At 45.0% G+C, this 144,179-nt stretch overlaps 1 protein-coding gene across 3 annotated transcripts; it reads left to right on the top strand.

The window, feature by feature from the left end:
- Positions 1-27,127: 27,127 nt before the first annotated feature.
- Positions 27,128-115,926, top strand: bod1l1 (biorientation of chromosomes in cell division 1-like 1). 3 transcript variants are annotated; one of them, XM_070870911.1, is made up of 15 exons: positions 27,128-27,288; positions 38,154-38,278; positions 43,438-43,625; positions 47,235-47,792; positions 61,996-62,163; positions 71,289-71,443; positions 72,293-72,437; positions 74,498-74,648; positions 80,900-80,993; positions 99,312-102,657; positions 103,396-103,466; positions 109,666-109,780; positions 109,931-110,063; positions 111,238-111,417; positions 115,329-115,926. In XM_070870911.1, the coding sequence occupies exons 1-15, from the start codon at positions 27,172-27,174 to the stop codon at positions 115,447-115,449; spliced, it is 5,667 nt and encodes a 1,888-aa protein (XP_070727012.1). In that variant the 5' UTR covers positions 27,128-27,171; the 3' UTR covers positions 115,450-115,926. The 3 variants fall into 3 exon arrangements, with proteins under 3 accessions (XP_070727012.1, XP_070727013.1, XP_070727014.1); XM_070870912.1 differs by having other exon boundaries at positions 99,324-102,657; XM_070870913.1 differs by lacking the exon at positions 27,128-27,288 and adding an exon at positions 39,070-39,729 and having other exon boundaries at positions 38,206-38,278.
- Positions 115,927-144,179: the final 28,253 nt, after the last annotated feature.

Genomic DNA, 144,179 nt, shown 5'->3' on the forward strand with positions numbered 1-144,179 from the left:
AGCTGCTGTGCAACCACAAAAAGATCTTTATGCAGGTATGGACAAGGTTCCCAGCTAGCCGACAAGGGATACCCACTGCAAACTTGGCTCATGACACCCGTTAGAAACTACAACACGAAGCCCAACAGCACAACAGTGAATGCCATATTACCAACAGTTGTGTGATTGAACAAGTTAGACCCTTTTGGATTAGGCATAACTGAGATTTAACAGTGTATTGACTGCTAAACAAATGTTATGGCCCTAAAAAATAAATTTTTCAAATGTATCCATTTTAATAAAAATTGCAATTTAAGAAATTTTAAACTGGCAGTATCTTATGCAGAGGATGTGCAGGTGCTAAAGGATTTCCTCTGCTGGCTGTTCTGTCACATTATTTCAAATGACAGCAGTGCAATTGGTTTTAAATCAGTAAAACCAGAGGACAAGATAATGGAATAGGATACATGAAGAGTTCTCAAAGCTTAGCTCACATGGCTCTTTGATTACAATAATGATTATTTCCACTCACAATTGCTGGAGAGCAAATTAGCAGGATGGCAACTGCACATAGTGCATCTCTTGAAACTCTGTTCCCCCGGATCTTTTTGTGTGTATCCCCCCCCCCCAACCCTCCACCCCTTTGCTCTTTCGAAAGACCCACTCTCCCTGTGCTCTATTTAAAATCCTGTTCCATTGTGCTCATTTAAGGTCCAGTTTTCCTGTGCTCTTTTTAAAGGCCCATTCTGAGGGCAGACGTGAGAGCCCGAAGAGGTTCAAGGAGAAATATTTTTTTCTTTTTCTTCTGCTCGTCAGTGAGCAAGTAGGCCTTTTTTAAATTAATTCCCAATGGAACTTATGCCAGCTTTGAGATGCTGAGAGTTCTGCAGGTCCTTTAGTAAGGGCATAATGAATGCCATTCTCAGGGTAGCCTGGGAACTCCTTCAAGCACTCCCACTTAATGTGGGGTGGATCCCATTGGAAGATACCCCCCAACCCCCACTATCCCCTTGATGAGAATTGTACATGCTGGTTACATGGGTGGAATCTGTCCTGGACTGGATTCTGTCCCAAATTCTCATCATCCTGGCAGGCGACGTACTTGGTTTTCTGCCTTCCCTTGCTCTCGAGATTTTGGGCCAATACCTTTGCTGCTTTAAATGAGCCTAGCTCTACCTTAACAACATAATGATACATTGTTGTTATATAGTATAGCACACGTTTCTTATAAAACAGCAGATCATTCGAATTAACAAGAGCAAAACTATGGAAGATATGAACAAGAATAGGCCATTTAGCCCCTCAAGCTTGTTCCACTATTCAATGAGATTGTTATGTTTAGAATAACTCCACAAGACTGCACATCTTAAGCTCAAACTGTTGTGACCTTGGTCTCTTTATGTAATTCCAGACTGAGGAGGCAGCATGGTAGTCTGCCTTTTATATCTGCTTTCACAGGGTGTGCAGGTGACCTTGGGTCTCCCACAGGTGCACCCCCTGGTGACAAGTCTTACACTTTGGTAGTGTTTACATACATAACATCATTCCCCCCCCCCCCCAAAGTCTTATGCACAGGTTATTTACAATTACCTGAGGCGATCCGGGGCTCTGCGTTCCCAGGTTGATCACCTGAGTTGAAGTCCTGGCATGGATGAGTCGGTCGGATCATTGCTGCACTGCAGTGTGGTTGGTCTGATCGGACTGTCGGGCATGGTGGGTTCACCCTCGTGGTTGACCACGAGGTCGATTGCTAGTTGGGTGTGTGTGGGTGGATCAATGATGGCAGTGTCCTCTTCAAACTGTTCTTGGTTGTCAGTGAACCGCAGTTTGGTCTGATCCAAGTACTTTCTGCACGTTAGTCCATTCAAAAGTTTGACAACAAACACTCTATTCCCCTCCTTGGCTAACACAGTGCCAGCAACCCATTTGGGGCCATGACCGTAATTAAGAACAAACACAGGGTCATTAACCTCAATGTCATGTGATACAGCCGCGCGATCGTGGTACATGTTATACCGGTGACACTGGGTTTCCAAATGATCATTGAGATCCGGGTGGACTAAGGAGAGCCTGGTTTTCAGTGCTCTCTTCATTAGCAATTCTGCAGGGGGAACCCTGGTAAGTGACTGGGGTCGCATGTGGTAGCTGAGCAGAATCTGAGATAACCAGGTCTGCAGGGAACCGTCTGTCACGCATTTCAAGCTCTGCTTGATGGTTTGGACTGCCCGTTCCGCTTGACCATTCGATGCGGGCTTAAACGGCACAAACCTGATATGCTTGATGCCATTGCGGGTCATGAGCTCGTTGAATTCCGAGCTGGTGAAACATGGTCCATTGTCACTAACAAGGACGTCGGGCAAACCGTGGGTGGCGAACATGGCCCGGAGGCTTTCAATGGTGGCAGTGGACGTACATTATGACATTATTGTACATTCAATCCATTTAGAGTAAGCGTCCACTGCTACTAGGAACATCTTTCCTAGAAAGGGGTCAGCGAAATCTACGTGGACCCTGGAGCACGGTTTGAAGGGCCATGACCACAGACTCAGTGGGGCCTCCCTTTGGTGCATTGCTCAACTGTGAGCAAGTGCTACATTGGTGGACACATGACTCCAATTCCGAGTCAATGCCGGGCCACCAAACGTGCGACCTGGCGATAGACTTCATCATGACTATATCTGGGTGAGTACTGTGAAGGTCGCGTATAAACGTTTCCCTGCTTTTGTTTGGCAAAATTACATGATTCCCCCATAGGAGATAGTCCGAATGAATGGACATTTCATCCTTGCATTGGTAAAACGGCTTAATTTCGTCTTGTATTTCCCTTGGAACCGCCGGCCAGCTCCCATTGTGGGCACAGATTTTTACTAGTGATAGCACCAGGTCCTGGCTAGTCCAGGTCCTGATCTGGTGAGCCGTGACAGGTGACCCCTCGCTCTCAAAAGCATCCATTACAAGGAGCAAGTCTGCAGGTTGCGCCATTTCCACCCCGGTGGTGGGCAATGGTAGCCGACTGAGGGCATCCGCGTAGTTCTCAGTTCCTGGTCTATGGCAGATTACATAATCATACGCAGATAATGTTAATGCCCATCTTTGGATGCGGGATGAAGCATTGGTGTTAATACCTTTGTTTTCTGAGAACAACGAAACGAGCAGCTTGTGGTCGGTTTCAAGCTCAAACTGGAGCCCAAATAGGTATTGGTGCATTTTCTTAACCCCGTATACGCATGCTAATGCTTCTTTCTCAACCATACTGTAGGCTCTTTCAGCCTTAGATAAGCTTCTGGATGCACATGCAACTGGTTACAGTTTGCCTGACACATTGGCTTGCTGTAACACAAAACTGACCCCGTACGAAGATGCATCACAAACTCGTACTAAATGTTTACATGGGTCATACAATACAAGTAATTTGTTGAACATAGCAGGTTTCTGGCCTTGTTAAAGGCTGTCTCTTGAGATTTACCCCAAACTCAGTCATCGCCCTTGCGTAGCAATAAATGCAATGGTTCCAGCAAAGTGCTCAACCCCGGTAGAAAGTTACCAAAATAGTTGAGAAGTCCCAGGAACGAACGCAGCTCCATCACATTCTGTGGTCTGGGTGCATTCTTGATGGCCTCCGTCTTTGAGTCCGTGGGTCCCATGCCGTCCGCCGCAATCTTTCTCCCCAGAAATTCGACCTCTGGCACCAGGAAAACACACTTGGAGCATTTCAGCCTGAGTTCCACTCTGTCCAGTCGCTTGAGAACCTCTTCCAGGTTGTGCAAGTGTTCGGTGGCATTGCGGCCAGTGATCAAGATATCGTCTTGGAACACCACGGTGCATGGAACTAATTTCAGCAGACTCTCCATGTTCCTCTGGAAGATGGCAGCTGCCGAGCAAATCCCAAAGGGGCATCTGTGGTATATGAACAGTCCTTTGTACGTGTTGATGCACGTCAATTTTTTCGAAGGTTCAGCCAGCTCCTGTGTCATGTAAGCAGAGGTTAGATCCAGCTTGGTGAACGACTTCCCCCTGCTAGTGTTGCAAACAGGTCATCTGCTTTGGGTAGTGGGTACTGTCCTGTAACAAGACTCGGTTGATCGTTACCTTGTAGTCCCCGAAGTTTCTGACTGTCACATCGCACTTCAACACTGGCAGAATTGGACTGTCCCACTCATTGAACTCGATTGGCGATATGCTCCCCCTCGTTGAAGTCTGTCCAGCTCGATCTCGACTTTTTCTCGCATCATGTATGGAACCGCTCGAGCCTTGTGATGAGCGGGTCATGCATCAGGGACCAGATGGATCTGTACTTTGACACCTGTGAAGTTGCTGATGCCTGGCTCAAATAATGACGGGAATTTGTTTCGCACTTGGGCGCATGAGGCGTCATCCTCCGAAGACAGTGTTTTGATGTCGTCCCAGTTCCATCGTCTTTCCTAGCCATCTTCTGCTGAACAGCATTGGGCCATCGCCTGCTACAATCCACAGTGGTATATCATGCACAGCTCCATCGTATCTTCACTGCCGCACTGCCAATGACTGGTATGAGCTCTTTGATGTAAGTGCGCAGCTTGGTGTGGTTCGGGCTTAGTTTTGGTCTTTGTTGCCTTGTTGCCCCACAGCTTCTCAGAAGCCTTCTGGCTCATAATTGACTGACTCGCCCCCGTGTCCAAATCCATGGAAACTGGAATGCCGTTTAATTTGACTTTTAACATTATCGGAGGGCTTTTGGTGGTGAAGGTGTGTACCCCATATACTTCCTCTTCAGCCTCGGGTTGAGTTGCCTCTCTTATTCGTTCAGCGTGATCCGTGCCGGATCGGTCATCTTCTGCCGACTCCACCACGCGGTGAGTCGCAGCACGTCTACACATTCGCTGGAGGTTCCACAGCCCTTGCACACATAGTGCTTCAATCGACATTGATGGGCTCGATGATTACTCCCGCAGCACCAACATAGTGCTAATGGATTCACATTCACGCCCAACGGCGAGCTCTGAGTCATCCTAGGTCTGGCATCTGTGGGCGTGTAGGCCCTGCCATGTACAGTTCTGCCTGCTGAAGGTGTTATTTTATGCACAGTACTTGCCAGTGAGTTCCGATGCTGCAATGATATCTGTTTGGTGTTATTGTTCGTGGACATAAAAGCCTGGGCTATCGTGATGGCGTTGCTCAGATCTAGGGATTCAGCAGCGAAGAATGACCTCGTGGCTGATTCCAAGCACGAAAAAGTCCCGCAACACTTCACCCAAAAATCCAGCAAATACGCACGGTCCCGCAAGGCATCTTAGGTCGGCGACATAGCTCGCCACGTCCTGGCACTCAAAGCGGTGGTGCGTATAAAAGCGATCCTTCGGCTTGAGGTGTTCCCGAACCAGCGTGCACAGCTCTTCATATGTCCTCTCCATTGGTTTCATCGGTGCTAGCAGATTTTTGATGAGGCCATATATCGTGGACCCGCAAACGGTGAGGTGAATTGCCCTGCGCTTGATCGCGGTTTCTTCCTTTTCCAGCTCGTTGGCCACGAAGTACTAGTTAAGACGCTCAATGACGGCTTTCCAATCATCACCCTCAACAAATCTCTCAAGAATACCAACGGCAGGCATAACTGCGTGAAAGTTTGTGATCTGTCACTCATCGCCAATTGTTACATTTAGAATAACTCCACAAGTCTGCACATCTTAAGCTCAAACTGATATGACCTTGGTCTCGTTATTGTAATTGCAGAGTGAGGAGGCAGCATAGTAGTCTTCCTTTTATACCTGCTTGCCCAGGGTGTGCAGGTGACCCTTGGGTCTCCCACAGGTGCACCTCCTGGTGGCAAGTCTTACACTTTGGTAGTGTTTACATACATAACAGAGATCATGGCTGATCTTTATCTTAACTTCATTTACCTTGGCTCTATGTCCCATAATACCCTTGGTTGGCAAAAAATCTTTTGATCTCAGCTTTAAAATTATTAATTGAGCTAGCATCTACTGCGTTTTATGGGAGAGAATGCCACACTTCTACCACCCTTTGCAAAAATAAATGCTTCCTAACTTCCCTCCTGAATGGCCTGGCTCTAATTTTAAAGATATGTTCCCTTGTCCTAGACTTCCCCCACCAGCAGAAAAGGTTTCTCTCTATCTATATCAATTCTTTTTAAAATCCTAAAGACTCAATCAAATCATGTCTTAACCTTTTATATTCCAGGGAATGCAAGCCTAGTTTATGTAATCTCTCCTCATCATTGAACCTTTGGAGCCCTACTAACATTCTGGTGAATCTGCACTGTTCTTCTTCTAAGGCCAATATATCCTTTGTAAGATGTGATGCCCAGAAACCTACGCAGTATTCTAAATGTGGTCTAACCATGCCTTTCTATAGCTGCAGCAAAACTTCGCCCCCTTTATATTCTAGCCCTCTAGTTATAAATGCTAACATTCCATTAGCCTTTTTGATTTTTTATTTGTACCTGACTACTATAATACTGATTAGTTGATGCCCCAGCACAGATTCTTGTGGGAAACCACTAGTCACTTCCTTCTAATTCGAGTACATACCCAACATCCCTACTTTCTCTTCGTAAAATTCGTAACAAGATAGATGAGTTGACGGCACAAATAGAAATAAATGGGTATGGTCTGATAGCCATTACAGAGATGTGGTTACAAGGTGACCAAGACTGGGAACTAAATATTCTGAGGTATTTGCCATTTCGGAAGGATAGGCAGAAAGGAAAAGGAGGTGGGGTAGCTCAGTTGATAAAGGATGTGATCAGTGCAGTAGTGAGAAATGATATTGGCTCAGAAGATCAAGATGTGGAATCAGTTTGGCTGGAAATAAGTCACTGGTGGGAGTAGTCTACAGGCCCCCAAACAGTGGCCACTCTGTAGCACAGAGTATAGATCAAGAAATAATGGAGGCTTGTAAGAAAGATACAGCAATAATGGGCGATTTTAATCTTCATATTGATTGGACAAATCAAATTGGCAAAGGTAGCCTTGAGGAAGAGTTCATAGAGTGTATGCGCAATGGTTTCTTGGAACAATGTGTTGTGGAACCAACCAGGGAGCAGACTATTTTAGATCTGCTAATGTGTAACGAGTCTGGATTAATTAATGATCTTGTAGTGAAGAATCTTCTTGGGAAGAGTGATCATAGCATGGCATAATTCTAAATTCAGAAAGCTATGTCTCAAACTAGTGTCCTGAACTTAAATAAAGATAATTACAAAGGTATGAAGGCAGAGTTGGTTAAAGTGAACTGGGAAAATATAATAAAGGGTAAGACTATAGAAAAGCAGTGGCAAACATTTAAGGAGATATTTCATAACTCTCAGCAAAGATTTATTCCAGTGAGAAAAAAAGATGCTAAGAAAAGGATGAATCATCCCTGGCTAACTAAGGAAGTAAAGGATGGTATTAAATTGAAAACAAAGGCATGCAATTTTGTGAAGGACAGTGGATTGGGAAATTTTTGGAAACCAGCAAAGGACAACTAAAAAGATGATGAAGGCAGAGAAAATAACATATGAGAGTAAACTAGCAAGCAATATAAAAACAGACAGTAAGAGCTTCTACAGTATATAAAAAGGAAGCGAGTATTGAAAGTAAACATTGGTCCCTTAGAGGATGAGACTGGAGATGTTGAACAAACATTTTGTATTGGTCTTCATGGTAGAGGACACAAAAAGCATTCCAATAATTGATAATCAAGGAGCTATTGGGGGGGGGGGGGGGTGGATTTAAAACAATCACTATCACTAGAGGTAAAGTGCGAGGCAAACTAATGGGACTAAAGGTGAACAAGTCTCATGGACCTGATAACCTACATCCTAGAGTCTTACGAGAGGTGGCTGCAGAGATAGTGAATGCATTGGTTATGATCAACCTCATCATCATAGGCAGTCACTTGGAATCGAGGAAGACTTGCTTCCACTCTTAAAATGAGTCCTTAGGTGGCTGAACAGTCCAATACGAGAACCACAGTCCCTGTCACAGGTGGGACAGATAGTCATTGAGAGTAATAGAGGGTGTGACAGATTTGCTGCACGCTCTTTCCGCTGCCTGTGCTTGGTTTCTGCATGCTCTCGGTGATGAGACTCGAGGTGCTGAGCGCCCTCCCAGATGCACTTCCTCCACTTAGGGCGGTCTTTGGCCAGGGTCTCCCAGGTGTCAGTGGGGATGTTGCACTTTATCAGGGAGGCTTTGAGGGTATCCTTGTAATGTTTCCTGTGCCCACCTTTGGCTCATTTGCCATGAAGGAGTTCTGAGTAGAGCGCTTGCTTTGGGAGTCTCGTGTCTGGCATGCGGACATTGTGGCCTGTCCAGCGGAACTGATCAAGTGGAGCCAGTGCTTCAGTGCTGGGGATGTTGGCTTGGTCAAGGGTGCTAATGTTGGTACATCTGTCCTCCCAGGGGATTTGCAGGATCTTGCGGAGACATCGTTGGTGGTATCTCTCCAGCGACTTGAGGTGTCTACTGTACATGGCCAACGTCTTTGAGCCATACAGGAGGGCGGGTATTATTACAGCTCTGTAGACCATGAGCTTGGTGGTAGATTTGGGGGCCTGATCTTCGAACACTCTTTTCCTCAGGTGGCCTAAGGCTGCACTGGCGCGCTGGAGGCGGTGTTGAATCTCATCATCATTGTCTGCTCTTGTTGATAAGAGGCTCCCAAGGAATGGGAAATGGTCCACTTTGTCCAGGGCCACGCTGTGGATCTTGATGACTGGGGGCAGTGCTGTGCGGCGAGGACAGGCTGGTGGAGGACCTTTGTCTTATGGATTTTTAATGTAAGGCCCAAGCTTTTGTACACCTCAGTAAATACATCAACTATGTCCTGCAGTTCAGCCTCTGTATGTGCGCAGATGCAGGCGTCATCCGCGTACTGTATTCGACGACAGAGGTTGGGGTGGTCTTGAACCTGGCCTGGAGACAGCGAAGGTTTAGTTCCACTCCAGCAGGGAGCTTGTTGACTGTGAGGTGGAGCATGGCAGCAAGGAAGATTGAGAAGAGGGTTGGGGTGATGACGCAGCCCTGTTTGACCCATTATAGACCCAATAGATGGATTGGGTCTATAATGGATCCGTTGGTAAGAATCACGGCCTGCATGTCATCGTGGAGCAGGCGGAGGATGTTGACGAACTTTTGGGGGCATCCGAAACGGAGGAGGACACTCCATAGCCCCTCGCGGTTGAAGTGTCAAAGGCCTTTGTAAGGTCAAAGAAGGCCATGTATAAGGGCTGGCTCTGTTCCCTGCATTTTTCCTGCAGTTGTTGCGTTGCAAAAATCATGTCCGTTGCGCCCTGTAGGGAACGAAATCTGCACTGTGACTCCGGCAGGAGCTCCTCGGCCACAGGGAGAAGACGGTTGAGGAGGACTCTAGCGACAACTTTCCCAGTGGCTGATAGCAGGGAGATTCTTCTGTAGTTGCCGCAGTCGGACTTGTCCCCTTTTTTAAAGATGGTCATGATCACTGCATCTTTGAGATCTCCTGGCATGCTCTCCTCTTTCCAGATGAGAGAGATGAGGTCATGTATTTGCGCCAACAGTGCCTCTCTGCCATACTTTAGTGCCTCAGCAGGAATTCCATCTGCTCCGATCGCGTTGTTGTTCTTAAGCTGTCTTATGGCCTTTTCTACCTCATGCAGTGTTGGCATTTTACTGAGTTGGTGGCAGGTAGCATGCTGCGGGATGGAGTTGAGAATACTCGAGTCAGAGGCAGAGTCTCGATTCAGGAGATCTTCAAAGTGCTCCTTTCAGCGGGCCCTGACTGCTTTGGTGTCCTTGATGAGTGTTTACCCGTTCTTGGCCAACAGTGGGGTGGGGCCTTGGGAGTTTGGACCGTAAGTGGCATTGGCTGAGATGAAGAATCCTCGCACATCATGGCTGTCAGTCAGCTGTTGTATCTCCTGTGCGTTCTCCATCCATCATCTTTTCTTTAGGTCCTGTGTTTTTTGTTGGACCTCAGCCTTGAGCCGTCTGTAATGCTGCTTTGCTGCTCCTAAGTTGTGTTGTTGCTTAAGACTCAGAAATGCTCTGCACTTGTGATCTATTAGCTCCTGGATCTCCTGATCATTCTCATCAAACCAGTCCTGATGTTTTCTGGTTGAGTGACCGAGCGTTTCTTCGCATGCATTGGTTATGGAGATCTGGAGGGCAGACCAAGCGCTGTGGGCATTCTGCGTCTTAAGGTCATTAAGGCACGCCAGGTTAGCTGTGAGGCACTGACTGTATAGGGCTCTCTTAGCTGGGTCTTTAAGTGCCCCAGCATTGACTTTTTTGTGGCACTGCTTCTGCCACCCTCTCCATGTTGGGGCTATGTTGATGTCAATGATGGATCGGATTAGGCGGTGGTCGGTCCAGCAGTCATCAGCTCCTGTTATGGCACGGGTGATGCGCACATCCTTGCGATCCCTGGCTCGGACGATGACATAGCCGAGCAGGTGCCAGTGTTTGAAGCGAGGCTGTTACCACGATGCCTTGTATTTGTCCCTCTGGTGGAACAAGGTGTTGGTGATGAAAAGTTCATGTTCAAGACATTTTGTCAGGAGTAGGGTACAGCTGGAGTTGGCTTTCCCTACCCCCTCTCTGCCAATCATGCCTCCCCAGAGGGCTGTGTTCTTGCCGACCCTGGCATTGACGTCACCAAGGAGGATCTACCAACACTCCCTGAATTCTGGAGAAGACCCAGTGGACAGGAAAACCACAAATGTAATATCCTTATTTAAGAAAGGAGGGAGACAGAAAGTAGGAAACTATAGACCAGTTAGCCTAACATCTGTCATTGGGAAAATGCTGGGGTTCATCATTAAGGACTAACAGCAGGACATTTAGAAAATCATAATGCAGTCAAGCAGAGTCAGCATGGTTTTATGAAAGGGCAATCATGTTTGACAAATTTTCTGGAGTTCTATGAGGATGTAACAAACAGAGTGGATAAAGGGGAACCACTTGATGTAGTGTATTTTAATTTCCAGAAAGCATTTGATAAACATAGAAACATAGAAAATAGGTGCAGGAGTAGGCCATTTGGCCCTTCGAGTCTGCACCACCATTCAATATGATCATGGCTGATCATGCAACTTCAATACCCCATTCCTGCTTTCTCTCCATATCCCTTAATCCCTTTAACTGTAAGGACCACCTCTAACTCCTTTTTGAATATATCTAACGAACTGGCCTCAGCAACTTTCTGTGGTAGAGAATTCCACAGGTTTACAATTCTCTGAGTGAAGAAGTTTCTCCTCATCTCGGTCCTAAATGGCTTACCCCTTATCCTTAGACTGTGACCCCTGGTTCTGGACTTTCCCAACATCAGAAACATTCTTCCTGCATCTAACTTGTCCAGTCCCGTCAGAATTTTATATGTTTCTATGAGTGCCCTCTCATTCTTCTAAATTCCAGTGAATATAAGCCTAGTCGATTCAGTTTTTCTTCATATGTCAGTCCTGCCATCCCGGGAATCAGTCTGGTGAACCTTCGCTGTACTCCCTCAATAACAAGAAAGTCCTTCCTCAGATTAGGAGACCAAAACTGTACCCAATACTCAAGGTATGGCCTCACCAAGGCCTGTACAACTGCAGTAAGACCTCCCTACTCCTATACTCAAATCCCCTAGCTATGAAGGCCAACATGCCATTTGCCTTCTTCATCGCCTGCTGCACCTGCATGCCAACTTTCAATGACTGATGTACCATGACACCCAGGTCTCGTTGCACCTACCTTTTTCCTAATCTGCCGCCATTCAGATAATATTCTGCCTCTGTGTTTTTGACACCAAAGTGGATAACCTCACATTTATCTACATTATACTGCATCTGCCATTCATTTGCCCACTCACCTAACCTGTCCGTCACCCTGCAGCCTCTTAGCATCCTCCTCACAGCTCACACTGCCACCCAGCTTAGTGTCATCTGCAAACTTGGAGATATTACATTCAATTCCTTCGTCCAAATCATTAAAGTATATTGTAAATAGCTGGGGCCCAGCACCGAACCTTGCCGTACCTCACTAGTCACTGCCTGCCATTCTGAAAAGGACCTGTTTAGAAGAAACATAGAAACATAGAAAAATAGGTGCAGGAGTAGGCCATTCGGCCCTTCGAGCCTGCACCGCCATTCAATGAGCTCATGGCTGAACATGCAACTTCAGTACCCCCTTCCTGCTTTCTCGCCATACCCCTTGATTCCCCTAGTAGTAAGGACTTCATCTAACTCCCTTTTGAATATATTTAGTGAATTGGCCTCAACTACTTTCTGTGGTAGAGAATTCCACAGGTTCACCACTTTCTGGGTGAAGAAGTTTCTCCTCATCTCGGTCCTAAATGGCTTACCCCTTATCCTTAGACTGTGACCCCTGGTTCTGGACTTCCCCAACATTGGGAACATTCTTCCTGCATCTAACCTGTCTAAACCCGTCAGAATTTTAAACGTTTCTATGAGGTCCCCTCTCATTCTTCTGAACTCCAGTGAATACAAGCCCAGTTGATCCAGTCTTTCTTAATAGGTCAGTCCCACCATCCCGGGAATCAGTCTGGTGAACCTTCGCTGCACTCCCTCAATAGCAAGAATGTCCTTCCTCAAGTTAGGAGACCAAAACTGTACATAATACTCCAGGTGTGGCCTCACCAAGGCCCTGTACAACTGAAGCAACACCTCCCTGCCCCTGTACTCAAATCCCCTCGCTATGAAGGCCAACATGCCATTTGCTTTCTTAACCGTCTGCTGTACCTGCATGCCAACCTTCAATGACTGATGTACCATGACACCCAGGTCTCGTTGCACCTCTCCTTTTCCTAATCTGTCACCATTCAGATAATAGTCTGTCTTTCTGTTTTTACCACCAAAGTGGATAACCTCACATTTATCCACATTATACTTCATCTGCCATGCATTTGCCCACTCACCTAACCTATCCAAGTCACTCTGCAGCCTCATAGCATCCTCCTCGCAGAGTTTATTCCTACTCTTTGTTTCCTGTCTGCCAACCAGTTCTCTATCCACGTCAATACAGCTGGACACACTTCCTGCACACATAGTAGTCAGGGATACTGGAAGCATCCCTGACTTCCCACATAGCACAGGAGGAGCATGACACGCTTCTGGGTTCTCCTGCCATGACTTAACCCTTAAATTAACTTAATTTGGCAACAATGCCAAAGGTTCCCTTATGATAAGGAAAGAAAAAAAAGAAAAAGATTAAATACTCACCAATCCACCAGCCAATCACTTACCCGCTTGGCTGTGACGTCACACTTCGATTTGCCACACAAAATGCTACTGCACAAGATAAGAGCTCACGAGGTTGGGGGTAATATATTAAGATGGAGAGACGATTGGCTAACTAACAAAAAACAGAGAGTCGGGATAAATGGGTCATTTTCAGGTTGGCAAACTGTAACTAATGGGGTGCCACAGGGGTCAGTGCTGGGGTCTCAACTATTTACAATTGATATTAATGACTTGGATGAAGGGACCGAGTGTAACATAGCCAAATTTGCTGATGATACAAACATAGCTGGGAAAGCAAGTTGTGAGGAGGATACAAAGAATCTACAAAGGGATATAGATAGACTCAGTGAGTGGGCAAAAAATTGGCAGATGAACTATAATGTGGGAAAATGTGAGGTTATCCACATTGGTATGAAAAATACAAAAAAACTTATTATTTAAATGGGGAGCGATTACAAAATGCTGTCGTACAGAGGAATCTAGAGGTTCTTGTACATGAAACACAAAAAGTTAGCATGCAGGTACAGCAAGTAATCAGGAAGGCAAATGGAATGTTGGCCTTTATTGCAAGAGGGATGGAGTATAAAAGTAAGGAAGTCCTGCTCCAACTGTACATGGCATTTGTAAGACCGCACCTGGAATACTGCGTACAGTTTTGGTCTCCTTATTTAAGGAAGGATATAATTGCATTGGAGGCAGTTCAGAGAAGGTTCATGAGGTTGATTCCTGAGATGATGGGATTGTCATATGAAGAAAGGTTGAGCAGGTTGGGCCTCTACTCATTGGGGTTTAGAAGAATGAGAGGTGATCTTATTGAAACATTTGGGGCTAAATTTTACACTTTTGTGCAGATTGCCCAAAAATGGGCATTATTTCCGGCATGGGTGGTAAAAATGGGTTTTCAGATCGCCGGCTTGTCCATCATTCTCAAAGCCCCTAGTCTCCATTTTTGAAATTGGGCGTTACCCCGAGCAATATGAAATGGGCGTTAGCATTAAATCTCTGTGACCTTCTGCCGTAAAGTGTCGGCGTCCTCAGCAACAGCATGGCAACGCTCGATTCCCATGATTCAGAAGGTCAGGAGTCATCATTATATGCGCAGAAGAGGAAACAGCGAGAGAGAGCAGAGAGGGACTGAAAGCATGTGTGGGTGAGGTTTGTGCTTGTTTGGCTGTTGTGGGAGGCATGAGGGAGATTCACCAGCAACAAAAAGCCTACTAATCACCAAGAACATAGTTGGCACCGAGTTTTTGTCCAACAAATAATACATAACTTGAAGGGATTGAGGAGGCCCTGGAGCTGTTAAGCCAGGAACACTGGTGGAAAAGGGCTCCCAGTGGTCCTAGAGTGCGACACAGCACTCCAAGGTGCCGCACCCCCATTGCCAATGACACATAAGAGCAAGAAGGAACATCTTGCTTCTGGCTCGGAGCACGTTCCCACCTCGGGACCGTACTCGGCCGTATCCATCCAAGCAGCGGTTCTGATGTCATCCCCCCACCAATATAGCATCGTCTGAGGAGCTCATCGGCCAGGCAGCTTGGAGTCAGGAGGGGAAGGGGAAGGGGTAGGGGTGGGGAGGAGCAGCAGGGGGCAGGGGGGAAGGAAAGTGAGGTGCATGGCCGCAGCTGTTGTTTGAGGCATATTTTTAGCTTTCTGCTGCTATTTTGGTGCAAGGGTCGGGGCAAGGGACGAGGGGGCTACTGTTATGTCCTTGGATGCTCAAATAATGACTCCACAAGGCAATGTGTTGTACTTGAACCGTAGTGACCTTAGTCCTTTATTTGTTAACTCCAGAGTGAGGATCACACCTGGTGGCCTACCTTTTATACTAGGCCAGGCACACCTGTACAGGTAACCTACCAAGTCTCCCACTGCTGTGCCCTCTGGTGGCACATCTTGTGATAGTACCAACATTAGCTATGTAAGATACATAACATCACTCCCCCCCAAGCCTTTAGTGCAAATCGTCTCAGCATTGACTGTGCTCTGGGCTTAGCTTTATCTGGTTGACCCTTGGTGGGTGAGTGGTTGGTGCAGTAGAATGCTGGTGGTTGCTGTTTGTGTGTGTCCCTGACCACTCCATTCTTCCCCTCCCACATATAGGTTATGCCGGAGGTTCAGTGTGTTCATATACATTCAAGTTCAGGAAGACAAGTTTGCATTCATTTGTGGTTTAGTTTTAAGACCGGTACGCTAGACTGGTGAGATACATTATCGATGCGTGCTGGGGATCGGTGACCGGTGCGTAAGGACAAGCTAGTTCCAGAACTGCTGAATGGTGTCCTGGCAGTCTGGTGGCAGCGCGGTGCCCAGTGTTGGCAGTGGGAACCCAGTTGGCTCGAGTTGCCTGCTCTTGGGGCTGTTGCCATGGTTCCTAGCGTCGGGCAGGTTCACAGATGTCTGTGACCTCCCTGTCCTTTCTTTGCATCCTGGGTTGCTGCTGCTCCCTGAGGGGCTGTCGTCTAGCAGTGCACAGGGAACTGCTGACTCGCTAGCCTGGGCATTGTTTGGTTTGGGATCCTGGCTGGTCCCGGTCCCCTTTGGGAGGACTGTAGCGAGTGACCCTTCATTTCTGGGTATGGCCTTGGTGGCGATAGGATCTGGGGGCTGCGCCTCAGCACAGTTTGCTCTTTCAGGCTCGTGGCGGTTGGTGCCATCAACTGCCTGAGAGGTGGAGCCGATCAGGGGCAGGGTATCAATACCGGAGCTGTTGCCCTCCTAAGATCGCTTGCACTGCAGCTCGTATGTATTGGCTGCTTGTGGCCACACTCCATGGAGCATAGCTCTGGTCCCAGGGACGCAGGCTGCAGTGTTGGGTAGCTCAATGGACCTGTGTGCTCCCAATGGATGTCTGTCCGCTGCATTGGCTGCGTGCAGTTGAAATCCTACATTGCACAACGTTTCATTACTTATTTTGGATGCTCTCTAGCTCCGATTGCGATCGGCGACTTAACCTCGCTGGTTGCATGTACACAATTCTGATCATCAATTACACATTTTACATGATCGTGCAACTTTTCCTTGTTTATTGCATGTGCACAACCCTGATCATCACTTACACATTTTACATGATCACGCGACTTTACCTTGCTTATTGCAAGTATACAACTCTGATCATCAGTCACACATTTTATGTCTAACTTACAGTTGCTATTACATTGCTTGAGTGTGTGGAACTGTCCCTTTAATTGTAGTGGGTTGCAGGCCTCCTTTAAGAGAGCCTTGCTTTCTTTACCCCAATCCTCTTCTCCATTTGGTGCCACGTGTTGCTCCATCAGCGCTGCACCTTGTGGCCTGGCTGCGGCCATCTTTTCTCCATCCACGATATCGACTGCGGTAATCCTCTTCTCCCTGGGTTCTGCCACCGAAGCTGGGAAGTCGCCTTTGGTCCGATTTTCTTCCTCCGGAGTCCTGCCACTGGAGCCTGGAAGGTGTGTTTGGGTCGTCTCAACTGGATCATCTCCACGCAGTCATGCTGAGCAGTCTGTGCCTCGGGTGCTGTGCTGGTCTGCTCTCTGATGCCGGGTCCACCCTCAAGTGAGGGCTTGCTGTGCCTCTGAACGACTAGGACGTTGATAGCTGGAGGGGTGAAGCCTTCCCAGTTCCAATGGATCTTCTCCATCCACCTTCTTCCAAGTAGCGTTAGTCCATCACCTGCAATAATCCACAGAGGTAACTTGTGCACCGCGCCATCATGGATTACCTTCACATTCGCACTAACAACGCCTGGGATAAGTTCATCGGTGTAGGTGCGCAACTTTGCCTGAACCGGGACCAACTTGGGTCGTTCAGCTTGATTGTCCCATAGCCTCTCAAAGGCTTCTTGATTCATTACTGACTAGCTCGCCCCCGTGCCCACTTCCATAAAGACTGGAACCCCATCTATCTCGACTTCCAAACTCAACGGGGAACACTCGGTGGAGCAGGTAAAAATGCTATATACCTCATCGTGGGCCTGAGCTGCCTCTCTGCCTATCGTTTCATAATCCACATTGGATTCATGGCCATCTGCAGACTCTTCATCGACACAGTGAGTCATATTTCTCTTCCACATTCACTGGAGGTGGTCCTTTGTGCTGCAGCCCTTTCATATATAGTCTTTAAAGCGGCACTGGTGAGCCCTGTGATTCCCTCCACAACGCCAGCACGGAGCTACTCGATTAGACCCCTCGGCGGACTCTGAGTTAAGGGACTCGGGGGCCTGTTCTCTCTCCCCTGAGAGGGCTCGCGTTCTACAGTCCAGCCTCTGAAAGGCGCCACTCGTTGCTCTGTACCTGCCAGGTTTGAGTCCTGAGGGTGAGTCATCTGCCTAGAGCCGCAGGTGTCGTGAATGCCTGGCTCACAGAGATGGCCTTCTGCAGTGTGACTGTGGTATCCGCAGACAGTAGCTTATGAAGAAGGCCCTCATGGCCGATTCCAATGACAAAAATGTCCCACAGCACTTCATTGAGGTGGTTGCCGAAATCACACGCTGCCGCCAGCCTCCTCAGGTCTGTGGTGTATTTCGCGATTTCCTGGCCTTCGGGCTGTCGGTGGGTGTAGAACCGGTGTCTGGTTGTGAGGATGCTCTCCTTGGGCTTGAGTTGCTCATGGATCAGTGTTACGAGCTCCTCGTACGTCTTGGCCGTTGTCTTCGCTGGTGCTAGCAAGTCCCTGAGGAGGCCATAGATGGTGGGCCCACAACTGGCTAGCAGGATAGCTCGCCGCTTATCAGCCAGTGTGGTCGGGTCGTCTCCTGCCAGATCGTTTGCTGTGAAGAAATGTTCGAGCCTCTCCACAAAGGCGCCCCAATCATCACCATCGGTGAACTGTTGCAACGTACCAAGGGTAGCCATTTTTGCGCGAAAGACCGTAATCTCGTCGCCAATTGTTATGTCCTTGGATGCTCTAACAATGACTCCATGAGGCAATGTGTTGTACTTGCACTGTAGTGACCTTAATCCTTTATTTGTTAACTCCAGAGTGAGGGTCACACCTGGTGGCCTGCCTTTTATACTAGGCCAGGCACACCTGTACAGGTAACCTACAAGTCTCCCACTGCTGTGCCCGCTGGTGGCACACCTTGTGATAGTACCAACAGTAGCCATGTAGGATACATGGCAGCTACCTTGTTGTTTTGCATTTGTGTTCTGTTTTGCTGGAAATGGGGGCCATTGTAATGATGTAAATGTGACAAAATTTATCGTGGGCTGGGCCCCTCAGGAGGCGTTTTTTATTTAACATAATCTTGTTGCGCATTGGCTCAGATAGCTGCACCATTACACACACTGGTGATTCCTTAACATGAAAGAGTATAATTACACTTAACTTGAATCAACTTAAACTTTAACTGTCACCAAGGTGATGCCCACCATTGATGTATGACCTGCACACCCAGCAGTGTGTCAGCTTTGTAAATAACACCAACATTCTTTCAGACAAAGCGCTCATTTATGAGCTCCTGACGTAAGAATCTTGCAGCTATGTAGTCACCACGGGCCCTTTCCTGCAGTCTACAGGGGTGCGGGGGCATGGCTTCAGCATCAGTCTGAATGTCTGACCCGATGTCAGCGTCCACCTCGTCGTCCTCCTCTTTCTCTCTCTCCTGAGGTGGACCATCAGACCCTTCTGACAATTCTTGTCCCCTCCGAATCGGCAAGTTGTGCAGCATGGAGCATACCACCACGAATTGAGCTATCTGCTCAGGGTGGTATTCGAGCTCGCCTCCTGAGTGGTCCAGGCATCTAAAGCGCTGCTTAAGCACGCCAATGGTTTTCTCGACGATATTGTGAGTTGCTCTGTGGCTCTCGTTGTATCGCTTCTCGGCTTCGGTGTGGGTGTCACGCAGCGGGGTCATCAGCCAGGTGGCGAGGCCATATCTTTTGTCATCAAGCATCCAGCATTGACCTTGTGGCTGATTGGTAAACAAGTAAGATACAGTGCTCTCACGCAGGATGTGAGCATCATGGATGCTGCCCGGAAATGTAGCATTCACTACCATAATAATTTGCTGGTGGTCGACAATGAGTTGCACATTCAGGGAGTGGAATCCCTTGCGGTTCCTGAAAACCTCTGCATCCTGAAAAAGTGCCCGCATCGCGATATGCGTACAGTCTATTGCTCCCTGCATCTTGGGGAAGTTAGCAATTTGGTAGAATCCTAGAGCCCTCTCAGTCTGAGCCTCCCTGGTCATAGGGAAGCTGTTAAAAGTCCATCCTGCGTACGTAAAGGGCTTCAGTGACCTGTCTAATGCAGCAATGTGTAACATGCTGAGATATACCACAAATGTCGCCAGCTGAGACCTGAGAGGAACCAGACGCGTAGAACAACAGTGCCGCAGTCACCTTGACCTCGACGGACAGTGCAGTCCTGATGGTGCTAGCAGGCTGCGGATCTCCCCTTATGAACTGGCAGATCTCACTGATAACCACTTTGTGGAAGCGCAGTCTCCTTAGGCAGGTCGTGTTGCACAAGTTGAGGTAAGACTGCTCCCTGTACTTGGGGGGGGATGTAACTTCTGGTCCTCCTCATCAGTCTGTCATGGCTTACACTGGGCACATGATGCTGTCGAGTGTACCTTCTGCCATCTCAAGTCTGCAGCATGTGAGTGGTCATCAAGAGAGGGTGAGAAATAACAGGGCCCATTCCAACAGCTATCTGTTTTCCACCGATTGTTCACAAAGAATTAATGTCCCCACGAAGACACCTAGTAAATTCCAATCATCTACAGTATGAAAAGATGTTTATTCAGATGTTTACATCATCTACAAACACCTCCAGTTTACATCCGAACTCCTCCGAGGCTGAAGCAGAGCAGCCTTTTAAATGATGCGACATGCCATTTAGAACATGGTGTCCATACTGCTGTGAGTAGTTCCAGTTAGTTCAACTTTTTCCCAGCGTTTTTTTTGGCGAGCGAAATTGTCGACAAGGTGTGTGCAAGGTGCCGAAAGTAAGGATGGGCGATATACTGGCTGCTAGTTTCGGCAAATGTGATCTTTACAACAAAAAAAGAAGTGGACGGTCAGTATTATTGAATCTCGGCGTTAATTATGTGCGGAAAGTAACGCTGGGCGATATTATGGGCGTTGGTTTCGCCCATTCTGATGATTCCTCCTAAAAAAAGTGAACTGGCGAAATTATTTTTTCCTGGCGTTACGTACATGGCAAAAGTAACGCTCGCGATAAGTGTCCGGAAAATGGGTGTCAGTTTCCATTTTGTGGCTAAGTGGGCAATATCTGGATGTTACACCTTATTTCAGCGTTAAAATGGACATTAAGTGGGCACTATGCTTGGCAAAATAATGGAAAATCTAGCCCTTGAGATTCTGAGGGGTCTTGACAGGGTAGATGCAGAGAGGATGTTTCCCCTCATGGGGGAATCTAGAACTAGGGAGCATAGTTTCAGAATAAGAGATCGCCCTTTAAAACAGAAATGAGGAGGCATTTCATCTCTCTGAGGGTTGTGAATCTTTGGAATTGTCTACCCTAGAGAGCTGTGGAAGCTGGGTCATTGAATATATTTAAGGTGGAGATGGACAGATTTTTGAATGATAAGGGACTCAAGGGTTATGTGGAGCGGGCAGGAAAGTGGAGTTGAGGCCAGGATCAGATCACCCGTGATCTTACTGAATGGCGGAGCAAGCTCGAGGGGCCAAAAGGTCTACTCCTGCTCCTATTTCTTATGTTCTTATGTTCTACTGCCTAACCAATCTCCTAACCCGGTCAATAATTTGCCTTTAATTCCATGAGCTTTTATTTCAGCGAACAGTCTCTTATATGGAATCTTGTCGAATGCCTTCTGGAAGTCTCTATAAACTACAACCATGGACAGTCCCCTGTCTATTACTTAAGTAACTTACTCAGAAAATGCAATTGTTTGTTAAACATGACGCATCCTTTACATCATCATTATAGGCAGTTCCCTCAAAATTGAGGAAGACTTGCTTCCACACTAAAAGTGAGTTCTTAGGTGACTGAACAGTCCAATATGGGAATTACAGTCTCTGTCACAGGTGGGACAGAGAGTTGTTGAAGGAAAGGGTGGGTGGGACTAGTTTGCCGCACGCTCCTTCCGCTGCCTGCCTTTGATTTCTGCATGCTCTCGGCGACGAGACTTGAGGTGCTCAGCGCCCTCCCGATGCACTTCCTCCACTTAGGACAGTTTTTGGCCAGGGGCTCCCAGGTGTCGGTGGGGATGTTGCATTTTATCAAGGAGGCTTTGAGGGTGTCCTTTAAACGTTTCCTCTGCCCACCTGGGGCTCGCTTGCCGTGTAGGAGTTCCAAGTAGAGCACTTGCTTAGGGAATCTCGTGTCAGGCATGCGGACAATGTGGCCCGCCCAACGGAGCTGATCAAGTGTGGTCAGTGCTTCAATGCTGGGGATGTTGGCCTGATCGAGGACGCTAACATTGGTGCACCTGTCCTCCCAGAGGATTTGCAGGATCTCGCCGAGACATCGTTGGTTGTATTTCTCCAGCAATTTGGTCCACGTCTCTGAGCCATACAGGAGGGCGGGTATCACTACAGCCCTGTCGACCATAAGCTTGGTGGCAGATTTGAGGGCCTGATCTTCAAACACTCTTTTTCATTACAAATCCATGTTGGTTTTCTCTAATCAGCTTGGCTCAGAAATTAGATATGGTCCAAAAACTATGGCAAGCACATCACCCAAATATGATGCTGCATGTGATGGCAATGTTGCGGCTTCTATTGCAGCACAGGGGGAAGTAACCCAACGTCTCAATGCTACAGCGGAAGCTCAGACTGCTGCCATCGTGGTTTACAAGTCTTGAAAGGGGCTTGCAGGGTTTCACATTGGGCCAGCAATCTGTCCTTATGATTGCTAGGAATGATGAGGCGCTGCCCTGGGGGAGTGGCGATGGATCTGTGGAGCAGGAACCTGCTGCCCTCTCTCAGGATGACAGCATTCCTATGGCGAGCACTGCCACAACGCCACTGCCCTTGCCGCTGCCTGTCAGCCAGCCAGCCAGCCCATACTGCTGCCGCCCATGTCGAGGTGGTACAGTCTACAGCCGGGACTTCTAGGTCCACAGCTGGTCGGGGTTGTCCTGCAAGGTCATCTGTCGTCTCCCCCACGGAAACTTCCAGCAGCCATGCTGCAGCCAATGGGGGAGCACTCCATCAGAGCACCAGAGTAAGTAAGGGCATACGAATGACAGGCACTAAGGGATTGCACAAGGATGATTAGTTCATATTGTCATTGAATACATAATTTTTTTAAATTTTGTTTGGAATGTTTACTTTGTGGTGGCTCTCATTTCAGCTTTGTGCCCAGGAGGATGCTGTGATATTTCGTAATAGAGGGATGATATGATGGGGATGTTGATTGATGGGATGTGTGAGCAACAGAGATTTGGGGTTTCATTCACTCGAATCAGAGTCTGAAGAGGCATTCACAGACAGCCCATGCGGAAGGGGGATTTGCAGCCAACCTCCTCCCTTCCTCGCCCTCTTCCTGCTGACAAGGGCTGTGCCCTCATGATGACTAAGTTGTGAAGCATGCAACAGACCACCACGAAATGGGACACCACCCGCTCTGTCGAGTACTGGAGGGCTCCTCCCGAGTGGTCAAGGCAGCGGATCCATTGATTCAGCAGCCCAATGGTCTGCTCGATGATATTCCTGATGGCAGCATGGCTCTCATTATATGAGTGCTGGGCACAAGTGGTGGTGTTGCGGAGGAAGTCATCAGGTGCGAGTGGATAACCCTTGTTTCCATATAGCCGCCCTCAAGTTTGACGTGATGACTGGAAGAATGCTGGCACATTGGACCGAAGGCATTATGACTGCTGTCAGGATAGCGAACATTGACTGTCAAGATGTGCTGTGCGTGGTCGCACAATTGCACTTTAAGTGAGTGGTAGTCTTTGCGGTTACGGGAGATCTCAGAATTGGAATGTGGCGCCCACAAAGATACATGGGTACAGTTGATGGCGGCCTGCACCATGGGGAAGCCCATTATCCTGGCAGCACGTTCTTCCTGCTTCTCTCTGTTCAAAGAAAACGTAGTCCCTTCTCCTGGTGTAGAGAGCCACTGTGACTGCCTGGATGCAAGGATGGACAGCGAACTGAGAGATGTTAGCTATATCTCCTGCTGCAGAGTGGAAGGATCCAGTGGTGAAGAAATTGAGGGCACGGTGACCTTGAGGGCCATTGGGAAACTGATGGTCGCCCTGGTCTGAGGCTGTAGTTCTGGTTGTGGAAGGTTATGTGATCACCTCCTTGCTGAAGTGGAGCCTCCTAATTCACTGCTTCTTGCTTAAGTAGATATAAGAAAAGCACTCTCTGAAGACTTGAGGTGGGCAAGGCCTACTGATGAGAGCCCTCCTGGCCATCTTCCTCCTGTCTATGCGGGCATTTTCTCTTCTTTGCTGCCTCCGTTCCCTCTCCTGAAGATACACGAGCGCGAGGGGGACTGCAAGTAGAGCCTCCATGACGGTGAGCAAGTGTTGTGAGCAGAAGCCTTTAAATAAGAACGAAAGCGTTCTCCACTTGTAACAACACTCCATCACCTTAAGAACTTGAAACTAGGTTAGAAAATTGCTAGTGTGCAGAAAATCACAGAGCCTGTCAAACTGAACAAGCATGTCAGCTGCACATTGTTCTTGATGATCCTTTTAAATAAGTGATTATTTGGACTAGATTTTTGATTCTCCATCTGCGCCTGCGTGCTCTGGACTCCGCCCCAACACCTACACACCACCGCCTCCCGCCCATGCTCAGACTCCTCGATTCCGAGACTGGAAGTGGGGCTGTGCTGCTGAGCTGAGGGCTTCCGACCGCGTTTACCGAGCTGTGCTGCTGACCTTTTGACCTTGGCAGTGTTGCTAGAAAGTTGTACAATGTCACTTGTTTGTCTTCTGAGTGCTTTGTCAAAAAATGTCATTACATTTTTTACATTATTTTTGTGTAATGTGTTTGATTCATCCTGCATCATTTGGATCAGTCAGGAACGTGGGCTGAGATGGGGCAGGAACCTGGGCTGGGTGGGGAGGGGGGGGAAGACAGGAACTTGGGCAGGTATGGGGCAGCTCTATCCTGTCTGGCTATCTGGGGTCCGAAGTCAGAATAGCTCAAAGTGTGTAATTCGAGGCATTCTGACTTTGGACCCGATAGGATAGAGCTTCCCTCACCCCAGCTCAAGTTCCTGACTCACCCCAGCCCAAGTTCATGTCCCCCAGCTAAAGTTCCTCACCCCCCTAGCCTGGGTTCATGCCCCCCACTGAAGTCCCTTAATGGATGTGATTGTTGCCTATGAACAGGAAGCTGCGTAGGTTTCTGCGCAATGCTGGGGAGGGAGCGGGCTCTGGGATAAAAATGCTTAGGAGGGAGCGAGCTTGTGTAAAATACCCCCAGAAAAATCATGCTTCCGGTTCCAGATTAATGCGCAGTATGCTTCTGCGCAGCTTCCGGTTGTTGGCAGCAGTCACTCTGTAAGATAAATTCATTTCTGAACACCTCCCATTGTTCATCTTTAATTTTACCTGATAATGGTTGTGACTAGTTTGGTGGCGTCAGTTTCTATCTCATCCCGTTAAAGTTAACCTTACCAAAATCTAGAATCTTAGTAACTATGTTGTTTCTCCTTTTCAAACCTAACATTGAATTCAACCATATTATGATCACTGTTAGCTAAATCCTTCCCTTACTGTTAGATTATTAACTCATCACCAAATCTAGTATGGTCTGTTGTTGGTTCTATAACATATTACTTCAGAAAACTATCTTGAATGCACTCAAGAAATTTACTGCCCTTCTGACTTGAGCTGCTCTGCTCTTCCCACAGATTAAAGTCTTGGATTAAAATAACTGCTTTTGCTCCAAGCCACTCTAATCTCTCAATACATTCTGCCACTTCATTACTGCTATTGGGAGTCATGTACACAATTCCCATTACAGTTTTAAGTCCTCTCGTATTCCTCAATTCTAATCATAACCAAAGCTGATTGCTTTCCCTTACCTATATCCTCTCTTACTAATGTTTCTTTAATTAATAAGGCGCCCCTCCTCCTTCTCCAGTTTCCCTATTTTTTTCTAAAGACCTTATAAGCTGGAATATGTAACTCAATCGTGACCAGTTTGCAGCTATGTTTCAGTAATGGCCACCATGCCATACACTCTAAGCTGTACTTGAGCCTCTAATTTGTTAGACTATGTGTTAATCTATAAAACTCTTGTTTGGGCATTCCTTCTGCCCTTTGCATCTTTTTCACACTGTTTAACATGTTTCTTATTTGTCAGACTCCTATTCTCTCACTTACTTATTACCTCTTTTTTCTCTTTCTTCCTTATTCCCTCACTTTTGTCCCTCTTCTCCCATTCCCTCTATTTTCTCTCTCCCATTCTCTCTATTTTATCTTTCCCCATTCCCTCTTTCTCCCTTCTCCCCATTCCCTCTCTATTTTCTCTCTCCCCTATTCTCGCTCCCCATTCCCTCTCTCTCCTCATTCCCTCTCCCTCCCCTATTCTCTCTCCATATTCTCACTCCCCATTCCCTCTCTCCCCTATTCTCTCTCTCCCCATTCCCTCTCTCCCCTATTCTCTCACTCCCCTATTCTCTCACTCCCCATTCCCTCTCTCCCCTATTCTCTCTCTCCCCTATTCTCTCTCTCCCCAATTCTCTCACTCCCCATTCCCACTCTCCCCTATTCTCTCACTCCCCATTCCCTCTCCCCTATTCTCGCTCCCCCATTCCCTCTCTCTCCTATTATCTCTCCATATTCTCTCTCTCCCCATTCCCTCCCTCCCTCCCCATTTCCTTTCTCCCCTATTCTCTCTCCCCATTCCCTCCCTCCCCATTCCCTCTCTCCCCTATTTGCTCACTCCCCATCCCCTCTCCCCTATTTGCTCCCTCCCCATCCCCTCGCTCCCCTATTCTCTTTCCCTCTCTCCCCTATTCTCTCCCTATTCCCTCTCCCCATTCTCTCCCCATTCTCTCCCTCCCCATTTCCTCTCCCCCCTATTCTCTCACTCCCCATTCCCTCTCTCCCCTATTCTCGCTCCCCATTCCCTCTCCCCTATTCTCGCTCCCCCATTCCCTCGCTCCCCCATTCCCTCTCCCCATATTCCCTCTCTCCTTATTCCCTCTCTCCCTATTCCCTCTCCCCATTCCCTCTCTCTCCTATTATCCATATTATCTCCCTCCCCATTCCCTTTCTCTCTCCCTCCCCATTCCCTTTCTCCCCCATTCCCTCTCCCCCCCTTTCCCTCTCCCCTATTCGCTCCCTCCCCATTCCCTCTCTCCCCTTTTCGCTCCCTCCCCATTCCCTCTCCATATTCTCTCTCTCCCCATCCCCTCGCTCCCCTATTCTCTTTTCCATTCCCTCTCTCCCCTATTCTCGCTCCCCATTCCCTCTCTCCCCTATTCCCTCGCTCCCCCCATTCCCTCGCTCCCCTATTCTCTCTCCCTATTCCCTCTCTCCCCATTCCCTTTCTTCCCTATTCTCTCTCCCCAATTCTCTCTCTCCCCTATTCCCTCGTTCCACTGTTCTCGCTCCCCATTCTCTCACTCCCTATTCCCACTCTCCATTCCCTCTCTACCCTATTCTCTTTCCCATTCCCTCTCGCCACTATTCTCGCTCCCCATTCCCTCTCTACCCTATTCTCTCTCCCCATTCCCTCCACCCTTTCACTTGTCCCTTTCTCCCCCATTCACTTCTATTTTCTCTCTTTCCCCATTTCGAGAGCGGAGGATAGTGAGAGAGAGCCCCATTCCCTCTCTATTTTCTCTCTTTCCCCATTCCCCTCTCTCTGTTCTCGATGTGCAAGCCGTCTTTATGAAGTCACTCTAATTTGGTTACTTTTTCTCATCAAAATGGTTCAGTCCCGCTCCCTTTTGAGCATTCGCTCCCCGCTCTGAGGTCCGGAGGTCACCTGACCAGAGGCCCGCGACCGGACGTGACGTGACCTCCCGGCCCAGGGTTCCCGCGCAGTGTTCGCGCCTGCGCGCGCCGCTCGATTGCGGAGGCAGTGACGTGGGTCGGAGCGATGGCGGCTCTGGCGCCGGGAGACCCCAAACTGGTCGCCATGATTGTCAACCACCTCAAGAACCAGGGTCTCTTCGACCAGTTCCGCCGCGACTGCCTGGCCGACGTGGACACCAAGGTAAAAGGGAAAGAGCGGGGCTTGCGGCCTGGAGCCCTGGGCTCGCGGCTGGATTGGCCGGCGGTCAACGGAGTGCGAACCGAGCCGGTGTGTGGGCAGCGGGCTCCCGGCAAGTTGGCCCGCCGCCGGTCCCTCGGTGAAGTGAGCGGCCGCTCCCAGCGGTATGACCCGTCCCACTGTGTCCGACCCACTGTGGTCGAGCTCGGAGTGGTGGGAGATTGAGGAGAGGGACTGGGAGCAGCAATCGGAACCAGGCGTCATCATAACATCAGAGCTCGGCTGTTCAGCAGTCTGCTCCTTAAAACCTACCTCTGACCGAGCTTTAGGCTATCTGTCCTAATACATCCTTGTGGTTTGGTCAAATTTTGTTTGATAACGTTCCTGTGAAACGCATTGGGACGTTCTTGCTATGTTATAGGTTCTATGTAAATGCAAGTTCAATTTAAAGTATTGAGGGATATGGAGCCAAGGTAGGTGAATTGAGTTGATGCACACATCAGCCATGATCTAATTGAATGGCAGAGCAGACTCCAGGGGCTAAATGGCCAGTTTCTGTTCCGAATGGTCGTCTTATTCCCGCCCCCCACTTCCCTCAGCCAAGCGAAAAGGACATTACTGAGTGGGTGAAGACCTCTAGAAAAGGGTGGGGGGTAATGGCCAACCAATAATAGGATTTGGGTCTTTCAAGTGTTGGGAGGTAAACATAAGAAATATGAGCAGGAGTAGGCCATACGGCCCCTCGAGCCTGCTCTGCCATTCAATAAGATCTTGGCTGCTCTGATCTTGGCCTCTTTCCTGTCTGTTTCCCAGAACCCTTGACTCCCCTGTAGTTCAAAAATCTGTCTATCTCCACCTTAAATATAGTCAATGACCCATCCTCCACAGCTCTCTGGGATAGAGAATTCCAAAGATTCACGACTCTCTGAGAGAAGAAGTACCTCCTCATCCTCGTTTTAAATGGGCGACTCTGTATTCTGAAACTATGCCCACTAGTTCTAGATTCACCCACGAGGGGAAATCCTATCTGCATCTACCCTGTCAAGCCCCCTCAGAATTTTATATTTTTCAATAAGAACACCTCTCATTCTTCTAAACTCAGGCCCACCTCTCATTCTTCTAAACTCAGGCACAACCTACTCAACCTTTCTTCATAAGACAACACCTTCATCTCAGGAATCAACCTGTTGAACCTTCTCTGAACTGCCTCCAATGCAAGTGTATTCCTCCTTATACAGGTTGGACCTCCCTTATCCGGCACCATTCCCGGCCACTCTGACATGAACAAATTGAAGTCCTTCCTTGCTGCTGACTCCTGCAATCGCTGGCCTTACCCCGCGATTCACCATCTGCGCCCGCCCCTGCGGGGTTTCTCTGCTGCACTCCCAGCCCCAAGCCAGTCAGCCCTGCTATTCCCACGCTCAATACCTGTACCATCCAATTTAGCACGTCCGGCAAAATCCCTTATCCGACCAGGTCCCGAGGGTGCCGGATAAGAGAGGTTCAAACTGTAGCAGGAGACAAAAACTGTACGCAGTACTCCAGCTGTGGTCTCACCAACACCCTGCATAGTTAGCAAGACTTCCCTACTTTTATACCCCATCCCCCTCCATCTGCAAAATCTTTGCCCACTCACTTAACCTATCTCTTTGCAGATTCATTGTGTCCTCCTCACAACTTGCTTTCCCATATATTTTTGTATCATCAGCAATTTTTGCTCCCTTGCACTCGATCCTTTCATCCAAGTCATTAATATAGATTGTAAATAGTTGAGGTCCCAGCACTGATCCCTGTGGCATCCCACTAGTTACAGTTTGCCAACCTGAAAATGACCCATTTATCCCAATTTTCTGTTAGTTAACCAATCCTCTATCCATGCTCATATATTACCCCCAACACTGTGAGCTCTTATCTTGTACAGTAACCTTTTATGTGGCACCTTATCGAAGAAATCCAAATACAGTACATCTACTGGTTCCCCTTATCCACCCTGCTCGTTAGATATCAAAAATATCTAGTAAATTTGTCAAGCACCGTTTCCCTTTCATAAAACCATGTTGACTCTGCTTGATTGTATTATGATTTTCAAAATGTTTTGCTACTACTTAATAATGGGTTCCAGCATTTTCCCAATGACAGATGTTAGGCTAACTGGTCTATATTTTCCTGCTTTCTGTCTCACTCCTTTCTTGAATAGGGGCTTTGCATTTGCGATTTTCCAGTCCGCTGTGGCCTCTCCAGAATCCAGGGAATTTTGGTAGATTACAAATAAACATTTGATTTGAATTTCTTTGAATATCTCTGCAGCTACTTTTAAGACCCTTAGATGCATGCCATCAGGTCTGGGGACTTGTCCACCTTTTGTCCCATTAGTTTGCCGAGTACTTTTTCTCTAGTGATTGTTTTAAGTTCCCCTCTCCCTATAGCTGCTTGATTATTATTATTGGGATGCTTTTAGTGTCTTCTATTGTGAAGACCGATATAAAATATTTGTTCAAAGTCTCTGCCATTTCCCTGTTTCTCATTATTAATTCCCTAGTCTCATCCTCTAAGGGACCAATGTTTACTTTAGCTACTCTGTTCCTTATATACATGTAGAAGGGATGCCAATGGTAGTAATCTCTGGTTTATCAGCGGTGTTACCTGATGGCCAGTATAGGAGCATCCAGATTAGAGCAGTACATGCAATATAGATGTAGAAAAAGATGTAGCAGGAAAAGAGTTCAGATTTTAGCTAAAAAGAGCTGTACCAACAGGCTAGTCTTTACCTGAACAGAGCTGGGACCATTATCCACATGTGAAAATTAACCAAAGCTTTAATAGAGAGTTTAAACTAATGTGGCAAGGAAGAGGGGAAAGCAAGAGCGTATAGCAGGTAGCTTTGAAGGAAAGCAAGCACTAAAAGGAAAGTTAATAAGGAGTTTGAAGAAGGTTCAATCAAATAAGATAAAGAAATCAGGATGTGGAAATGCAAAAATAAGCAATTGCCAATCCAAAGAAATTCAAATCAAAAGTTTATTAAAGTACAGAGTATGGGAAACTGTCGGGGGAAAGTATGATATTAAGGCAACAGCTGAAATATGGCCGCAGCTGGTCAGAGGTTTAGCAGTTACATGGGGCCCAAGTTTCCACATGATTCGCGCCTGATTTTTAGGAGCAACTGGTGGAGAACGGACTATTTTAGAAATCGCAATTCTCCACATTTTTTTTTCTGCAGTTCTAGTCAGGTAGAACAGTTCTAGTTTAGAACAGAATTTTTTCTTCAAAAGGGGGCGTGTCCGGCCACTGACGCCTGATTTGAACGTTTCCACAGTGAAAATGTACTCCAAACTAAAGTAGAATGGAGCAAGTGAAGATTTTTGTAGAATTGAAAAAACCTGTTCTACACATTAAAAAATCAGGCGCAGGTTACAAATTAGGCGTCCAGAACGAGGTGGGGGGGGGGGGGGGGAGGGCACTCATTAAATTCGACAATAAATCCTTATTTATACTTCTACAAATATTATACAAATAAATCCAACCTGAATAAACATTTATAAGCCAAGAAAAGATTAAATAAACCATCTTCCTACCTGTGTGAAAGTGCTTCAGCCAGGGAGAATTCTGCAGCCGTTCGTGCCGCTGAGCGGGAGGGGGGGAGAAAGCCGTTCGTGTCGCTGAGTGGGAGAGAGAGAGAGAGAGAGAGAGGAGGAGGAGGAGGAGGAGCAGCAGCAGCAGGAGAGGGAGGGAGAGAGAGAGGGAGGGAGTGGGGGTGAGGGAGAGGGAGAGTGGGGGTGGGGGAGGGAGGGAGGGGGGTGGGGAAGGGAAGGGAGAGGTCAGGTCGGATCGGATCCAGTCCGGGAGTCGGGTCCAGTGGGGGGGGGCGGGTCGGGGAACAGGAGCGCGGGTCGGGTCAGGTCAGTCTGGGGGGGGGGGGGGGGGGGGGGGGAGCGGGTCTCGGGTCGGGTCTGGTCGGCAGGGGGGGGGAGAGCGGGTGTCGGGTCTTGTCGGGGGCGGGGAGCAGGAGCTGGCCGTGGGAGGAGCCTTATTCACTCAGCCCCAGTGAGGCCATTCAGTCGGGGCTGCGTGCTTCGGGCCCCTCCCACACAGTTCGGCGCCTGGAGCTATACTGCACTTTGTGCTGACTGTAGCGCGCATGTGCAGAGGTCCCGGCACTGTTTACAGCGCCGGGACTTGGCTCCGCCCCCCCACAGCTCGTGCTGGCTGCGCCGAGGGCCAGAGGACCTGTAAGTAGGTGGAGAATACCGAGGATTTTTTTAGGCGCGAAAAACGGGCGCCCAGCTCGGAGGGGCGCCCGTTTTTTTTCTTGTAGAAACTTGGGCCCATAGAGTTTAAAAACAGACCAACCACTGTCTGAGGTGGAACCGGACCATTTGCAACCTTGGTTTTTTATTTGATCCAGAGATGGTATTTATGTTCCACACGAGCCATCTCCACTTTTTATCTTTTCCTTTCAGCATACCCTTCCATTCCTTTCTCTCTCATGTACTTATCTAGCTTCCCCTTAAATGCATCTCTACCATTCTGACGTAGCGAGATCCACATTTTCACCATCCTGAGTAAAAATGTTTCTCCTGAATTTCTTATTAGATATATTAATGACTCTCTTATATTTATGGCCCTTAATTTTGGGCTCTTCCACAAGTTGGAACATCACCTCTACGTCCACCCTATCAAACCTCTTCATAATTTTAAAGATCTCTATCATGTCGCCTCTGTCTTTCTGGAGAAAAGTGCTTTCAGCATGTTCAGTCTTTCCCCTCAGTTCTGGTATAATCCTAGTGAATAATTTTTGCACTTTATCCAGTGCTTCTAAAGCCTTTTTATAATACAGAGACTAGAACTGTGCATAGTACTCCCAAGTATGGTCTAACCAAGGTTTTATACAAGTTGAACATAACTTCCCTACGGAAGGAAGTATGATGTCAGAAGCTGGTCTCGGGATCAAATAGAATACTAAGGTTGCGAATGGTCCGGTTCCACCTCAGACAGTGGCTAGGGAGAAGGATGGAGTCGGTGGCTAGGCATCAGAATTTGTGGCAGAGACTAAAGACAATGGCTTTGTTTTCCCAATATTAGTTGGAGAAAATGTTAGTACTGGATGTCAGTTAAGCAGCGTGGCAAATCAGAGACAGTGGATGGGTCGAGAGAGGTTGTGAGGTAGAGCTGTGTTTTATCAGCATACATGTGGAACCTGAAGTTGTGTTTTCGGATAGTGTTATGAAGGGGCGGCATGTAGATGAGAAATCGAAGGGGGCCAGGATAGATCCTTGGGGGCTTCAGAGGTTACAGTGTGGCAGCTGGGGAAGAAGTCATTGCAGGTCATTCTCTGAATATGACTGGATAGAATAGAATGGAACCACACTGCTGGATGACAGAGGAGAGGCATTGGAGGAGGATGGTGTGGGTGACTGTGTCAAAGGCTGCAGACAGGTTGAGAAGAATGGGAAGTATAGTTTACTGCTGTCACAGTCATGGGATGTCATTTGTGACTTTGATAAAGGTTGTTTCAGTGCTGTGGTGCGGTAGAAACCTGATTGGAGGTGTTCACATACGGAGTTGTGGGAAAGAAGGGACAAAGTAGAGTAGTGAAGGGAAGTGTAAAGTGGTGTCCTCCAGAGATCGGTATTAGGACCACTACTGCTCTTGATGCATATTAATGACCTGGACTTGGGTATACAGGGCATAATTTCAAAGTTTGCAGATGACATGAAACTCGGAACTGTAGTAAACAGTGAGGAGGCTAGTAATAGACTTCTGGAGGTCATAGACAGACTGGTGAAATGGGCAGGCCCATGGAAAATAACATTTAATGCAGAGAAGTGTGAAGTGATGCATTTTTGCTTGGAAGAATGAGGAGAGGCAATATAAACTAAATATACACTTTTAAAGGGGGTGCAGGAAAAGAGAGACCTGGGGGTGTTCATACAGAAATCTTTGAAGGAGGCAGAACAAGTTGAGAAGGCTGTTAGAAAAGATTATGGGATTCTTGGCTTTATTATTATAAGCATAGAGTACAAAAGCATTTAAGTTGTGCTAAAACTTTATAAAAACTGGCTAGGCCCCAGCTGAAGTATTGTCTAATTCTGGGCACCACACTTTAGGAAGGATGTGAAGAGAGGGTGCAGAGGAGATTTACTAGAATGGTACCAGGAATGCGGGACTTCAGTTACATGGAGAGACTGGAGAAGCTGCGGTTTGTCTCCTCCGAGCAGAGATGGGGGGTGTTCAAAATCATGATTTTCGAGAGTAAAAAAAGGAGAAACTATTTCCCGTGGCAGAAAGGTAGCATAGATCTACGATAATTGGCCAAACAACCAGAGATGAGGAGAATTTTTTTTATGCCACCCGTTATGATCTGGAATGCACTGCCTGAAATGGTGGTGGAAGCAGATTCAATAATAATTTTCAGTGGGGAATTGGATAAATATTTGAAGAGGCAACATTTGCAGGACTACGGTGAAAGAGCAGGGAAGTGGGATTGACTGGATAGCTCTTTCAAAGAGCTGGCATGGGCCAAATTGGCTCCAGTGCTACATAATGCTATGATTCACTCATTACCTGTGGGTTTATGTTGTGCATCAATTAGTGGGCACATCCCTATCTTAATTCTATTATTTGTGACTATAGAATACTTACTATTTATTTTTATATTTTTTGATCATTCGTTTTGTAATTTCTCTTTGCCCTCAGAATTTAAAAAAAAACTTTCCTGACCTTCGTATTCCCTTTTGTCAACCTTGTCTTTCTTGTGTCTGTACTTAGTGTATGTCTTTCTTTAGATTTCATTTTACCCATATATATGTATTCATCCATGGTGCATTATTGACTAGTTTGTCCTTGTTTTTTAGTGGAATATATTTCTCTTGAATTCTCGATCATTTTTAAAAATATTTCCCCCTGCTGCTATATCACTTGTTTGTCATTTTTTTCCACTTTACCTCTTGCCTGATAATTAGCTTTATTTCCAATAAATTCTTTAAATCTTTTTCTTACTTGTCTCTCGCGATTATTATCTTAAACTTTATTATGTCGTGATCACTATTGTATAGATGCTCCCCTGTGCTTACTTCTCTTATCTGTTCTGGTTTATTTCCCATTACTAGATCTAGCAGTGAATTCTCTCAGGATTATTATGTTCTGGGTAAGCAAGGAGTTCTGTACACACTTAAAAACGTAATTCTCTTTTCCCCTTTCACTACCTCTTCTATCCAGTTTATTTGGGAGTAATTGAAATTTGCATGATTATTCTACATCTTTTACTGATTTCATAGATTTGCCTATTTCACTTCCCTTCTGCTATGAGGTAGTCTGCAATATACCCCAATTAGTGTGATTAAATGTAGTTGGGAAAAGCAAGTGATCGGTTAATCACTACTGGGCGTATGCTATACTCTGCTGGATAGTGGAAAGGAATAAATCTAGACAATCGAGTAGTGTACTAGCAGTAGAACTATAACTATGACATTTTTATTATCTAAAATAGATTGAGGAAAATGTATATGGAATATGTTCACCATTATTAGCTCAGTCAGAATGTTCCTTATCCAACAAAGAAGAAAGCAGCACTACTTGAACTGGTTCTGGGTAATGAAGCAGAGTAAATAGTTGACTTAAAACTGAAGGTGTATTTGAGAAGCAGTTAACTCAATACAATTAGGTATAATGTAAGGATAGAAAAGAAAAAATAAAGTTGAAGGCTAAGGTTACTTGCCTAGAAAAAAAGCAGATTAAAATAGACCACACTTAGATTAAATAAAAGGTAAAAAAATAGGAAATAGTACAAATCGAGCTGATTCCCAGATGGAAAAATGGAATGTGTTGAAGACTCGGTCGGCTACCATGGAGTTTAAGTCAAGTTTGGAACTAAAAACTATATTTGGTGCTTATAGTGCAAATAAAAAAGCCAGAGAAAAACATGGGAAATATATATAGGAGAACCACAAAACAGTTCCATAAGTTGAAGGAGTCTGTGGGGCATTGGAGCTCAAACAATGCCATTGTGGCTATTTATTTAAATGGTCTAAACTATAGAAACATAGAAAATAGGTGCAGGAGTAGGCCATTCGGCCCTTCTAGCCTGCACCGCCATTCAATGAGTTCATGGCTGAACATGCAAATTCAGTACCTCCTTCCTGCTTTCTCGCCATACCCCTTGATCCCCCTAGTAGTAAGGACTTCATCTAACTCCCTTTTGAATATATTTAGTGAATTGGCCTCCACTACTTTCTGTGGTAGAGAATTCCACAGGTTCACCACTCTCTGGGTGAAGAAGTTTCTCCTCATCTCGGTCCTAAATGGCTTACCCCTTATCCTTAGGTTGTGACCCCTGGTTCTGGACTTCCCCAACATTGGGAACATTCTTCCTGCATCTAACCTGTCTAAACCCGTCAGAATTTTAACCGTTTCTATGAGGTCCCCTCTCATTCTTCTGAACTCCAGTGAATACAAGCCCAGTTGATCCAGTCTTTCTTGATAGGTCAGTCCCACCATCCTGGGAATCAGTCTGGTGAACCTTCGCTGCTCTCCCTCAATAGCAAGAATGTCCTTCCTCAAGTTAGGAGACCAAAACTGTACACAATACTCCAGGTGTGGCCTCACCAAGGCCCTGTACAACTGTAGCAACACCTCCCTGCCCCTGTACTCTCATCCCCTCGCTATGAAGGCCAACATGCCATTTGCTTTCTTAACCGTCTGCTGTACCTGCATGTTAACCTTCAATGACTGATGTAAAAAATGTTTTTAAATAGTGTCATGGGATCTTTTATGCCCACCTGAGAGGGCAGACGGGGCCTCAGTTTAATGTCTCATCCGAAAGGCGGCACTTCCGACAGTGCAGCACTTCCTCAGCACTGCACGGTAGTGTCGGCCTAGATTTATGTGCTCAGGTCCCTGGAGTGGGACTTGAACCTACAACCTGCTGACTCAGAGGCGAGAGTGCTACCCACTGAGCCACAACTGAGTGTGAACTAGCGATTTAGTACTGTACAAGTCCTGATTTTGAGATATTTTGGTACATAATTTACCACAGCGCTCTTTTTTCTAGATTACATTAAGGTTCACAAATATATCAGTCACATGAAGTGTATTGCAATATCATTTGTAACAAAATCAGTGATCTAGTGAAAGTGGGTGCAATTGCCACTAGATGGAGACTGTGTCCTAGTAAAAAAAAAATATTTTAATCATGATGGGGCAGATTTTTTTGTCGAAAGACATCTGCCATTAGTAAGACTTACCCCTGCACCCTTCAACTCAAATTTCTTTTGTCCACTTTGCTGAAAGTGCGGAAAGCGCAATGAGCAGAACCTGAGTGAACAACAACTTGCGGTTATATAGCACCTTTATAATAAAACATACAGGAGCGTTATCAAACAAAATTTGACACTGAGGCATATAAGGAGATTTTAGGGCAGAAGAGGGTTTTTTTTAAGAAGCGTCTTAAAAGAGGAAAGAGGTTTAGGTCTGGAATGCCAGAGCTTAGGTCCTTGGCAGCTGAAGGCACAGCCACCAGTGGTGCAGCGATTTAAAGTCACGGATGCGCAAGATGTCAGAATTGCAGGAGTGCAGAGTTCTCGGAGGGCTGGAGGAGGTTACAAATGTAAGGAGGGGCATGGGCATGGAGTAATTTGAAAACAAGGATGAGAATTTAAAAATTGAGGCGTTGCTCAACCGGGATCGAATGTAGAGCACAAGGTTAATGGGACTCAGTGCAAGTTAGGTTACGGGCAGCAGAGTTTTGGATGAGCTTAAGTATATGGAGGATGGAAGATGGGAGTCTGACCAGGGTGCATTGGAATATTCAGGTATAGAGGTAACAACGGCGCGGATGAGGGTTTTAGTAGCAGATGAGCTGAGACAGGGACAGAGTTATGGAGATGGAAGTAGCGTGCTTGGTGATGGAAGTTCATCTCCAAGTCAAATATGACCCAGAGTTGGTTTAGCCTCAGGAGAGGGATGGAGTCGGTTGCTAGGGAACAGTTTGTGGCAGGGACTGAAAGCAGTTTTGTTGGAAGGAAATTTCTGTTCATCCAGTACTGGGTGTCGGACAGCCAGTCTGACAATATAGCGAGGTTGAGAGAAGTGGTGGTGAACAATCTTCACTAAATTTTTTTGGCGCCATGTGGGCCATTCAAAATACATGGTTTTTGCATTATAATGTACGGCTGCATCGGATCCCTGGAGTGCTGCACAGCTTAACAGGAACATTGGTGGTGTAGAGCTGGGTGTCATCAGTGTGCATGTAGAATCTGGCGTGTTTTTGGATTATGTCGCCGAGGGGCAGCATGTAGATGAGAAATAGGAAGCAAAACCAACTGTGTATATCTTTAACAAATCAGATTGAAGGATTGAGAAATAACCTTTGGTAGGACTGAGAAGGAAGTGTAAACTAGAGTGCGTGAATTCAATATCAAATCAGGTACAGAAAGAGAAATAGAAGGAAAGATAGATTGGATTAAAACAAAGGAAACAGAAAGGAAAAGTTTTTTTAAGTCAATTTACATTTTTAAATCTCCAATAACAATTATACTATTACTGTGAAATCTTAGCTGGGTTTTGTTCAAAACTTTACATCAAAATTTGAAAATGCTGAGGCAGTCCACCTGACTGCCTTTATGTGTACTGGTAAAAATAGGGCTATAATTAAAATTTTCACAGGCACATGATGCCAGTGAACCCTGAGCAGTGTTGCATGCCTGTATTGCTCTAAAAGTAGATTTTGGATATCAAGCCAGTGTCAGTAGTATAACAAGCTTATTTGATCTATTTTACCATTGTCTTTCCAGCATTAAAGTCTGCCCTACACTTGCTCCAAATTTACATGTACACAAAGCAAAGTAGTAAATTATTCTTTTCTCTTTTTTTAGCCTGCTTACCAGAACTTGCGACAGCGAGTGGATAACTTTGTGTCCAACCATCTCGCCAGTCACACGTGGAGCCCTCATCTCAACAAGAATCAGCTGAGGAATAGTCTTAGACAGATGGTCCTACAGTAAGTTTCAGAAAGCAGCAGTTGCTTTCTCTCCGGTTTTAAGAATAGTTACTGTGTAAGATTTTTATTTATTTAACAAAATTCTGTTAGAGTGCCCTTAGATTTTCTTTGAAAATGTTGCAACCAGTAAGCTGATAAGTTGTTGAAACACCAAGAAAAATACAATAGAGAAAATTAGTTGTAAGTGTGATTTTAGTTTGGGCAGAACAGCTTCAAGTTATGGCAACATGTTTTCCCGACTCCCACAAATGTAGGTTTTTTTGAGGTGATTCTAGCTTTGTTTTTATTAAAAGCAAGAAGACAACAAGGGCATTTATTTTTAGAATGCTTTTCTTTCCCCATTAATTCAAATGACATATTTTCACAAGATAAACAATTGTGTTTGTGTAGTGCTTTTAATGTAATAACATGTCTCAAGCTGCTTCACATAGAGTAATAGTACTTCAGGACTTTGAGCACATTATCTAGGTTGACATGGTTGCATTGCTGAAGATGCTGTCTTTCAGGTGAGACATTAAACTGAGGCCTATCTGCGTGATCAGGTGGACATATTAGACGCTATGCACTACTCAAAGGAAGAGCAAAGTGTTTCCTGGCCAAAGTTCTCCCTCAGTGTCAGCCGTGGCTCAGTTGGTAGCATCCTCGCCTCTGTCAGAAGGTTCTGTGTTCAAGTTGCACTCCAGGGACTTGAGCACAAAAAAATCTAGGCTGACACTCCAGTGCGGTACTAATACACTGTCAAGTCTTTTGGATAAAAAAACGCATGTGCTGTATTATTGTCTGTCTTTCAGATGATGCGTTAAACTGAGGCCTCGCCTCGTCTGCCCTCTCGTGGGTATTAAAGATACCATGACACTACTTCGAAGAAGAGCAGGAGAGTTATCCCTCAATCAACATCACTAAAACAGATGATCTGATCATTATTACATTGCTGTTTGTGGGAGCTTGCGGCGCGCAAATTGGCTGCCACGTTTCCTACATTACAACAGTGACTACACTTGAAAAAGTGCTTCATTGGCTTTTAAGCGCTTTGGGACACTGGTGGTCGTGGAAGGCACTATATAAATGCAAATCTTTCTTTACACTATCAAAAGAAGATTATTTATGTCCTATGCTGTTTGTGGGACATTGTGCAGAAATTGGCTGCCAGGTTTGCCTTCATAACAGTTGACTGTACTTCAAAAGTAATTATTTGTTGAGAAGCACTTTGGTGTATCCTGAAGATATGATCAGATACTACATGGAATTAGAAGAGGTTACCAAAGGTGTGTTTTAAGATGGGAGGCAAGGTGGCAAAGTTTAAGAAGGGACTTTCAGGTAGTAGCACCTATGCAGCTGAAAGTTCTATCACTAAGTGAGGATTGTCGCAGGGAGAATGCATAATTGGTTAGAGCTGGAGGACTATGTGGTGCAAGCTGGGACTTGAGGTTGGAAGAGGTTACAGCGATAAGGTGAGGACATGAGTGTTTTGTAAACAAGTATTTTGAATTCTTTGCAAGTACCAGTGGAGAATGATGGGTGAACAAGAATTAATGCAGGATAGGAAGTGTATGAGGGAGCTTTGGATGAGTTAGATTTTGCTAGGAGCTTCAGAGATAAATATTTAAAATTTACTTTAAATATTTTGAAGCTGCTTTTCTATGTAAGTTACCAAAATTTCAAGGGTTCAAACTTTAACTCTATTACTTAAATATTTCTGGCAAAGTTCTGCTTTTCATATGAACTGCTCTACCAAATGTTGCAGGTTGTACAGATAACTGTCGAGCTGAGATATACCCGATGGCCATCACTACTGGAACAGTCTGTTCAGAACTGTGGGAGCAACATAAACATAATAAACCTGAAGTTATTGTACCCATTTATCTAAATCTTTGAACCTAATCACTTTGAAAAGGAATCAATTAGTAGTCTTAATTTTTAAAAGCATGATAATTTTTTTAAGTTTGTGCTTTTTCAATTTCACTCTTATAAATTCCCCAATCCACATCCTTTGCCTTCTCTGCACCTGTGGTTTCGATCTCTGAAAAGGCTATCTCTGACCACTTCATCTCCCTTATCATTCACATCCCCAACCCTATTTAATCACATTAGTTTTCACCATTTGGCCAGGGAAAATTTTATTCTACCAGGAAAGGTTTCTGCTATTCTTATCAAAACAACCCTAGCTGCAATCATAATTGACATCCTGTTATTGTAACTGAATTGCATTATCCCTTCATAACCTTTGCAACACACGACACACTTGACCATGCTATCTCCAAGTGTCTCCTCTCTCATCCAGTTCTGCAGATTTGCCAATACAGTTCTGTTCTTACTTATCTGAATGTAGCCAGCACATTTCAGGCGATGGCTGCTCTTTATTTCCAGAAGGATCTATCCTTGGTGTTCTCATCTTCATTGACTTGCTGATCTTGGGCAACATCATCTGCTTCCACATGTACATCGATTATACCCAGCTCTACTCCTCAACTTCTTGACTGTTTCTGCTGTCAGACTGATTGTTTCAGATCCAGTCTTGGGTGTGTTATAACTTCTACCACTCAACATTGGGAAGGCTGCAGCCATTATCTCCAGCCCCCACAACAAAGTCTGCTCCTTTGCTACTGACTCCATCTGCTTCCCAACCACTGACCCAGGCAGAAATACACTTCACAATCTTGCATCTTGTTCATTTCTGATCAGGACTTCAGATCCCACATTCTATCCTTCACAAAGGTCACTTACTTTTGCCTCTGCCCCAATCTCTACCTTAGCTCCGTCGCTGTTGAAATCCTTACACTGCCCTTGTCACATCCAGACTCAACCACGCCAGTGTTTTCCATTGTGGGACTCCACCCTGCACAAACTCCAATAAATGCAAATCTCTGCTGCACATGTCCTCCTGACAAAATTCTACTTGGTCACCCCTTCAGTAATGTACATTGGCTCTCTGTCCCCAACAAATTAAACTTAAATTATCATTGTCATCTTTAAATACCTTCATGGCTTTGCACCACTGTACCTCTGCAATATTCTCTACACCTACACTTTCTCTGACTTTAGCCATTTGTGCATTCCCCTCTCTCTGCCCCTTTAACTCTCATCTAGGTGGAAAAGCCTTCAGCTACCTGGTGCTACTTTCTGGAATTTCTTCACTAAACCTCTCGCTTCTTCATCTCTCACCCTTTAAAATCCAAAGCTTTTGGTTATGCCTCATAGGGCCCAAGTTTCCACACATGCCTAGAACGGCGCAGTCCCGACCTGGACGCCCATTTTTCGCGCCACAAAGTGCGCCTAAAAAAATCCTCGGTATTCTGCACCTACTTGCAGGTCCTCTGGCCCTCGGCGCAGCCAGCACGAGCTGTGGGGGGGGGGGTGCGGAGCCAGGTCCCTGCGCTGAAAACAGTGCCGGGACCTCTGCACATGCGCGCTACAGTGGGCACGCAAGTGCAGTAGCTCCAGGCGCCGAACTGTGTGGGAGGGGCCCGAAGCACGCAGCCCCTAGCCCTGGCTGAATGGCCTCACTGGGGCTGCGTGAATAAGGCTCCTCCCACGGCCAGCTCCTGCTCCCCCCCCCCCTCTCTCGACCAGACCCGACACTCGCTCCCCCTCCCCCCCTTGCCTCCGGACCAGACCCGACACCCCCCACTGCCTCCGGACCAGACCTGACCCGCTCCCCCCCCACTGCCTCCGGACCAGACCGTTCCCGACTCCCCGACTGGACCCAACCCGCGCTCCCGCCCCCCGACCCGACCCGACTCCCGCTCCCGGACTGGATCCGACCTGACCCCTCCCTTCCCTCTCTCTCCCCCCCTCTCTCTCCCCCCCTCTCTCTCCCCCCCTCTCTCTCCCCCCCTCTCTCTCCCCCCCTCTCTCTCCCCCCTCTCTCTCCCCCCCCTCTCTCTCCCTCCCTCTCTCTCCCTCCCCCCCCCCTCTCTCCCTCCGCCCCCCCTCCCTCTCTCTCCCTCCGCCCCCCCCTCTCTCTCTCTCCGCCCCCCCCTCTCTCTCTCCGCCCCCCCCCCTCTCTCTCTCCGCCCCCCCCTCTCTCTCCGCCCCCCCCTCCCTCTTTCACTCTCCCTCCGCCCCCCCTTCCCTCTTTCACTCTCCCTCCGCCCCCCCTTCCCTCCCTCACTCCCCCCCTCTCCCCCTCTCTCTTCCCCCCCCTCTCTCTCCCACCCCTCTCTCTCCCCCCCTCTCCCTCTCTCTCTCTCCCCCCCCCCGACCCGAACCTCCCCTCCCCTCCCCAACCCAACCCAACGCCACCCACCTGTAAATTTGGTGCTGGGGACGGGCCCTGCCCGAAGTCTCGGGCCGGCCCGTTCAGCCTTCGGTCCCGAAAGGCCTGCCTGAAGCACTTTCACACAGGTAGGAAGATGGTTTATTTAATCTTTTCTTTGCTTATAAATGTTTATTCAGGTTGGATTTATTTGTATAATATTTGTAGAAGTATAAATAAGGATTTATTATAGAATTTAATGACTTCCCTTCCCCCCCCCCCCCCCAACCTCGTTCTGGACGCCTAATTTGTAACCTGCGCCTGATTTTTTAATGTGTAGAACAGGTTTTTTCAGTTCTACAAAAATCTTCACTTGCTCCATTCTACTTTAGTTTGGAGTACGTTTTCACTGTGGAAACTTTGAAATCAGGCGTCAGTGGCCGGACACGACCCCTTTTGAAGAAAAAATTCTGTTCCAAAGTAGAACTGTTCTACCTGACTAGAACTGCAAAAAAAAATGTGGAGAATTGCAATTTCTAAGATAGTCCGTTCTCCACCAGTTGCTCCTAAAAATCAGGCGCAAATCATGTGGAAACTTGGGCCCTTAATCTCTATCTTCCTTATGCCTCTATCTATAAAAGTACTGTGGGACTTTATATTAAAAGCACTATATAAATGCCCGTTGACATAATAGTGCTGCTATTTGCTTAAAATTTCACAATGCAGACTGGGGACTATAGTAATCCATAAAGCAAATTTAAGCATAGAAGTGTATGTCATGCGTTGCTAGTGCTTAATGAGAACAGATATATTGTGATATTTTTGTTTCATATCCTTTAGCAACCACGTGTTTAGAACAATTAAATACTCTTCAATTTATTAAAACAAGAAATGTGAATACAGTGAATATTCTAATAAAATATATAACATGTACTGTAGGAAATTACCTTTGATGTATTTGCAGATCGGGTATGCTGGAGGTAGGTGTTGACAGGATCATTTCTCAGGTTGTGGATCCAAAGATTAATCATATATTCCGGCCTCAGGTTGAGAAAGCCGTTCATGAGTTTTTAGCAACTTTGGATCGGAAAGAAGAGCCTGCCGCTGTGAGCTGTGTACAAAACTCTGAGAAACAAGAGCCAACAACTACAGGTACTATCTAAAATACTATTCTGATTAGTTCTTTATGTTCTGTTTATCTGAAAGGTATATTTAAAAAAGCTCTGATATCTAGTTTAAAAAATAACAAAGGATTGATTGTAGGTTATTACTTTAGTTTTAAAAAAAACACGTGCTATATTATTGTCTATCATTTTGATGCAGTGTTACTGATAGTGAGTTGAGACTTAAGGATTTAGTATAAGCTATTACAAGTGGATGAAAAATGAATTCTAAAAGCTGCAAATTATAGAAAAAAGGCCAATCCATTATATTTCTGATAATCAGTGGTTGTATAATGTCATAAAGACAAACCTATACCAACTTTTGAGCAAAGTGCTTTAATGATTAGTTTGGACCTCCATTACTTGTATTTGTGTACGAAACCAATCGTACCTCATTTGCAGCACTTTACAAAGATTGCATTGTCCAATTGGAGGAATTCAGCGTCCTGTGCATGAGCATTGCTACAGTCTTGGTCTAATTACAGACAGTTTGCTTCCATTTTTGAGTCAGAAAGACCGATTAGCCCAAATTTTGCGTAAAAATAATGGTGAGATTATTGCTGCTCGCCAAGAATAAATTGGAAAGCAGTTTCCGGCAACCGCACGGGCAGTTAAACGCGAAATTCAGGAAGTTACTGTCGAGTTGTCCTGCTTCTCCAGAAGCTTTGCTATAACTATCTCGCTGGCAGGCTCCGTTTTCAAATACATGGATGGACATGAAATTGGGGTACTTCGGTGATAGATACCCACTAAACACGGCAAAAAAAGTTAGGGCTTGTCCATTCGAGTGTGCGTGAATTTTTAATGCCGTGATAAGTCTTAATTACTGCCAAACACTTTCTCACACTGAAAATTAACTTTTACAAGTGTTAAGTCTCATTCCTTCAGATTCTAATTGGAGTTTAAAAATAAAATGATTTTTTTTAACTTTTGCTTTGTCTTTTTTATCTCTCTCTCTCAATCCCTTCTTCCATTCCCTCCCTTTATTTTGCTTTCTTTACATGGTTTAGCATTGAAATAACTATTCTAACTTGCACTTCCTGGTTCAGACTGCGCATTTCAGTAACATAGAAACATAGAAAATAGGTGCAGGAGTAGGCCATTCGGCCCTTCGAGCCTGCACCGCCATTCATGGCTGATCATTCCCTCAGTACCCCTTTCCTGCTTTCTCTCCTTGATCCCCTTAGCCGTAAGGGCCATATCTAACTCCCTCTTGAATATATCCAATGAACTGGCATCAACAACTCTCTGTGGCAGGGAATTCCACAGGTTAACAACTCTCTGAGTGAAGAAGTTTCTCCTCATTCTCAGTCCGAAACGGCCTACCCCTTATCCTAAGACTATGTCCCCTGGTTTTGGACTTCCCCAACATCGGGAACATTCTTCCCGCATCTAACCTGTCCAGTCCCGTCAGAATCTTGTACGTTTCTATGAGATCCCCTCTCATCCTTCTAAACTCCAGTGAATAAAGGCCCAGTTGATCCAGTCTCTCCTCATATGACAGTCCAGCCATCCCTGGAATCAGTCTGGTGAACCTTCGCTGCACTACCTCAATAGCAAGAAAGTCCTTCCTCAGGTTAGGAGACCAAAACTGTACACAATATTCCAGGTGAGGCCTCACTAAGGCCCTGTACAACTGCAGTAAGACCTCCCTGCTCCTATACTCAAATCCCCTAGCTATGAAGGCCAACATACCATTTGCCTTCTTCGCCGCCTGCTGTACCTGCATGCCCACTTTCAATGACTGATGAACCATGACACCCAGGTCTCGTTGCACCTCCCCTTTTCCTAATCTGCCGCCATTCAGATAATATTCTGCCTTCGTGTTTTTGCCCCCAAAATGGATAACTCACATTTATCCACATTATACTGCATCTGCCATGCATTTGCCCACTCATCTAACCTGTCCAAGTCACCCTGCAGCCTCTTAGCGTCCTCCTCACAGCTCACACCGCCACCCAGTTTAGTGTCATCAGCAAACTTGGAGATATTACACTCAATTCCTTCATCTAAATCGTTAATGTATATTCTAAAGAGCTGGGGTCCCAGCACTGAGCCCTGCGGCACTCCACTAATCACTGCCTGCCATTCTGAAAAGGACCCCTTTATCCCGACTCTCTGCTTCCTGTCTGCCAACCAGTTCTCGATCCACGTCAGTACATTACCCCCAATACCATGCGCTTTGATTTTACACACCAATCTCTTGTGCAGGACCTTGTCAAAAGCCTTTTGAAAGTCCAAATACACCACATCCACTGGTTCTCCCTTGTCCACTCTACTAGTTACATCCTCAAAAAAAAATTCTAGCAGATTCGTCAAGTATGATTTCCCTTTCATAAATCCATGCTGACTTGGTCTGATCCTGTCACTGCTTTCCAAGAGCGCTGCTATTTCATCCTTAATGATTGATTCCAACATTTTCCCCACTACTGATGTCAGGCTAACCGGTCTATAATTACCCGTTTTCTCTCTCCCTCCTTTTTAAAAAAAAAATGGTGTTACATTAGCTACCCTGAAGTCCATAGGAACTGATCCAGAGTTGATAGACTGTTGGAAAATGATTACCAATGCATCCACTATTTCTAGGGCCACTTCCTTAAGTACTCTGGGATGTTGACTATCAGGCCCCGGGGATTTATCGGCCTTCAATCCCATCAATTTCCCTCACATAATTTCCCGCCTAATAAGGATATCCTTCAGTTCCTCCTTCTCACTCGACCCTCTGTCCCCAAGTACATTCGGAAGGTTATTTGTGTCTACCTTCGTGAAGACAGAACCGAAGTACTTGTTCAATTGGTCTGCCATTTCTTTGTTCCCCATTATAAATTCACCTGAATCCGATTGCAAGGGACCTACGTTTGTCTTCACTAATCTTTTTCTCTTCAACCAGACTCCCTTCCTTCAACGACTGTCTGTCCCACCTGTGACAGAGTCTGTAATTCCCGTATTGAACTGTACAGTCACCTGAGAACTCACTTTTAGAGTGGATTCTTTAATCTGATTGATTAATGAGATACACAGTTGCTTGTCCTGTTCATACCGGTCGGTCCCAGATCTGTAGCGGGTGCCTGCTGTTGTGGATTTCTAATAACCGCAAGTTCTGGTGTAAAAGCCCATAAAGTCTGTGTAAGCCACTGACCACAAAATCCGAGTCATTGTAATGCACAGTTACCCATCTACCTTTCTAGGCAGGGAATACAATTAGAAATTTTTAACAGGGTATTAAATGGTTAACAACTTATACTCGCTATGTCCTTTGGTCAGTCTGCTATCTTGACACACCGAGCACAGTGTCAGCACTATATATCGGACTGTTTGACAAACTTTTTTCTGTGTTTTTGCAGCTTTCAGAATTTTTGCTTGGACTGTGGTAGAAAATATTTCTTTATTGTTGCTGAAACTCTGAAGACTGTAATGGAGAGACGCCCCCATAGTGTGATCAAGTTTGTGCAGTATACAAGCCTAAATGCTGTATTTCCAGTCACCGCATTATGTATAATGCACTATATTCCTAATTGTTAAAATGATTTGCATGGGACAGTAATACATAGTTCATTTTCAATACCATTACTTTACACTTTATGTTTTCAACTTGCAGGCGTTTCATCTAGTGGTCCAAGTACAAGCAAAGCAAATGATGCTCTTTCTATCCTGGACACAATAACCTCTCTTAATCAGGAAGCCAGTGCTGCCAGATCTACAGTAGAGAATTTATCTAGTAAAAATGGTGAGAAGAGCTCCAAGAAAAACCTTATTTCAGAAATCAGCAAGTCTCAACAAAGTTTTGATCTCGGAATGGAGAAAGACCATACTATCGAAGAAACAGAAAAACTTGTATTAGAAACCAAAATGGATGATGGAAAGTTTTATTCTAAGCTAGAAGGGTCAATTAATGCCTTAATACCTGTGAAGGATTTTGAGGAAAAGGATGAAAAAACTGAGAATCTAGAGGAAAGTGTTGAAGATATGAATGGAAAAAAGGACAAAATTGATGAGAAAAAAATGGATAAGAAAGATGTAGTTCTATTAAGAAGAGATGAACACGTTGGACTTTCAAAGGAGGAGAGAAGAGGAAAGAGAAAAGAATATGATTCTGTAAAATACATCACTGCGGCTCTAGCCATAAAACAAACAGCCAAGGAAAACTTAAAGAAAGGTACTGAGAATGCTTTGCTGTTCTGGTTTTCAGTAAGCAGACATTTTTATAACTGGATTGTGATACATGTGCATAGAGATATAGTAGCTAATCAGTAAAATACCAGTGAAGTGTCTGAACTAAATCATGCTGATAAAATACAAGGGGGCAACAAAATGCAAAGCTTATTTTTCATCAGTAGAGTTTTCTAGAATATGTTTGAGTTGATGTGTACAGAAAATGTTTTATTTATTGTCAATGTCACATAGTAATCATTCTGTGCATATCCTTTAGCCTGCTTAAATATTTAAGTGAGTCTTTTTCCTTTTTAAATTTAACATGGAACTCTGCACTGCTAAAATGTGTCACAAAAATTCCTTTTTCCTTGTAGCATAATATAACTTTAATAAGTGCTGCAAGCACAATTGTTAATTATTGACTTCTATGTTGATGGTAAGTGGCGATAAACCTGCACCAATTATTTTTAAAATAAGTGCCACACAGACAGAGAAATTTAAGTTGTATACATGTAACAGGCGGTGCAGCAGGTGGTGAAGAAGGCAAATGGCATGTTGGCCTTCATAGCTAGGGGATTTGAGTATATGAGCAGGAAGATCTTACTGCAGTTGTACAGGGCCTTGGTGAGGCATCACCTGGAATATTGTGTTCAGTTTTGGTCTCCTAATCTGAGGAAGGACGTTCTTGCTATTGAGGGAGTGCAGCAAAGGTTCACCAGACTGATTCCCAGGATGGCAGGACTGACATATGAGGAGAGAGTGGATCGACTGGGCCTCTATTCACTGGAGTTCAGAAGAATGAGAGGGGATCTCATAGAAACACATAAAATTCTGACGGGACTGGACAGGTTAGATGCAGGAAGAATGTTCCCGATGTTGGGGAAGCCCAGAACCAGGGGACACAGTCTAAGGATAAGGGGTAAGCCATTTAGGACCGAGATGAAGAGAAACTTCTTCACTCAGAGAGTTGTTAACCTGTGGAATTCTCTACCGCAGAGGGTTGTTGATGCCAGTTCATTAGATATGTTCAAAAGGGAGTTAGATACGGCCCTTACAGCTAAAAGGATCAAGGGGTATGGAGAGAAAGCAGGAAGGGGGTACTGAGGTGAATGATTAGCCATGATCTTATTGAATGGTGGTGCAGGCTCAAAGGGCCGAATGGCCTACTCCTGCACCTATTTTCTATATTTCTATGTAACAACACAAAGTATTATGAATACAATTGGTGAGCTCGAGTCACAAATTGAACTAACTGAAAAAAATTTAATGAACTCTGGAAAAGACACTGGACCCTGATGATATCCATAAAATACTGAGGAATGTCATAGAACACTGAGGAAAGTTAGAGTGGAAATGGGGACTCTGACCATAATCTTTCAAGCATCGTTTGATGTGAACATTGTGCCAGATAACTGGAGGGTTGCCATTGTAACACCTCTGTTCATGAGTTAGTTCAGGGCAGCTGACATGGATTTGTGAAATGCAAGTTGTGACATATTTAATGGAGTTCTTTGAGCAAATAACAATCTATTAATAAAGGAATTGCAGTGGCTGTCATGTATATGGATTTTTAAAGGGCTTTTGATGGTGTCGAATATGAAGCTTGTTGATTAAAGATTAAGCCGCACAGTATTAAAAGGAGTGTGACAGCAGCCTGGATAGGAAGTTGGTTAAAGGACAGAAAACAGACTAGTGATTAATGGATGTTTTTCAGGCTGGAGATGTAAAGGTGATGTACCCCAGTCGTCAATGTTGGAATAATTTCTCTTGTATATAAATGATCTGGACTTTGGTATAGGGGCACAAGATTAAAATTTGCAGGTAGGTGTGGTTAACTGTAAAGTGGACTTGAGGAGGACATCGGCAGGTAAGCATGGGTAGAGCATGAGGACAAATTGATAAAGCTCATGTTTTTGAAAACAAAATGCATTAGAGGCTGCAGAAGAGATTCACTAAAATTATACCGGGGTCAAGAGGTTTTATTAATGAGGGGAGACTAGAGAAACAAAGAAGGTTAAAATGAGATCTTAGAGGTGTTCAAAGTTGGAGGGGTTTTGATGAGGTAAATTAGAAGTATTTCGAATGGTCAGAACTATTTCAGATCATCAAAAGAATGAAGGGTGCAATTAGGATTTTGTTTCACAGGATTGTTGGACATGGAATGCCATGGCAAAAACTGGTGAAAGCAGAATCCATTATAACTTAAAAGGGAAATGGATGAATATTTTGGGAATAGGGCGAAGTAGACAGCTCTTTGAGAGCCATCACTAGCATTGTGGGCTGAATGGCCACTTTCTGTAAAAAAAAAATATATTTTTACTGACTGCCAATTTTAACAAAACAACATATCAGAACTTTTTGCATAATTTCAATTCAAATTAAGAGCAGATTATTCAGATATTTATAATCTGTTATATTTACAATTAACTTCTAAAGCTAAATAAGCTTTAATTTGGTTCCTCTAACCATGATTGCATGTTTTTAATTCATAACTTATTTTCTTAGTTCAGTCAAATTATGCCACTGAACCCGTCATTTGAATATAGTTTTATTCCCCGAAGTTGCTTTGCCATTATTGTTTAATTACTGTAATTTAGAATCTTAGACTTTTACAGTAAATAAACAAACCATTCAGCACATTGTGCAGGTGTTTTTCTCGGCACAACACAGCTAGTCTAATCCCACTCTCCCTGTCCTGTTTAATATGCCTCTTTCTGAAGCAATTATCTAAATCCCTTTTAAAATGTATGGGTTCTGCTTCAACAATAGTTAGTGGCAGAGAATTCTATATTCCAAACAACCTCGGTGATGAAATCTTTTCTATCTTTCCCTTTAATCCTTTTTGGGATAAACTTAATATTGCCTGCTTTTGCTACTGTCTCTCCAACTAGTGAAATAATCTCTACGTGTTTTATCTAACCATTTATAATTTTGCAGAACCTCTATCCGGTCACTTCTTAACTTTCACAGCTTTAATCAAAATAAGGCCATAAACCTTTGAGGTTTCTTTTCATAACTTTAACCTCTCATCGCCTAGTGAATCTAACATTGCTCACATCTTTCCGGTGCGAGAGATTTCCTTTTACACGTCTCTTTCCAACCATATCCAATCCATGTGGTCATGTTCCTCTTAATTCCATGTGCTTTTATCTTTGCCACAAGTCTTTCATGGCGCGGCCCTGGACAATGTGGACCACTTTCCATATCTCGCGAGCCTCCTAACAACAAGAGCAGGCATTGACGACGAGATCCAACACCGCCTCCAGTGCAGCCTTCGGCTGCTTGAGGAAAAGTGTGTTTGAAGACCAGACCCTCAAAACTGCCATGATCTACAGGGCTGTAGTAATACCCGCCTTCCTGTATGGCTCATAGACGTGGACCTTGTACAGTAGACACCAAGTCGTTGGAGAAATACCACCAACGATGTCTCCGCAAGATCCTACAAATCCCCAGGGGAAAACAGGCGCACCAACATTAGCGTCCTCGACTAGGCCAACATACCAGCATTGAAGCACTGACCACACTTGATCAGCTCTGTTGGGCAGGCCACATTGTTCGCATGCCAGAAATGAGATTCACAAAGCAAGTGCTCTACTCGGAACTCCTTCACGGCAAACGAGCTAAGGAGGGCAGCGGTAGCGTAACAAGGACACCCTCAATGCTTCCCTGATAAAGTGCGACATTCCCACTGACACCTGGTAGTCCCTGGCCAAAGTCCGCCCAAAGTGGAGGAAGTGTGTCCGGGATGGCGCTGAGCACCTCGAATCTCATCGCCGAGAGCATGCTGAAATCAAGCGCAGGCAGCGGAAAGAGCGTGCGGTAAACCAGTCCCACCCACCCCTTCTCTCAATGACTGTCCCACCTGTGACAGGGACTGTGGCTCTCATATTGGACTGTTCACCACCAAAGAACTCATTTTAAAAGTGGAAGCAAGTCTTCCTCGATTCCAAGGGACTGCCTATGATGATGTTGATGATGTTCCTCTTAATTCCATGTGCTCTTATCTTTGCCACAAGTCTTTCATGTGATAACTTGTTAAATAGTTTTTAAATATCCTTACTATTGTGTTCCTAACACAGATGAGGCTGCACACAGGGAGGTTAAAGTAACAGTGACCTCAGTCTTTATTGAGACACTCCAGAGTGAGGAACAGGCCTTGGGGGCCAGCTTATATACAGTGCTCCTAAGGGATGCTGGGATCCCTTGGGACTTCAGTGGATGAGCTCCCTGGTGGCAGAATATGGGAGTGCATGCTTTACAGATACACAACATCTCTCCCCCACCCCCCCACCCCCAAGTCAAAGTGAAAACTGTTTACAAGGTGAGGCGATCGGGGGCCTTTCTTTCCCTGGTGGACCGCCTCGGTACAAATGTCTGTTCTGGTGTGTTGGCTGTGCCCTCGCTGGGCTGGCGTGCTGTTGGCCCTGCAGGGCTGCGAGGTGAGCCTGGCCTTGCTGGGCTGTTGGGCGTGATGGGTTCGATTTCCTGGTCCGGCATGGTGTCATTGATCCTTTGGGTGTGTGTTGTGGGCTCGAATAAGGTGTTGTCTGCTGTGGGTTGTTCAGGGTAGTCTGTGAACCGCAGCCTCGTTTGGTCCAGGTGCTTTCTACAAATTTGTCCATTGTCTAGTTTGACTACAAACACCCTATTCCCTTCTTTAGCTATCATCGTGCCTGCGATCCACTTGGGACCATGTCCATAGTTTAGCACATACACAGGGTCATTCAGATCACTTTCCTGTGACACAGTGGAGCAACCATCGTTTACATTTTGTTGCTGCCGTCTGTTCTCTACTGATCATGCAGGTTGGGGTGAACCAGCGTGAGTCTGGTTTTAAGTGTCCTTTTCATGAGTAGCTCAGCCGGGGGCACCCCTGTGAGCGAGTGGGGTCTCGTGCGGTCGCTGAGCAGTACTCGGGACAGGCGGGTTTGGAGTGAGCTTTCTGTGACTCGTTTAAGGCTCTGTTTGATGGTTTGTTCTGCCCGCTCTGCCTACCCATTGGAGGCTGGTTTAAACGGGGCCGAAGTGACATGTTTGATCCCATTGCGAGTCATGAATTCTTTAAATTCGGCACTGGTGAAACATGGCCCGTTGTCACCGACCAGTATGTCAGGCAGGCCGTGGGTGGAAAACATGGCCCTCAGGCTTTCAATGGTGGCGGTGCTTCCTGACATTATTTCACATTCAATCCATTTTGAAAAAGCATCCACCACCACCAGGAACATTTTACCGAGAAACGGGCCTTCATAGTCGACATGGATCCTCGACCATGGTCTGGAGGGGGAGGGCCAGGACCACAAACTTAGTGGTGCCTCTCTGGGCGCGTTGCTCAACTGAGCACATATGCTGCATTGTCGTACACAGGACCCTTAAGTCAGAGTCGATACTGGGCCACCACACGTGTGATCTGGCTATCTCTTTCACCATTACTATACCCGGGTGTGTGTTGTGGAGATCCGAGATGAATGTCTCCCTGCCCTTTTTTGGTAGCACTACGCGGTTACCTCACAACAGGCAGTCTGCCTGAATGGACAGCTCGTCCTTTCGCCGCTGGAACGGCTTGATTGGCTCTTGCATTTCAACGGGGATGCTGGCTCAGCTCCCATGCAGTACAGATTTTTACTAGGGACAGCAGAGGATCTTGGCTGGTCCAAGTCTTAATCTGGCGGGACGTGACAGGTGATTTATAATTTTCAAATGCTTTCATGACCATCAACAAGTCTGCGGGCTGCGCCACCATCAACAAGTTTGCAGGCTGCGCCATTTCCACCCCTGTGGTGGGAAATGGTAGCCGACTGAGAGTATCCGCACAGTTCTCGGTGCCTGGCCTGTGGCGGATGGTATAGTTATATGCTGATAGCGCGAGTGCCCACCTTTGTATGCGGGCTGAGGCATTAGTATTTATCCCCTTGTTTTCAGCGAACGGGAATGTGAGGGGCTTGTGATCGGTTTCCAGCTCAAACTTGAGGCCAAACAGGTACTGACGCATTTTCTTTACCCCAAACACACACGCTAATGCCTCTTTCTCAATCATGCTGTAGGCCCTCTCGGCCTTAGACAAGCTCCTGGAAGCATAGGCGACAGATTGCAACTTCCCCACAACGTTAGCTTGTTGTAATACCCACCCGACTCCGTACGACGACATGTCACATGCTAGCACAAGTCTTTTACACGGGTTATACAATACAAGCAGCTTGTTGGAGCATAAAATGTTTCTGGCTTTCTCAAAAGCAATGACTTGTTTTTTTTTCCCCATACCTAGTTCTCACCTTTGCGCAATAACACATGTAGTGGCTCTAAAAGGGAGCTTAACCCTGGTAGGAAGTTACCAAAATAGTTGAGTCCCAGGAACGACCGCAGCTCCATGACGTTCTGTGGCCTGGGCACGTCCCTGAAAGCCTCTGTCTTGGCGTCTGTGGGCCGAATGCCGTCCGTCGCGATCTTGCTCCCCAAAAACTCCACTTCTGTTGCCATGAATACGCATTTCGACCTCTTCAGCCGCAGCCCTACGCGATCCAGTCGCTGGAGGACCTCGACCCAAGACCAATATGTCGTCCTGAAAGATCACCGTGTGTGGTACCGACTTGAGTAGGCTCTCCATGTTTCTCTGGAAGATCGCTGCAGCCGACCGAATTCCACACTGGCATCTGTTGTAGATGAACATTCCCTTGTGCGTGTTGATGCAGGTGAGGCCCTTTGAAGACTCCTCCAGCTCCTGCGTCATGTAGGCCGAAGTCAGGTCGAGCTTGGTGAATATCTTGCCTCCTGTCAGCATCGCAAATAGGTCATCTGCCTTAGGAAGCGGGTATTGGTCATGTAGCGAGAAACGATTAATAGTTACTTTATAATCGCCACAAATCCTGACCGTGCCATCACTTTTGAGTACTGGAACAATCAGGCTGGCCCACTCGCTGAATTCCACTGGGGAGATGATGCCGTCACGTTGCAGCCTGTCCAGCTCGATTTCCACTCTCTTCCCTCATCATGTGAGACCGCTCGCGCCTTGTGGTGAATGGGTCTTGCCTCTGGGATCACACCTTCGCCCCGGAAAAGTTTCCAATGCCTGGCTCAAAAAGGGAAGGAAATTTGTTAAGCACCTGGGTACATGAGGCCTCATCAACATGTGACAGCTGGGATAGCTGCCCAGCCAGCTCCTTCCAAGTACTGTGGGGCCATCGCCCAGGACAATCCAGAGCGGCAGTTCGTGCACTGTGCCCTCGTAGGTGACCTTGACCATGGCGCTGCCCAGGACAGTGATAAGTTCTTTGGTGTACGTTCTTAGTCTCATGTGGATGGGGCTCAGGGCTGGTCTGAATGCATTGTTGCACCACAGTCTCTCAAACATCTTTTTGCTCATGATGGATTGGCTAGCGCCAGTGTCCAGTTCAATGGCTATGGGTAAGCCATTCAATTTTACGTTTAGCTTTATAGGTGGACATTTCGTCGGAAATGTGTGCACCCTGTGTACTTCAGCATCTGCCTCCTCTCTCTGAGGCTCGAAATTGCTTTGATCCACCATACAGATCTTCCTCTGCCACGTGGTGGTTAACAGGCTTTGCAGAGCTTGCAGCTCATTTGCAAGTTCGTTGGAGGTGCCCCATTGTTCCACAGCTCTTGCAAACATACCCTTTGAAGCGGCATGAATAGGCTGAATGGAAGCCTCCACAATGCCAACAAGATGTGAATTGCCTTGTATTCATCCTTTGTTGGGAACTCTGAGTTATCTGGGTCACCTGAGGCCTGCTGGCAGTTGCAGGCTCGTGGGTTCTGCCCTGTACATTTCTGCTCGCAAACACAGTTCCAGGCAATTTATGAACATTGCTAGCACTTGTGTGCTGAGAGATTTGTTTGGTGTTATCACTGGTGGATATAAACGCCTGTGCTATCGCAATGGCCTTACTGAGGTTCGGTGTCTCTACAGTCAAATGTTTTCGTAGGATGGTCTCGTGGCCAATGCCCAGTATAAAAAAGTCTCTGAGCATTTGCTCCAGGTAGCCATCAAACTCACATTGTCCTGCAAGTCGCCTTAGCTCAGCGACGTAGCTCGCCACTTCCTGACCTTCAGATCGCTGGCACGTGTAGAACCGATACCTCGCCATCAGCACGCTCTCCCTCGGGTTAAGATGCTCCCGAACCAGTGTACACAGCTCCTTATACGACTTATCCGTGGGTTTCACCGGAGCCAGAAGATTCTTCTTGTGGCTGTAGGTCGGTGCCCCGCAGACTGTGAGGAGGACCGCTCTCCTTTTGCAGCGCTTCCTTCTCCGTCCAGCTCGTTGGCTACAAAGTACTGGTCTAGCCGTTCGACATAGGCTTCCGAGTCCTCACCCTCCGAGAACTTCTCCAGGATGCCCACAGTTTGCTGCATCTTTGTGTTGGAATCCCATCCTCGTCGCCAGTTATTGTGTCACTAACACCATTGAGGCTGCACACAGGGAGGTTAAAGTAACAGTGACCTCAGTCTTTAATAAGACACTCCAGAGTGAGGAACAGGCCTTCGGGCCGGCTTATATACAGTGCTCCCAAGGGATGCAGGGATCCCTTGGGACTTCATTGGATGAGCTCCCTGGCGCCAGAACATGGGAGTGCATGCTTTACAGATACGCAACACTTACGAACTACATTCATTGCATTTCTTTTATCGTCTGTTATTTCTTCAAATAATTCTACAAAGCTGGTCAAACTTGACACTGTCCTCTGTGCTGAATGACCTTGAATAACTAATTGTCCTACAATTTCCTGTCTTATTCTTGTGTCTCTTTTTGAGAGGAGTCACATTAGCCGCTCTCCAGTCCCCGAGCACAATTTTCTTTTTGGAAAATTCTAGTTGCAACCTCCATTATTTCTTCCCTTGGGATTCCTGAATGTAGATCCAAGTTCTTGTGATTTGTCTACCTTACATTTGAGTGAATACTTTAGTAGCATCTCTCTATGAACAAGTAATAGTTCTACACCCACCTCTGGCAATTCCACAATCTTGTATCCATTTGCTCTCTGAATTCAGAGGCAATGTGTTTAGTATCTGCCATTCCCTCAGTCTCAACTCATATTGCCTCCATTGTTTGTTTTCAACAACCCTACCTCAATGTTGAATATCCTGTGAATAGCTATTACTTTATAGAATGAATAACGTACTATATTATAACATATTTCATAGTTCAGAACAATAAACTAACTGTTTGCAGCAGTAGTACAGCACATTCTCTACAATCTGTCTCTCTGGAAGGGGTTTTGTTTGATTAATGTTTTTTTCTAAGTCTGTATGAGAAAGATAAAATGGGGAACAAGATAAATATAAAGCCAAAATGTTAACGTGTTCGAAACTAGTGTCGAAGTGAAATGTCACATTGTTAGAGTTTTCTTTGTTATGCTATTTTTACTCCAGATTAATCTACACCCCAGGGTTGGGCAAAATTTGGGCCGTAGGTAGTATCCGGCTCGCCAGTTCATTCTGTCTGGCCCGCTGGAGCTTGAGCTGCACATTTGTCTGAGTCTTGAGAGTACGCCACCCCCACTCCGCCCCCAGCCAGGAGAGCGCTCTCAGGGTTATTGTGGCCTGGGTGCAGGCTACGACCCTCAACTGCGGCAATTTAAAAAAGCTGCTGGGGACGACTGTTATGTCGTCTGCAAATCTGTTTCCCTTTTGTATCTCTAAGCTGGTCTAACATCTGTCTGCGGCGCTCTCCCACTTTTCAAAAAACAGTCAAATCTGCTGCTCCTCGCTGGCTGGTGGGGGCGCTGCTGTGCACGCGCACTGGACACACCTCCTCGATGAGTCATGGCTGTTCATTTTGACGACCCTTCGTTTTACCGAAGAGAGAGACCCCCACTGCGTCTTTCCTCTCCTGGAACTCTCTCCAATCTGAGCCCAGAGCTCGCCCCACGCCCTGAGCCTGGCGCTCTTACAAAGAGATTGGCGCTGCACTTTTCCTCTCTCGGTACCAAGTAGACGGCAGGCAAGTTCTCATCGCCATCTATGACACGGGAGTAGATCGCAGAGCACAACGACGCTAGGTAATGGCAAACATTTGTAGTTCAGGCCTGGTGAAGCCTCAGGGCACAATAAAGAGAACATATCTCGTGTCAGAGGCCCCGCAGACTCGAGCCACATAGAAACATACATAGAAAATAGGTACAGGAGCAGGCCATTCTGCCCTTTGAGCCTGCACCACCATTCAATATGATCATGGCTGATCATGCAACGTCAGTACCCCATTCCTTCATTCTCTCCATACCCCCGATCCCCTTAGCCGTAAGGGCCACATCTAACTCCCTTTTGAATATATCCAACGAACTGGACTCAACAACTTTCTGTGGTAGAGAATTCCACAGGTTCACAATTCTCTGGATGAAAAAGTTTCTCCTCGTCTCGGTGCTAGATGGCTTACCCCTTATCTTTAGACTGTGACCCCTGATTCTGGACTTCCCCAACATCGGGAATATTCTTCCTGCATCTAACCTGTCCAATCCCATCAGAATTTTATATGCTTCTATGAGATCCCCTCTCATTCTTCTAAATTCCAGTGAATATAAGCCTAATCGATCCAGTCTTTCTTCTAATGTCAGTCCTGCCATCCCGGGAATCAGTCTGGTGAGCCTTTGCTGCACTCCCTCAGTAGCAAGAATGTACTTCCTCAGATTAGGAGGAAAAAAATGCGCACAATACTCAAGTTGTGGTCTCAACTGCAGCAAGACGTCTCTGTTTCTGTACTCAAATCCTCTCGCTATGAAGCCAACATGCCATTTGCTTTCTTTACTACCTGCTGCACCTGCATGCCTACTTTCAATTACTGATGTACCATGACAGCCAGGTCTCTTTGCACCTCCCCTTTTACTAATCTCACCATTCAGATAATCTGCCTTCCTGTTTTTGCCACCAAAGTGGATAATCTCACACTTATCCACATTATACTGCATCTGCCATGCATTTGCCCACTCACCCAACCTGTCCAAGTCACCCTGCAGCCTCTTGGCATTCTCCTCACAGCTCACACTGCCACCCAGCTTAGTGTCATCTGCAAACTTGGAGATATTACATTCAATTCCTTCATCTAAATCATTAATGTATATTGTAAATAGATGGGGTCCCAGCACTGAACCTTGCAGTACCCCACTAGTCACTGTCTGCCATTCTGAAAAGGACCCGTTTATTCCCACTCTCTGCTTCCTGTCTGCCAACCAGTTCTCTATCCACGTCAATACATTGCCCTCAATCCCATGTGCCTTAATTTTACACACCAATCTCTTGTGTGGGACCTTATCAAAAGCCTTTTGAAAGTCCAAATACAACACATCCACTGGTTCTCCCTGATCCACTCTACTAGTTACATCCTCAAAAAATTCTAGATTTGTCAAGCATGATTTCCCTTTCATAAGTCCATGCTGACTTGGACCAATTCTGTCACTGCTTTCCAAATGTGCTGCTATTACATCTTTAATGATTGATTCCAGCATTTTCCCCACTATCGATGTCAGGCTAACCAGTCTGTATTTCCCTCTTTTCTCCTTTAAAAAGTGGGGTTACATTAGCTACCCTCCAATCCATAGGAACTGATCCAGAGTCCATGGAATGTTGGAAAACGACCATCAATGCATCTACTATTTCTAGGGCCACTTCCTTAAGTACTCTGGAATGCAGACTGGGGATTTATCGGCCTTCAATCCCATCAATTTACCTAACACCATTTCCTTCTTGCTAGACCCTCAGTCCCCAAGTATTTTCGGGAGGTTATTTGTGTCTTCCTTAGTGAAGACAGAACCAAAGCATTTATTCAATTGGTCTGCCATTTCCTTGTTCCCCATTCTGAATTCACCTGAATCTGAGTGCAAGCGACCTATGTTTGTCTTCACTAATCTTTTTCTCTTCACATATCTATAGAAGCTTTGCAGTCAGTTTTTATGTTCCCTGCAAGCTTTACCCTCATACTCTATTTGCTCCCTCCTAATTAAATCCTTAGTCCTCTTCTGCAGAATTCTAAATTTCTCCCAGTCCTCAGGTTTGCTGCTTTTTCTGGCCAATTTATGTGCCTCTTCCTTGGATTTAGCACTATCCCTAATTTCTCTTGTTAGCCACGGTTGAGCCACCTTCCCCGTTTTATTTTTACGCCAGACAGGGATGTACAATTATTGTAGTTCCTCCATGTAATCTTTAAATGTCTGCCATTACCTATCTACTGTCAACCCTTTAAGTATAATTCGCCAGTCTATCCTAGCCAATTCACATCTCATACCATCGAAGTTACCATTCTTTAAGTTCAAGACCCTAGTCTCTATATTAACTGTGTCACTCTCTATCTTAATGAAGAATTCTACCATATTATGGTCACTCTTTCCCAAAGGGCCTCGCACGACAAGATTGCTATTTAATCCTCTCTCATTACACAAGGCCCAGTCTAGGATGGCCTGCTCTCCAGTTGGTTCCTCGACATATTGGTCTAGAAAACCATTCCTTACACACTCCAGGAAATCCTCCTCTACAGTATTGCTACAAGTTTGGCTAGCCCAATCTATATGTAGATTAAAGTCACCCATGATAACTGCTGTACCTTTATTGCACGCATCCCTAATTTCCTGTTTGATGCTGTCCCCAACCTCACTACTACTGTTTGGTGGTCTGCACACAACTCCCACGAACGTTTTCTGCCCTTTGGCGTTTTGCAGCTCTACCCATATAGATTCCACATCATCCAAGCTAAATGTTCTTCCTTACTATTGCGTTAATCTCCTCTTTAACCAGTAATGCTGCCCCACCTCCTTTTTCTTTCTATCTATCCTTCCTGAATATTGAATACTCCTGGATGTTGAGTTTCCAGCCTTGGTTACCCTGGAGCCATGTCTCTAATCCCAATTATATCATATCTGTTAACAACTATCTGCGCACTTAATTCATCCAACTTATTACAAATGCTCCTTGCACTGAGGCGCAGAGCCTTCAGGCTTGTCTTTTTAACACTCTTTGTCCTTTTAGAATTATGTTGTAATGTGGCCCTTTTTGATTTTTGCCCTTGATTTCTCTGTCCTCCACTCTTACTTTTCTCCTTCCTACCTTTTGTTTCTGCCCCCGTTTTACTTCCCTCTGCCTCCCTGCGTAGATTCCCATCCCCCTGCCATTTTAGTTTAAACCCTCCCCAACAGCACTAGCAAACACTCCGCCTGGGACTTCGGTTCTGGTCCTGCCCAGGTGCAGACCGTCCGGTTTGTATTGGTCCCACCCCCCCAGAACCGGTTCCAATGTCCCAGGAATTTGAATCCCTCCCCCTTGCACCATTCCTCAAGCTACGTATTCATCTGAACTATCCTGCTACTCCTACTCTGACTAGCATGTGGCACTGGTAGCAATCCTGAGATTACTATCTTTTGAGGTCCTTTTTAATTTAACTCCTAGCTCCCTAAATTCAGCTTGTAGGACCTCATCCCATTTTTTACCTATATGCACCACGACAGCTGGCTGTTCACCCTCCCCCTCCAAAATGTCCTGCAGCCGCTCCGAGACATCCTTGACCCTTGCACCAGGGAGGCACCATACCATCCTGGAGTCGAGTTTGCGACCGCAGAAACACCTATCTATTCCCCTTGCAATAGAATCCCCTACCACTATAGCTCTCCCACTCTTTTTTCTGCCCTCCTGTGCAGCAGAGTCACTCCTAGTGCCATGAACTTGGCTGCTGCTGCCTTCCCCTGATGAGCCACCTCCCTCAACAGTATCCAAAGCGATATATCTGTTTTGGAGGGAGGTGACCGCAGGGGACTCCTGCACTACCTTCCTTCCCCTGCTCTTCTTGATGGCCACCCATTCCCTATCTGCCTGTGTAACCTTTACCTGTGATGTGACCAACTCACTAAACGTGCTATCCACGACATCCTCAGCATCGCGGATGCTCCAGAGTGAATCCATGCGCAGCTCCAGCGCAACATGTGATCGATCAATCATTTCTTTCATTTAGAAATAGAGGATGTTACTATTTTACACTACTTTTTTTGTGTTTAAAATAATATCTGACTAACATCTGAATTTATGTTTATGCAGTGTTCCCTCCAATTTTATTAGTGCGCATTCGCACATGCGCAATATCTCTACCAGCGGCAGGAGTTGGTGAGCAGTCTGTGCAATTGGTCCTTTGGGGGAACATTGGTGTGGGGTCCTCAATAGCTCACCAAAACTTGTTAAGTGGTCCTCCAGCCCAAATAATTGCCCTGTCATTCTTTAGAATATTCTTTGGAGGATTCTGATTTTGAAGGCCTGAGTGACATCACTGTTAGTTCCGTCCATACCAGTGATCTTTCCTCTTTCGACGAGGATGATGATGATGAAGAGGAGGAAGGTGAAGTTCCAGCTTCTGACAGCACTGAAGAAGACCAAGAACAAAGTTCAGAAGGTACTACATCTGTCTTCAATAACCATTTTTTTTGTTGCATGATTTAATGGGAGCCAATTTATGAAAATAAACCTAATGCTAGGCTGTGTAGTCAAAGGATGATGGTGTAAGTGCAAGAAGATAGTTTACTCCATAGTTAGTCAGGTTCTAGATAGCCTGCCTCGAAGAGTTGGTATTTTAGATGTAGACCCTACAGAACTGAAAACTAATAGATAAGCAAGGGGTAAAATATAGATGCTTTAGTCACAACTTGCTCTCTTATGGTTGGATTATCTGTTATTTCTGCTCTATTTTGATCATATTTTTCAGTTTTGACACAGGAACTATACAAATATTAACCTGTCTTTTTTGATGGAACTGCTGTATATTCCCAGCATTTTCTGTTTTGCTGAACCAACCAGAGAGCAGACTATCTTAGATCTAGTACTGTGTAATGAGGCAGGATTAATAAATGATCTCATAGTAAAAGATCCTCTATGAATAAGTGACCATAATATGATTGAATTTCAAATTTAGTTGGAGGGTGAGAAAGTTGGTTCTCAAACCAGTATCCAAAGCTTAAATAAAGGAGACTACAAAGGTATGAAGGGCAGAGTTGGCTAAAGTGGATTGGGAAAATAGACTAAAGAATGGGACGGTTGATGAGCAGTGGCAGACATTTAAGGAGCTATTTCATAACAACTCGCAACAAAAATATATCCCAATGAGAAGTAAAGCATGTAAGAGAAGGGATAACTGCTAATGCAGTTTGGGAGTGCTTAAACTAATATGGCAGGGGGATGGGAACCTATGCAGCGAGACAGGGCGAAGTAATATGGAGTCAGAAACAGATGGTAGGAAGGTAAAAAGCAATAGTGGAAGGCCGAGTAAACAAAGGCAAGAAACAAAAAAGGCCACACTACATCATAATTCTAAAAGGACAAAGGGTGTTAAAAAACCAGCCTGAAGGCTTTGTGTCTTAATGCAAGGAGTATCCATAATAAGGTGGATGAATTAACTGTGTAAATAAATGTTAACAGATATGATGTGATTGGGATTACAGAGACATGGCTCCAGGATGATCAGGGCTGGGAACTCAACATCCATGGGTATTCAACATTCAGGAAGGTTAGAATAAAAGGAAATGGAGGTGGGGTAGCATTGCTGGTTAAAGAGGAGATTAATGCAATAGTTAGGAAGGACATTAGCTTGGATGATGTGGAATCTATATGGGTAGAGCTGCAGAACACCAAAGGGCAAAAAACGTTAGTGGGAGTTGTGTACAGACCTCCAAATAGTAGTAGTGATGTTGGGGAGGGCATGAAACAGGAAAGTAGGGGTGCATGCAATAAAGGTGCAGCAGTTATCATGGATGACTTTAATATGCATATAGATTGGGCTAACTAAACTGGAAGCAATACGGTGGAGGAGGATTTCTTGGAGTGCATAAGGGATGGTTTTTTAGACCAATATGTCGAGGAACCAACGAGGGGGGAGGCCATCTTAGACTGGGTGTTGTGTAATGAGAGAGGATTAATTAGCAATCTTGTTGTGCGAGGACCTTGGGAAAGGGTGACCATAATATGGTGGAATTCTACATTAGGATGGAGAATGAAACAGTTAATTCAGAGACCATGGTCCAGAACTTAAAGAAGGGTAACTTTGAAGGTATGAGGCGTGAATTGGCTAGGATAGATTGGCGAATGATGCTTAAGGGGTTGACAGTGGATGGGCAATGGCAGACATTTAGAGACCGCATGGATGAACTACAACAATTGTACATCCCTGTCTGGTGTAAAAATAAAAAAGGGAAGGTGGCTCAACTGTGGCTATCAAGGGAAATCAGGGATAGTATTAAAGCCAAGGAAGTGGCATACAAATTGGCCAGAAATAGCAGTGAACCCGGGGAATGGGAGACATTTAGAACTCAGCAGAGGAGGACAAAGGGTTTGATGAGGGCAGGGAAAATAGAGTACGAGAGGAAGCTTGCAGGGAACATTAAGACGGACTGCAAAAGTTTCTATAGATATGTAAAGAGAAAAAGGTTAGTAAAGACAAACGTAGGTCCTCTGCAGTCAGAATCTGGGGATGTCATAAAGGGGAACAAAGAAATGGCAGACCAATTTAACAAGTACTTTGGTTCGGTATTCACTAAGGAGGACACAAACAACCTTCTGCATATAGAAGGGGTCAGAGGGTCTAGTAAGCAGGAGGAACTGAGGGAAATCCTTATTAATCGGGAAATTGTGTTGGGGAAATTGATGGGACTGAAGGCCGATAAATCCCCAGGGCCTGATGGACTGCATCCCAGAGTACTTAAGGAGGTGGCCTTGGAAATAGCGGATGCATTGACAGTCATTTTCCAACATTCCATAGACTCTGGGTCAGTTCCTATGGAGTGGAGGGTAGCCAATGTAACCCCACTTTTTAAAAAAGGAGAGAGAGAGAGAGAAAACAGGGAATTATAGACCGGTCAGCCTGACATCGGTAGTGGGTAAAATGATGGAATCAATTATTAAGGATGTCATAGCAGCGCATTTGGAAAGAGGTGACATGATAGGCCCAAGTCAGCATGGATTTGTGAAAGGGAAATCATGCTTGACAAATCTTCTGGAATTTTTTGAGGATGTTTCCAGTAGAGTGGGGACAAGGGAGAACCAGTTGATGTGGTGTATTTGGACTTTCAGAAGGCTTTCGACAAGGTCCCACACAAGGGATTAATGTGCAAAGTTAAAGCACATGGGATTGGGGGTAGTGTGCTGACGTGGATTGAGGTCTGGTAGACAGACAGGAAGCAAAGAGTCGGAGTAAATGGGTACTTTTCAGAATGGCAGGCAGTGACTAGTGGGGCACCGCAAGGTTCTGTGCTGGGGCCCCAGCTGTTTACATTGTACATTAATGATTTAGACGAGGGGATTAAATGTCGTATCTCCAAATTTGCGGATGACACTAAGTTGAGTGGCAGTGTGAGCTGCGAGGAGGATGCTATGAGGCTGCAGAGTTACTTGGATAGGTTAGGTGAGTGGGCAAATGCATGGCAAATGAAGTATAATGTGGATAAATGTGAGGTTATCCACTTTGGTGGTAAAAACAGAGAGACAGACTATAATCTGAATGGTGACAGATTAGGAAAAGGGGAGGTGCAATGAAAGCTGGGTGTCATGGTACATCAGTGATTGAAGGTTGGCATGCAGGTACAGCAGGCAGTTAAGAAAGCAAATGGCATGTTGGCCTTCATATCGAGGGGATTTGAGTACTGGGGCAGGGAGGTGTTACTACAGTTGCACAGGGCCTTGGTGAGGCCACACCTGGAGTATTGTGTACAGTTTTGGTCTCCTAACTTGAGGAAGGACATTCTTGCTATTGAGGGAGTGCAGCGAAGGTTCACCAGACTGATTCCCGGGATGGCGGGACTGACATATCAAGAAAGACTGGATCAACTGGGCTTGTATTCACTGGAGTTCAGAAGAATGAGAGGGGATCTCATAGAAACGTTTAATATTCTGATGGGTTTAGACAGGTTAGATGCAGGAAGAATGTTCCCAATGTTGGCGAAGTCCAGAACCAGGGGACACAGTCTAAGGATAAGGGGTAAGCCATTTAGGACCGAGATGAGGAGAAACTTCTTCACCCAGAGAGTGGTGAACCTGTGGAATTCTCTACCACAGAATGTTGTTGAGGCCAATTCACTAAATATATTCAAAAAGGAGTTAGATGTAGTCCTGACTACTAGGGGGATCAAGGGGTATGGCGAGAAAGCAGAAATGGGGTACTGAAGTTGCATGTTCAACCATGAACTCATTGAATGGTGGTGCAGGCTCGAAGGGCCGAATGGCCTACTCCTGCACCTATTTTCTATGTTTCTATCTATGTTTCTAACCATCCGTGGCTAACTAAGGAAATAAGGGAGCGTATCAAAATGAAAACAAAGGCAAACAATGTGGCCAAGACTAGTGGGAGGCCAAAGGATTGGGAAATTTTTAAAAGCCAGCAGAGAACGACTTAAAAAAAATGATAAGGGATGATAGATATTGAAAGTAAACTAGCACATTATATAAAAACGGATAATAAGTGTTTCTACAGGTAAATAAAAAGGAAAAGAGTGGCTAAAGTAAATGTTGGTCCCCTGGTGGATGAGACTGAGGAATTAATAATGGAGAACAGGGAAATGGCAGAGATGTTGAACAAATATTTTGTATCGGTCTTCACGGTAGAAGACACTAAAAACATTCCAATAGTGGATAATCAAGAGGCTATAGTTAGGGAGGAACTTAATACAATCACTATCACTAATGAAGTAGTACTGGGTAAAATAATGGGACGAAAGGCAGACAAGTCCTCTGGACCTGATGGCTTATATCCTAGGGTCTTAAGAGAAGTGACTGCAGAGATAGTGGATGCATTGGTTGTAATTACCAAAATTCCCTGGATTCTGGGGCAGTCCCAGTGGATTGGAAAACCGCAAATGTAATGCCCCTATTTAAAAAAGGAGGCAGACAAAAAGCAGGAAACTATAGATCAGTTAGCCTAACATCTGTTGTTGGGAAAATGCTCGAGTCCATTATTAAGAAAGCAGTAGCGGGAAATCTGAAAAAGCATGATTCAATCAAGCAGAGTCTGCATGGTTTTATGAAAGAGAAATCATGTTTGACAAATTTGCTGGAGTTATTTGAGGATGTAACGAGCAGGGTGGATGAGGGGGAACCAGTGGATGTGGTGTATTTGGATTTCCAGAAGGCATTTGATAAGGTGCCACGTAAGAGGTTACTGCACAAGATAAAATGAGTTGGGGTTAATATATTAGCATGGCTAGAGGATTGATTAATTAACAGAAAACAGAGAGTCGGGATAAATGGGTAATTTTCCGGTTGGCAAACAGTGACTAGTGGGATGCCGCAGGGATCGATGCTGGGTCCTCAACTATTTACAATCTATATTAATGACTTGGATGAAGGGACTGAGTTTAATGTAGCCAAGTTTGTTGATGATACAAAGATGGGTAGGAAAGCAAATTGTGAGGAGGACACAAAAAATCTGCAAAGGGATATAGACAGGCTAAGTGAGTGGGAAAAAATTTGGCAGACGAAGTATAATGTGGGAAAATGTGAAGTTGTCCACTTTGGCAGAAATAATAGAAAAGCAAATTATAATTTAAATGGAGAAAAATTGCGAAGTGCTGCAGTACAGAGGGACCTGGGGGTCCTTGTGCATGAAACACAAAAAGTTAGTATGCAGCTACAGCAAGTGATCAGGAAGGCAAATGGAATCTTTGCCTTTATTGCAAGGGGGATAGAGTATAAAAGCAGAGTAGTCTTGCTACAACTGTACAGGGTATTGTTGAGGCCACACCTGGAGTGTACTGCATATAGTTTTGGTCTCCATATTTAAGGAAGAATATACTTGCATTGGAAGCTGTTCAGAGAAGGTTCACTAGGTTGATTCTGGATATGAGGGGGTTGACTTATGAAGACAGGTTGAGTAGGTTGGGCCCATACGCAATGGAGTTCAGAAAAATGAGAGGTGATCTTATTGAAACATATAAAATAATGAGGGGGCTCGACAAGGTGGATGCAGAGAGGATATTTCCACTCATAGGGGAAACTAAAACTAGGGGACATAGTCTTAGAATAAGGGGCCGCCCATTTAAAACTGTGATGAGGAGAAATTTCTTCTGAGGGTTGTAAATCTATGGAATTCTCTGCCTAGAAAGCTTTGGAGGCTGGGTCATATTTAAGGTGGAGATAGACAAATTTTTGAGCAATTAAGGGAGTAAAGGGTTATGGAGAGTGGACAGGGAAGTGGAGCTGAGTCCATGATCTGATCAGCCATGATCTTATTGAATGGCGGAGCAGGCTTGAGGGACCCAATGGCCTTCTCCTGCTCCTATTATGTTCTTGTTGCATGAACTGTAAATTGAAGTAAGGTTGTAATGCTGGTTTAAAAGTTTCCTTATAAAACACTTTAATAAAAAAACATGTTAGATTCTGTAAGTTCAGATATAAGGAGCTGCAATTGTGTTCTTGATGATCAACTGAAAGGAATTTTTCTTGTTACCACCTTCATTACTACTTTATTTTTTATTACTTTCTTCCTCCCTATAACAATTGTTTCTGCTTATTTCTAGTTGTAACTTTATGTAGCCTCACTTAGGTTGCAGGAGCTATTTAATGCCTTACACACTTTGTGCTATCAGAAGTATTGCTTAAATTCACCATTTGGGTTAACATAGCAGAAATATTTTACTACTACTATAGTCTTTAAGTAAACGTTACATCGCAAACAAATTTAAATCGAGAAGCCCTTACTGGTTGCTTTGAAAAATACGGCTTTGGGGTATAAATAAGTAGAAAATTTTATGTCTTAAGTATTTCTCTTGTCGTCAACTCCAGTAAATACTTCAGGACAGTTACCTAAATTATTTTCAGAATGCCTGAGCAATTTTTAAAAATCTGGCTTTCTTGGAATAAATGAGAAATTCAAGGGGGAGACTCTAGAAATTATATTTTTATTGATGTCACCAAATCAATATAGTAATGATACGTTGGAAGCTGGTATATTGCCATATTCAGCTGCTTAGTGGAAGTGAAATAAGACTTTATAGCATTAATTTAAAACAAACAAAATAAAAAATATTTAGCTCAGGGGATACAGCATCCCAAAATGTTGTTTTTGCAAAGTAGCTCTTTGTTTTGTAAGTTTATTTTTAGTCAATGCTAATAGATCTCCCATCATGTTACTCAGTGTGTCGTCTATCTCCTTGACCTTTGTGCCTCTCTTCTGTCCTACTTGTGCGTCTATATCTGTTGCCTGCGTTATTTCTCTTTCCTGATCTTTCTTTGAATCGATCCCTTCTTGCCATCTGTGTGATTTATTAACATAATCTGATTGTATTTTATTCTGCTGAATATCCTTGATATAGTTCTTTATTTGTGTTTTTATGTGCTGTCTTTTCATATGCTGTTTCCTTTGTAATCTCCACCTGTGTGTATGATTTGTATTTGTACTTTTGCTTCTCTTCCTATGTCTTAAGTTGTATCTCTGGTGCTATATTTTCCAAACTTTCTTTGTGTCTGTAGATCTTGAGCTGTTTGTCTGTAATTATGTTTGCACAAAGTGTGTATTTCCTGATATTTCTCTCGATTTGTTCCTGCATCTGTGTTTTGTTGTGTGTTTTAGCAGCATGAGGTATCTTGTGTCTGTCTGCTGTATCTTTGTATGGGAGTTCATTCATGTCTTAGTTTAGGCTGATCTTTCACTGCAGGGCACTAGGGTTCTTCCTACACCCCATGTATTTGTTTTGCTGGGACAGTGGGAGTGGAAGGACAGAAGACTGCTGCAGGAAAAATAAATTGAAATGGCTGCCCATAAGAGTTTTTTCTGCTGATCTGTGTTTTCTGGCATTTGCTATCTATTTCTGGTCATAAATGTCAGCTTGTGTTTTTCAGGCTGTGCTCTCTGCACTGCGGCCTGATATTTCTGTTGCTATAGGATGGGCAGATGGAAAGGATGAGCTGGACTGGAAGAAAAAAATTAAGTGCCGTTTATGGCTGAAGTACAGGTGGCAGAGCAGGGCTCAGAACGATAGGGGAAGAGAAGGTTTCAGAGTGCAGTGTAGTGTTGAAAAAATAACTGAAGTGCCCATGATTGCCAAAGAAAAGGTGATGGAGCAGAGCCAAAAGTGGAATGATAAGCTCAAGAGAGGCCATGGAGCGCAGCGGGGTATGGGAAGCAATAGCAGCCAGCGGGTGACCCTATAGTCAAGTCTGATTCTGTTTTAATCTGATATCTGCAGGTGTAGAGGTCAAACAACGTTACTGATAGCAATCAGGAGCAGAACATGGCCAACTTTCTGTCCATAGCCTAGATGGTTTGAGGCCATTTGTGGGCTTATTGCTGCGTTGGCTTAGATAAACTAACCCATTACAGAATGCTGATTGAACATGTACCTTCTGGTCTGCATGGTTCTGATACTTACTGGGTACACCTGTTGAGTCATCAGGCGATCTCTTTTTTTAAGAACTTTTATCTTTTCCGATATTGCTTACTATATACTGATGGAGAAGCCAATCTACTGTTACTGGTTGATAAGATCTTTGAAGGAAAAGAGCTGATTCCCATTGACATTAAAAACTTGTTTGAATCATAGGACATGTCCATGTAGCTATCACTTTGTGGCACAGTTCATTAGGCCGCCACCATGTTACCCATAGAATCTTAGTTCAGAAGATGGCTATTTGACCCATCATACCTATACCGACCTTTCTTCCCCAAAGGAAAAGAGAGAACATTATTTGAAGTGTTTTATAACCCTATATAACATGGTATTCGAGGAAATCTTTGATGGCGAATGCTACATAGATGGTGAAATACACAATTAAATAATATTTTTGCTCATTTCATACTGACTAAATAACTGGCAACGTTTCAGTATTTCTTGTAGTAAAAGGGTTACATATACGTCTTCAATAATAAACTTATTTAAGAAGCTTAATGTTAAACTAGGTGAATTTTAACTATATACATATGTACAATATCTCTCCCCTCTCCAATCTAAAACCATCTATTGAGTTGATTGTGAACTTTCAGCACAGTCAGAATGTTGAATGTACAACTGTCAATGGAAACAAAAAGGACATGAATATTGAGAATGCAGTATACTGTATTTAAAAAAAAATCCATTTACGCACTAAATAGTGCTAGTTTAGCACATTGGGCATTTAATTTAATGTGGCATCAATGTACTTGAATAAGGATCTTACGGCATAATAACAGAGGCTATATCAGTAATCACACAAGAAAGCTGCCATTGTCAGAAATTAGTCCAGCATATGAGAAGAAGTAATTTCAAGTTGAGTTAAAAGCAAAACTAATAATTTGAGGTGACAAGTCAGCAGCTAAGGAGCACATGAAATTAGGTAGGAACCACGTGGTCTTCAGCTCACCCACTCAAACGAAGTCTGATGACAGTGTTAAATTGGGTGAAAGTACAATATAATACGGTAGAGTGATGCTCGTTGTTTCACCTATCTTGAGTACGATATATTGGACTAAAAAACTGCTGGGGTCAAGAAGCTGAAGCCAAAATATAGTAAAGTATTTTGGGCAGGAAAAACCTAGATTTTGATTAAATAATTACTTTTATTTAGAAAAAGATACCAAATTGGAAACAAACGAGGAAGAGCAAAAGGAAGGCAAAGCAAAACCTGGGCGACATCCATACGTCCACAAACCGTTTCTATATTCGAAGTACTATAGTGATTCAGATGATGAAGAAACTGTAGTTCAGCGTCGACAGTCGATCGTAAGTTAGAACTGTTCCTTACTCCTGTGACTGCTTTAAAAGTTTAGACTTTGTATTTAAGGGTGGGGAGTGAATGGGACAGTTCTAAGAAATGCTTGACATTTATATTGTATTTTTGTGGTACTGGTATATTAGGAAATAAGCTTGGTGAAATTACTGAGTCTGACAATATGAGAGCTCAATTTATTGCAGACCAAAATACTTCACTGATTTACCATTTTATCCATATGGTAAGTCAACTTTTGCACTGCCAGGTTTAATAATTCTCTGAGTCAGTTTCTTTGATACCAGGGATTGCAATCTAATATCTGTGTTTAGATGACAGTTATGAACTGCTTCAACTCCACTCAAGGTCTGTGATCTATTTCTGGTTGCATAACTGAGAAATATTTGGAGAGGAATGCTTAGATGCTAATCTGGGATTGTGTGAACAGAAGTAAGCAAGCCAAGATTGAAATAGATGTTTGTTTCATATCAATATCACGATTTCTGGAACCTGTTAACTCGTACTAGATATATTTAATTCAGAATTAATTTATTGTTGAACTCATGCTCACAATGAAGCAGCATTATTGGTTTCACTTAATACAAGTCCATATCCATCCATAATAGAACGCCTTGTTCTGTCTGCTTGTGCAAGGTATGAATCATATATAGCTTTTGTTTGTGTAAGCAAGCACCAAATTATCCAAATAGATAATGATAAACCAGAAAACAACCATGTAACAAGTACTGTTATGAACAGAGTTTTGATGAGGGAACAATAGAATTAGCTTGCAGTTGACAGCCAACACACATGTATAAAGTTTCACAGTGAAGTTGTGATGCTTTTACCATCTGTTTACATAGGCAAAAGAAAAAGCAGAACGGTTACTCAGGCGACAGTGGAACAGAGAAAGAGTAGAGGACGAGCACAAACATGTGGAAACTGAAAATGGCAGACCACCAGAAGAGACTCAGAGGGATGAAAAATATCTCCAAACACTGGAAAAAGGTAGTTAAGTCTTGAGTTCAAAGCTGCAAAGTGAATAATTGCTATGTATTTACCCCATCACGTTTTTTAATGTGTGTTGCGTGTTCCCTAACAATTAAGTCTAAATTTGTTTTTTCCATCTATAAAACTTTCAGCTAAGTTACCATCTATCTTCAAATTTGAAAGTTTTTTTTCCTTCAGAATATGCACCTTCCCATACCCATTTGTCTGCCCCCTTAAAAATTCTCTCCACGTCCCAACTGCTGAAACCAATAACCCAAATAGTCTGGCTGAAGGTTTTGCAATACTTTTGAGTACACCTTTCAGTATTGAAATTTCAATGGTTGATGGATGTTTTTGTGACTGGAAGGATATTTCCAGTGGGGTTCCGCAGGGCTCAGTACTGGGTCCCTTGCTTTTTGTGGTAGACATCAATGATCTAGATTTGAATATAGGGAGTATGATTAAGAAGTTTGCAGATGACACTAACATTGGCTGTGTGGTTGATAATCAAGAGGAAAGTCATGGACTGCAGGAGGATATCAATCTACTGGTCATGTGGGCAGAGCAGTGGCAAATGGAATTTAATTTGGAGATGTATGAGATAATGCACTTTGGGAGGACTAATAAGGAAAGGGTATACATATTAAGCCACTTAAAAGTGTAGATGAACAAAGGGACCTTGGAGTGCTTGTCCACAGATCCCTGAAAGTAGCAGGCCAGGTAGATAAGGTGGTTAAGAAGGCATACGGAATGCTTGCCTTTATTGGCTGAGGCATAGAATACAAGAGTAGGGAGGTTATCTTAAATTGTATAATACTCTGGTTAGGCCACAGCTGGACATTGCGTGCAGTTCAGGTTGGCGTAATATAGGAAGGACGTGATTGCACTAGAGAGGGTGCAGAGGAGATTTACTAGGATGCTGCCTGGAATGGAGAATTTTAGCAATGAGGACAGATTGGATAGGCTGGGTTTGCTCTCATTGGAACAGAGGAGGCTGAGAGGAGACCTCATTGAGGTGTACAAAATATTGAGGGGCCTGGACATAGTGGATAGTATTTCCATTGGTGGAGGGGTCTATTACAAGGGGGCGTAGTTTTAAGGTGGTTGGTGGAAGATTTAGAGGGGATTTGAGGGGAGGCTTCTTCGCGCATAGGATTGTGGGGAACTGGAACTCACTGCCTGGAAGGGTAGTGGATGCAGAAAGGTGCTTGGATGGGCATTTAAAGTGCTGTAACCTGTAGGGTTATGGACCTAGAGCTGATAAGTGGGATTAGACTGGATAACCTCTTGTTGGCTGGCGCAGATATGATGGTAAGTACTGCAGGGAATTGAATACGGCCAGGGTGATCTGGATGGGGTCGGAGAGGAATTTTCCCAGATTTTTTTTCCCCAATTGACCTGGGTTTTCATCTGGTTTTTGCCTCCCAGGAAATTACATGTCTCCAGTTGAGGTTGAGTGTAGAATGTTTTGGCGCAAGGGGTGTCGCAGTTCTGTGAAGCGGACTGGTTGGGCTGGGTGATCTTTACCTTTCCGCTATTGTTCATAGGTTTATATGTAACATTCAGGGCTGCTGACCGAGGGCCATGTGGCTCTTTGTCGGCTGAGCGGACACGATGGGCCGAAATGGCCGCCTCCTGCGCTGTAGATTTCTATATTTCTATTTTGACCTTGCTGGTTACTTAGAACTCTGGATATCAATTTACTGTCATATCAATCGAGTTATCATTTGTATTACTTAATGCTGTTAGTTTACACAGATTATTTATTTGTCAGTGGTGCTTTCCTCTTAGACATGTTTGGCCATTCCACCAATCGTAGTCTGTGGAAACAGGATATTTTAAATGGAATTAGGCAATGGATTTGCATGCTCTTGGCTGAAAAGCAAGTGTGAGATTTTATAGGATAAGAACTAGGATTTGGTCCTTTTTGTTTGTGATTCTTCAATGTTAATATTTATGCCTGCATAAATGTTAAATTTTGTGATGCAAGATCTTTGCGAGACTCATTTCTTTAATGTGCCTGAAGATTGAATCGTAATTATTTTTTATACACCTCTCTACCTTAATTTTTATTCCAGGTGTTAACAGTAATTCAGATGTTGAAATTAATTCAAGGAAAATGCAACAACCAACAGCCCTAATTTCAAAAGTAAACAAAGCAACATTGAAAGAACAAAAAGTCTTGGAGAAAAAAGTAGCATTAAGAAGAAAGAGAAAAGGAGATTCAAGGTATAATTATTAATTCTTATAACACTGCCTATGAGAACTTGGTTAAGTAAATCATATTTCCTTAGGTAGCTGATAAAATAACTCATCGAGTGCTTAGACATAGTTGGTAAAAAGCCAAAAAGTTTGACCAGCTCATTCCAATAATTAGATCAAATGTTACTGTTCCATAGAAAATAGGTGCAGGAGTAGGCCATTCGGCCCTTCGAGCCTGCACCGCCATTCAATGAGTTCAGAGCTGAACATGCAACTTCAGTACCTCATTCCTGCTTTCTCACCATACCCCTTGATCCCCCTAGTAGTAAGGACTACGTCTAACTCCTTTTTGAATATATTTAGTGAATTGGCCTCAACAACTTTCTGTGGTAGAGAATTCCACAGGTTCACCACTCTCTGGGTGAAGAAGTTTCTCCTCATCTCGGTCCTAAATGGCTAACCTGTCTAAACCCGTCAGAATTTTAAATGTTTCTATGAGATCCCCTCTCATTCTTCTGAACTCCAGTGAATACAAGCCCAGTTGATTCAGTCTTTTTTGATATGTCAGTCCCGCCATCCCGGGAATCAGTCTGGTGAACCTTCGCTGCACTCCCTCAATAGCAAGAATGTCCTTCCTCAAGTTAGGAGACCAAAACTGTACACAATACTCCAGGTGTGACCTCACCAAGGCCCTGTACAACTGTAGTAACACCTCCCTGCCCCTGTACTCAAATCCGCTCGCTATGAAGGCCAACATGCCATTTGCTTTCTTAACCGCCTGCTGTACCTGCATGCCACCCTTCAATGACTGATGTACCATGCCACCCAGGTCTCGTTGCACCTCCCCTTTTCCTAATCTGTCACCATTCAGATTATAGTCTGTCTCTCTCTTTTTACCACCAAAGTGGATAACCTCACATTTATCCACATTATACTTCATCTGCCATGCATTTGCCCACTCACTTAACCTATCCAAGTCACTTTGCAGCCTCATAGCATCCTCCTCGCTGCTCACACTGCCACCCAACTTAGTGTCATCCGCAAATTTGGAGATACGACATTTAATCCCCTCGTCTAAATCATTAATGTACAATGTAAACAGCTGGGGCCCCAGCACAGAACCTTGCGGTACCCCACTAGTCACTGCCTGCCATTCTGAAAAGTACCCATTTACTCGTACTCTTTGCTTCCTGTCTGCCAACCAATTCTCAGTCCATGTCAGCACACTACCCCCAATCCCATGTGCTTTAACTTTGCACATTAATCTCTTGTGTGGAACCCTGCCGAAATCCTTCTGAAAGTCCAAATACACCACATCAACTTGTTCTCCCTTGTTCCCACTCTACTGGAAACATCCTCAAAAAATTCCAGAAGATTTGTCAAGAATGATTTCCCTTTCACAAATCCATGCTGACTTGGACCTATCATGTCACCTCTTTCCAAATGCGTTGCTATGACATCCTTAATAATTGATTCCATCATTTTACTCACTACCGATGTCAGGCTGACCGGTCTAATTCCCTGTTTTCTCTCTCCCTCCTTTTTTAAAACGTGGGGTTACATTGGCTACCCTCCACTCCATAGGAACTGATCCAGAGTCTATGGAATGTTGGAAAATGACTGTCAATGCATCCGCTATTTCCAAGGCCACCTCCTTAAGTACTCTGGGATGCAGACCATCAGGCCCTGGGGATTTATCGGCCTTCAATCCCATCAATTTCCCCAACACAATTTCACGACTAATAAGGATTTCCCTCAGTTCCTCCTTCTTACTAGACCCTCTGACCCCTTTTATATCCGGAAGGTTGTTTGTGTCCTCCTTCGTGAATACCGAACCAAAGTACTTGTTCAATTGGTCTGCCATTTCTTTGTTCCCCGTTATGACTTCCCCTGATTCTGACTGCAGAGGACCTACGTTTGTCTTTACTAACCTTTTTCTCTTTACATATCTATAGATGCTTTTGCAGTCCATTTTAATGTTCCCTGCAAGCTTGCTCTCCTACTCTATTTTCCCTGCCCTAATCAAACCCTTTGTCCTCCTCTGCTGAGTTCTAAATTTGTCCCAGTCCCCGGGTTCACTGATATTTCTGGCCGATTTGTATGCCACTTCCTTGGCTTTAATACTATCCCTGATTTACCTTGATAGCCACGGTCGAGCCACCTTCCCTTTTTTATTGTTACGCCAGACAGGGATGTACAATTGTTGTCGTTCATCCATGCGGTCTCTAAATGTCTGCCATTGCCCATCTACTGTCAACCCCTTAAGTATCATTCGCCAATCTATCCTAGCCAATTCACGCCTCATACCTTCAAAGTTACCCTTCTTTAAGTTCTGGACCATGGTCTCTGAATTAACTGTTTCATTCTCCATCCTAATGTAGAATTCCACCATATTATGGTCACTCTTCCCCAAGGGGCCTCGCACAACGCGATTGCTAATTAATCCCCTCTTATTACACAACACCCAGTCTAAGATGGCCTCCCCCCGAGTTGGTTCCTCGACATATTGGTCCAGAAAACCATCCCTTATGCACTCCAGGAAATCTTCCTCCACCGTATTGTTTCCAGTTTAGTTAGCCCAATCTATGTGCATATTAAACTCACCCATGATAACTGCTGCACCTTTATTGCATGCACCCCTAATTTCCTGTTTTATGCCCTCCCCAACATCACTACTACTGTTTGGAGGTCTGTACACAACTCCCACTTGCGTTTTCTGCCCCTTGGTATTCCGTAGCTCCACCCATACCGATTCCACATCATCCAGGCTAATGTCTTTCCTTACAATTGCATTAATTTCCTCTTTAACCAGCAACGCCACCCCGCCTCCTTTTCCTTTCTGTCTATCCTTCCTAAATGCTGAGTTGGATGTTGAGTTCCTAACCTTGGTCACTCTGGAGCCATGTCTCCGTGATGCCAACCACATCGTATCCGTTAACTGCTATCTGCACAGTTAATTCGTCCATCTTATTCCGAATACTCCTCGCATTGAGGCACAGAGTCTTCAGGCTTGCCTTTTTAACACACTTAGACCCTTTAGAATTTCGCTACAAAGTGGCCCTTTTTGTTTTTTGCCTTTTAAAAAAGAATCTGTCTCGGAAACAGGCTGTAAACTGATCCAAGACTAGCTTTTAAAGATGTAAATCACACCACTTGGAAGCATGGAGTATTGGAGGGATAAAGGAAAGGTAGGTATAATTTTTTTTTAATTTAAAAAGTAAGAATGCAGAATACGATTTAGAAGAGACATAAAGTTAAAATAGTAAAAATAGATGACAGAATGGGCAGTAAAAGGAAAATATGCGGGTGAGGGCAGAAGTAAAATTTGAAAACGTTTAATTTTTAGTTTGGAATCATTTTAACGTATAATTTAGTAGTTCAAGAAATGCAGTATTAAGTTGCTCCTTATATCTGCACAGCATTAGAAACATAGAAAATAGGTGCAGGAGTAGGCCATTCGGCCCTTCGAGCCTGGACCACCATTCAATAAGATCATGGCTGATTATACACCTCAGTATCCCTTTCCTACTTTCTCTCCATACCCCTTGATCTCTTTAGCCGTAAGGGCCACATTTAACTCCCTCTTGAATATAATCTATCGAACTGGTCTCAACAACTCTCTGCGGAAGAGAATTCCACAGATTAACAACTCTAAGTGAAGAAGTTTCTCCTCATCTCAGTCCTAAATGGCTTACCACTTATCCTTCGACTGTGACCCCTGGTTCTGGACTCCCCCAACATCGGGAACATTCTTCCTGCATCGAACCTGTCCAGTCCCGTCAGGATTTTATATGTTTCTATGAGATCCCCTCTCATCCTTCTAAACTCCAGTGAATACAGATCCAGTCTCTCCTCATATGTCAGTCCTGCCATCCCGGGAATCAGTCTGGTGAACCTTTGCTGCACTCCCTCAATAGCAAGACTGTCCTTCCCCAGATTCGGAGACCAAAACTGAACACAATATTCCAGGTGAGGCCTCAGTAAGGCACTGTACAACTGCAGTAAGACCTCCCTGCTCCTATACTCAAATCCCCTAGCTATGAAGGCCAACATGCCATTTGCCGCCTTCACTGTCTGCTGGACCTGCAAGCCAACTTTCAATGACTGATGTACCATGACACCTAGATCTCGTTGCACCTCCCCTTTTCCTAATCTGCCGCCATTCAGATAATATTTTGTCTTCATGTTTTTGCCACCAAAGTGGATAACCTCACATTTATCCACATTATACTGCATCTGCCATGCATTTGCCCACTCACCTAACCTGTCCAAGTCACCCTGCAGCCTCTGAGCATCCTCCTCACAGCTCACACTGCCAACCAGATTAGTGTCATCTGCAAACTTGGAAATATTACTCTCAATTCCTTCATCTAAATCATTGATGTATATTGTAAATAGCTGGGGTCCCAGCACTGAGCCCTGCGGCACTCCACTAGTCACTGCCTGCCATTCTGAAAAGGATCCGTTTGTCCCGACCCTGTCTGCCAACCAGCTCTCTATCCACGTCAATACATTACCCCCAATACCATGTGCTTTAATTTTGCACACCCATCTCTTGTGTGGGACCTTGTCAAAAGTCTTTTGAAAGTCCAACTACACCACATCCACTGGTTCTCCCTTGTCCACTCTACTAGTTACATCCTCAAAAAATTCTAGAAGATTTGTCAAGCATGATTTCCCTTTCATAAATCTATGCTGACTTGGACCGATCCTGTCACTGCTTTACAAATGCGTTGCTATTTCATCTTTAATAATTAATTCCAACATTTTTGCCACTACTGATGTCAGGCTAACCGGTCTATAATTCCCCGTTTTCTCTCTCCCTCCTTTTTAAAAAAAAAAAAATGGTGTTAACATTAGCTATCCTCCAGTCCATAGGAACTGATCCAGAGTCGATAGACTGTTGGAAAATGATCATCAATGCATCCACTATTTCTAGGGCCACTTCCTTAAGTACTCTGGGATGCAACTATCAGGCCCTGGGGATTTATCGGCCTTCAATCCCATCAATTTCCCTTACACAATTTCCTGACTAATAAGGATTTCCTTTAGTTCCTCCTTCTCGCTAGACCCTCGGACCCCTAGTATTTCCGGAACGTTATTTGTGTCTTCCTTCGTGAAGACAGAACCAAAGTATTGTTCAATTGGTCTGCCAATTGGACCTGAATTTGCGGTCGGAGGCTTCCCATGGGGAAATGCCTCCGATCCATAAGTACGGAGATTCGCAGGCCTAGGCACCTCTGCGTGACCGCGGGTAGAGGCCCACGTATCCCAGGGGCTAAGCCTCCCTGGGATCACGTGGGCCAGCCCAACCAATAAAAGAAGGGAATCCCCATTCATGCTTATGGGGATTCCGTATGTATAGATCGCGCACGAAAACCTGGAACTTTAACGGCCTTTGCGAATGCGTATGCAACATGTTCGCACCCATAGGGGCTGCAAATTACAGCCCATTACCACTGTAATGCAAGTTTTTCACTGCACTGAAACTGCTTTAAAAAGTCTGCTGCAGATCTCCAAACTTCCTGAAGCTCAGAGAAGCGCTAACCTGAACCGCTAACTTATCGAATCTCTCCGCAGTTACTGGGCTGCTGAGTGTTTCCAGCATTTCCAGTTTTTTGTTTGATATCCAGCGTCTGCAATTCTTTGGTTTTTATTTATATTGATTTACTAGCCAACCCTCTTCAGTTTACTTTTATGGTCTAATACTGATGAGAGTTTTGTTAATTGCCATTTAGATTTTTTTTTTAAAGAGACTTGTAGGTTTTAAAAATAAAATGGCAGAACGGAACTAGATTTGCATGTTTTAACTCTCATACCTCGATCTCTGCTCTCCCTTGGCCACATACTATCTTTGGCTGAAGAGAGAATCTGATTATATTTTTGAAATCTTTTTTGTAATTATGTATAACATCTGTTTTAAAGTCCTATTTTCTGTCATTCCTTGGCAACTCATCAACTGCAGTTGAGAGAGGGCAGCCAAGCATGTTTCTTGTTCTGCTGTATGCTAGATGTTTGAGTGGTCTCCAACAAATCTTCCACATTGGTGTAACTAAGATCGACAGCTCACTAGTGTTAGGGACTGTCGATATAAAACCCATATCCCACCACTCACGTGCTGTGGTCAATGTGCCCTGATTGTGATGCATTCTTTATATAGAAATGTAAGTTTATTACTTTAATACTTTATATTGGAAAATAAACAGAATAATATAAATTTTTACATGTACGGGGGTCATTACATGTTCTTATAGTCCACTTTATTACTCATTTTTCAGAACTGTATCAGAGGAACTTGCTTTGCACCACGAAGCTCGAAAAAGGAAGCGCGAACAGCCAGAAGAATTTCAAGAGACACAAATTAAAACTGAGGTAGATGATAGAATTTTAAAACTATCCTTTCAGCTTACTAGAGTTTGCTGCATATTCATTTACATCATCATCATCATCATCATCATCATCATAGGCGGTCCCTCGAATGAGGATGACTTACTTCCACATGAGTTCAGATATTTCAATGAAGGACCCGATATTCCAGTCCTGAATTCCAATTGAAGGGGTGGAAGATGCTTGTGTGGGATTTTTTTAACATGTGGTGACAGTTGCACATTAGCCACCACACAGGCTTGACCGAGCTAGGCCTTTATCCAGTGGCAAGGGTTAACGAGGACGACTGGAGACCTGCTCTGCTGCATGGACCTACTGCGCACACATATTGCAGTGTGGGTAGGCCCGTGCTGCCCCTGGACCCTCGGCTCTTCTGGGTCCCGTACCCTTATTTTTCGCTCCTCCGCCACAAACATTCAGCGTACCTCTACCACAATCTCGCCACTCCTCCGCCACAAACATTCGCAGCACCTCCGCCGCGATCTCTCGCCGTTCCTCCGCCACAAACATTCGCAGCACCTCCACCGCGACCTCTCGCCGTTCCTTCGCCGCGATCTCTCGCCGTTCCTCCACCACAAAACATTCGCAGCACCTCCGACGCGATCTCTCGCCGCTCCTCCGCCCCGAACTTCCCACTCCTTCGCTATACCTGGGCCCCGCCGATGTTCCTGCCCACGATCCAAACGGCGACCTGGGTTTCGATGATTAGATGTACCCACCCTGTGAACACCCAAACTAGACACACCCACCCTTTGGTGTGTAGTTTGGGTGTTCATAAGGTGGGTATGTCTGGTTTGGATATTCGCGGGGTGGATGAGTCTAGTCTGGGTGTTCATGGGGTGTGTGTATCTAGTTTGGACTATTCACAGGGTGGGTGTATTTAATTTGGGTGTTCGCAGGTTGGGTGTATCTGATTTGGGATATTCACAGGGTGGCTATGTCTAATTTGAATGTTGATGGGGGGCGGAGGGTATCTGATTTGGAAGTTCATAGGATGCGTGTATCTGGTTTGGGGTGTTCACAGGATGGGTATATGCAGTTTGGATTATTCATAGGGTGGTTGTGTATAGTTTGGGTTGTTCACGAGATGGGCATATCTAGTTTGGGTATTCGCAGGGTGGGTGTCACGGGGTGGGTATGTTTAGTTTGGGGTGTTTGCGGGGTGGGTATATCTGATTTGGCTGTTCGCAGGGTGGGTGCATCTGATTTGGGTGCTCGTCGGGTGGGTATGTCTAGTTTGGACTGTTCACGGAGTGGGTGTATCTAGTTTGGGTTACTGGCGGGGTGGATGTGTCTAATTTGGACTATTTGCAGTGTGGGTGTGGCTAATTTGGGGTGTTCACGGAGTGTGCGTATCTGATTTGGGTGTTCATTGGATGGGTATGTCTGATTTGGGGTGTTCACGGGGTTGGTGTGTATGATTTGGGTGTTCATAGGGTGGGTGTATCTGGTTTGGGTGTTTATGGGGTAGGTATGTTGGTTTGGGTATCCATGGGTGGTGTGTATCTGGTTTGGACTGTTCATGGGGTGGGTGTGTCTGGTTGGGTGTTCGTGGGGTGGGTGTGTCTCATTTACAGTAGCATATAAGAAATAACCAGTTTTCTTATGTACAGCGAGTAGCAATTATAAAAATTTTACCTTAAATTAAGTTTTTAATACTCATTTCTCATATCAATGAGAATATATCTATTACTTGTTATCATTGCATGAAATGAGGGAAAACTTGTTTCATTACCAATCTAGAAATTGATTTTGATTACATAGGATATACGGCACTGAAACAGGCTATTCGGCCCAACCAGTCCATGCTCTACTCGAGCCTCCTTCCGTCTTCCACATTTAACTCTATCAGCATAATGCTCTCTTCCCTTATCCCTCCTCCACTTATCTAGCCTCTCCTTAAATGCATCTATACTATTTGCCTCAACTACTCCCTGTGGTAGCGAGTTCCACATTCTCATCGCTATTGATGGCCTCTAGTTATGCTCTTCTCCACAAGTGGAAACACTCCCTTTCAAAACCTTTCATAGGTCACACCTCAGCCATTTTTTTCCAAGCGAAAAGAGACCCAACCTGTTCATCCTTTTCTGATAGGATATACCCTTGCATTTCTGATATCATCCCTGTGAATCTTCTCTGCACCTTTTCCATCCTTATAATATGGCAACCAGAATTGTACACAGTACTCCAAGTGTGGTCTAATCAAGATTTGATACATGTTTAGCATAACTTCGCTACTTTTCAAATCTATCCCTCTAGAAATAAGCCCTAGTGCCTGATTTGCTTTTTTATGGCCTTGTTAACCTGTGTCGCTACTTTGTAATATGTGTATTTGTACTCAGAGATCCTTTTGCTCCTCTACCCCACCTAGACTCGCACGCTCCAAGTAATAAGTGAACCCCCTGTTCTTCCTACCAAAATGTAATGCCTCACATTTATGTGCTGAATTGAATTTGCCAATTAAAAGCCCATTCTGCAAGTTTATTAATGTCTTCCTGTAATTTGTTGCAGTCCTCCTCAGTATTAACTATCCCCCTTCCCCCTTATCTCAGTTATCTCATTACTAATCTCATCATCTAATGTCATATCCACCTGTTCTATCTCCCTGGTAAATACTGAAGCAAAGTAATTATTTAATATTTCTGCCATCTCTCAATTGCTGTCTGTGGTATTATTCCATCCCTATTTCCATCCCTGACCTTCCTTTTTTTTAAAATTTGTGCCTGTAAAATATTTTGCTATTTTATTTTATGTTCTTTGACAATTTCATAGTTCCTCTTTGCCTTTCTAATTGTTTTTTTGACTTCTCTCCTAATCTCTTTGTATTTTCCCTTATCATGCTCTCCCCTGTTGGCCATATACTTACTTTCAATTTTTCCCTCATGGCTTTATTCATCTATGGTGTCTCATTAGTGTTTAGCTTGTTGTGTTTTAGCCAAATATATTTTTCCTGGACTCAACACCGTTTTAAATGTTTCCTATTGCTGTTCTTTGTCATTGTTTGCCAATATTGTTGTCCATTTTATTTCCCCAAGTTCTATTCACAGCCCCTCAAAATCAGTTTTACTCCAATCTATTACCCTGGTCTTCGTCATATTTATGTCCTTCTCAATTATTATTTTACAGTGTATTATGGTCACTATTGCCTAGATGTTCCCCTTACTTCCCCATTCCGATAGCGAATCCACCCTTTTTGGGCTTTTTACGTATTGGGTTAGAAAGGAGTTCTGTACACATTGTAGGAACTCCATTCCCTTATCCCCATTACCTACCTCTTCTGTCCAATTAATATCGGGATAGTTGATTATTATTCTATGTTTTTTACTCATTTTTCTAATTTGTTTGCATATTTATTCCTCTACCTTCCTTCTACTATTGGGTGGTCTGTAAACTACCCCTATGAGTGTGATTGATCCTTTGTTATGTTTTATCACTGTCCACAGGGATTCTATTTCTATCTTGCTAATAGCTGTGCCACTTTTTTCTACTGCCGTTATGTTTTCCCTAATAAGTACAGCTACTCTGCCTTCCCTTTTTCCTTCTATATATGTTATACCCTGCAATGTTTAATTCCCAGTCCTGATTATTCTGTCCTGTCAGTAATCCCTATTATGTCTGGTTCCTCACAGCGTATGATTGCCTGCAGCTCCCCTGTTTTATTACGGACACTGTGCTTTGCTGTACAGACAGTTTAACTCATTTTTAATAGCAGTTCCTTTCATTTTATTTTTAACCATCTTTTTACACTCCTGTTCTTTAACTCTATTCCCTGGCCATCAATGTCCTCCCATGCTTTACTCTTTCCTATGCTCTCCTTTCCTGTTTTCTTTATATTTAGGCTGTTTTCATTTCTTGTAGATCCCTCTCCCCATCTTGCTAGTTTAAAGCCTTTGCCACCTCTCTATTTACCGTTTCCTGTAGGACATGGGTCCCATCCCGGTTCCAGTGGAGCTCGACCCATCGGTACAGCTCCTTCCTGTCCCAGTACTGGTGCCAATGTCCCATGAAAATGAACCCTTCTTTCTCACACCCAGCCCTTTAGCCACGTGTTAATTCTCCTGATCTGACTGCTTCTATACCAATTTGCATGTGGCTTGGGCAGTAATCCAGAGATTATTACCTTCAAGTTGTTGCTTTTTAGTTTAGCTCCTAACTCCTGATACTCCTTCAGCAAGACCTCCTCCCTGCTCCTATCTATGTTGTTTGTTCTGACATAGATCACAACAACTGGATTTACCCCCCCCGCCACCTCCCTTTCCAAATTATTTTCCAGCCACCTAGAGATATTCCTTACCTTGGCAGCATACCCTTCGGGATTCTCGTTCTTGGCTGCCAAGGACGCTAACTAACCCCTTAATTATAGAATCCCCTATCACTACCACATTTCTATTCTGCTCTTCCCCCCTCCCCCCACCCCCCTTGGACAGCCTTCTGAGCCATGGTGCCTTGATCTGCGTTGTGGCTGTCCCCCCCCGCAGCCTTTCTGCTTGTCCACACAGGTAGCGAGTACATTGTACCTGTTGGATAGGACCAGTGTCTGCAGGACTTCTCAACCTCTCCTATGTCCCCACTACCCATCTCCCTAGCTGCCACACCCTCCCCTTCCTGAACTTGTGCTTTCCTCTGGGGTGTGACTGTCATCATAGGCAGTCCCTCGGAATCGAGGAAGACTTGCTTCCACTCCCAAAGTGAGTTCTTTGATGGTTGAACAGTCCAATACGAGAGCCACAGACCCTGTTACAGGGGGGACAGACATTCGTCGAGAGAAGGGGTGGGTGGGACTGGTTTGCTACGCGCTCCTTCTGCTGCCTACGCTTGACCTCTTCACACTCTGCGTTGAGACTCTTAAGAGCTCAACGTCTCCCCCAGACGCACGTTCTCCACCTCAGGCGGTCTTCGGCCAGGGTCTCCCAGGTGTGAGTGGTGATGTCGCACTTTACCAGGGAGGCTTTGAGGGTGTCCTTGTAACGTTTCCGCTACCCACTTTTGGCTCATTTACCATGAAGGAGCTCCGCATAAAGCATTTGCTTCGGGAGTCTCGTACCTGGCATGCGAACTATGTGGCCTGCCCAGCGAAGCTGATCGAGTGTGGTCAGTGCTTCAATACTGGGGATGTTGGCCTTGACGAGGACACTGATGTTGGTGCGCCTGTCCTCCCAGGGGATTTGCAGGATCTTGCGGAGACATCGTTGGTGATATATCTCCAGTGACTTGAGGTGCCTTCTATACATCGTCCATGCCTCAGATCCATACAGGAGGGCGGGTATTACTACAGCCCTATAGACCATGAGCTTGGTGGTAGATTTGAGGGCCCGGTCTTCCAGCACTCTTTTCCTCAGATGGCCGAAGGCTGCACTGGCGCACTGGAGGCGATGTTGAATTTCTGCATCAACGTCTGCCTTTGTTGATAAGAGGCTCCCGAGATAGGGGAACAGGTCCACGTTGTCGAGGGCTGCGCTGTGAATCTTGATGATTGGAGGTCAGTGCTGTGCGGCGGTGACAGGCTGGTGGAGGACCTTTGTCTTACAGATATTAAGCGTAAGGCCCATGCTTTCATATGCCTCAGTGAATACATTGACTATATCCTGGAGTTCAGCCTCAGAATGTGCGCAGACGCAGGCGTCGTCCGCATACTACAGCTCAATGACAGAGGTTGGGGTGATCTTGGACCTGGCCTGGAGGCGGCGTAGGTTAAGCAGCTTCCCACTGGTTCTGTAGTTTAGTTCCACTCCAGCAGGGAGCTTGTTGATTGTGAGCTGGAGTATGGCGGCGAGGAAGATTGAGAAGAGGGTTGGAGCGATGACACAGCCCTGTTTGACCCCGGAATCAGACATGAATTGGGTCTGTAATGGATCTGTTGGTAAGGATCACGGCCTGCATGTCTTCGTGGAGCAGGCGAAGGATGTTGACAAACTTCTGGAGGTATCCGAAACGGAGGAGGACACGCCATAGACCCTCGCGGTTGACAGTGTCAAAGGCCTTTGTAAGATCGAAAAAGGCCATGTATAAGGGCTGGCGCTGCTCCCTGCATTTTTCCTGCAGCTGTCGCACTGCAAAGATCATGTCCGTTGTGCCCCCGTAGGGGACGAAATCCACGCTGTGATTCCGGGAGGAGCTCCTCGGCCATAGGGAGAAGACGGTCGAGGAGAACTCTGCCGACAACTTTCTCAGTGGCTGATAGGGAGATTGCCCTGTAGTTGCCGCAGTCGGACTTGTCCCCTTTTTGAAAAATGGTACAATCACTGCAACTCAGAGATCTCCCGGCATGCTCTCCTCTCTCCAGATGAGAGAGATGAGGTCATGTATCTGCGCCAACAGCGCCTCTCCTCCATACTTTAGCGCCTCAGCAGGGATTCCATCCACACCCGTAGCCTTGTTATTCTTGAGCTGTTTTATGGCTTTGCCTACCTCGTGCAGCGTTGGAGTTTTACTGAGTTGGTGGCGGGTTGCATGCTGCGGGATGGAGTCGAGAACATTCGAGTCAAAGGCAGAGTCTCGATTGAGGAGATCTTCGAAGTGCTCCTTCCATCGGGCCCTGACAGCCTCAGTGTCCTTGATGAGTGTTTCCCTGTCCTTGTCCAGGAGTGGGGTGGGGCCTTGGGAATTTGGACCGTAGATGGCCTTGACTGCAGTGAAGAATCCTCACATATTGTGGCTGTCGGCCAGTTGTTGTATCTCCTGTGCTTTCTCCATCCACCACCTGTTCTTTAGTTCCCGGGTTTTTTGTTGGATCTCACGGTCAGAAAGACACGCCAGATTGGCTGTGAGACGCTGGCTGTATAGGGCTCTCTTAGCTGGGTCCCTCAGTGCCCCAGCATTAACTTTTTTGCGGCACTGCTTCTGCTGTCCCCTCTGCTTTGGGGCTATGTTAATGTTGATGATTGATCGGATCCGACGGTGGTCCATCCAGCAGTCGTCACATCCTTGTGATCCTTGGCTCGGACGATGATATCGTCAAGCAGATGCCAGTGTTTGGAGCGAGGGTGTTGCCACGATGCCTTATATTTGTCCCTCTGGCGGAACAGGGTGTTGGTGATGAGTTCATGTTCTAGACATTTTGTCAGGAGTAGGGTACCACTGGAGTTGGCTTTCCCTACCCCCTCTCTGCCAATCACGCCTCCCCAGAGGGCTGTGTCTTTGCTGACCCTGGCATTAAAGTCACCCAGGAGGATCAATTTCTCACCCGTGGGGACGCGGGACAGGGATTATTTTAGGTTGGAGTAAAAACCCTCTTTGGTCTCATCTGTTAAATCGAGTGTTGGGGCATACGCACTGATGACTGTGGCGCATTGATTCCTGGATAGGGTGAGTCGAAGAGTCATGAGGCATTCGTTAACCCCACAGGGGCAGTCTTTGAGGCAGTTGACCAGTTCATTCTTGATGGCAAAGCTGACTCCATGAAGGTGGCGTTCTGCCTCTGGTTTCTCTTTCCAGAAAAAGGTGTAACCTCCACCATGTTCCTTCAACTGGCCTTCCCCTCAACTGGCCTTCACCTGCCCGCTGGGTCTTACTTAAGGCGGCGATGTCAATGTCAAAACGTCTTGAGTTCCCGGATAACTATGGAAATGCGGTGTTCCGGCCTGTTGCTGTTGGAATTGTCCATGAGGGTCCTGACATGCCAGGCCCCAACTTCATACTGACGGAGTGGAAGATGCCTGTGCGTGATTTCTTTTAACGTGGGGTGGCCGCTGCACACCTGCAACCACACGGGCTTAGCCGAGCAAGGTCTTGGTCCAGTGGCAAGGGGGTCCAAGACAACTGGAGACCAGGCACTGCTGTATAAGCCTAATTGCCTACGGCAAAGTGTTGGCCGCAAGCTCAGCGCCGAGTAGCGCCATTAATGGTAGATAGCCCGAGGCTTGGTACGGGGGCAGGCATTAGGAAGGTCAAAGTTTAAGATTGATTAAAAGTTTTTTTTTTAAGAAGAATTAAAAGTCGATAAAAGTTTAAGATGCAGGGGTTCCTCCGGGCCAAGGTAGAAACGGGCCGGTGCAGGGGTCCCTTCGACCCGGGACAGAAGAGGGCTGGCGCAGGGCCCTCACCGATCTGTTCGGCGAACACACCAGGCCGAAGATGGCTCCGCGGTGTTTTTTGCCACCAAGCGACACCGAGCCAGTCCGGGCTGCTACCCTCACTCCGGAGGCCCTGCTGTGTGTCGCGGACGGTGCCAGGCCAAGCCCAGTTCCCCAGGTGGTCCCGGTTTCCTGCTGTGTTTCCTGGGCGGTGCTGGGTTCGGTCCCTGGGGTGGTGGTGCTCCTCACAGCGTGGAGCCTCGCTAGACGGTTCAGAATGCAAGCCTCGAACAGGAGTCGCAGGTCCCTTCGGCCTGGGGTAGAAGCGGGTCGGCACTGGGTTCCTTCGGCCCAGGGTAGAAGCAGGCCGGCACGGGGTCCCTTCGGCCCAGGGTAGAAAGCAGGCCGGCGCAGGGTCCCTTCGGCCCAGGGTAGAAAGCAGTCCGGCGCAGGGTCCCTTCGGCCCAGGGTAGAAAGCAGGCCAGCCCAGGGTAGAAAGCAGGACAGCGCGGGGTCCCTTTGGCCCGGGGTAGAAAGCAGGCCAGCACAGGGTCCCTTCGGCCCGGGGTAGAAAGCAGGCCAGTGCGGGGTCCCTTTGGCCCGGGGTAGAAGCGGGCCGGCGTGGGGTCCCTTCGGCCCAGGGTAGAAAGCAGGCCGGCGCAGGGTCCCTTCGGCCCGGGGTAGAAGCGGGCCGGCGCGGGGTCCCTTTGGCCCGGGGTAGAAGCGGGCTGGCGCGGGGTCCCTTTGGCCCGGGGTAGAAAGCAGGCCGGCGCGGGGTCCCTTCGGCCCGGGGTAGAAAGCAGGCCAGCGCGGGGTCCCTTCGGCCCGGGGTAGAAGCGAGCCGGCGCAGGGTCCCTTTGACCCGGGGTAGAAGCGGGCTGGCGCGGGGTCCCTTTGGCCCGGGGTAGAAAGCAGGCCGGCGCAGGGTCCCTTTGGCCCGGGGTAGAAGCGGGCTGGCGCGGGGTCCCTTCGGCCCGGGGTAGAAAGCAGGCCGGCGCGGGGTCCCTTTGGCCCGGGGTAGAAGCGAGCCGGTGTGGGGTCCCTTTGACCCGGGGTAGAAGCGGGCTGGCGTGGGGTCCCTTCGGCCCGGGGTAGAAGCGGGCCGGCGTGGGGTCCCTTCGGCCCGGGGTAGAAAGCAGGCCGGCGCGGGGTCCCTTCGGCCCGGGGTAGAAAGCAGGCAGGCGCGGGGTCCCTTCGGCCCGGGGTAGAAAGCAGGCCGGCGCGGGGTCCCTTCGGCCTGGGGTAGAAAGCAGGCCGGCGCGGGGTCCCTTCGGCCCGGGGTAGAAAGCAGGCCGGCGCGGGGTCCCTTCGGCCTGGGGTAGAAAGCAGGCAGGCGCGGGGTCCCTTCGGCCCGGGGTAGAAAGCAGGCCGGCGCGGGGTCCCTTCGGCCTGGGGTAGAAAGCAGGCCGGCGCGGGGTCCCTTCGGCCCGGGGTAGAAAGCAGGCCGGCGCGGGGTCCCTTCGGCCCGGGGAGAAACGGGCCGGTGCTGAGCTGGATAGACTGATCCACCGCTATATCGGGTGGCCCGACCAGGTCTGCATTCTGGATAAAACTGTCAAGAACTTCTTACCCTCCCTTATGTTTGAGTGTCCCTAACTCGCACTCCAGCTCAATGACTCTAAGCCAAAGTGGCTGAAGGCAGAGACATTTCCTGCAGATGTCGGAATCTGGGACAATCGCTGTCCACAAACTCCTAAATACTACAGTTACAAAGAATTATGAGCAGGAGCAGGCCATTCAGCCTCTCCAGTCTGCTCTGCCATTCAAGAAGATTATGGCTGATCTACCTCAAGTAGATATGTAAAGAGAAAAAGGTTAGTAAAGACAAATGTAGGTCCCCTGCAGTCAGAATCAGGGGAAGTCATAACGGGGAACAAAGAAATGGCAGACCAATTGAACAAGTACTTTGGTTCGGTATTCACGAAGGAGGACACAAACAACCTTCCGGTTATAAAAGGGGTCGGGGGTCTAGTAAGGAGGAGGAACTGAGGGAAATCCTTATTAGCCGAGAAATTGTGTTGGGGAAATTGATGGGATTGAAAGCCGATAAATCCCCAGGGCCTGATGGACTGCATCCCAGAGTACTTAAGGAGGTGGCCTTGGAAATAGTGGATGCATTGACAGTCATTTTCCAACATTCCATTGACTCTGGATCAGTTCCTATAGAGTGGAGGGTAGCCAATGTAATCCCACTTTTTAAAAAAGGAGGGAGAGAGAAAACAGGGAATTATAGACCGGTCAGCCTGACATCGGTAGTGGGTAAAATGATGGAATCAATTATTAAGGATGTCATAGCAGTGCATTTGGAAAGAGGTGACATGATAGGTCCAAGTCAGCATGGATTTGTGAAAGGGAAATCATGCTTGACAAATCTTCTGGAATTTTTTGAGGATGTTTCCAGTAGAGTGGACAAGGGAGAATCAGTTGATGTGGTATATTTGGACTTTCAGAAGGCGTTCGACAAGGTCCCACACAAGAGATTGATGTGCAAAGTTAGAGCACATGGGATTGGGGGTAGTGTGCTGACATGGATTGAGAACTGGTTGTCAGACAGGAAGCAAAGAGTAAGAGTAAATGGGTACTTTTCAGAATGGCAGGCAGTGACTAGTGGGGTACCGCAAGGTTCTGTGCTGGGGCCCCAGCTGTTTACACTGTACATTAATGATTTAGATGAGGGGATTAAATGTAGTATCTCCAAATTTGCGAATGACACTAAGTTGGGTGGCAGTGTGAGCTGCGAGGAGGATGCTGTGAGGCTGCAGAGTGACTTGGATAGGTTAAGTGAGTGGGCAAATGCATGGCAGATGAAGTATAATGTGGATAAATGTGAGGTTATCTACTTTGGTGGTAAAAACAGAGACAGACTATTATCTGAATAGTGACAGATTAGGAAAAGGGGAGGTGCAAAGAGACCTGGGTGTCGTGGTACATCAGTCATTAAAGGTTGGCATGCAGGTGCAGCAGGCGGTTAAGAAAGCAAATGGCATGTTGGCCTTCATAGCAAGGGGATTTGAGTACAGGGGCAGGGAGGTGTTGCTACAGTTGTACAGGGCATTGGTGAGGCCACACCTGGAGTATTGTGTACAGTTTTGGTCTCCTAACCTGAGGAAGGACATTCTTGCTATTGAGGGAGTGCAGCGAAGGTTCACCAGACTGATTCCCGGGATGGCGGGACTGACCTATCAAGAAAGACTGGATCAACTGGGCTTGTATTCACTGGAGTTCAGAAGAATGAGAGGGGACCTCATAGAAACATTTAAAATTCTGACGGGGTTAGACAGGTTAGATGCAGGAAGAATGTTCCCAATGTTGGGGAAGTCCAGAACCAGAGGTCACAGTCTAAGGATAAGGGGTAAGCCATTTAGGACCGAGATGCGGAGGAACTTCTTCACCCAGAGAGTGGTGAACCTGTGGAATTCTCTACCACAGAAAGTTGTTGAGGCCAATTCACTAAATATATTCAAAAAGGAGTTAGATGAGGTCCTTACTACTAGGGGGATCAAGGGGTATGACGAGAAAGCAGGAATGGGGTACTGAAGTTGAATGTTCAGCCATGAACTCATTGAATGGCGGTGCAGGCTAGAAGGGCCGAATGGCCTACTCCTGCACCTATTTTCTATGTTTCTATGTTTCTAAGTCCACTTTCCTGCACTATCCTCCCTTAATATCAAAAATCTATCAATCTCTGTCTTGAATATACTCAAAGATTGAGCCTCCACAGGCTTCTGGGATAGAAAATTCCAAAGATTCACCACCCTCTGAGTGAAGACGTTTCTCCTCATCTCAGTCCTAAATGGCCGGCACGTTATTCTGAGACTGTGACCCCAGTTCTAGATTCGCCAGCCAGGGGAAACATCCTCCTTCCATCTACCTTGTCAAGCCCTGTAAGTATTTTGTATGTTTCAATAAGATCACCTCTCATTCTTCTAAACTCTAGAGAATATAGGCCTAGTCTACTTAATCTCTCCTCTTTGGACAATCCCCCCGCTTCCCCCCCCCCCCCCCCCCGTCCCTCCCAGGAATCAATGTTAATCTTTGTTGGACTCCCTCTACGGCTAGTATATCCTTCCTTATGTAAGAAGACCAAAACTGTACACAATACTCCAGGTATGGTCTCACCAGGGCCCTATATAATTGCAGTCATAAGAATATAAGAAATAGGAGCAGGAGTAGGCCATACGGCGCCTCGAGCCTGCTCCACCATTCAAATAGATCATGGCTGATCTGATGTTGGCCTCAACTCCACTTTCCTGCCTGTTTGCCATAACCCTTGACTTTTCCTGTAGTTCAAAAATCTGTCTCTCTCCACCTTAAATATATTCAATGACCCAGCCGCCACAGCTCTCTGGGATGGAGAATTCCAAAGATTCACGACTCAGAGACGAAATCCCTCCTTGTCTCTGTTTTAAATGGACGACCCTGTATTCTGAAACTATGCCCCCAGTTCTAGATTCCCCCACGAGAGGAAACATCCTCTTTGCATCTACCCTGTCAAGCCCCCTCCAAATCTTATATATTTCAATAAGATCACCTCTCATTCTTCTGAATTTCAATGAGTAGAGGCCCAACCTCTTCAACCTTTCCTCATAAGTCAACCCCCTCATCTCCGGAATCAACCTAGTGAACCTTCTGTGAACTGTCTCCAAAGCAAGTATATCCTTTCGTAAATATGGAAACCAAAACTGTACGCAGTATTCAACCAATACCCTGTATAACTGTAGCAAGACTTCCCTGCTTTTATACTCCATCCCTTTTGCAATAAAAGCCAAGATTCCATTGGCCTTTCTGATCACCTGGTGTACCTGCATACTAACCTCTTGTGTTTCATGCACAAGTACCCCCAGGTCCTGCTGTACTGAAGCACTTGCAATCTTTCTCCATTTAAATAATAACTTGCTCTTTGATTTTTTTTTTCTGCCAAAGTGCATGACCTCACTTTCCAACATTATACTCCATCTGCAAAATTTCTGCCCACTCACTTAGCCTGTCTATGAACTTTTGCAGATTTTTTGTGTCCTCCTCACACATTGCTTTTCCTCCCATCTTTGTATTGTCAGCAAACTTGGCTACGTTACACTCGGTCCTTTCTTCCAAGTCGTTAATATAGATTGTAAATAGTCCCAGTACTGATCCCTGCAGCATCCCACTAGTTACTGATTGCCAACCCGAGAATGAACCATTTATCCCAACTCTCTGTTTTCTGTTAGTTAACCAATCTTCTATCCATGCTAATATATTATCCCCAACCCCGTGAACTTTTATCTTGTACAGTAACCTTTTGTGTGGCACCTTGTCAAATGCCTTCTGGAAGTCCAATTACACCACATCCACTGGTTCCCCTTTATCCGCCCTGTTTGTTACATCCTCAAAGAATTCCAGCAAATTTGTCAAATATGACGTCGCCTTCACAAATCCATGCTGACTATGCCTGACCAAAGATGTCTTTATGCTTATACTCAAATTCTCTTGTAATAAAGGCCAACATATCATAGCCTGCCCTGCCATCTCTAGAATTTTTTTATTTATATACTTATTTAAATTAATAAAAGTTTTTAATCAAGTGATTTAGTTATATTAATTAATTTATCTAGTTAAGTTATTAATTTAATAAAGTATTAGTTATTGTTTCCCAGCTCTTTATTTAAAACACTGCACCAGCTTAGAGACAAAACAAAGCCACTCTAATGCTCACCAACCAATCACCTACCTGCTGTTTTGTGACATCACTCCTTGATTTTTTTTTTGTTGATTCTCCGCTCCGGTCCCCGGTTAGATCCGCTCTCCTCCGCTGCTCACTGAGTGTGGGCCCCTCTCCAACCGTGCTCTATTTACCTGCCTCTGCTCCGCTACCCAGATAGAACCTAAAAGGATAAAATATTAAGTTAGTACTCAGAATCGAGTAAATTTCACTGTTTAAATTGATAAATATATATTTGAATCTTCATTTTAGGTACCTTTCCAAGCATATCACTTGGAAGTGTCACTCCTCCTGTTGTCTCATATGTATATAATTTAAGAGCAGGAGTAGACCATGCGGCCCCTTGTGCTTACTCCACCATTCAATAAGATCATGGCTGATCTTTGACCTCAACTCCACTTTCCAGCCCGATCCCCATATCGCTTGATTTCCTTAGAGTCCAAAAATCTTATCGATCTCAGCCTTGAATATACTCAATGACTGAGCATTCACAGCCCTCTGGGGTAGTGAATTCCAAAGATCACAACCCTTTGTGAAAAAATTTCTCCTCATCTCAGTCCTAAATGGCCGACCCCTTAACCCGAGTCTCTGCCTCCTAGTTCTGGACTCTCCAGCCAGTGGAAACAGCCTCTAAGCATAAATCCCATCAAGCCTTCTCAGAATGCGGTCACCTCTGATTCTTCTAAACTATAGGGAAATATAGGCCTAATCTACTCGATCTCTCCTCATAAGAAAACCCCCTCATCCCAGGAATCAATCGATTGAACCTTTGTTGTACTGCCTCCAAGACAAGTATATCCTTATTTATGTATGGTGACCAAACTGTGCACAGTACTCCAGGTGTGGTCTCACCAAAAGCCATGTACAATTGCAGCAAGACTACCTTACTCTTATATTCCAACCCCCTTGCAATAAAGGCTAACATACCATTTGCTTTCCTAATTGTTTGTTGCACCTGCATGGTAACTTTGTGTTTCATGCACGAGGGCACCCAAATCCCTCGACCCCAACGTTTAATAGTTTCTTGCCATTTAAAAAGTATTTTATTTTTCTATTCTTTCTTCCAAAGTGAATAACCTAATTTCTCCACATTATACTCCATCTGCCACCTTCTTGCCCACTCGTTTAACTTGTCTATATCCCTTTGCAGACTGTGTCCTCCTCACCGCTTTTCTGCCTAGCTTTGCATCGTCAGCAAACTTGGATACCTTGCACTGGGTCCTTTCATCCAAGTCGTTCATATAAATTGTAAATAGCTTAGGCCCCAGCCCTGATCCTTGCGGCACCCGGCTATTAACAGCCTGCCAACCAGAAAATTACCTGTTTATTCCTACTGTTTTCTGTCCTTTAACCAATCCTCTATCTATGCTAGTATATTACCCCCAACCCCAAGTGCCTTTATCAGTGCAGGTTTCATCCCCTACGGGGCACAACGGACGTGATCTTTGCAGCGCGACAGCTGCACGAAAAATGCAGGGAGCAGCGTCAGCCCTTATACATGGCCTTCGACCTTACAAAGGCCTTTGACACTGTCAACCGCGAGGGTCTATGGAGTGTCCTCCTCTGTTTCGGATGCCCCCAAAAGTTAGTCAGCATCCTTCGCCTGCTCCACGACGACATGCAGGCCGTGATCCTTACCAACGGATCCATTACAGACCCAATCCACATCCGGACCGGGGTCAAACAGGGCTGCATCATTGCTCTAACCCTCTTCTCAATCTTCCTCGCTGCCATGCTTCACCTCACAGTCAACAAGCTCCCCGCTGGAGTGGAACTAAACTACAGAACCTTCATCACCTCCAGGCCAGGTCCAAGATCACCCCAACTTCTGTCGTTGAGCTACAGTACGCAGACAACGTCTGCGCACATTGTGAGACTGAACTCCAGGATATAGTCGATGTATTTACTGAGGCATATGGGCCTTACGCTAAACATCCGTAAGCAAAGGTCCTCCACCAGTCTGTCCTCGCCGCACAGCACTACCCTCCAGTCACCAAAATCCACGGCGCGGCCCTCGACAACGTGGACCATTTCCCTTACCTCGGGAGCCTCTTGTAAACAAAAGCAGACATTGATGCGGAGATTCAACATCGCCTCCAGTGCAGCCTTCGGCCGCCTGAGGAAAAGAGTGTTCAAAGACCAGGCCCTCAAATCTACCACCAAGCTCATGGTCTATAGGGCTGTAGTAATACCCGCCCTCCTATATGGCTCAGAGGCATGGACGATGAACAGAAGACACCAAGTCGCTGGAGATATATCACCACCGATGTTTCTGCAAGATCCTGCAAATCCACTGGGAGGACAGGTGCACCAACATCAGTGTCCTCGTCCAGGCTAACATCCCCAGCATTGAAACGCTGACCACACTCGATCAGCTTCACTGGGCAGGCCACATAGTTAGCATGCCAGACATGAGACTCCCAAAGCAAGTGCTCTATGCGGAGCTCCTTCGCGGCAAACGAGCCAAAGGTGGGCAGTGGAAACGTTACAAGGACACCCTCAAAGCCTCCCTAATATATTGCGACATCACCACTGACACCTGGGAGTCCCTGGCCAAAGACCGCCCTAAGTGGAGAAAGTGCATCCGGGAGGGCGTTGAGCACTTCGAGTCTCAACGTTGTGAGCGTGCAGAGGTCAAGCGCAGGCAGCGGAAGGAGCGTGCGGCAAACCAGTCCCACCCATCCCTTCCCTCAACGACTGTCTGTCCCACTGTAACAGGGTTTGTGTCTCTCGTATTGGACTGTTAAGCCACCAAAGAACTCACTTCAGGAGTGGAAGCAAGTCTTCTTTGATTTCTAGGGACTGTCTATGATGATGATGATATCTTGTGTAACAACCTTTCGTTGGGCACCTTTAGCGAATGCATTTTGAAAATCCAAATATACTACATCCACTGGTTACCCTTTATCTACTCCTGCTATTTACATCCTCATAAAACCATGTTAAATCATAATTTTCTAAGTGCCCTTTTACCACTTAATAATGCATTTCCTGCATTTACTTGATGACTGATGCCAGGCTAACTGGCCTATAGTTCCCTGTTTTCTCTCTCCCTCCTTTGTTGAATAGCGATGTTGCAATTACTACCTGCCAATCCACTTGGAGCGTTCCAGAATCTAGGGAATTTTGGAAGATCATAAGAATTAGGAACAGGAGTAGGCCATCTAGCCCCTCGAGCCTGCTCCGCCATTCAAAAAGATCATCACAGCCAATGCATCCATTATCTCTGCAGCCACCTCTTTTAGAATCCTGGAATGTAGGCTATCAGGTCCATGGGATTTGTTGACTTTTAGTCAGTCTCCGGTACTTTTTATTTACTCACATTAATTACTTTAAGTTCCTCATTCATTAGACCATTGGTTCCCCACTATTTCTGGTATATTCTTTGTGTCCTCTACTATGAAGACAGATACAAAATATTTGTTTAATGTCTGCTATTTCCTTATTCCCCAATATAATTTCTCTTCTGTCAGTCTTTAGGGGACCCACATTTACTTTTGCTGATCTTTTTTTACATACTTTGTAAAAGATCTTACAATCTGTTTTTATATTTCTTGCATTACAACAACAACTATTTGTATAGCACCTTTAACCTCATAAAACATCCCAAGGCACTTCACAGGAGAATTATAAGACAACAAATTTGACACCGATCCAAATAAGGAGAAATGAGGGCAGATGACTGAAAACTTAGAGGTCGGTTTTAAGGAGCTTCTTAAAGGAGGGAAGAGGTGAAGAGGTTTAGGATGGGGATTCCAGGGCTTAGGGCCTTGGCAGCTGAAGGCACGGCCACCAATGGGTGAGCGATTAAAATCAGAAATGCTCAAGAAGCCAGAATTTGACGAGTGCATATATCTCAGGGCTGTCTGGCTGGAGGAAGTTAGAGATAGGGAGGGGTGAAGCCATGAAGGGATTTGAAAACAAGGATGAGAATTTTAAAATTGAGGCATTGCTTAACCTGGCGCTAGTGTCGGTCAATGAGCACGAGTGATGGGTGAATGGGACTTGTTGCAAGTTAAGACAGGGGTAGCCGAGTTTTGGATGATCTCAAGTTTAAGGAGGGTAGAATGTGGGAGGCCAGCTAGGAGTACATTGGAATAGTAAAATCTAGAGGTAACAAAGCCATGGATGAAGGTTTTGATAGCAGATGAGCTGAGGCAGGGGTGGAGTCGGGTGATATTACATAGGTGGAAATAGGCGGTCTTAGTAATGGCACAGATATGTGGTCGGTAGCTCATTCAGGGTCAAATATGACACCAAAGTTGCGAACAGTATAGTTCAGCCTCAGACAGATGCCAGGGAGAGGGATGGAGTCGGTGACTAGAGAATGGAGTTTGTGGAGGGAACCAAAGACAATGGCTTCCAGTAATTCAATCAGAGTAAATGGTAAGGGCGATGCATAAATATTTTTCTGTATTATTGTGCATAGCCGTCTAAAGAATGTTCTTTTTCAGTTCACTGCTCATCCTTGTTTATAATACTGTAGAAGATGGGCAGGTATTTCTGTTCCATACAGTAATCATAAAAATTGGCAGATTATTTTGAAGCAACACTTTGTTTCTTATAATTTAGCCACTAAAATTCTACCTAAAGTTTATTTTTCAGAACAAAGAAAAGGCTGTTGCTTCCTCTACTAAAGATTCCAAGAGTACACAGTCCAACGATGTGCCACCAAAACCTGTTAGGAGACTTTCAGAGTCCATTCAATCAAATGATGAGTGCGGTACTGAATTAAAAATGGATCATGAACCTTGTCGAAAGCAACTAAGAAGCAATTCCTCATCTCAAGCTTCAGTTATGGAAGCATTGGAAGTGAATGCAGTTAATAAGCTTAATGACTTTAGGGTAGACGAAAGTATGTGTAATAAGGAGTCACCGAAGCAGAAAGATGAAATAAAGAATGTAAAAGAAAGTGATGGGAAAGTGGTGGTGACCGAGAGTGGCTCAAGGACAGAGGATATTCATATAGATGCTGCTCAGAAGCTGGGAAACCCTTCAGCGGAGGAAGCCATGACCAATTGCCATCATGTTATCCTATCAAAGAGTGACAGCAAAGCTCTGGTTTCTACAACAAGTTCTGCAGATTCATCTGCAATAGAGTTTAGCCAAGATGCCAAATCCAGAGAGCACTCAAAAGTAAAGGAAGAAAAAGGCACTGAGAAAGGGAAAGAAAAGAGACATGATGCTGAAAGCTCTTGGTCCAAATCCAGGGAGAATATACAGGAAGATGCAAAAGGCCATGAGAAAAACAAAGAAAAGAGAAATGAATTTGAAAGCACTCGACCAAAATTCAAGGAAAACACACACGATGCTAAAGCCAGTGAAAAAGGGAAGGAGAAACGAAACGATTCTCAAAATTCTCGTTCCAAATTCAGGGAAAGCTCACATGAAGATGCTAAAAGCCATGAGAAAAGCAAAGAAAGGAGAAATGAATCAGAACATAGTCGAACAAAATCTAAGGAAAATGCACAGGATGATAAAGGCCATGAGAGAGGTAAAGAAAAGAGAAATGAATTTGAACATAGTCGATCAAAATCTAAGGAACATGTACGAGATGATAAAGGCCATGAGAGAGGTAAAGAAAAGAGAAATGAGTCTGAACGCTCTCGGTCAAGATCCAAGGAAAGCTTGCAGGAAGATGTGAAAGGCCATGAGAAAGGCAAAGAAAGGAGAGGTGATTCTGGAAGCTCCCGGTCAAAATCGAGAGAGAAAATACAGGAAGATACAAGAAGTCATGAGAGAGTCAAAGAGATTCGAAATGAATCTGAAAGCTCGCGGTCAAAATCAAGGGAAAACTTGCAGGAAGATGTCAGAAGTAAAGAAAAAAGAAAAAATTTTGAAAATTCTCAGTCAAGGTCCAAAGAAGACTTGCAGGAAGATAAAGGCAATGAGAAGAGAGTAGAAAAGAGACAAGATTCTGAAACCTCTCGGTCAAAATCTAAGGAAAACATTGAAAGCTCGCGGTCAAAGTCCAAGCAAGATATTGAATATAATCAGAAAGGAATAGAAAAAAGACATGATTCTGAAACTACTCGGTCAAAATCCAAGGAGCACTCAGAAACCTCTCGATCAAAATCCAGGGATAAATTGCAGCGAGATGTTCAGTATAATGAGAGAGTAGAAAAGAGGCATGATTCTGAAAATACTCATTCAAAATCCAAGGAAACCTTTGAAAGCTCTCGTTCAAAATCCAGGGAAAAAGTGCAGGAAGTTGTTCAAGACAATGAAAAGGGACAGGAAAAGAAGCGCATTTCTGAAAACAATGGGTCAAAACCCAAGGAGCAATCAGAAAGTTTTCAATCAAGATTCAAGGAAAAAGTGCAGGATGATGTTCAAAGCAAGGAGAAAGGAATTGAAAAGAGGCATGATTCTAGAAACATGCATTTTGAAAATTCACGGTTAAGGTCCAAGGAAGACTTGCAGGAAGATAAAGTTCATGAGAAAAAAATGGAGAAAAGGCATAATTTTGAAAATACTCGGTCAAAATCCCGGGAACACTCTGAACACTCACGGTCAAAGTCTAAGGAACATTCTGAAAGCTCCCGATCAAAATACAAAGAAAAAGTGCAGGAAGATATTCAAAACAGTGGAAAAGGAATAGACAGAAAACATAATTCTGAAAACACTCATTCAAAATCCAGGGACCACTCCGAAAGGTCTCGATCAAAATCAAAGGAAAAGGGGCAGGAAAACGTACAAGACACTGAAAAAGGAAAGGAAAAGAAAAATGATTTACAAAGTATTCGGTCAAAATCCAAAGAATACTCTGAAAATGTGCAAGCAAAATCCAAAGAAAAACCACAAGGCAGTGAGAAAGGAATAGAAAAGAAGGGTTATTTTGAAAACATTCGATCAAGATCCAAGGAAAAAGTACTAGATATTCAAAGCAATGAAAAACTAAAAGAAAAGGAGAGCAAGTCACACAATTCTCTGTCCAAGTCCATAGCAACTGATCATGAAGATGTTCAAAGCAGTGAGAAGAGGAGTAAGTTGGAAAACTGTGTGTCAAAGTCTGAGGAAAATGTTGAAACTGCTAAAGGCAATGGATCGGAAGAGGGAAATGAACCTGAAAATGGTCAGTCTGAATCTAAAGCTCACCTGCAGGAAGATACTAAAAAGAATGAGACAGAAAAAGAAAAGAAAAATGGTTCTGAAAATTCTGAATCAAAATTAAAGGAACAGCATATGAAAGACATTGACGAAACAAATGATACGGGGAAAAAACCTGAAAACTCATCAAAGACAAGGGAAAAAGTACAAGATGATGCTAAAAAGGGAACTGATATGGAAAACTCCCAGCTAAAATCAAAAGAAAACACGCCAGATACAAAAGAAATTGCACACAATAGCACGGGAGACTTAAAGATGGAAACAGAAAAGTCAATAAAAACTGAAGATAAGTTAGAGGAGAAAAAGGAAACTGTTGAAAGTGAAGGGAGTGAAGTCAGACATATGAAGGACATACTAAAAAGTGAAAAAGAATTTGAAGATGTACAGAACAAAACGGGTGATTGTAGAGCAGCTCTGTTAGAAAAAGAACAAACAGAGGAACCAGCTCATGACCAAGTAGCAAGGCCAAATGAGTTAAATATTCCTCTAAACATGGAACAGCGTGGATCTTTACTTTCTCCTTATGAAACCATTTCGCCTAATACTCCAACCTTGGATAATGCAAGTCTTCTACATCCAATTGCAGGTGTGGCACAGTTTGTTCATTATGATCCATCTTCACCAGCTACTCCAACACTTGATGAAAATTTTAGCTATGAGGCCCCCTCTGTTGCCCAAGGCATAGTTGAACATTCAGTGGAAGGTTCTGGAAAGCAAGAGGCTCATGATCCAGAAAGCATTAAAGAGGATTTGCACGATGAACAGCAAGCTGAAGGATTAGATAACAAACTGGATACCAAATGTGACCCATCAAAAGTAGAGACACAAGGTATGAGGAAAATACATAATATGCAACTCTTAGTTGTTCACAGAAATGGTTCATTTGAGGATTTTTTAGTATTCTTGGAATATTAGAATATATATTCACCCAATGGTAGGAAATTACAGTGGAATATAGCTTTAGCATTTTGTGTTGTAACCTTTTCAGAGCCACTTGATTTCCCCCAGTGTTATTGAGGACAAGCCTTCAACCAGTTCTGTTTGCTTTATCAGCAGCAGTGTCTTGCTGTGGCTGTCCAAGTAGGAGCATTTGTGTTGTTTCCCTATTCCTCGTCATGTCGAGCCCACTGGTTTCCATTAACAAGAACTAAAAACCTAATGGTGGGGGAAGCATCCACATGATCTGCAGTGTAGATTATAAAACAGTGGATAGCAGAGAGTGATTTCAAGACTACAATTTCATAGTGAGGTTCAGATATGTGCTATAAACTGCTTGAGCTTCACCCTTGGTTTAGGATATCTGTCCTTGAAGTTATTGACAGATCTTGTCATAAAATTTAAAATGTATACATATAACGATTTTGTTTTGACAAAACAACTTCATTTACCTGAATGTTAATTACACATGTGTTAATAGACATGGATCAGAGTGCACAAGTGCAGAACATTTTTTTTGTAGTGCAGCTGGTTGCTTGCTTTGAATGAATTTATGCTAATAAGACTGACAGAACTGATAAAACAATCTTGCAGAGTTTTTCTTACGAAATTTCTTTACCCATTCATGTAGAGCTGCCAGTTCAGCAGGATGTTATAACAGAAATAAACACGAGTGCCAGTTGTGAGTGGAAAGATGATGCGGTAAGTAGCTTTATAGAAAGGGTACATGTCAGTGGAAAAATACCAAATGGTTCAACTATCGGGAGTGACTTGAGTGTGCCTCCTCTTCCATGCTCTTTCCTCTGTCCTTGACATAGTACCTGGCGTGTATTCTGCTTATGTAACAGAATTATAGATATTCAGTAAAGGAGGCCATTTAACCCATTGTGCCGGTGCTAACTGGAGCTTACATACTGTACTATAATTGCAAATCGGTATCTTTCCCCCCATGTCCCTATATATATAATTTTTTCAAATACTTAGGCTGCACATCATGTAATTGCAAATTGGCTGTCAGTAGCCAATTGTGGTAAAGCATTCCATTCTGTTTTTCTTTTAAATCTTCTAACTCACTCTTATCTATTTGCCAGCCAGTGAAAGCAATCTTTCACTATCCTTTTGAAACCTTTCATAGTTTTCAAAATATATTAATGACCCATTCTCTGTTCCAGTGGGAGGAAGAAACAATTTTTGAGTCTTTATAACCACAGTCTACTCTTAATTCGGAGTTACTTAATTCAAATTGGAAAAAATGCCTGCTAATGAAAATGTGTTGCCTCCTTTGAACCTTTTATTTTGGTTAATTCGAATTTGTACCCCAAACCCCCAAATGGCTCCTAACCAGTAAAATTTATAGCTTAATTTGAATTCAACCTGGTTCAAGCAGGCTAGAGCAACTAACATCCCTGGGCCACCCAACCTCACCTTGCAGGAAAAAGTGAATTAGTTCACCGAAGAATTTGACACTTGGGACAGCAAGCAACATTTCCACAGAAAGCATCAACAATTGGGTAAGTAATAAAAATTCCTGAATTGCTATCTCATAAACCAAAGGTGTCTTTTCTGGTGATGAAACTGGCCTTGGACAGAAGCTGCATCTAAACGGAATGCTAACTTTCATCAACCAAAAATGTTCAGGTGGGAGAAAAGCAGAGCAGCAAATTACTGTCATGGTTTGTACTAGCATGTTTGGGGGAGGAGGAGGCAGAGGAGAAAGAAAGCTCTGCTGATTAGGAGTTGAGTTTCTCCTTCTCTCCCCCCCCCCCCCACTGTTTTTATGGTGCTACTACTCTGCCTGTGTAAGCTACAGAAACAACAATAAGGCATATGAAGAGCAGCTCTGTCACTTTGTCCAAAGCAGGGTATCTCAAGACAGAAAAGTCATGTTGATAGTTAACAACTGTGGGGCTTACATGAAGTGCCTGCGACAAAAGTCAGAATCCACTGGCAACAGCTTTCTCCACTGTAAATTCAACCTACCAGCTGCATCTGACCGTTATGGATTCCACATGGGAACAGACAGCAGGCACTGACTGAAGCAGAAAACCTCTTGGAGCGCGAGAGTTCTTTTTTGCAACTGTTAGAAGACATGACGTTTGAATCCATTTTGAGGGATTGCTGACCAATAATTGTTGATGCTGTGCAGGAATGTTACTGCTAGTGAGATTGAGGAAAAGGCTCAAACAAGTGGATCCGACAAGCAGACAATGATAGCAAACCAGTCTCTATCATAGGAATGGCTCCAATTTGTTTTGCTCTCAAGTAATGCATGCTGCTGGCAACGCTGCATTCATTACTCGTCTCTAGTTTGTAGAACTGAGTGACTGCTCGAGCATTAAGAGTCAACCACAAAGAGTGGATCAGAGTCAAGTGTAGCCCAGACTGGATAGGAATGGCAGGTTCCCTGTCCTGAAAGAGAAATTGGTGAACCATTTGGGTTTTTAAGACAGCATGGTAGCTTTCCTGGTCAATTTTTCTGCTGCTGGCCTGTAATTTACCAAACTATGTGTGCTTGTTGAAGAAGTGGCTGACATTCTTGTGGCTGTTGGCAGGAAGCATCGCAATCGGAGAATATTGCAAAATTAACTTTACATTGTGCTGTTTATACAGTGCTCAGGTTTTGATCATATGGATTTCATTAGCTGCTTTGATGTTTTGATTTTTTTTGTTTCTGTAGTGTCCGCTCATTCGTTAAAATTAATGGGCTGAAATTTGCAGTCTTGCCGGGTATGTACGATGTGTGCATGCACACGGCAAGGCTTCGTAAATGCAGGTTCTCAGCACGCAATGCACATGCTTTTGCAATCGGCTTTTGCAATCTGTCAAAATTTATTTTGACAGATCCAGCGCATCCTGCAGGAAGGATATCCGCGGGGCAGAGATTGGGCTATTTGCCCAACTCTTGCCCAGCGAATGTCCTTCAAACTCTTATGCCTGGTAAAAGCAGGCATATAGCCTACTTTTAACAGTGTAAGCAGTTTTAAAACATAGAAAAATTAAATGTAATCAATCATTTTTATATTTAAGAACCCTGTCCATTAAGGTAAGTTTATTTTTAACCCTTTTTTTTAATTCTCCCCAAAAAATGCTTTTCTTAAAACATTTAATTGCATTCAATTTCAATTAATTTTAAATATGTGAAGTGTTTTTTTTTATTTATTGTGTTTCTTGTTTTAGGGGGGTATTCTCATTAATAGTAATGGAAGTTTGCAAAAACAACTCCCATTATTATCAATGAGAATACTGCATAATGATTGGTGGTCCAGGACCACATGATTCCAGGATACGCATTCGTATCTGGAGGACATGTTCCCATATGCTGCACAGCGAATGAAGGCCTCTGACAATGAATCTTGCATTCCTCTGGGACCACAAGGTATTTTCGTAGATTTTTTTCGGGTCGGAGGCGTTCGTCTGAAGGAAGCCTTCGACTGCAATTTTACCCCAAATTCGTATGATTGGATTTTTTTTTTTAAATGGATCGAAAACTGACTTCAAATTAACAGGAGTAAACTGAATAGCCTCTCATTCCTGATATAATCTGTGAATGTTTACTAGATTTTCCATGGCTGTGGTATCCTTCCTATTATGTTGGGCCAAGAGCTGTGCACAATACTCCTAACAGTAGCCTGACTAATGTGTAAATTCAAAATATAACCCAGAATCCCATTAGCTTTATTATGGTCTTTCCTTAGGAATATTTTCTTCACTGTTTCACATTTCTTTGCATTCTTCTTCATAGTTTGCCACGCTCACTTAATTTGATATGCACTAACTTCAATATCATTTCTCTAGTGCCGATGTCCAAATTATTTATATAAATGGAAAACATGAGCTCTTCATGACGTGCACTCTACTCACATCCACCAGTTTGCAAAAATGTACACATGTTGAGTAGTTTATTTTGCATTTCAATGATTTTATTGATCATGGTTTATGGACACTCATGAGATGTGGACAATGTGTATAATTATACGCACAGTCACTCAATACCGTCCTACAGATTCTTTTTGTATCTGTTTGAGGTTGGAAGGTAAAGGAGTGAGGTTCAAGAGCTCAGAAAATTTGATCCTGACATTTCTAGGGAGTAAAAAATCAATGGGACATAACGAGGAATGGGAACTTTTTTTAACATTGATCCCAAAAAATGGATGTAGACCACATATAAGAGTAAAGGAATGGACAAAACACTCCATCCTCATACATGCCCACATGCCCATCCTTGACTTCTCATGAGGTCTTGCTACCTCAGATCACAAAGCCATTGCTCCATTTTTTCCCTTAACATCTACATCAGTTGTACCCTAAGGCTCTATCTTTGTCCCATTTTTCTCTGCCTACTTGCTGCTGTTTGGTGACATCATAGTGCTTAGCTGATGTGAGCAAATAATTTCTTCATCCCCGCATCGCCAAAACCAAAACTATCCTGTTTAGCACGCGCTTAAAATTTTGCATCTTTGCCATTCTTCTGTCTGCTCCCTCGGATTGAGCCAGATAGTACACAGCCTTGCCGTTCTGTTTGAATTTGAACTGAGCTTCAAATCTCTCACCCTTGCCACCACCAAGACTGCCTATTTCCACCTCCACAATCATGGCATGTCTCTAGTACTCGCACTATTCTACGCCACCAGTGCCGACATTGCAAGTTCTACCTCTCTCAAATTACAACTTTTGTTCAAATGTCCACCATTCATATTCTATCCAATGTTAAGTTGCACTTCTCTATTATCCTTGTGCTCTTCAACCTTCACTGGTTCCCTGTCGACCTACACATTTTTGAAATTCTTGCTCTTATCCACAGATCCAACCCATGTCATAGTCCCTCCCCATCTCTGCAACCTCATTCTGCCCTATGTTCCAGTACACACTCCAGTGACTCTTCCAATTCTACCTTCCACTTTTCGCTGCTCTGTCAGCTTCAGCACTTTGAGGCATCTGAACCCCGGACTCAGGATTGCTCTCCCTCATTCCCTCTGCAAAGTGCTCTCTCTCTCCTGCTTTATAGGCTTCCTCAAAATTTGCCTATTTGATCTTGCCCGGAGCCCCTACCCTCTAATCCTTCACAATTCACTGTTCTGGTTATTTTCATCCCTGAAACACTTATTTACATTAAAAGATAAGTTGTTGTAGCATTGATTTAACTAGTAATCTTAGCGTATTTCTGAAGTAAACTGCCAACAAAGATGGACTTAATCCCAGATAGTTAGGAAATAAGCTAATTCTCTGCTGCCCTCTGTTACCATTTGCATATGCCAGCACTGCGTGAGCATGTACATCTCCTATTTCACTATCGGAATAGTGCCTTAGCTCCTTTCTAGACAAAGACTGTCTCTGTCTCACCTTGACTCTGTCTTACGCCCCTCCCCAAGCAATGAAATTCAGATCAGGATCACTGCCAAGTAGTGGAAATTGCTCTTCTTTTCGAAGATGTTTACATTAATTGTTTTGCCATTAATTATCATTAATGGAAATAATTGCTTTTATTCGGGGTCAGCTTTTTAATGTTTAAAATGTTTTATGGTATTTGTATCTGTTGTTTGATTACTTGGGCCTATCTGGTCATCATTTGCTGAGTCTCATTCATTTTGCTGTATAGATTTTTGCTCTGTAAGGCCATGTGCAGTAATCTGTGTATGATCCGGAGGAACTTGAAAAATGTTTTTCTACTCTCGTTTGCTGCTTATAGTCTCATTATGTTGCACACTTAAAAGACTGAACAAAATCAGTCTTAGACCAGTAATGTCCGAGGGTTAGGTATTCTGGTATTTAAAGTACTATGTAATGTGTTTTGCTTCAGTAAGATTCATGTAATACTGGGTCTGAATGTGTATTTCTTTTTGTAAATGCTTATGGCGTAATTGCACATGAATCTTTGATTTCTGCCAGTCATTGTTTTTGTTCATTACGCTGCGCATGCCACATACTTGTACTGTATCTACCTTTTTCCAATTTGCACCCTTCTGAAGGCTGAGATATAATTTGATGGTCACTAACAGCTATCTCTGCATCCCCAAAGTGGCCATTCCTAATTGCAACCTAGACAGAGAATGTTGCAGGCTATTCAGCTGATCTCAACCAACATCCACACACATGCACTACAGTACAACGTCTGAAATCCAGAATCCTCGGGACCGAATCCGTGCTGAATTTCAGGTTTTGCCGGATTTCAGACCCCGCCAATCCTCCGCTTCTCGCCGCTCGCCGAAATGTCTGATTTTCGGACAATTCTGGTTTTCGGAATTCCGGATTCGGGACGCTGCACCTGTACTAGTGGGGGTGACTATGTAAACTCACTAAAATTGTTCCTTGAAATAAATAATGCTTGCATTTACTTGCCTTTTACATCTAAAACTAGCAGTGCTTTGCACAGTGAATTACTTCTAAAGTTGTACCTCTTATCCGGTTGAATCTCTCTCTGGACCTGGCCTGTGCCGGATAAGGGATTTTGGCGGACAACGAGAGGTCCAGTTAAATTGAATGGTACACGCACTGAGCAAGGGGATATCGGAGCTGGCTGGCTTTGGTCTGGGAGTGCGATCAAGATCATGGGGGGTGGGGGACGAGCGGTGGATCGCGGGGTCAGGCCAGCGATTGTGGGAGTCTGCAGCGATTGCGGGAAGAAGGACTTCAATTTGTTCATGTCAGAGCGGCCGGGAATGGTGCCGGATGAGGGTTGGTGCTGGAGAAGGGAATCCCGAAGAAGGGAGGTTCTATCTGCATAGGCAAAATATTGCATTGTAACAATAGCACTTTCTTTCCCCACATGTGTCCTGTGTAGTAAAACTTTTGAGGGGATTCTGGAACGATGATTTGTGCAATTCATATTTCTGCTCCGATGTATATTTTCTTTTCTAAAGGAATTAAATATAATGTATTAATACAAATTTTCCTCCCAATATAGGAGGAGCAATTTGTAGAAGGTGCTGAAGAGCGAGGTTCCTCTCAGAAAGAAAGAAAACCCAAGCGTCCATATACTCCAGTAGAAAATCCCTTCAAGCGGAGGTATCTTCATTCAGGTATATACAAAGTAATCTCCGCTTTTCATTTTTTCTTTGGGGGTGGGGGGGAAGCAAAGGGCTATTTTTTGATTACAAATGTCTTGTAAGAATTTAAGCCTTTAGCTACCAGTATTAAAATATTTTCTTGCTGCGTTTTTATACCTTAAGAGGAGAAATCTGCAGTAGAGAACAAACATATGCCCACACCTGTTGAAGAAGCTGTGCTAGTTCAAGTACAAAATGAAGAAAGACCAACGCAGTCTGGAGGCAAAATTGCTTCAAAGCTTGAAGAAAAAGCAAGGTAGTTTGCTGCTCTGTAGTTATCATAATTCAAAGACTATTACTTTTCAGTTACCTATACAGTAGTACATTTCAGAAAGGGAAAAATCCACTTAATGTATCCCTTCCACTGACTTAATCCATTTCTAATGTATTAAAATTTTATTTAGTACATTTTAGAAGCAACACTATTCGGCAATTAATAATTGTACAATTGCAATTATTTTTTTTTAAATATAGTTTCTGTGAAGTAAATAACCTGAAGAAGGCTGGTATATATTATTACATCATAGCCTGCCAATTGGTGGTGCTTTAATGAATTGAGGGGCACCTATTATGTAGTAAAGTATCCCTTGGCTTTTACAATAAAAATAATGAACTTCTAGCTGCATGTTTCCGGGGCATCCCAAAACCCTTCATATCTAATGTCTTGTAAACAAGTGCAGTAGCAAATTTGAACTCAGCAGGGTGCTACAAATTGTAAACAAAATAATTGACCAGTTTGATCTGTTTTTGCTGATTTTGATTGAGAAGAATGTTGCTCAGGGTACCAGGCAAGCTCTGCTTCTCTTCTAGCAGTGCCTTTTGCATGCAGCTGAAAAGGCAGCCATTGTTTTATCTGAAACATGGCACCTCTGACATTGCGGCACCTCTGACATTGCAGCACACCCAGAGCACTGCACAGAACTGTGTTCAAATTCTGCAGTGAGCTTTGTGCCTAGAACCTCTGTCTCAGATGAGAGTGCTACCAACTCCTTGTGCAAGTTTAACATTTTCCAGAAATCAGTTTGTGTTTCTTGCATTATTGTTCTTGCACCAGTATATAGACTAAGTGGACCTGAGTCCATGATCGGATCAGCCATGATCGTATTAAATGGCAGAGCAGACTCGAGGGGCTGTATGGCCTAATCCTGCTCCTATTTCTTATGTTCTTATAATTCATTTTGGGCTCAGTTGCATAAGTGACCTTCAGTTAAATTCATAAGTACCTTGTTGGAAATGACTATAATCACATAGTACTGAAGGGATTAGTTGTCCATGTTACTGCTGGGATTTTGGCAGCAACAGCACAAAATAAAACGTTTTGACCAAAACTTTGCAGCATACTTGACATTCAGAATCTTGTCTACGAAGGGACAGACTATTACTGTACAAGTTCAGTATATACAGTTTTGATATTTTATCCATTTTTTTAGAAGCCAGACATCTGATTCGAACGTTCAGAATAAACCAACCACTCGTGCAGCCAAAAAAATAAGTAGCCCTGAGCATGTACCAGTAACTGAACGAGAACGGCGTTCATCAACTTCAGCAAAAGAGAAACCAACGTCTGATTCAAAGGCTCGGAAATCTCCAGCAACAGTGTTGGTCACAAGGTAAGGCTACAAGGCAAATGTTCATTTGTAATGATCGGTTTATCCCTCTTGTTTGAAATGAGTGCATATTTAATTCTTGTTTGAAATGAGTGCATATTTAATTATCTTCCTCTTGAGACATTTCAATTGGTTCAAACAAAATAGCTCCAGAATGTAATGCCCAGGATGTTTTTAAAATTAACTTTTACAGATTTTTGGGAGATAATTTGGTTTTGGTTTACTTTACTTGTTTGTTATATGGTTTACAACTGTTAAATAGGCTACCTTGTCATTTATTTTAACTAATGCACTGGTATACCACAAGAAGTTGAAGTGTGAAAATAATTGCTGTTTTATAGTGATATTTGTCAATTCAATTTGCAATCAGCAAGCAAATTAAAGTCACACTGAAATCATGTAAGATGCAAAATTCAGTATGTACCTTTCTGAACATATTTTTGGGGAAAAGGAAGATAATGCAGGTGCATAAAGTAAGCAGGAAAGTTAGAGATGCTGGAATTCATCAGAACAGGTAATGTATCAGCAATTGATTAATACTCAGCCAAATACAAGATTATATTACACTTTTTCTGGGGTCACTCATTTAAAATGGAAATGAGGAGGAATTTCTTCTCAGGGTTGTGAATCTTTGGAATTCTGTACCCCAGAGAGCTGTGGAGGCTGGATCATTGAATATATTTAAGGTAGAGATAGACAGATTTATGAATGATGGCGTCAAGGGTTATGGGGAGCGGGCAGGGAAGTGGAGTTGAGGTCAAGATTAGATCAGCCATGAACTTATTGAATGACGGAGCAGGCTCGAGGGGCCAAATGGCCTACTCCTGCTCCTATTTCTTATGCTCAATTATACCGAGTATTGGTCAGACTTCATTTTTGGGGTTTGAGTGCCCATCTCTGAGGTGGTCTTTGAGAAAGCTGTGATGGTAGAATTGATAAACTTGGGTTATTTTTACAGGATCTGATTGAGATGTTTAAAATAATCAAGGGAATTTACATGGCATTTTGAAAACACCTATTTCCTTTTAAGGGAATCCAGAAAAAGAGGGACATAATCTGGTAGTTGGCTGAGTATTAAAATCAAATTCAGGAAAAATATTTCTTTACAGAAAAAATTTGTAAGAATGTAGAATGCCTGGCTCCAGATGGACATAAATGAGATACAAGGATTTTAATGGTTATGGAAAAAGGGTCAGAAATTGTGATTAAAGATTTACCATGGCCAACAAAACGGAGTAACATACTCAATGGGTCAAAAGACCTATCTTGTTCCTATGTACCACCTTCTGACATGATTACTGTTTCAGCACTGTAATGTGCTTTGCTATTGCTACTAACTAGTACCAGGGAAGTTGGGAGGTGGGGGTGGGAGGGTGGTGTGGGGGTTGGAAGTTGGGGGAGACAGGAGGGGAATGGAAGTTGGAAGGGGAATAGAGGGGGGGGGTGGAAGTTGGGAGGGGAGAGGGGGGGATGGGAGGGGAGAGGGGGGGATGGGAGGGGAGAGGGGGGGATGGGAGGGGAGAGGGGGGGATGGAAGTTGGGAGGGGAGAGGGGGGATGGAATTTGGGAAGGGGAGAAGTTGGGAGGGGAGAGGGGGGGATGGAATTTGGGAAGGGGAGAAGTTGGGAGGGGAGAGGGGGGGATGGAAGTTGGGAGGGGAGAGGGGGGAATGGAAGTTGGGAGGAGAGAGGGGGGGATGGAAGTTGGGAGGGGAAAAGAGAGGGGGTCAGGATCTTGTGGGGGAAGCACTGAACAGTGGGGTACAGGGAAGAACATGATCCAAATGGGAAGATGGATCACGTTCCCCCGCCCTCTGTTAGGCCTGGCTCACGTGCTTCCATCTCCACCCCCTTTACACATGCACCACATTCTTGCTCTCTTTCCCCCTCCCTGTTTTTTGACAGACGCAATCCACCTGATTTGGGATAATCCTGGGGTTGGAAATTGACTGGGGAGCTGTTAACTTGGCTCCCCACAATAGTTTTGGGATTTTCTGCCAGAAGTGACATTAGTTGTTGAGTTATGGCTGCCATATCAATGATGGATTCTGATAACTGCAGCATGTTATTGGCATCTAGTGCTCAGGGCCAGTGGAAGGCCCCCCAAAAGATGTTTTTTTTAATAACACCCTGCCAATCGATTCACTTCTGCTGTAATTTGGAAATTTCAGGGACAAAGCACAGCTCCATAGCCGGCTGACACCACTCTGCTGTTGTAGGCAACCAAGGCCTCTAGCAGCCATTTTTCCTCTTTCCTCAGGTGGTAATCCCTGTGGGAACTCTCCTGAAATATGTAAATTAGACTGACACCAAAAAATTTGACAGGGTCAGTGCTCGGCTGATTGGGTGAGCATGAAATTGTGCCCCATTGTAGATTTGACTGCAAAGCCACTGAGGAAAATCCGGGCCACATTGTAATGAAGTTGAGAGTTGTGATTCAGAATAAGAACATAAGAAATAGAAGCAGGAGCAGGCCATTTGGCCCCGCTATTCAATAAGATCACGGCTGATCTGAGCATGGAATCAGCTCTACTTCCCTGCCCGCTCCTCATAACCCTTTACTCCATTATCACTCAAAAATCTGTCGATCTCTGCCTCAAATATATTCAATAACTCAGCCTCCACAGTTCTCTGGGGCAGAAAATTCCATAGATTTACAAACCTCAGAGAAGACATTTCTCCTCATCTCAGTTTTAAGTGGGCGGCCCTTATTCTAAGACTATGTCCCCTAGTTTTGGTTTCCCCTATGAGTGGAAATATCCTCTCTGCATCCACCTTGTCGAGCCCCCTCATTATCTTATAAATTTCAATAAGATCACTTCTCATTCTTCTGAACGCCAATGTGTATAGGCCCAACCTACTCAATCTATCCTCATAAGTCAACCCCCTCATCTCCGGATTCAACTTAGTGAACCTTCTCTAAACAGCCTCCAATGCAAGTATATCCTTCCTTAAATACAGAGACCAAAACTGTACGTAGTACTCCAGGTGTGGCCTCACCGATACCCTGCATAGTTGTAGCAGGACTTCTCTGCTTTTATACTCTATCCCCCTTGCAATAAAGGCCAACATTCCATTTGCCTTCCTGATCACTTGCTGTACCTGCATACTAACTTTTTGTGTTTCATGCACAAGGAACTCCAGGTCTCTCTGTACTGCAGCACTTTGCAATTTTTCTCAATTTAAATTATAATTTGCTTTTCTATTATTTCTGTCCAAGTGGATAACCTCACATTTTCCCACATTATATTCCATCTGCCAAATTTTTGCCCACTCACTTAGCCTGTCTATATCCCTTTGCAGATTGTTTGTGTCCTCGCAATTTTCTTTCCCACCCATCTTTGGATCATCAGCAAACTTGGTTACATTACACTCAGTCCCTTTATCCAAGTCATTAATATAGATTGTAAATAGTTGAGGACCCAGCACCGATCCCTGCCAACCAGAAAATGACCCATTGATCCCGACTCTGTTTTCTGTTAGTTAACCAATCGTCTATCCATGCTTAATAGATTATCCCCAACCCCGTGAGCTTTGAAGCTTTTATCTTGTGCAGTAACCTCTTATGTGGCACCTTATCCAATGTCTTCTGGAAATCCAAATACACCACATCGACTGGTTCCCCTTTATCCACCCTGCTCGTTACATCTTCAAAGAACTCCAGCAAATTTGTCAAACATGATTTACCTTTCATAAAACCATGCTGACTCTACTTGATTGAATTATGCTTTTCCAAATGTCCCGCTACTGCTTCCTTAATAATGGACTCCAGCATTTTCCCAACGACAGATGTTAGGCTAACTGGTCTATAGTTTCCTGCTTTTTGTCTGCCTCTTTTTTTAGAATTCCAAAGTGAATATTCGGGTCTAAGTCTACAATGTCTTCTGTATGTCATGGAATTTTGTCATTTCACAGATCAAGAAGTCAGCCATCTCCTGTGATTAAACAAGGACTCAAACGAGAAGCGAGTCCAGGAGAACGCAGAAGAGGACAGCATAAAATTGCAGAAGTGCCACCAAAGAGAACAAAGCGATAACTAGGAATGCTAAATATTGCCACTCTGATAACGAAATTAAGCTATTGTGTATATTGTGTATTATAAATTAAGTTATAATTGTTGTAGTAATGTAAGGGAAATGTGAAGTCAGTATTGATAGATTAAAACTGTCTTTTTTTACTGTACTTAAACTTTTGTGTTGTATATGGGAAATGGTGATGAAAATGTTGACGTGCTTTTACCTGTTGTAACTTGCAATTTTAAGTACGAGTTTTCATTCTATGAATGTATTTTATTTTTACCAGATCCTATTTAATTGACAAAATTGTTTGCTGAAACTAAGCAACTGAGGGATGCAACTATTCACAATATAATGCTGTACATTGTTAATGTGCATTTCTTGTTAATGTTCCATATGTTACATCCTTGGAATAGCTGACCAAAATATTTTGTATTCACGTAAAACTCATTGAGCATGTTCAAATGGTTTATAATAAAAAAAAATACTTGTGTTTATATAGTGCCTTATCATGCTGAGACACCTGGAAACACTTCACACCATGAAATAACTTGGTGCAATGATGTTATTTAGGCAAAGATTGTATTGAAGTTTTAATTTTAATGCATCATATAATGTTTTGAAAACTTGTATAATATGTGATACTTGTGTGCATACTTTGTCTATCATGCTCCAGATATCAGATTTTGTTAAACCTGTGAACTTTTTTAAACAAAATAGAGACAGCAAGCTAGTCATCAGTGTTGGGAGCTTCTTATCTGGAGCCTGGATCTAATGCGCATTTTCCAATCTTCACAGTTTTTTCATGAAACAGTGAAGCTCTGACTGAGCTGTGGTACAAATGCAAAACAATCATTTAAAAAGAGAAAGACAGTTTAATGCTTCTGCCCAAGGGTCTAAGCTGACCAGTCTTACAATCTCAGTTCTCTCACCAAACAAAATTAAGCTTGTGATTGTTTACAGCAATTAGGCTTTGTGCTCATGAAACATATTTATATTCGAATGTAAATGCTTGCATCTGATCGTGCTTGATATACAAATGAGGTGTCTAGAAATGTTTTCCAACAAGAATGAACATTCATAGCATGCCAAAACTTGCAATACAAAATTAATGACAACGCAACCACCCCCTCCCCCCAACACAGGATGGAACTTGCATGAGCTTCAACTTTTTCCTGAAATAGACTTTTTGGATGACAATATTCTGCTACTTACAGCATATTACATGTATGACGAGTGTAATTTTACACTGCCAAATTTTAAAGTGAAACTTTAATATTTAGATGTTGACAGCGATGCTGTATGTATAGAGAACTCAAAAGATTGTTTATTTAGCGGTAAAGAGACTATACCAATATTTGTATTTAAAGGGAAGCTGATTATGCATGTCAGTGAGAGGGATTTCTGGTAAGGAGTTTAATGACTTATTTCTTCGTGTACACTTAAGTTAGCAACAGTTCTACCTATTTTTGTATATAAGAATTGGGAGCAATAGTAGGCCATTCACCCACTCAAGCATACTCTGCCATTCAATGAGATCATGGCAGATCTTCTACCTCAACTCCACTTTCCTGCACTATCCCCACAATCCCTTGATTCCCTTAATATCTAAAAATCTATCGATCTCTGTCTTGAATGTACTCAGATTGAGTCTCCTCAGCCCTCGGAGGTAAAGAATTCCAGAAATTCAACACCCTCTCAATGAAGAAGTTTCTCATCATCTTAGTCCTAAATGGCTGACTCTTTATTCTGGGACTATGACCCCCTGATTCTAGACTCCTCAGCCAGAGGAAACATCCTCCCTGTAGTACAGGTGTATGATACATTAAATATCTTGGATCTGTTTTTGAGGCATGATGGAACTCTGTTTCCATCACAGCTAGCTCCATCACCCAGAACTCTTGCTTATTAATTCACAGCCTCACCACCCCAGTGTTTTACTTGAGGTCCCATTAACCTTTGCAAAAAAAGTAAGAATTTCCTGTAAAGTTGTAAATTTTCTCTTTACAAATCTTAAACCTCAAGAAAACACATATTTCACATGGTTTGTCAGAAAAAATAATGGTATTTAGACAAAAATGATAACCCTATTAAGATTTTAACATTTTATTTGGTCTTTGTTAAATATTAACACAAAATTAGCAAATATTGATTTGAAACCAAGTCCGAAGCAATTAATTCCAATTACGTTAAATATTTAATAGTTCTTAATGACTTTCTAATGCATTAATAGTAAATGCACTAAAATGCACTTCATTTCTCATGATTTTTAGATGTTATATACCATGTAGTTGATGCTCTTCATGGGTCACATTTGCTCAGTGATTTTACTTCGTACTTTAATATGTTACGTGGAAATTGGTATATGGTTGGTGTGTCATTGAGGCAAATTCAGTGAACTGTACAGATGTGTTTCTTGGATTGATTGGTGGTCTCGACAGCCGCCTAGTGTGGTCAATGGTAGCATAAGTGACGTCGTTATTTTCATCCCAAAAATTACTGGATTCCAAATCCTATGTAATGAGAAGTGGTTACTATTTTAATAGTATTTCATAACATTTGCAAATCTGTAAAATACCAATCAAGAACATAAAACATAAAAATATCAGGTAAGACATTAATAAACTTGAAGAATGGGCATATAAGTGACAAATGAATTTCAACATGACCGCGTGAGGTATTACATTTTGGTAAGAAAAATATGGAGGGCATATTATTTGGAAAATATAAATGGGGAAGTGGGGCAAAGGGCTATGGAAATACAAATATATAAATCGCTAAACCTTTCATTTCTAGAGGGATAGAATTGAAAAGTAGAGATGTTAGGCTAAACGTTTATCACAGTTGGTTAGACTACACCTGAGTAGTGCGTGCCATATAAAAAAGATACAGAGGCACGGGAGAGGGTGCAAAAATGATTTGCAAGGATAACAAAACTGCCAGAAAAATGACGGCTCCTAATAGAGGTCTTTAAAATTATGAAAGGTTTTGATAAGAGCAGATAGAGAATATTTCCACTTGTGGGGAAGAGCATAACTAGAGGCCATCAATATAAGATAGTCACCAAGCAATCAAATCGGGAATTCAGAAGAAGCTGCTTTTCCTAGAGTGGTGAGAAAGGAGCTCGCTTCCACAGGGAGAAGTTGAGGCGAATAGTATAGATGCATTTAAGCATATGAGGGAGAAAGGGATAGAGGGTTATGCTGAGATAGATGAGGAAAGATGGGAAGAGGCTCGAGTGGAGCATAAATGCTGGTTGGGCTGAATGGCCTGTTCCTGTACTGTATATTCTACATAATGAAAGAACAGGCAGCAATTTATTGGAAAGGTAATAAGCAAACTAAGACATAAACAGCCTGAACCAACCATTAGAGCATTCAAGAAAAGCCTTTAGGGGAAATTAGGAGACAACCTTCTCAAAAGAAGACAATAGAAGCCCAAGTTTGAGGGCATCACTCCTAATTCCTACCAAGACATGGACCATCAGAGATTAGAAGACAACATCAAGACTCTGCAAAGAGAAGGAACAAATAAAAGAAAACAAGGCCAAACTCCCTCACGAGTAGTAGAGGGATGAATGTTACATTCTATATAGGAAACAAAAGCTTGAGACAGAAATAAAGGAGAGGGGGGGGAGAATTGTAGGCAGCTCCCGTCACCCCACCTGATCACCACGCCCACCCCCGCCCTCCTCAATTACTCTGGAACCCCCATCATGGACTCCCTCTCATGATCAGCTGCAACTGCGCAATTACCTACTCCCAATTGCTAGCCTGTACGTCATCCATCATCATCATCATAGGCAGTCCCTCGAAATCAAGTAAGACTTGCTTCCACTCTAAATGTGAGTTCTCAAGTGGCTGTACAGTCCAACGTGGGAATTACCGTTTGTAACAGGTGGCGCAGACAGTGGTTGAAGGAAAGGGTGAGTGAAGAGCCTGATTTGCCGCAATTCCCAACCCAGGTTAAAATCGGGCCTTCACTATCTAGGGCTCACAACAACAACAGCAACAACTTTTATATTTTTGGAATGCTCTACCTGGAAAGGTGGTGGAAGCTGATTCCATAAATAATTTTTAAAAGGAGTTGAACAGGTACTTGAGGATGAGGAACTTAAAGGGTTACAAATAAAAGGCAGAGAGGTGGGACTAAGCACGACTGCTCTTTCAAAGAGCCAGGCACAGGCATGACGGGCGGAATGGCCTTCTGTGCTGTATGTTCCTATGATTCTACCTTTAATGTAACAAAAGATCCACATCACTTCATAAGAGCATTATCAGACAAAATTTCACAACTAGACATATAATGAGATATTAGGACAGATGACCAAAAGTTTGGTCAAAGAGGTTTTAAGGAGGGTCTTAAAGGAGGAGCGAGAGGCATAGGTTTTAAGGAACGTCTTAAAGGAGGAATGGGAGGCGGCGAGCTTTAGGGAGGGAATTCCAGAGCTTAGAGCCAAGGCAGCTGAGCATGAAGAATAACCTCGAGGACACGGTATTGGACGACTGCTGGCTACACACCCAATCAGAGTCAGCAACTTTTGGAAAGGGGGTGGGAAAAGGAAACAAGGAAAACAATAAATGTACAGTACATATAGCAACACTATTCTGTTCACATCTGGAGACAGTGTCTTCAATACAATTCTTTTTAAAAGGACAAAATGGGGGTTTACCTCTTCATTGGTTTGTACAGCAATATCTCTTTGGTCTCTCTGAAGGTGAATTGAACTTGGCTGTTGTTTTTCTATAATAAAAGTTAGACATCATATAATATATTTAGAACTTCTTGTAATATATACACTGCCACCAGGCTTCTGATTTTCCCATTTTGTCTTATTTCCTTTTTTTTGTTGAATATAGTGCTGATTGACATAAGACCAGAGAACTATCCTTATATCGGCTACTACCTGAAACCTTGAGTATTGTACTTGAATCTCTGCAATGTAGTTATGAACTGGAGCTTTGTTGTTAGAAACAATACGTACACATCTTGTTTCATAACATGTTAACAAATTTGAGATGCTGTTGGAAAATCGGTTGAGTTACAAAAGCAAAATACAGCGGATTCTGGAAATCTGAAATAAAAACAGAAAATGCTGGAAATACTCAGCAGGTCAGGCAGCATCTGTAGAGTGAGAAACAGTTTCTCTCTCTACCAATGCTGCTTGATGGGTTGAGTTACATATAGTTTTAAGGAACAATATTATTAGAACCAAAGGGAAATACATCAAATCTGAGATCTGAACTGGTGCTTCAATTCTTGCTGCTCAGTCATACGCAAACACTATTATATCTCTTTATATGAGATCAAAGAAGCTATTGTAAAATGTTATTAATAGACGATCTGCAATGAAAAACAGTATATTCAGTCTATTTCTTGAATAGGGAAGATCCACAGGTGTCCCGATGATTTTGTTTTATTCATTCATCATTTACTATTGCCCACAACAAAATGGCAGGCCCCAGCGCCAATCCTACCATTCCCAATAATCATCTTCTGCCTTTTGAAATTCTGTCAGCTGCCACCACCTTTTACACAGTTCGGAGACACCATTTTAGTATACACATGCCAACAAGCCTAAAAATCTTCCTTTAGTATGAATGTTCTGAATTTTTTTTTCATTCATGGGACAAGAGTGTTACTGGCAAGGACAGAATTTTATTGCCCATCCCAAATTGCCCTTGAGAAGGTGGTGGTGAGCCGTCTTCTTGAACTGCTAGACTCCGTGGGGTGAAGGTAATCCAAAATTGCTGTTAGGGAGGGAGTACCAGGATTTTGACCCAGTGACGATGAAGGAATGGCAATATATTTCCAAATCAGGATGGTGAATGACTTGGAGGGAAACTTGCAGGTGATGGTGTTCCGCCTGTTGCCCCTGTCCTTCTAGGTGGTAGAGATTGCGGGTTTGCGAGGTGCTGCCGAAGAAGCCTTGGTGAGTTGCTGCAGTGCATCTTGTCAATGGTACACACAGCAGCCATAGTGATAGGGGGAGTGAATGTTTAAGATAGTGATAGGGTAGCAATCAAGTGGGCTGCTTTGTCCTGGATGGTGTCGAGCTTCTTGAGTGTTGTTGGAGCTGCACTCATCCAGGCAAGTGCCAACAAATCTAAAAATGTTCCCTTGGATTGAATGTTCTGAAATAGGTCATGTAACATAATTGTTAGTTGTTGCTAAGTATTCATACATGGCAAATGGCTAAAGTATGATAGTGTTTGGTGGTTACCTCTACCTGATCCTGCTCGATTCTGAACTGTTGCAATATCCTCCATTTTTTATTGTGCTTCTCCTAGTAATACTTGAAGTTCCCTGCAAACAGTTTACTTCAAACATCAAGGGGTCGAAATCCGGCTGCTACCGCCAGCTGATACTGAGTGAGGGGGTAGCCGGGCCACAGAGGTCACGGTCAGTGCTGCGTTTACTCAGCTTCACAACTAGCATTTCACAAATATTGGTGGTTTTCAGGTTGGATACATTGGCGACTAGCATATCGCGGCTACCTTCTGCAACTTAATGGGGGCAGTGATGGCACACCACCTTGTCCTGCGGCGAAGACTTCAAAGGCAATGACTACAGAGACGGCTTCAGGCATCCATGCCAGAGGAGAGGCCCCAGACCTCGGGTCAGGAGACCATACAGAAGGAGGGTTTACCGTGCTCATTATTTTTACCTTGATATGTCCAAGGAGCAGTGCCTAAGAAGGCTGCAGTTCCACAAGGAGGTGGTCACCGACCTCTGCCACCTCCTGCACACAGACCTCGAAACTGACATTGGCACCAGAACCTCACTGGCAGTGAAAGTAAAAGTTGCCCTTAACTTCTATGCTACCGGCTCCTTCCAATCTCCTGTAGGTGATATATGCAACATCTTGCAGTTTGCAGTTCATTGCTGCATTCACCAGGTGACCGACGTTCTCTACAGCCGACGCATGGACTACATAAAGTTCAGTATGTCCAGGATGAGCATTCCCGTGGCTTCACCAGGATAGAGGGCTTCCCCAGGGTTCAGGGGGCCATTGATTGTATGCATGTGGCATTGCGAGCCCGCCCCAAGATGGAGAGCTGTTTCGCAATCAAAAGGGCTACCACTCCCTCAACGTTCAGCTGGTCTCGACCACAGGCAGATGATCCTCGCTGTGAATGCCCGCTATCCTGGCAGCTGCCATGATGCCTTCATCCTGCAGGAGAGCAGTGTGCCAGAACTGTTCCAGCCACCTCATGAAGGGCGTGGCTGGCTCATCGGTGACAAAGGATATAATCTCGCCACCTGGCTGATGACACCCCTCCGTAATCCCACTACCCCTGCTGAGCAGCGCTACAACACCAGCCATATTGCAACCAGGACCCTTATAGAGTAAATTATCAGGGTTCTAAAGCAGCGTTTCCACTGCCTTTACCACTCTGAAGGGACATTTCAGTACTCACCTGAGAGAGTGTCCATAGAAACGTTTAAAATTCTGACGGGTTTAGACAGGTTAGATGCAGGAAGAATGTTCCCAATGTTGGGGAAGTCCAGAACCAGAGGTCACAGTATAAGGATAAGAGGTAAGCCATTTAGGACTGAGATGAGGAGAAACTTCTTCATCCAGAGAGTGGTGAACCTGTGGAATTCTCTACCACAGAAAGTTGTTGAGGCCAATTCACTAAATATATTCAAAAAGGAGTTAGATGTAGTCCTTACTACTAGGGGGATCAAGGGGTATGGCGAGAAAGCAGGAATGGGGTACTGAAGTTGCATGTTCAGCCATGAACTCATTGAATGGCGGTGCAGGCTCGAAGGGCCGAATGGCCTACTTCTGCACCTATTTTCTATGTTTCTATGTTTCACCATTGTGTGCTGCATGCTGCACAATGTGGCCATCATGAGGGGCCAGCCATTACCAACAGGGATGGATGATCCACCTCAGGAGGACGATGATGATGAGGAGGAAGACAAGAAGCTTCAGCCAAGGAGGAGGCAGCCTGATAGTGTTGCGGCTGTAAGGACTGCTCGTCAGAGGCTATTCGCACATTGATCCGGTGAATAATGCAAGATGTGCTGATAGCCAGCCTATTCACCTAGTGATCTGTTGAATACATCGCGCCCCACACTCCAAGCCTCCATGTATACAAATCACTGGACAAGATTGTGACAAATTATAAGATTTTTTATTTACAACAAAAACAATTGTGTGTTGTAAAGAAACAGTAAAGGACATCATCACCCACAGCAAACAATAATTGAAACCAGACCCCTTGAAACATTATCACCCACATCCATGTGCAACTATTCACATTAGTTCATATTCGAGCAAGGTCACCATCTCTGGCCAGTATCACACAATTCTTTAATGGCTCATGCAAGTGCAACTATTTACAGGAGTTCATATTTGAGCAAGGTCAGCATCTCTGGCCAATAGCACACACATATTCAGTGGGTCTTTCTCAGTGCTTTCCCACCTCTTCCCTTCTCCCCCTCCCAGGCCCACTGCTCCTCCTCAATGGGGTCTCAGTGCCTGCAGCAAGGCTGGTAGAAGGTTGCTCTGTTGGCACTGCTGATGGCCGAGCAGATTGTTCCCCAGCAGATCCGGCCCTGGAAGGGCCAGCTGCAGACTGCATCACCTCAGTATGGGTGGCAGCACTCTATGGTGGATGGGTTGCAGAGAGCGCCAGGGGCAAAAGCGGAATGATGTCGTCCTGAGAGAGGACATCACGTTCCAACAGGCCCGACACACTGCTACTCCCCTGGGGCAGAGCCTCAGCATCTGTAGCAATCTAGGTGAGACAGAGAAGAGTGGTTACCTGCAGGGGAGGGGGCCAGGACTGGGAAAGCCGTTCGCAAATTACAGTCTCATGGGAAGTGGTGAAGGATTGTGGTGTCGGGGCTAAGTGGCCTGCTAGAGGCATACCATCATTGTCCCGAAGGGGCTCGTCCTTACCCACTGCCACCATACACACTTGTGCGCCCATCAGGGTCGATACGCATTCTTTAACAGGAGTTCGGGGTTGCACCTCAGAGTCCCCTCCTCCGATCTGCATCTGGTCTCTTCTGATCTGTGCGAGCTTGGCCTGCAAGATTAAAGAGAACGTTAGAGTTAGCGGCCTTTTTTCTCTCTGTCTGAGTGCTGTACATAGTTCAGAACATGTTAGTGTATGAGAGTCTTTAAAGGTCGATGTAACTTCCATCAACTGCGAGTACTTGGTGTAGCAATGCTTGAATGAGGGAGGCGAGGAGCTAACAGTTACTGTGAGGATATTGTCTTCCAGACGCATATGAAGACTGAGGAGGTAACAAGATGAGGGGAGGGTGTCCACAACGGAGTAGGAAGGTTAACAGCGCATGCAGGCCCTTGGATAGGGTGAGCCTGCTAATGCGAACCTTGCATCTGGCCTCACCCACGTAGGTCATGGGGTCAGACACATTCACATTGAGGAGAGACTGCACATTGAACTCAGAGCATGGCCTGGTCAGGTTAATGTAAAATGTACTAACCCTCAGCAACAAAGCAATGTCGTTCCACTTCTGCTGACATTGGGTTGGTATCCTGGGCACCGTGTCAGTCGCTGACACTATCTCAGTGATTTCCCGCCATAGCCTTCGAAATATTTGGGCCTGTGGCCTCCTTCCAGCCTCCGTCTTCAGTAGTTCTCGATGCCTCTCCAGGGCATCAAGCAGTGCATCGAGATTGGCATCGGAGAAGCGGTGAGTGCACTGGCGAGCCGGTGCTGCATCTGCCGTCTTCACCCTGTGAGTGAGCGCGCAGGAAACGAACATACGCACAAGGCGGTGCCGCGCCCAATCAACGCCTCAACTGAATCCAGGTGGCAGCAGCATGTCTGTGGCGCAGTTACAAATGATGATTACCGCCTGGATGTTGCCACCTCACATGCCGCCCCACTTACCGCCATTTGCCACCTCCAGAGTAGCGTGCAACTCCTGATTTACCACTGCAATCCCCTTTTCAGGTGACAAAACTGAATTTTGTGGTTGGAGGCGGCAAATGCCGTCTGATGTTAAAATCTCCATTCAGACGGTGGCACTGCCTCAAAAACGGTGTCACCGAATATCGACCCCTGAGTTTCCTTGATCATCACTTTTTCTGCTGACATATACATATGTGCCATCTCCATTGAGACAATTTAAAATATCCCTTAAAAGGCTTTTCAGCATCAGGATAATTTAATCTGGGAAACACCAACTTACTTTCATATAGCACATTTTTTGTAGAAAAACATCCCAAGGTGCTACACAGACACATAATTTTTTTTAAAGCATGCCGAGCCAAAGAAGGAGATAGTAGAAAGGCCGACATAAAGCTTGGCCAAAGAGGTGGGTTTTAACAATGGTCTTAAAGGAGCAGAGAAGGGGTGTGTTTAGGGAGAGAATTCCAGAGCACCTGGGCAGCTGAAGATGGTCACTGATGGTGGGGGTGAAGGGAGGGTGTTTGCATTAGAGGCGAGATTTTGAAGAATGGAAAATTTGGGTGGAGAGATTAGAAACATAGAAACATAGAAAATAGGTGCAGGAGCAGGCCATTCAGCCCTTCTAGCCTGCACCGCCATTCAATGAGTTCATGGCTGAACATGCAACTTCAGTACCCCCTTCCTGCTTTCTCGCCATAACCCTTGATCCCCCGAGTAGTAAGGACTTCATCTAACTCCCTTTTGAATATATTTAGTGAATTGGCCTCAACTACTTTCTGTGGTAGAGAATTCCACAGGTTCACCACTCTCTGGGTGAAGAAGTTTCTCCTCATCTCGGTCCTAAATGGCTTACCCCTTATCCTCAGACTGTGACCCCTGGTTCTGGACTTCCCCAACATTGGGAACATTCTTCCTGCATCTAACCTGTCTAAACCCGTCAGAATTTTAAATGTTTCCATGAGGTCCCCTCTCATTCTTCTGAACTCCAGTGAATACAAGCCCAGTTGATCCAGTCTTTCTTGATAGGTCAGTCCCACCATCCCGGGAATCAGTCTGGTGAATCTTCACTGCACTCCCTCAATAGCAAGAATGTCCTTCCTCAAGTTAGGAGACCAAAACTGTACACAATACTCCAGGTGTGGCCTCACCAAGGCCCTGTACAACTGTAGCAACACCTCCCTGCCCCTGTACTCAAATCCCCTTGCTATGAAGGCCAACATGCCATTTGCTTTCTTAACCGCCTGCTGTACCTGCATGCTAACCTTCAATGACTGATGTACCATGACACCCAGGTCTCGTTGCACCTTCCCTTTTCCTAATCTGTCACCATTCAGATAATAGTCTGTCTCTCTGTTTTTACCACCAAAGTGGATAACCTCACATTTATCCACATTATACTTCATCTGCCATGCATTTGCCCACTCACCTAACCTATCCAAGTCACTCTGCAGCCTAATAGCATCCTCCTCGCAGCTCAGATTGTAGTGCTGGAAAAATTTACAGAGAAAGGGAGGAGTAAGAGGATACACAGATTTAAACACATGAATGCAATTTTAAATTTGAGACTTTGGGGACCGGGAGCCAATGTTTTCAGCAAGGACAGGGGTAATAGGTGAATGGAATTTGGTACAGGATAGGATATGGGCAACAGAGTTTTGAATGAGTTGATGTTTATGTTGGATGGAAGATGTGAGGCCAGCCAGCTAGCCAAGCATTAAAATAGTCAGCTTTGGAGGTGACAAAGGCATGGACTTTGAGGGTTTCAGCAGCAGGTGGGCAGAGGTAGGGGCGGCAGTGATGATGCAAGATTCTGATGGGATTGGACAGGTTAGATGCAGGAAGAATGTTCCCGATTTTCGGGAAGTCCAGAATCAGGGATCACAGTCTAAGGATAAGGGGTAAGCTATTTAGGACCGAGATGAGGAGAAACTTCTTCACTCAGAGAATTGTGAACTACCACTTCTCTACCACAGAAAGTTGTTGAGGCCAGTTTGCTGAATACATTCAAAAGAGAGTTAGATGTGGCCCTACGGCTAAAGGGATCAAGGGGTATGGAGAGAAAACAGGAATGGGGCACTAAAGTTGCATGATCAGCCATGATCATATTGAATGGTGGTGCAGGCTCGAAGGACCGAATGGCCTACTTCTGCACCTATTTTCTATGTTTCTATGTTATGGAGGTGGAAATAGGCGGTCTTTGTGATGTAGAGGATATGAGATCGTAAGCTCAGCTTGGGGTCAAATAGGATGCTGAGGTCCTGAATAGTCTTGTTGAGCCTGAGACAATGGCTGGGAAGGGGATGAAATCAGTGGCAAGGGTCTTCTCCCTTCTCCTTCTTCTTTGTCAGTCCCTCGGAGTCAAGGATGACTTGCTTCCACATTAAAAATGAGATCTCAGGTGACTGAATAGTCTGATGCAGGACCTACAGTCTCTGTCACAGGTGGGACAGACTATTATGTTCAGAATAAATTCACAGGACTATATCGCAAGCTCAAACTGTTGTGACCTTGGTCTCTTTATTTCAGACTCTAGAGTGAGGAAGCTGCATGGTGAGTCACCTTTTATACCTGCTTGCCCCAGGGTGCACAACTGACCCTTAGGTCTCCCACAGGTGTGCCCCCTGGTGGCAAGACTTACATTTGAGTAAGGTCTACATACATACATAACATCACTCCCCCCAAAGTCTTATTGTGCAAGTTATTTGCAAGTTGAGGCGATGTGGCACCCCGCGCCCCCGGGTCGATCACCTGGGTTGATGTCCTGACATGGTGGGTTGACGGCGAAGTTGGTCGTGTTAGTGGGTCGCTGGGGGCCAGGTCCTTTCAGTGTGGTTCCTGGTTATCTGTCGTTCGCGTTTGGTCTTGTCCAACTGCTTTACTCGTTAGCTCGGTACATGGTTTCATAATCAAATACTCCGTTTTCATCACATACACTACATTCCTCCCCTTGGCTAATGCGGTGCGAGCGGCCCGACTGGGGCCCTGAACATGGTCTGCATCACTTATTCTGATGTCGCGTGGAGGGGCCGTGCATGTATGGTGCATTCTCTGCTGATGGCATGCGGAAGGCTCGGTTCTGAGTGATTCGGTCTGGTGATTGTGTAACACTCAGGATAGCCGGGTCTGTAGGGAGTCTACCGTGGCACGCGTGGTGCTGGGTTTGGTGATTTGGGCGCTGACCCTGAGATCTGGCAAGCCCAGGATGGCCGCAATGGCCTTGAGACTTTCGGTGGTGGCGGGAGGCCTGGTGGTCCCCCTGGACATTGGGCAGTGGTATGGGGGCCCCTGACCACCGACTGTGTGTAGCCGCCCTGCCTTGCTTTGCAAAGTTGCGATGGGTCTATTGTCTTTTAGGCGGATAGGTTGCCACATCCCGTCTAGTAGTTCGCCTTTGGCAGGCAGTAACATGGGATCCTGGCTCGTCCAGGTCCTAAGTTGCGGGGCCATTACGGTTGACCCCTCGCTTTCTAGCACTTTCACAACCGCGAGTGGGTCTGCAGGCTGCGCCGTTTCCTCCCCAGGGGTGGGCAACAGTGGCCAACTGAGAGCAAGGGTGCCGCTCTCTGTGCCTGGCATGTGGCAGATCATGTTACAGTGCACAGTGTTGGACATTCTTGAAACAACACACCGATAATGGTGCCTCTACTCTCCCAAGCTTGTGGGATGAGCAGCTTGTCTGACTCGAGCACATATTGGGACATTTTTTGGTGCGTCTCTTTAGTCCCATGAACACAGGCTGCTGCTTTGTTTAACTTATTTGATACATGTTCAATTGTTTGGGGTTCACCCGCTACTTTTGCTTGCTGTACAACACTCCTGACCTCGTGCGGTAACATCTCACTTGCTACGAATGCTTTGTTAGATACATATACAACTGGTTGGGGTTCGCCCGCTACTTTGGATTGCAGTACAACATACCCGACCCCGTGTGATAAGAACATAAGAACATAAGAACATAAGTGATAACACTACACTTGTTACAAGTGCTTTGTCAGATACATATACGACCGTTTGGTGTTCGCCCTCTACTTTGGCTTGTTGTACAGTACCCCCAACCCCATACAATGGTACATCATTGGCTGCGAAAGACCGCTCGCACGGGTTACATGGTGCACACCATTTAGTTGAGTGTGGTGGGTTCCTGGCCTTCACTGCAGCCGCCCCTTTACCTTTGCCCCAAATCCAGTCTTCCTTGCTGGGTGACACATTCCTCATTCCGTTGCGCCGACCTTCCATGGTCTGGACGCTCTCTCATCCCGTGACCTGGACGCACCTTCGTCCCGTGGTCTGGGCGCCTTCTCGTCCTGTGGTCTGGACGCCCTTTCATCTGTGTCCGTGATGTCGACTGCTGTGATCTTCCTCCACAGGTATTTTGCCGCTGGCGTCGGGAAGACGCATTCAGATCGTTTTGGCTGGAGTCCCACTCCGCATGGTCAACCTGGAGCCTCTTCCATCATCGCAAAGCGGTCATCGGCTTCGGGTGCTGGGAACCGTGCCTGTACCTCTGCTCGGTCGAACTTTACCTTCTCGTGGTTGTGATGCGTGGCCTGTGCCTTGGGGATCTGCAAATGGATCTGCACTTCGATGCCTGGTTCAGCTGGAAGTGGGGGTTTGCTCGGCCTCTGGGAAAGGGAGGCCTCATTCACTGGAGAGGGTACGCAGAGATCTTCCCAGTTCCATCAAATCTTCCCCATCCACCTCCTATCAAGCAGCCTTGGCCCATCAACTGAAACAATCCACAGTGGTAATTCGTGCACTGCTCCTTCATGGAATACACTTACGTCTGCACTACCAATAACTGATATCAGTTCTTTGGTGTAGGTATGCAGCATTGGCAGCAATCAGGATCAGCTCGGGTCAAAGAAACATAGAAATAGAAACATAGAAAATAGGTGCAGGAGTAGGAAATTTATCCCTTCGAGCCTGCACCACCATTCAACAAGATCATGGCTGATCATTCCCTCAGTACCCCTTTTCTGCTTTCTCTCCATACCCCTTGATCCCCTTAACTATAAGAGTCATATCTAACTCCCTCTTGAATATATCCAATGAACTGGCATCAATAGCTATCTGCGGCAGGGAATTCCATAGGTTAACAACTATCTGAGTGAAGAAGTTTCTCCTCATCTCAGTCCTAAATGGCCTACCCTTTATCCTAAGACTATGTACCCTGGTCCTGGACTTCCCCAACATCGGGAACATTCTTCCCACATCTAACCTGTCCAGACCCGTCAGATCCCCTCTCATCCTTCTAAACTCCAGTGAATAAAGGCCCAGTTGATCCAGTCTCTCCTCACATGACAGTCCAGCCATCCCTGAAGTCAGTCTGGCGAACCTTCGCTGCACTCCCTCAATAGCAAGAACATCCTTCCTCAGATAAGGAGACCAAAACTGAACACAATATTCCAGGTGAGGCCTCACTAAGGTCCTGTACAACTGCAGTAAGACCTCCCTGATCCTATATTCAAATCCCCTAGCTATGAAGGCCAACATACCATTTGCCTTCTTCACCACCTGCTGTACCTGCATGCCCACTTTCAGTGACTGATGAACCATGACACCCAGGTCTCGTTGCAACTTCCCTATTCCTAATCTTCCGACATTCAGATAATATTCTGCCTTCATGTTTTTGCCCCCAAAATGGATAACCTCACATTTATCCACATTATACTGCATCTGCCATGCATGTGCCCACTCACCTAACCTGTCCAAGTCACCCTGCAGCCTCTTAGCGTCCTCCTCACAGCTCACACCACCATCCAATTTAGTGTCACCCACTATCACTGTTTTCCAAATGCGCTGCTATTTCATCCTTAATGATTGATTCCAACATTTCCTTCATCTAAATCGTTAATGTACATTGTAAAGAGCTGGGGTCCCAGCACTGTGCCCTGCGGCACTCCACTCGTCACTGCCTGCCATTCTGAAAGGACCCATTTATCCCGACTCTCTGCTTCCTGTTGCCAACAAGTTCTCTATCCACGTCAGTACATTACCCCCAATACCATGCGTTTTGATTTTGCACACCAATCTCTTGTGCGGGACCTTGTGAAAAGCCTTTTGAAAGTCCAAATACACCACATCCACTGATTCTCCCTTGTCCACCCTGCTAGTTACATCCTCAAAAAATTCCAGAAGATTCGTCAAGCATGATTTCCCTTTCATAAATCCATGCTGACTTGGTCTGATCCTATCACTGTTTTCCAAATGCGCTGCTATTTCATCCTTAATGATTGATTCCAACATTTTCCCCACTACTGATGTGAGGCTAACCAGTCTATAATTACCCATTTTCTCTCTCCCTCCTTTTTTAAAAAGCGGTGTTACATTAGCTACCCTCCAGTCCATAGGAACTGATCCAGAGTCGATAGACTGTTGGAAAATGATCACCAATGCATCCACTATTTCTAGTGCCACTTCCTTAAGTATTCTGGGATGCAGACTATCAGGCCCCGGGGATTTATCAGTCTTCAATCCCATCAATTTCCCTAACACAATTTCCCGCCTAATAAAGATATCCTTCAGTTCCTCCTTCTCACTAGACTCAATGTCCCCTAGTACATTCAGAAGGTTATTTGTGTCTTCCTTCATGAAGACAGAACCAAAATATTTGTTCAATTGGTCTGCCATTTCTTTGTTCCCCATTATAAATTCTCCTGAATCCGACTGCAAGGGACCTACCTTTGTCTTCACTAATCTTTCACTTGGCTTCGTCGCTCCACAGCCTCTCGAAAGCTTTCTGGCTCATGACTGATTAACTCGCTCCTGTGTATAGTTCCATGGAGACTGGAGTGCCGTTAAGTTCAACTTTTAACATTATCGGAGGGCTTTTGGTGGTGAAGATGTGTACCCCATATGTTTCCTCTTCATCCTCAGGTTTAGTTGTCTCTCCTGCTTGTTCATCGTGATGCTCACTGGATCGGTCGTCCCTCCTGACTGCCATGTGGTGAGTCAGAGATCATTTGCACATTCGCTGGAGGTGCCCCATTGTTCCACAGCCCAGCATACATTGGGCTTGAATCGACATTGATGAGCTCTATGGCTGCCCCCGCAGTGCCAACATGGTGCTAATTGATACGCATTCACGCCCCACGGCGGACTCTGAGTAACTCTAGGCCTAGGTTTGGCCTCTGCACCCATGTGGGCCTGCCCTGTGCCCTTCTGCCTGCTGCAAACATTATTTCATGCACGGTACTCGCCGGTGAGCTTCGATTCTGTGAAGATATCTGTTTCGTGCTATCGCTCGTGGATATGAAAGCTTGGGCTATCGTGATGGCCTTGCTCAGATCTAGGGATTCGGCAGACAGCAGTTTGTGAAGGATGACCTCGTGGCCAATTCCAACCATGAAAAAGTCCCGCAACATTTCCCCCAAAGATCCTGCAAAGTCGCATTGCCCTGCAATGCGTTTTAGGTCAGCGACTAAACTCTCCACATTCTGGCCCTCGGAGCGACGGTGCATGTAAAAGCGGTACCTGGCCATCAGGATGCTCTCCTTTGGCTTGAGATGTTCCTTAACCAGCGTACACAGCTCTTCATAAGATTTGTCTGTTATTTTGATCGGTGCCAGCAAAGTTTTTAGGAGGCCATATACTGATGAACCACATATGGTGAGGAGAATCGCTCTGCGCTTGGCCGCCGTCTCAGCCTTGTCCAATTTGGTGGCCACAAAGTACTGGTCGAGGTGCTCAACGAAGGCTTCCCAATCATCACCCTCAACAAATCTCTCAAGAAAACCCACAGCAGCCATTACCGTGTGAAAGTTCGTGATCCGTTACTCGTCGCCAATTTGTTATGTTCAGAATAAATCCACAGGACTATATCGCAAACTCAAACTGTTGGGACCTTGGTCTCTTTATTTCAGACTCTAGAGTGAGGAAGCAGCATAGACATAGAAACATAGAAACATAGAAAATAGGTGCAGGAGTAGGCCATTCGGCCCTTCGAGCCTGCACCGCCATTCGATAATATCATGGCTGATCATTCACCTCAGTACCCCTTTCCTGCTTTCTCTCCATACCCCTTGATCCCTTTAGCCGTAAGGGCCATATCTAACTCCCTCTTGAATATATCCAATGAACTGGCATCAACAACTCTCTGCGGCAGGGAATTCCACAGGTTAACAACTCTCTGCGTGAAGAAGTTTCTCCTCATCTCAGTCCTAAATGGCCTACCCCTTATCCTAAGACTGTGTCCCCTGGTTGTGGACTTCCCCAACATCGGGCAAATTCTTCCCGCATCTAACCTGTCCCTTCCCGTCAGAAGCTTATACATTTCTATGAGATAGAAACATAGAAACATAGAAAATAGGTGCAGGAGTAGGCCATTCAGCCCTTCTAGCCTGCACCGCCATTCAATGAGTTCATGGCTGAACATGCAACTTCAGTACCCCATTCCTGCTTTCTCGCCATACCCCTTGATCCACCTAGTAGTAAGGACTTCATCTAACTCCCTTTTGAATATATTTAGTGAATTGGCCTCAACTACTTTCTGTGGTAGAGAATTCCACAGGTTCACCACTCTCTGGGTGAAGAAGTTTCTCCTCATCTCGGTCCTAAATGACTTACCCCTTATCCTTAGACTGTGACCCCTGGTTCTGGACTTCCCCAACATTGGGAACATTCTTCCTGCATCTAACCTGTCTAAACGCGTCAGAATTTTAAACGTTTCTATGAGGTCCCCTCTCATTCTTCTGAACTCCAGTGAATACAAGCCCAGTTGATCCAGTCTTTCTTGATAGGTCAGTCCCACCATCCCGGGAATCAGTCTGGTGAATCTTCGCTGCACTCCCTCAATAGCAAGAATGTCCTTCCTCAAGTTAGGAGACCAAAACTGTACACAATACTCCAGGTGTGGCCTCACCAAGGCCCTGTACAACTGAAGCAACACCTCCCTGCCCCTGTACTCAAATCCCCTTGCTATGAAGGCCAACATGCCATTTGCTTTCTTAACCGCCTGCTATACCTGCATGCCAACCTTCAATGACTGATGTACCATGACACCCAGGTCTCGTTGCACCTCCCCTTTTCCTAATCTGTCACCATTCAGATAATAGTCTGTCTCTCTGTTTTTACCACCAAAGTGGATAACCTCACATTTATCCACATTATACTTCATCTGCCATGCATTTGCCCACTCACCTAACCTATCCAAGTCACTCTGCAGCCTCATAGCATCCTCCTCGTAGCTCACACTGCCACCCAACTTAGTGTCATCCTCAAATTTGGAGATACTACATTTAATCCCCTCGTCTAAATCATTAATGTACAATATAAACAGCTGGGGCCCCAGCACAGAACCTTGCGGTACCCCACTAGTCACTGCCTGTCATTCTGAAAAGTTCCCATTTACTCCTACTCTTTGCTTCCCCTCTCATCCTTCTAAACACCAGTGTATAAAGGCCCAGTTGATCCAGTCTCTCCTCATATGTCAATCCAGCCATCCCTGGAATCAGTCTGGTGAACCTTCGCTGCACTCCCTCTATAGCAAGAACGTTCTTCCTCAGATTAGGAGACCAAAACTAAACACAATATTCCAGGTAGGCCTCACCAAGGCCCTGTACAATTGCAGTAAGACCTCCCTGCTCTTATACTCAAATCCCCTAGCTATGAAGGCCAACATGCCATTTGCCTTCTTCACTGCCTGCTGCACCTGCATGCCAACTTTCAATGACTGATGAACCATGACACCCAGGTCTTGTTGCTCCTCCCCTTTTCCTAATCTGCTGCATGGTAAGACACCTTTTATACCTGCTTGCCCCAGGGTGCACAGGTGACTCTTCGGTCTCCCACAGGTGTGGCCCCTGGTGGCAAGTCTTACATTTGGGTACCGTCTACATACATACATAACAGAGATGGTGGTTGAAGAGAGGTTGGTTGAAGGGGTGTGTGGGTGCGGTGCTTGAGTTGCCGTGTGCTCCTTCCACTGTTTGCACTTGGCCTGCTCCCGGTGAAGAGACTTGCGGTGTTTCGTGCCTTCCTGGATGCTTTTCCTCCGCTTTGAGCGGTCTTGGGCCAGGGATTTCCAGGTGTCGGTGGGGATGTTGTACTTTTTCAAGGAGGCTTTGAGGGTGTCCTTGAAGCGTTTCCTCTGCCCACCTCGGGCTCACTTCCATGTTGGAGCTCCGAGTAGAGCGCTTGTTTTGGAAGTCTTGTATAGTTATGCAGATGATGTGGCCCGCCCAGCGGAAATTATCGAGTGTGGTCAATGCTTCGATGCTGGGGATGTTGGCCTGAGCAAGAACAATGACATTGGTGCACCTATCCTGCCAATGAATTTGCAAAATCTTGCGGAGGCCGCGTTATGGTACTTCTCCGGTGCTTTGAGGTCCCTTCTGTATGTAGTCCATGTCTCTAAAGCAAAAAGGAGGGCAGGTATCACTACTGCTCTGTAGACCATAAGCTTGGTGCTGGGTTTGAGGTCCTGGTCTTCAAACACTCTCTTCCTCAGATGACCGAAGGCGGCACTGGCACACTGAAGGCAGTGTTGGACTCCGTCATTTACGTCTGCCCTTCTTGACAATCGGCTCCAAAGGTATGGAAAATGGTCCACGTTGTCCAGGGCCTCGTCGTGGAGTTTGATCATAACATAAGAACGTAACATAAGAATTAGGAACAGGAGTAGGCCATCTAGCCCCTCGAGCCTGCTCCGCCATTCAACAAGATCATGGCTGATCTGGCCGTGGACTCAGCTCCACTTACCCGCCTGCTCCCCGTAACCCTTAATTCCCTTATTGGTTAAAAATCTATCTATCTGTGACTTGAATACATTCAATGAGCTAGCCTCAACTGCTTCCCTGGGCAGAGAATTCCACAGATTCACAACCCTCTGGGAGTAGAAATTCCTTCTCAACTCGGTTTTAAATTGGCTCCCCGGTATTTTGAGGCTGTGCCCCCTAGTTCTAGTCTCCCCGACCAGTGGAAACAACCTCTCTGCCTCGATCTTGTCTATCCCTTTCATTATTTTAAATGTTTCTATAAGATCACCCCTCATCCTTCTGAACTCCAACGAGTAAAGATCCAGTCTACTCAATCCATCATCATAAGGTAACCCCCTCATCTCCGGAATCAGCCAAGTGAATCGTCTCTGTACCCCCTCCAAAGCTCGTATATCCTTCCTTAAGTAAGGTGACCAAAACTGCATGCAGTACCCCAGGTGCGGCCTCACCAATACCCTGTACAGTTGCAGCAGGACCTCCTTGCTTTTGTACTCCACCCTCTCGCAATGAAGGCCAGCATTCCATTCGCCTTCCTGATTACCTGCTGCACCTGCAAACTAACTTTTTTGAATTCATGCACAAGGACCCCCAGGTCACTCTGCACCGCAGCATGTTGTAATTTCTCCCCCTTCAAATAATATTCCCTTTTACTGTTTTTTGTTCCAAGGTGGATGACCTCACATTTACCGACATTGTCTTCCATCTGCCAAACCTTAGCCCATTCGCTTAACCTATCTAAATCTCTTTGCAGCCTCTCTGTGTCCTATACACAACCCGCTTTCCCACTAATCTTTGTGTCATCTGCAAATTTTGTTGCACTACACTCCGTCCCCTCTTCCAGGTCATCTATGTATATTGTAAACAGTTGTGCTCCCTGCACCGATCCTTGTGGCACACCACTAACCACCGATTTCCAACCCGAAAAGGACCCATTTATCCCGACTCTCTGCTTTCTGTCAGCCAGCCAATTCTCGATCCATGCTAATACATTTCCTCTGACTCCGCGTACCTTTATCTTCTGCAGTAACCTTTTGTGTGGCACCTTATCGAATGCCTTTTGGAAATCTAAGTACACCACATCCATCGGTACACCTCTATCCACCATGCTCGTTATATCCTCAAAGAATTCCAGTAAATTAGTTAAACATGATTTCCCCTTCATGAATCCATGTTGCGTCTGCTTGATTGCACTATTCCTATCTAGATGTCACACTATTTTTTCCTTAATGATAGCTTCAAGCATTTTCCCCACTACAGATGTTAAACTAACTGGCCTATAGTTATCTGCCTTTTGTCTGCCCCCTTTTTTAAACAGAGGCGTTACATTAGCTGTTTTCCAGTCCGCTGGTACCTCCCCAGAGTCCAGAGAATTTTGGTAGATTATAACGAATGCATCTGCTATAACTTCTGCCATCTCTTTTAATACCCTGGGATTAATTTCATCCGGACCAGGGGACTTGTCTACCTTGAGATCCATTAGCCTATCCAGCAGTGATAGTGATTGTCTCAAGGTCCTCCCTTCCCACATTCCCGTGACCAGCAATTTTTGGCATCATGAGGGAGCAGTATTGTGTGGCGGGGGCAGGTTGGTAGAGGGCCTTTGTCTTACGGATGTTCAGCATAAGGCCCATGCTCTCATATGCTTCTCTGAAGGTGTTGACGATTGTTTGGAGTTTGGCCTCCGAGTGTGTGCATACGCAAGCGGCATCTGCGTACTGTAGTTCGATGACAGAGGATGGGACTACCTTGGATCTGGACTGGAGGCGATGGAGGATGAACAGTTTCCCATTTGTTCTGTAGATTAGCTCCACTCCAGCGGGGATCTCACTGAGGGTGAGATGGAGCATTGCAGCAATGAAGATCGAGAAGAGCGTTAGTACGATGACACTGCCTTGCTTGACCCCGGTCCGTACGTGGATTAGGCCTGTTGTGAATCCGTTGGACAGGATCACCGCTTGCATGTCATCGTGAAGTAGGTGGATGATGGTGACAAACTTTTGAGGGCAGCCGAACTTGAGGAGGGTACTGAGTTTATGATGGGAGCCAAAGACAATGGAGGAGTGAAGAGAGTTGGTGCAGAGGTACAGTTGGGTGTCTTCAGCGTACATGTAGAAGCTGCCCCATACCTGCTAATTATGTCACTAAGGGACATCATGTAAATGATGAAAATGAGGGGAACAGGATAGATCCCAGGGGTAAGGATGTGACTGTGGGAAGAGAAGTCATTGTTGTAGATGCTCTGGCGATGATGGGATTGGTGAGACTGGATGCTGCAATGTCAGCTCATAGATATCATTATCATATAAGAACATAAGAACATAAGAACATAAGAAATAGGAACAGGAGTAGGCCATACAGCCCCTCGAGCCTGCTCTGCCATTTAATATGATCATGGCTGATCCGATCATGGACTCAGGTCCACTTCCCTGCCCGCTCCCCATAACTCCTTATTCCCTTATCGGTTAAGGAACTGTCTGTCTCTGTCTTAAATTTATTCAATGTCCCAGCTTCCACAGCTCCCTGAGGCAGCGAGTTCCACAGATTTACAACCCTCTGAGAGAAGAAATTCCTCTTCATCTCCATTTTAAATGGGCGGCCCCTTATTCTAAGATTGTGCCCCCTAGTTCTAGTCTCCCCTATCAGTGGAAACATCCTCTCTGCATCCACTTGTCAAGCCCACTCATAATCTTATACGTTTATCTTATCTTATATGATCGCTTCACATCCTCCCCAGAGGACAGCAGTGCTTGACAGGAAGTGATGGCCAGACTCAACACTATTTATAGTACTCGCAGCACATGAGAACAGATGCAGATAAGCACAGACTTTAAGGAACCTGGCAAAATAAGATTACATAGCACTCATCATCATAGGCAGTCCCTTGGAATCGAGGAAGACTTGCTTCCACTCCTGAAATGAGTTCTTTGGGGCTGAACAGTCCAATACGAGAGCCACAGACCCTGTCACAGGTGGGACAGATAGTCGTTGAGGGAAGGGGTGGATGGGACTGGTTTGCTGCATGCTCTTTCCGCTGTCTGCGCTTGATTTTTGCACACTCTCGGCGTTGAGACTTGAAGTGTTCAGCGTCCTCCCGGATGCACTTTCTCTACAGGGCGGTCTTTGGCCAGGGACTCCCAGGTATCAGTAGGGATGTAATACTTCATCAGGGAGGCATTGAGGGTGTCCTTCTAACATTTCCACTGCCCACCTTTGACTCATTTGCCGTGAAGGAGCTCCGCATAAAGCACTTGCTTTGGGAGTCTCGTGTCTGGCATGCAAATTATGTGGCCTGCCCAGCGGAGCTGATCGAGTGTGGTCAGTGCTTCAATGCTGGGGATGTTAGCCTGGATGAGGACACTGATGTTGGTGCGCCTGTCCTCCCAGGAGATTTGAAGAATCTTGTGGAGACATCGTTGGTGATATATCTCCAGCGACTTGAGGTGTCTACTGTACATGGTCCATGCCTCTGAGCCATACAGGAGGGTGGGTATTACTACAGCCTTGTAGACCATGAGCTTGGTGGTACATTTGAGGGCCTGGTCTTCGAACACTCTTTTCATCAGGTGACCAAAGGCTGCACTGGCGCACTGGAGGCGGTGTTGAATCTCCTCATCAATGACATAGCACAACATCATAGCACTACCATATACAAGGTAGATGGCCCAAGATTTCATGCCACAATGTGCTGCCTGTTAACCTATTCCACCTTTACTTTTTTCCCATGCTAACTTCATCTCACACAACCTTACAGCTATCACTGCATCTCATGAATACCCATACCTCAGCAAGGTAATAATGAAAGCGTTGCCACCTCATGGGCTTCATACATCAAAGCACCAGAATACAAACCCAGTCATTTACTAACAGCCAGGATGGCATTCTGATCAGGTACATGGCAATCGTCAGAGACTTTGAGAAATGCACCAATGCAGTGTCATTCTATTCAGTGGGAAAGCAGATGTATGGGCTGGCCATGTTAGCCAAAGCTTCAGTTACCTATTTGATTCATCTGTGGGCAATACATTAGCTGATGGCTGGGAATGAGCCACAGGCATAACAGTGGAGGGCAGTGGTGACCTTGTCAACCACTTGAAATGCTGTCTCAATGTTGCGAGATGGTAGGATGCAGCTTCACCATCTGCAGCAGGAACACTCATTTCTCCTCAAAAGTCAGCTGGTCTTCAAGGAGGATTTCTTCAATGATTCTTTGCAGAATAATTCATAGCCATTATTTTCAGGAATGACATAATCTAATTTTGCAATCATTGGGCATTATGAGAAATTAGAGATGATAGGTTTTTGTATAGATTTATACTGTAATTGCTTATCCTAGTCCCAAAGGATTGTTTTATCTAGATTCACGAACACTGGATATACATCAGTCTCAGACCCACTCCTCTGGGCCTCTTCAGTTGTTATCCAATTTTCCCCTTCTCTAATTTCTTAATCATGGCATCTCTGATTCCTTATAACCTCTGGCCCTTTGATTCTGATTTCTATTCTGTTCTGAAGCTCCTAAAGTTTGTCCCATTAACCGAGTTGTATTCAGCAAACAGTTCTATGCATCCTTCTTTTGCTTCCTGCTGATATTAGCGCTGAACCAACTTTGTCTTTTATAGCTCATACTCTATGACCAAGTTTCCCACTTTACAACAATGACTACACTCCAAAAGATACTTCATTGGCTGTAAAGTGCTTTGAGATGTCCGGTGGTCGTAATAGGTGTTATAGAAATGCAAGTCTTTCTTTCAAGTAACATTTTGGATCACACAGTATGCCTTGTACCTTTTCTCTTGTTGTATTTGCTCTATATTATTATTGTGATCTTCTAGTCTCATTTCATTTGGTGTTTTATTCACTCATAACACAAAATTAAAATAACTGAGTGTTTATTGCAAGCTCTTTCAATCTCTTAATGTGTTGTGTGAACAGTCCCTTTCTACAGATGTTACTCTCTGTCATCTTGAAAACCCATTAGGACATGAAGCAGTACATTGAAAGGCTGTTCTGGTCCCAATATTACTATTTTCACAATTGTACAAAAACAGAATTTTGCCCGCTGACCATCTTATGGAAAGAAACACCATTCCAGCTGCGTGCAGTTTTGGTTTCCATATTTACAAAAGGATATACTTGCTTTGGAGGGGACAGCTCCAGCGAATGTGCAGACGAGCTGCAAACCCTGCAAACCACCACGTTGCAGAGGAAGACCGATCCATGGCAGATCAGGCTGAACTAGAGACTCAAACTGAGGAGGCAGAAGTGTACGGGGTACACACCTTCACCACGAAATGTCCACCGATCATGTTAAAAGTCGAACTGGACGGAATTCCAGTATCCATGGAACTGGACATGGGTGCGAGTCAGTCTATCATGAGTAAAAAGACCTTCGACAGGCTGTGGTGCAACAAGGCACACAGACCCAAGCTTAACCCCATTCACACTATGCTAAGAACTTACACTAAAGAGCTGATCCCTGTTGTTGGCAGTGCAGCAGTAAAAGTCTCCTATGATGGAGCAGTGCACGAATTCCCACTATGGATTGTACCAGGAGGTGGCTCCACACTGTTTGGCAGAAGCTGGCTGGGAAAAATCCTCTGGAACTGGGACGACATCCGAGTGCTCTCGTCCGTCAACGATGCTTCATGTGCCCAGGCTCTAAGCAAGTTCCCGTCTTTGTTTGAGCCAGGCATCGGAAGTTTCTTGGGGGCGAAGGTGCAGATCCACTTGGTTCCTGGTACATGACCCATCCATCACAAGGCACAGGCGGTGCCATATATTTTGCGAGAGAAAGTGGAAGTTGAGCTGGACAGGCTGCAACGAGAAGGCATCCACGGAGTTCAACGAGTGGGCCAGTCCGATTGTTCCGGTTCTCAAAGGCGACGGCACGATCAGAATTTGTGGGGACTATAAAGTAACGATTAACCATTTTTCGCTACAGGACCAGTACCCGCTACCCAAGGCAGACGACCTATTTGTGACCCTGGCTGGAGGAAAGACGTTCACTAAGTTGGACCTGACCTCTGCTTACATGACGCAGGAGCTGGTGGAATCTTCGAAAGGCCTCACCTGCATCAACACGCACAAAGGTCTGTTCATCTACAATAGATGCCTGTTTGGGATTCGATCGGCCGAGGCAATTTTCCAAAGGAACATGGACAGCCTGCTAAAGTCGGTTCCGCGCATCGTGGTTTTCCAGGACGACATGCTGGTCACAGGTTGGGACACCATCGAACACTTGAAGAACCTGGAAGAGATTCTAATTTGGCTAGATCGCGTGGGACTCAGGTTGAAATGCTCAAAGTGTGTTTTCCTGGCGCCAGAGTTCAAGTTCTTAGGGAGAAGAATTGCGGCAGACGGCATCAGACCCACCAACGCCAAGACGGAGGCCATCAAGAACGCACCGAAACCACAGAACATGACGGAGCTGCGGTCGTTCCTGGGACTCCTCAACTATTTTGGTAATTTCCTACCCGGGTTAAGCACCTTGCTAGAACCTCTACATGTGTTGCTACACAAGGGAGATGACTGGGTATGGGGCAAATCACAAGAGGCAGCTTTTGAGAAAGCCAGAAATCTGTTATGTTCCAACAAACTGCTTGTTCTGTATAACCCATGTAAACGTTTAGTTAGCTTGCGATGCGTCTTCATATGGGGTCAGGTGTGTGTTACAACAAGCTAACGAATCGGGAACATTGCAACTGGTCACCTATGCATCCAAGAGTTTGTCCAAGGCCGAAAGGGCCTACAGCATGATTGAAAACGAAGCTCTGGTATGCATTTACGGGTGTGAAAAAAATGCACCAGTATCTGTTTGGTCTCAAGTTTGAGTTAGAAACTGACCATAAGCTGCTCATATCGCTATTGTCAGAGAGCAAAGGAATTAATACCAATGTCTCTGCCCGCACCCAAAGATGGGCGCTCACGCTGTCTGCATACAACTATGTAATCCGCCACAGACCAGGCACAGAGAACTGCGCTGATGCTCTCAGTCGGCTACCATTGCCCACCACCGGGGTGGAAATGGCACAGCCTGCAGACTTGCTCTTGATGATGGATGCATTTGAAAACGAGAAGTCACCCGTTACGGCCTGCCAGATCAGGACCTGGACCAGCCAGGATCCTTTCCTGTCTCTTGTAAAAAACTGTGTCCTCCATGGGAGCTGGCCCAGCGTCCCAGCGGAGATGCATGAAGAGATCCAGCCGTTCCAGCAGCGCAAAGACGAAATGCCCATACAGGTGTCTGTGTTTTGTGGGGCAATTGCATGGCATTGCCTAAGAAAGGCAGAGAAATGTTCATATACGACCGACACAGTACCCACCCAGGCATAGTAATGATGAAAGCTATAGCCAGATCCCATGTGTGGTGGCCCGGCATCGACTCAGATTTTGAGTCATGTGTGCGCCAGTGCAACACTTGCTCTCAACTGAGCAATGCACCCAGAGAGGTATTGTTAAGTTTGTGGTCATGGCCCTCCAAACCGTGGTCTAGGATCCACGTTGACTTTGCGGGCCTGTTTCTAGGCAAAATGTTTTTGGCTGTTGTGGATGCTTATTCAAAATGGATTAAATGTGTAATAATGCCTGTAAGCACGTCCACTGCCATCATCGAAAGCTTACGAGCCATGTTCGCCACGCACGGCCTGCCTGATGTCAGCGACAATGGGCCGTGCTTCACCAGTGTTGAATTCAAGGAACTCATGACCCGCAATGGGATCAAGCACGTTACATCTGCCTCGTTCAAGCCCGCATCCAACGGCCAGGCAGAACGGGCAGTCCAAACCATCAAGCAAGGCTTGAAACGTGTGTCGGAAAACTCCTTGCAGATCTGCCTGCACTGAGTCCTGCTCAGCTACCGCACCAGACCCCACTCACTCACCAGGGTTCCCCCAGCCGAGCTGCTCATGAAAAGGGCACTCAAAACAAGGCTCTCTCTTGACCACCCTGATCTCCATGATCACATCGAGGGCACGCGGCATCAACAAAGCATGTACCATGATTGCGCAAACTTGTCACGCGATATTGAAGTCAATGACCCTGTATTTGTACTCAACTATGGACATGGTCCCAAATGGTTTGCTGGCACTGCCATAGGCAAAGAAGGGAGTAGGTTGTTTCAGGTCCAATTTGTCAATG

Source organism: Pristiophorus japonicus, chromosome 2 (genome assembly GCF_044704955.1).
Source record: "Pristiophorus japonicus isolate sPriJap1 chromosome 2, sPriJap1.hap1, whole genome shotgun sequence".
In the NCBI taxonomy this organism is placed as follows: domain Eukaryota; kingdom Metazoa; phylum Chordata; class Chondrichthyes; family Pristiophoridae; genus Pristiophorus; species Pristiophorus japonicus.

Coding starts and splice junctions, on each gene's coding strand:
- bod1l1 (XM_070870911.1), top strand. CDS start 27,172: ATGGCGGCTCTGGCGCCGGGAGACCCCAAACTGGTCGCCATGATTGTC. Junction 38,279..43,437: donor CTTAGACAGATGGTCCTACA/GTAAGTTTCAGA, acceptor ATGTATTTGCAG/ATCGGGTATGCTGGAGGTAG. Junction 71,444..72,292: donor TTCAGCGTCGACAGTCGATC/GTAAGTTAGAAC, acceptor CTGTTTACATAG/GCAAAAGAAAAAGCAGAACG.